This window comes from Lineus longissimus, chromosome 7, assembly GCF_910592395.1.
Source record: "Lineus longissimus chromosome 7, tnLinLong1.2, whole genome shotgun sequence".
Lineage (NCBI taxonomy): Eukaryota > Metazoa > Nemertea > Pilidiophora > Heteronemertea > Lineidae > Lineus > Lineus longissimus.
This window is the reverse complement of record NC_088314.1, coordinates 18,016,001-18,129,986: the sequence shown is the minus strand read 5'-3', so window position 1 is coordinate 18,129,986 and position 113,986 is coordinate 18,016,001. Positions and strand designations below refer to the sequence as shown.

General features: G+C 42.3%; 6 protein-coding genes across 22 annotated transcripts; 3 read left to right on the top strand and 3 right to left on the bottom strand.

The window, feature by feature from the left end:
• The first annotated feature begins 4,073 nt into the window (after positions 1–4,073).
• On the top strand, positions 4,074–15,761 carry LOC135490835 (acid-sensing ion channel 1B-like). Of its 6 annotated transcripts, none has more exons than XM_064776383.1 (7): positions 9,778–9,990; positions 10,268–11,088; positions 11,734–11,818; positions 12,363–12,484; positions 13,505–13,603; positions 13,952–14,096; positions 14,359–15,761. In XM_064776383.1, exons 2-7 carry the CDS (start codon positions 10,510–10,512, stop codon positions 14,796–14,798), a joined length of 1,470 nt encoding a protein of 489 aa, XP_064632453.1. In that variant the 5' UTR covers positions 9,778–9,990; positions 10,268–10,509; the 3' UTR covers positions 14,799–15,761. The 6 variants fall into 6 exon arrangements, with proteins under 6 accessions (XP_064632455.1, XP_064632454.1, XP_064632453.1 ...); XM_064776381.1 differs by having other exon boundaries at positions 10,213–11,088; XM_064776382.1 differs by having other exon boundaries at positions 9,778–10,020.
• Positions 15,762–15,966: 205 nt separating this feature from the next.
• LOC135490836 (uncharacterized) lies at positions 15,967–30,344 on the bottom strand. 2 transcript variants are annotated; one of them, XM_064776386.1, is made up of 11 exons: positions 30,018–30,344; positions 29,549–29,582; positions 28,901–29,041; positions 28,255–28,370; positions 23,542–23,686; positions 20,773–20,933; positions 19,807–19,872; positions 19,120–19,228; positions 18,356–18,478; positions 17,614–17,883; positions 15,967–17,377 (listed from the first exon to the last, which is right to left on the bottom strand). In XM_064776386.1, exons 1-11 carry the CDS (start codon positions 30,114–30,116, stop codon positions 17,283–17,285), a joined length of 1,359 nt encoding a protein of 452 aa, XP_064632456.1. In that variant the 5' UTR covers positions 30,117–30,344; the 3' UTR covers positions 15,967–17,282. The 2 variants fall into 2 exon arrangements, with proteins under 2 accessions (XP_064632456.1, XP_064632457.1); XM_064776387.1 differs by having other exon boundaries at positions 17,614–17,856.
• A 10,367-nt stretch (positions 30,345–40,711) lies between these two features.
• On the bottom strand, positions 40,712–45,801 carry LOC135491551 (acid-sensing ion channel 1C-like). The gene is made up of 6 exons (XM_064777523.1): positions 44,186–45,801; positions 43,798–43,882; positions 43,401–43,516; positions 42,615–42,713; positions 42,089–42,233; positions 40,712–41,800 (listed from the first exon to the last, which is right to left on the bottom strand). Exons 1-6 carry the CDS (start codon positions 44,816–44,818, stop codon positions 41,346–41,348), a joined length of 1,533 nt encoding a protein of 510 aa, XP_064633593.1. The 5' UTR covers positions 44,819–45,801; the 3' UTR covers positions 40,712–41,345.
• A 10-nt stretch (positions 45,802–45,811) lies between these two features.
• LOC135491550 (acid-sensing ion channel 1C-like) lies at positions 45,812–50,788 on the bottom strand. The gene is made up of 6 exons (XM_064777522.1): positions 49,849–50,788; positions 49,032–49,116; positions 48,431–48,546; positions 47,682–47,780; positions 47,234–47,378; positions 45,812–46,828 (listed from the first exon to the last, which is right to left on the bottom strand). The coding sequence occupies exons 1-6, from the start codon at positions 50,551–50,553 to the stop codon at positions 46,374–46,376; spliced, it is 1,605 nt and encodes a 534-aa protein (XP_064633592.1). The 5' UTR covers positions 50,554–50,788; the 3' UTR covers positions 45,812–46,373.
• A 4,543-nt stretch (positions 50,789–55,331) lies between these two features.
• On the top strand, positions 55,332–66,231 carry LOC135491020 (protein SSUH2 homolog). The gene is made up of 11 exons (XM_064776641.1): positions 55,332–55,404; positions 55,839–55,952; positions 56,741–56,812; positions 57,070–57,139; positions 57,424–57,553; positions 58,019–58,204; positions 58,674–58,846; positions 64,047–64,139; positions 64,417–64,519; positions 64,724–64,828; positions 65,695–66,231. The coding sequence occupies exons 1-11, from the start codon at positions 55,380–55,382 to the stop codon at positions 65,839–65,841; spliced, it is 1,218 nt and encodes a 405-aa protein (XP_064632711.1). The 5' UTR covers positions 55,332–55,379; the 3' UTR covers positions 65,842–66,231.
• A 1,474-nt stretch (positions 66,232–67,705) lies between these two features.
• On the top strand, positions 67,706–113,651 carry LOC135491677 (protein polybromo-1-like). Of its 11 annotated transcripts, none has more exons than XM_064777665.1 (39): positions 67,706–67,814; positions 68,371–68,495; positions 68,838–68,935; positions 69,444–69,591; positions 70,230–70,391; positions 70,914–71,075; positions 71,823–71,990; positions 72,588–72,673; positions 76,321–76,638; positions 77,119–77,188; positions 77,806–77,904; positions 78,338–78,406; positions 79,308–79,349; positions 81,949–82,050; positions 84,550–84,738; positions 85,474–85,602; positions 86,271–86,443; positions 87,268–87,400; positions 88,105–88,272; positions 88,788–89,032; positions 89,920–89,962; positions 90,197–90,283; positions 90,626–90,742; positions 91,442–91,561; positions 92,445–92,666; positions 93,479–93,580; positions 93,701–93,775; positions 94,394–94,898; positions 95,421–95,518; positions 97,598–97,669; positions 98,389–98,418; positions 100,083–100,301; positions 102,252–102,377; positions 102,743–102,977; positions 106,329–106,532; positions 108,541–108,924; positions 110,551–110,665; positions 111,219–111,460; positions 112,680–113,651. In XM_064777665.1, exons 2-38 carry the CDS (start codon positions 68,376–68,378, stop codon positions 111,445–111,447), a joined length of 5,664 nt encoding a protein of 1,887 aa, XP_064633735.1. In that variant the 5' UTR covers positions 67,706–67,814; positions 68,371–68,375; the 3' UTR covers positions 111,448–111,460; positions 112,680–113,651. The 11 variants fall into 11 exon arrangements, with proteins under 11 accessions (XP_064633735.1, XP_064633738.1, XP_064633734.1 ...); XM_064777668.1 differs by having other exon boundaries at positions 91,442–91,579; positions 102,743–102,890; XM_064777664.1 differs by having other exon boundaries at positions 91,442–91,579.
• Positions 113,652–113,986: the final 335 nt, after the last annotated feature.

Genomic DNA, 113,986 nt, shown 5'->3' with positions numbered 1-113,986 from the left:
AGGCCTATTCGGGTTCTTGTGAACATCTCAAGGTATAACGAAGTGACGTTCCCAACACTTACTGTTTGTAACTTCAACTTTTTCTCGAAGGAAAAACTTGATGCTTTTGGAATTGGAGCTTCGGATTTCACCAAAAAGATACTGATAACTGGTAAGGGGGATAATATTGGGGCTTTGGCGAAAGCTCTTAACTACGACTTCACCTATTGGAATTGGACGGAGCAGTATCAGAAATTCGCTCCTCGTTTGCACGATTCACTCCTTTCGGTAAGTTCAATTATTTCAAGCCTTATATGAATAATGTTACCTTGAAAGATGGATACTTTTTTAAAATCTAGAACTTGTATAGCACGTGGACAAGCGCGGCACAAGTTACGCCGTTCGTGTTTACGGTGGGTAGAGATATTTATTGGTTTGGAACTGGCTATTCGAACCGCCACGGTGCATGGGGCCATTGTTTCCGGTCTTATTCGCACCGTCTGAAACACAGTTACGGTGTTTGTGACGGTGATGATTGAGGTGGTGTTTGTTTGTGACGAGTGTTGGAAGTGCCTTTACTCCTGGCTCCGGGTGTGGGTAGGGTCCTTGACTTCCAGCCAGGCCAGCCGGCCCTGTCACGGTACGAATGTATGGCCTATTGGTTTACCTCTGAAACACAATATAAACAAGACCCTCCAATCATTGGTGGGATGAACTCGGATAAAAATAATAAATGCGGGCCTTACCCCCCTCAAAATGAACTAATCTTTTGTATGGTAATGGTGAAGCTTGATTATTTTAATTGATCGTATTGAATTCGTCTGCGTGCTTTGAGGCCTGATCGATTTTTGGAAATGTGTTTCCGCAGACATAAACTGTTGCGAGATGAGCAAGTGAAAGGGTGCGTGTATGGAGAAGGGGCGTCAAGTTACGCTGGGTCACCGTTTTCGCGGACATCGATCCGGATCGATTTAGATCGGTTTAAGTCCCGTGAAGACGGCCCTACTGGGCATCACGCACCCACAATGGGTACGTGGAAGCGAATAGATGACAACGAAGGGCGAGGCCTTGTCGTACCACAGATTGAAATTGGCACAAATCGGGCGAGTGAATGTCTTCGAGGTCAAATACGGTACATTCACTCCGAAGAATATCACGGATTAGTCCGCCGAGGCTGACGAAATGAGCTGACCTCTTGTAAGTGGGATGGGGCAGGTCGGTCTACGTTACAGATAGTGTGCATCCGGAGAAAATCAGGGGTCAATGCTCGCTGCACCTGCCTTACTTTTCCGGCCCTGCACACAAACCCCTGAGACATTTCCCTTGTCTGAAGAAACGAAAACGAAATGCGCCCAATCAGAGAGTCGCTAGCATACGATTCTAGGAAGTTCATCACCGCTGATGCAGTGATATCCAAACTCGAGCATTTTCATTGGTTGTGTTCCTGCCGATGGAAATCAACAGTACAGAACTTATGGATGCCGGTGATCGCGCGTCGGAGAATGCATTCGGCTTTATATTACGTTGCTAACAGCAAGCAGCTATCCCTGTTATAGTCAGTCGCAGACAAATGAAATACATGTAATAACAGACCCTAATACAATATAATAATCCACTTTGTCTATTTTCATCAGCAGATGGATCTGGCGAATATTTACCTATTTATCTTACTCGCAGTTTTTATTTGGCTTGCATCTGAACTGGTTTCACTCCGAATCGAACAGGCCGCCCAAAGGCAATTTTCTGTAATCTGACCTCGAAATAAGGGTTTTTCATTTGCTCTTCGGAATATCTTATTGATGCGAAAAAATTAACTTGGTCACCAACCATTTCCATCATGACTAAGCCACTTGCGTGAGAGGTATAATGCGTCAATATCGATGGCAGTGTACAAAATTGGCGAACAATTGATTTGATGCATCATTGACACTCCGTGAGCTTCTGTCATAATCAATTTGTTGGTTGTTAGGCGTTGATTTAATTTGTTGGTAAGTGGGACTCGATTGATAAAAATAGCAAACTATACCGCCTACCGAGCCTAACTAGCGTCAGATTTGGCACTTAGTACTATAGTACAAGCACAGGTATGTATTGATGCAAATATTAGGCCCATAACTCTTTGAAGACTCTTGGTGCATGTTATAAAAACTGTTGGTGACACACCGTTAAAAGTTTTAGTTTTTTGTATTCCTGCCCACAGGAACATTCTTTTTAATAAATTCCAAGCCTAATCGGACGATATAGCATGCGCTACATCTGATAAGGCAAAAAATGTTTAAAACGGATCTAGAAGTCCCAAATACGGTAAAGGCAGTTGAGAATACCTCGGTTCAGGCAATAAAGAAGGAGCAAAACATATGGAACAGTATCTTCACTTCATTTTGTTCAAGAGTCACTCTTGACGGACTTAACAAACTCATCGACAGGGAATACGGCTTGTTCAGACGGGCTGTTTGGCTGGTATTTATCTTGGTTATGCTGGTGTTCGGACTTTACCATGCGGCGACTCAAGTCATCAAATTCAATGGGCGACCCATCAGCGTTCTGGTGAACATTTCCCGGGAAGAAATCGTGGAATTTCCAGCAATCACTGCGTGTAACTTCAACTTGTTTTCGAAGGGGAAAACGGAAGCGAGAGGGGAGACTGCGAAAACAAAAGCTGTACTGTTCCATGGTAGATATAATGGCTCCTGGGATTGGTATCAATATTTCCGAGAGGTTGCTCACAGACGAAAAGAGTCGGTTTTGAAGGTAAGAATGTAGTGAATATCGTGACGCCAACTTCTTTTTTGGTATACGATCTTTTTCGGTACCCGCCAAAAACTGGATTTAGGTTTCTTAATTCTATATACTAGTACTTTGCCATGTGAGGTCAAAGTATCCACGTGGAAGTGATAATATGAATAAAAAAACAGTAATTTAAGAATGTGTTTATATTTCCCAAAAAAACTTGTGTCCATCTGGTATTTATATACTGTATGACACTTAGACATCATATGCATTACATTTTTAAGGTTCAATTATGTCCGCCTATTTCCTTTAAAGTTTACTCACAAATCAGCCGAGTTTATGCATAATTTACAATTTGTTTGCTTTCCATATAGGACAAACCTGCATGCTGTGTATTTTTCTCCAGTTGTGATGTAATTCATGCTTGAAGAACATTATAACTAAATTAAAAATCAAAAGTCGAACATGTTTTATTTTACACCTAGTACCACTACAACACAAGTTACAATATGAAATGTTATGTCAAATATAATGAGAAGTGACAATGGATACATTTCTAATTTTTAATCGCAATTATCAAACACGTTCATAAAATCGATCAAGTTTATGGACTTAATTGTTAATTATATTACCTCTAACTATGTACGGTCTATTAAGCCGTTCCCTCAAAATTAAAAAATAATGTAATTACATTAGAAAATTTCCGACTGCGTAAATACGCATTGAAAATTTCAACATTGCCGTTTTGTACACAGATATACAAGTACTCTTCACAATCAATTTCAGCAAAGTTGCACTGATAATTGCACTTCGGCATTGTGTATAACTGCATTTCTATTTTTCTGGACGAATGGCGTAACCCTTTTAATACTACTGACGTAGACTGTCAGCTTTAAAGATTGGTCAGCTACATAATTTATGTTCTTGGTGTCATAATCGACAGGAGGAAATAATTTTATTTCCTCTCGTGATCGGCTAATGGATCGTTGCAGACCAGAGCCTTTTATTTATTTATTTTTTTGCTACATATTACTCATCGGGACTGAATATCAGGCGTTCATTATTTCAAGTTTACGCCGGGCGTTCGTGTTTATAGGGCTCCATCAATTCCAAAGGCAACCAGTGATAAGCGGTACTTTCTTGATTATTCAGAAAGCAGATCAGGACGTTTGTTGCCGCTGAAGAAAAAGTCACCGCAAGGCCGATTTTTCTCAATTTTGTTTATGCCATGTTTACCGTCGATGCGTTTGCGTTCATTTGTTACTCAGTTGCCAATTCTCTTAAAAATCAAAGGTTTTTGAGCTTTTGAAAAACCTTTGGAGGGTTTTTCAGCCAACACAAAAAAACTTTTCAGGGTACATATTTATGTTGACTGAAAAACCCTTAAGCCCAAAAAACCTTTGTATTTAAGTGTGTTTGTGTTGAGGAGAGAAGTGGAAATTTTGTCGAAGGTTTTTTTAGTGACGAACCGACATTTTTCACTTTCGAGGTATTGACGCAGTTGGATACATGCTCGCTGAGTTCCGTTTATCCCTATATTCAAACGATCTCCATTAAAAAAAATATAAATGTCTACGTGAGATACTAGCATGCCTTAAAAAATTCGTCGATATGTCGATGGAATACTACCGGCGAAAATAACGGTCAGGTGTAGAGGATAAACCGATCACTGCGCCCGAAAATGCGCATGATTCTGCAAAAGACTTGTCGACTGGAGTTTTCAAGAGTGGTGAAGACATTTTGTGTGAAAAAATTGTAAAAATTTGATTTTTTCCGAAGGCGGGCCTTGTCAATACGCAACATGAATAAAATGATGGCTGATGAGGTCACAGAGACTCCGGTGAAGGCGTTCGATGGCCAAATCGTCAAAGCAGGCGGAACTTGGAGGAAATTTGGCACCGCCTTCTGCACCAGGGTCAACCTCGGCGGACTTAATAAACTTATCGATGGGGAGTACGGCCTGTTTAGACGGATAATTTGGCTGATATTCATCTTATTCATGACGGTATTAGGAATTTATCAGATGGGTAAACAGGTTGAAAAATTAAACAGCCGGCCAATTAACTCTCTGGTGAAGGTTACATTTGAAGAGAGCATCGAATTCCCCGCCATTACGGTATGTAATTTCAATATATTCGAAAGGAAAAAGACGGATCGAGTGAATGCGACTAAATATATACAAAACATTGTATACTATAAACAAAACGTGTCTACGAAATCATCGGGGTTCGACTTCAGCAACTGGAATTGGACGTATCAATACAGTATTTTCGCGTCTAGACTCAATGATTCAGTTCTGTTGGTAAGTATTGTCATTGCAATACGTTTGACCGACCACTTGATAGCCTAATACCATTAGGCCCCGCGCGGTGGTGCTGAGTCGGCCACTGCCGGGGACCTAATTCTAAACGATTTTATTTTTGTAATCCTTTACCAAAATTCGGTAATGGCAGGATCTTCGGCTTGGAATAAGTTTTAGGGTTTTAACGACGCAACTTTTGTTCTAATAGTTGGTTTTTCATATGAGTTGTCTATTTCAGTCAAATAAAATTAGGCCTACACAAATTGGATTGTTAGTATGGACTAGCGGATTTAATTCAATGAAATATTCCATGATTGAAAATCGGCGACCAACCTCTGTAATATAGCCTACGTTGTCCCTACGTATAGGCTCCCGCCAGGTGGCCAGTTTGTAACCACTGTTGGCAAGGTCCGGGCCACTATCTGTAATGCAATCCAGAAGTAGCCAATAGCATTCCGCGAAGATGACGTCACTGCAGCTGCTGCCCTCTATTTCCCCATCGCTGAATTACAGGCAATGTCGGACAAACATGCGGCTTTGTAATGGATTCAGGCTTTCTAACTAGGGCATTTAGATTCAATCTGGCACATGTCCGAGTGTTGGAAATACTACATAATTGTTCTGAATATTTCTCTCTCTGACTCTATGGTATCATTCATGCTACAAACAATGCAGGGTCAAAGATAATTGACTTTGAAATAAGCTCAAATGCGTAGAAATAAGTGTCGATGTCCGACTGTCACGTGACAAAAACGTCATCAGCAAATGACCTTGTGAGCTATAAATAGTAACTTCGCGGAATGCTATTAAGGTAGCAGGAAGGGGTGGGCGTTTGTGGTTTCTTAGTGTGAGCGGGTATAGGGGTGTCGGTTGACTGTGCTTTAAGAGAGACTAGGCATGGTGTCAGTCTCTCTTAAAGCACAGTCGGTCTCTCTTAAAGCACAGTCAACCGACAACCATGCCGTCCCGAGCTTCGTGCGATATGGACCATTCTGGGAAAACTCAATGAGGAGGTATGCTCATTAGCATAATCTATTATTAGCCCCTGCCCCGAGGTAATCTTGCGCAGTGCTGCATCTGCCCACATACATCGTGCCGGAAAACGTCTCGTACAAAGAAAAGTAAAGAACTTCTGGCTGCGCGAGACTACTGTGATAAAAATTACCATTGCAGAGACTCTGTGACGTAGGCATATATTTTTTACAATTAAAAATGCTCGCAAAAGACGATATAGAATGATTATTTATTAACATTTCCTGAACTACATACCTTCTAATTATCACTTTACATAAATAGGTCGGCGTTTAGTCGCGTGCTTTTCTTTCCTTGTGACAATACACAGCAAAATAGTTCCAACCCCATAATCGCGCTATAAGTCCATAATGAGATCACGGTGACCCGTATAAATGTTTCACCAGCTTCGCTATTTTGCCGCTACGCGGCGCGTTGGGTCCTTGCGTCAAGATAGTCGTTGAGTCACTCTAACCACTTGACCGAAATGATCATACTCCATGCAGAAAAATTAGTGTGATGAGGCGGTCCAATCTTGAATCTGTGGTCGCGGCCATTTTTCTGTCTGATTACACTATGTAATCGCAATGTGTATTGTACAGTAACATCACAGCATGGCAGCAAATACTGGCAAAGAGGGAGTGTGCTTGAATTTGAAAAATGCACAACACCCGTACCATACACTGCCAAATATTGTCAAACCATCATCATCATCATCATCATCATCATCATCATCACATTGCAGGTTTTTTTACCGTTTTCCGGTCTTTCACCGCTCAACTAAAAGTTCGAAAAAAATAGTGCTCGCGAGGTGGTAGTTTAGCGCGTTAGGGCAACTTGGCATTCTTCCTCTCTGTGCATACTACAATGTCAACTTTTAGTCCTCAATTCATATAAATATTTACAAGTGAGGTCCCTCAAGCATAGTGCTAAAAAATAGTGGGGCTATCACCATTACCATGAATGTAACATTATTGACAAAATTAGTTGGTCGACACAGCATCAAAAAATGTATTCATCCATCAAAAGAGTAAGGATTGGTTTACAATTTAGTTTGAGCAGAATCCAAATATTTCATCCGCTAAGTCATTTTGCAAACACGAGGATGGGCATACTTCTTCCAGCCTAAGCACGTGCGTACTGGGTCCATATTGAAAGTTGCCTTTTTCAGAAGTAAATGCCACTGTCTTTTTGAGCCGCTGTGCGAAAACTATTAGGCTGATTTTCACATTTCAGTAACCATTGTTATGAAATTTTTTTTGTGATTCGTGTACATTAACGTAGTGCATTGACTTCGGCATTTTCTCCTCTGTAGTGCTTATTTCTGAATGAACTTTGATGAAATCTTCAGGCATATCTTTCATTCAACAATATCTATGCGCAAAATAGGCCCTGTCCAGATAACCTAAATCGTCAACAAATGGTCAAAGGGCTCCAAACCAAGACCAATGAAGAAATCGTTTTTTTACCGGATTTGCAAATCTCTAACTTGAAATTGTGTTTGGTCCCAAAATTAGATTGAAGAAAACAAAAGATTCAGCCCAGTAGTTTTTGCACAGCGGCCAAGAAGAACAGTGACATTTACTTTCGAAAAAGCCTACCGGTATAATTTGTACACATGTATGTTTTAATAGGATAGACCTATTATTGTGCGTTGATGAGGTTTTAAAACTGATATGTCCATTACTGTTTACGAGCGTCCAACTCTTCTGTTCGCACACAAAGAGTGTGAACAGATAATGGACTCCATGCCCGTAGAGGGGGTAATGGCCACTCAAGTAAACCCCATATTGTTGACATTCTCACTCGGCAATATGTCGAGGGCTCACGTGATGTGCATTAACCAATCACTGTATCTTATGTGGTCATGTGACTGCTCGATTTGCATACGAGCTGAAGGCGTCAAATTCTGATTGTTTTTTTTTGCTTTTAGATTCCAGCAGTGAAAGCGGGGAATTGCTCAGGTGTTATAGGTGTTGGGTTAAATTTGGTGTAGGTTTTTGCTCGGCGATGGTACCGGACCACCAAGCCTGCGAAATCGGCAAAACTGCCTAAATCGTTGAAGTGGAATCAGACCTTAGGGACTCATGACGACATATCATACCAACATTCGTGTTTTACAATTTTCTATTGGAAATCAATGCTCAGCATTGTTGAAATAGAAATGTCTGAACCTGTGACAAAGATCCCCTCGGTTCAGGGATGCAACGAACCAAAAGTAAAAGCAGGTACACAGAGTAAGTTTTTCACGTCGTTTTGCACACGAGTGAACCTCGGCGGGGTTATAAAACTTATTGACGCTGAGTACGGCAGTTTCAGACGGGCTGTTTGGCTCTTCTTCATCTTGAGCATGCTGGCGTTCGGACTTTATCAGATGTGTACACAGATTGCAAAATTCAACAGCCGACCGATTACAGTTTTTGTAAACATTTCTAAAGAAGACATTCTGGAATTTCCCGCAATTACAGTGTGTAATTTCAACATCTATCGAAAGGAAAATCTTGACTGGAAAAACATCACAGAGTTCGTGAAGTCGATAGTACTCTATAAGCAAAACGTGAATTTAACTGCATTTGGATACAACCTTTCTGGGTGGGATATGGAAGCCTTTCACCGAGATAATGCGCATAGACTAAACGATTCGCTATTTGAGGTAAGTCGGTAGGCCTACCTATAAGCTCAACTAAAACAGAAATGTACAGTCCATCGCCTTCGACGTGAATCAAAATTTCCGATATTATATATTTTATCAAAGTTGAAAATGCTTTTGCGAAAAATAGTATTTGTGAGTCATAAAAGAAAAACAAAAAAGGTTCGTGTTACGTCACAGATGCAAAAATGTTGGCGATCAAAATGGCAAACTCGCCCCAGTGCTGAAATTAAAGGAACGAAATCAGCGCCTCTAGTGTCAAGATTGTCAAAACGGAAGTACAGCTGACGTGCAAGTGACGTTTCGTTATGGTACGGCCATAAGAGTTCACGACCCCCCCCCCCCCCCCCCCCCCCAGGGGACATTTGCCCCTGTCCCGGCCCCTCCAACCTCCCCCTGGCGTCGCCCCTGCACGTAAAATTTCGAACGATACAGCCGGTTTCATGCTGAATTGAAGACACTTTGAGGCTACAGCGATATACATGTACATGTCATCAAGTTGACCTGCAACGGTTAGAATTTAGGTATATATTCCTAGCTCAGAAAATCGTATATAGGTGCCGATTCGAACCATCTTCAGCAGAGGCCCGCCTCAATCAATGGGGTGTCCAATCTCCAAATGAGAGAATAGCTAACATTTGCTCCGTAGCAAAAGTACGTTAGGTAAACGGTGCTAGTACTACTAAGCAAACGTTATCGCTGGCGAGGCTTGGAGATTGGGGATGTTCTGGCGCGATCGATCTGGTTACTCGTTCCCAACGACCAAATCAGGGATTGGGATCTGGTTCAGCGAATATATTTACCGCTGAACATGATCTAGTCATGCAAATAGGTAACCAAATTGAACCGAGCCATAAAATCGCATACAATGCCAGCATCGAAATACCAGAGTTCATGTCCAGCCTCAAAAATCAACTTTGATTGATGCCATGTTTACAATCTCTTACGGCGTATGGTGTATTTGATCAGTAACTGGGTACACTTTGTCTATGCGATAATCACCGTGGAGACGCGCTTTGTTCAACATAGACATTGAACCATCATATCATGATGCTTTTATATGGCTTCATATCCATTCTGATTACTTTTGACGATGTTTCCGAGGTAATTTTCCATTGGAAATGTGTGAAGAGAGACAACATCATTGCTGATAAATAATTTTAATGACGCTCAGTCACTGATCAAATCCAGCACAGACACGGAACGCGACGGTGGCCCAAGCCACAGCCTCCCCGATTTTACATTTACACCTATATTCAATTTCGATGCAGTGATTTGCATTTACATGGTGTACAGGCAAAAACACGGACTATATACGGTTCCCGTCAGAGACCCCAACTACTACAGGGTGGACCAGAAAACTTTTCACTCGCACAATGTATACACAATAGAATTATATTGTGCAAGGGAAACGTTTTCTTGGCCATACTGTAGTACTAGTGGATCGAAAATCTTTCTAGAAGAAAAGCGAAACCACGATATCTTGATTTGGCCCGAGTCGTTCAGTGAGAACGATACTAATTTTGCCGAGTAATTTAAGCTCGAGTCCCAATTTTGTGAGGCAACGTCGGGATAATTTTATCTACCACTCTTAGGGATCCGGTGTGTTCATTATGACAAACTCATTCCGTGACTGACCTGGATAATTCTCACCATGGATTGCATCTACTGCGGCACGCGAAAGGTCACGTGAGGAGGATTAACCAATCACTGTTATTCTTCATGTCATGTGACTGTACGGAAAACAGCCTTTTCTGATTCGCAAGTTGGAAAGTGCCGTATTTTGGTCGTTGTCAGTGGTGGATTTCCTATCCATATTATACCGGTGAATGGTATCATGTCAATAGATATCATGTCAACATCCAAATTAAGGTTAACCCTTTTCGATGGTGGGTCAACTCTCAGCATGAATGAGAAGAAAATTGCCGAACCAGTCAAAACAACGCGGATTCAAGCGTTCAATGGGCCAGTCGTGAAAACAGATAGATGGTGCAAGTTTTATACCTCCTTCTGCACAAGAGTCAACCTCGGCGGACTTAATAAACTTATCGATGGGGAGTACGGCCTGTTTAGACGGATGATTTGGCTTGTATTCATTTTAGGCATGACAGCATTTGGACTTTATCAGATGTGTTCCCAGATTGCAAAATACAACCAGCGGCCAATTACAGTTTTGGTTAATATTTCAAGATATGACCACGTGAAATTTCCCGCCATTACAGTGTGCAACTTCAATATATTCGCAAAGAGAAAGACGGACAAAGTATACATGACTGATTACGTGAAAGCGATTTTGCTGGAGAAGAAAAGCCTCTTGGCTTTACCCGCACTTAATAAGCAGATCATCGCTAACGGCTGGAGTTGGTGGGAGAATTACAAGCTGTTAGGGCATAGACTCCATGATTCTCTGCTAGCTGTAAGTAAGCGTGTAGGCCTTGTTCGACGGCGGGGTAGTTTTGGCAAGGCAATCCTCCCCCTCTTTTTAGTGCAACTTGTGTGCGACAGAGACGTATTCATCCAAATGTGCTCATATCATTACCTCATTTATGATGTAACTTACGGTGTACTGCAATTCTATCCTCTTTGCCATAGGCGACCTGCATTGTGCGCTCTAGCGGCGTTCTAAAACCGGTGTGCTGCAATCATTCTCTCTTTTTCAGTGCAATTTGCTGTTGTGTGCCCTCGGAATACCCTGATCCTGGAATCCTTCCCTTGATCTTTTTCATGCAACTTCTGATGTGCGCCAGGGACGCCAGAATCTCTGCGTGTTCCAATCGTTCCCTCCTGTTTTCAGTGCAGCTTGTTGCAAGACCGACGCGCCGGCATCTACCGCTGTAGATTATGTGGTTTCCACCAAAATTGTTGCTTGGCTGATGCGCTGTTGCTTACTCCGCTGAGTGGACACATTGCTAAATCTAACACTCATCAAACTACACAAGTGAGGTGCCCCTGACGGCGAAACAAAATCAAGATGGCGGCATCTATCTATTGTTAACAGTTCAGCTTTAAGTCAGAGCAGGCTCTCGTTTGGTTTGAATCCGGTTCTTAATTTTTATTTTAGTGCGACTGGAAACAAAAGCCGTGTGATTATGACGACTTCGAGGAAACCATAACAGATATGGGATGGTGCTTCCAGTTCAATAGCAGTAAGTATCCTACTCTTAGTTGCCAAATGTAGGTAAAGTAGGTCAGTTATTCACCAGTCAGCAAGGCGTGTTTCTTTACGACCTTCGTCATACTCAGGATGGGATCCTGACCCCCGATCTTGACCGCACTCTTACCATAACCAGTGTCATTTCTAAAAATCGGTTGCACAAAAAGCACACCGTATCTGCGCATGTCCTTTATATATTGATTTCAACGATGAATTCACAGTTTGAGTAAGATCAGTTGACAATCAGTATGATTTAGCGATATATCGCACACTTGTTTATATGCGTACAATGCTATACATTCGCCCACATGTCGCACAACTAGATCTAGCTCCCAAAGCTAGCAATGCCGTGGAATGAATCGGCGGGGGTTTCGAGAGATTTTGTCGGCGGAATCGGTGACTTCATATACCGGGGTACATTGTAGATTGACATAGGTACCTTAGAGATCATTGCTACCAATGAGTACAGACCATTTATGGCCCTTGTAGATCATTGCTACTTTTACTACAAGTACAATTTCTCTTTACCCGCACAGACACGACGACGCCATCTCTGTCTGTGAACAACGCGGGGACTGATTACGGACTTCTTCTCCACCTGGATACAGAACTCGATCAGTATATTGGCAGTCGGCATGGCTTTGGCGAAGGGTTCAAGGTAACAATACCAACCTGTTTTAGTTCTGTATCTTATAGTTCTGTGTCTGTATCATAAACAAACTTCTAATTTAGGCCCGTTTACACGCTGTGACCAAACTGATCCAGGCTGATCCGGATTTCTTTTGTGTTTAAACGCGCACGAATGTCCCACATCTGGTTTGGTCTGGTCTGGTACCGTGTAAACATGGTTAACGGGAACTGAGGCTGGGTTTACATATACATGTAGTTCGCGCTGTCATTTTAAAAAGAAAGAACAAGTCATTTGCAAAGAACTGACTGCATACGATTCACGATGTCACTTTCACCCTCTTAGGATGCCATGTCATGTCACGTTTTCAAGCCTAAATCAGTTAACGACACTGCCCGAACAAGTAACATTAAGCGGGACAAGTGCCAGTACATATAAAATGTAATAAAACAACCATACACATTTGTAAAACAATTCTTCCGAAAACGCACATTTTTAATAGCATCCCGCGAAGTTACTATTTATAGCTCACAAGGTCATTTGCATAAGATATTGATGACGTTTTAGTCACGTGACAGTCGGACATCGACACTTATTTCTTCGCATTTGAGCTTATTTCAAAGTCAATTATCTTTGACCCTGCATTGTTTTTAGCATGAATGATACCATAGAGTCAGAGAGAGAAATATTCAGAACAATTATGTAGTACATGTATTTCCAACACTCGGACATGTGCCAGATTGAATCTAACTGCCCTAGTTAGAAAGCCCTAATCCATTACGAAACCGCATGTTTGTCCGACATTGCCTGTAATTCAGCGATGGGGAAATAGAGGTCAGCAGCTGCAGTGATGTCATCTTCGCGGAATGCTATTGGTAGAATGACATCGTGAGTACTTTTTCGTGTCCGGTGTTTCACTTCCCCTGTCTGTACATGATGGTGTTCTATGTTGCCACATAGCCTATCTGCGCTGTATGTAGTTTTATGTTTAGTTCTTGATAAAATGTTTAATTTCAATTTGTGTTTCATCAGACAGTTTCATGATTACAGATTCTTGCACATGATCGCAATGACATTCCTTTGATGAAATCGGCAGGTATAGCTGTGGGGCCAGGGATGCAGACCTTTATTGGAATCAAACAAAAAAGGGTAAGCAGGTTTGTGTGTGTGTGTGTGGGGGGGGGGTAGACTTACACTGGTATATCCGTCATGCGGACTTGAGGGTTGCAAAGTCAGCCCTAAAGATCCCAGGAGAATACCGAAGTTTGACCTTTGACCCCAGTACTTTGACATTTGCCTGGTGCTCAGTCCGTCAGTAATCCCAAAGTCAAACTTGGAATTTCAATGATTATGAAAGGGCCTGGGAGAATTCTTAAATTTGACCTGTGCCCCAAGTGACATTGACCTCAGGCCCTATTGATTCCTGATAGACTTTATTTTGTTCCAGAATATGTTATATTTATTGATACAAAAGACCGATTTGTTGGTATTTTTCAGATTAAAAAGATCGGCCCACCCCACGGCACGTGCGGAAGCAGAAAACTCAAGGAATTTACCCATTATTCGACCTCAGCGTGTCAACTAGAGTGCCTGACGGAGTACATGGGTCAGAAATGCGGCTGCAAAGATGCTTACCAATTGGGTACGTATGGTGGACCATTTTGCTACGCGTTCCCTTATGCCTATTCATCTATCAATCACTATTTAAAGGCAGACCACGGAGTAAATAAGAAACCTTACGGCACTGACAAAGCCCATTAGGAGTTCAATTCAACCCCCTTCTCCATACGTGTTCTCTTCCGCTTATTCATCTGCCACACGGTTGTAAAATCAGGTAGGCCACGCAAGAAATAGCTTTCTTCACTTATCAAACCATTCGTCATATAAACACTTTATTTTCCCAGGGTCTTATCCTGACTGCACCCCTGAAGAAATGTATAAGTGTGGCCTGAAAGCGCAAGTCGACTTCGTGACGGATACAAACGAAACGTGCATTCGGGAGAGGTGCCCGGACCAATGCGAGACCACCACCTTCGAGATGGAAGTCTCAACCGTGCCAATAGCAGATTGGTTCTTTGAAGAAAAGAGCGCAGACTTCTACATAGATAAAAATATAACTTATTTAAGAAAAAATCTAGCTCTGGTTTTCATATACTATACAAGTATGAATGTAGAGGAAACCGTTCAGAATGTTGCTTATACCGAGATTGATATGATATGTGACATTGGGGGGTCGTTCGGTCTGGCACTAGGGGCGAGCATTATCACTGGGTTGGAAATATGCGATTTTTTCGTCTATTACTTTTTTACGCGCCACCTATCGGGAGGGGTGAAACCTGCATGATTGGATCCCCTCATAACTTATTTTCTGTTTTTTGATCAACGAATGGAATTCCATCGGATCCGGTGAAGTATAGTCTTAACAGTTTGCCTGGAGGACGTATCTACCATTGTACGATGACGGATTAAGACATGGTTTTTTCAAGACTGGTGACCTTCAATACCTCGGATATCGGATGATTAATTTGATCAACGGGTGGACTTTCATTGGCTCCGTCGTAGTATAGTCTTAAATGTTCCCCTGGGAAACGTATCTGTCTCTTTTGTATGATGAGAAATATCATTATAAGTATACTTTTGATTTCATCAATTAAATTTTGTGTCGAGGATCATTTTGCAATCGAGAAGTTTCAAATAAACATGAGACGTTTCAGTAAAGTCAACGCGTGTTTTCACGAGAACTATGAGCAGTCAGACGTCCCGGTTGAAATAAGGCAGGCCAATATTAATTGCAGATGGTGCAGACATTTTTCCAGGATAGAGAACTTAGAATCTGTTCTGTTCTGTTACACAAAATGTGCGGTACACTCTTCAAAATAAGGGGGTTTGAGCTCTTCAATAACCAGCCAGTACAAACATGGACCGCGTTGAGGTATTTCAGGGAAATGAGGAAACCTTCGAGGTTTTTTTACAGGCTCAGAATCATTCATCGGTTTTTAATTTGCTTGAAAAACCTCTACGAGGAGCATATTTGCGGTGGCTGAAGATTTTTCAAAAGCTCAAATCATTGTTTTTTTAAGAGTGTAGGATATGATCATGGTCTCGGTCATGTCGTCTGCTCTAAAACATCATGGTTATAATTGTTTTCTATATAGGCCATATACACGCACCTCTTTTTGACCACAGCGGTTTTGGTGACGTCACCATAACCGCTTGGATTCATGGAAGACCTTAGAAGCGGAGCAGTTAAATCACACGTTTAGGTGTAGTTCGTGTACATGTACATAAATAAAAATACGACCAATTTCTATACTTTCTGTTACACAAAAGGTTTTGTCTTTATTCTTTTCTAGTATAATTTTAAAAACAATATGATGGCATAAATTCACAAAATGCGAGAAGTCCGCCAGTCCTGGCCAAGGGCCCGGTTGTTCAAACGCACAAATGTCACGGTGTTACCCCTAACGGTTACGTTACGTTATCTCTTTCAGTTAATCACATTAACAAATTTCATTTTAAGACTGGACGCTTCCGTTAAAGGTACGTTGTCTTGAAAAACTCAGCCCAGTACCAGTGCGTGTTGCCAAATACGCAGTGGTACTGGGCTGAGTTGAAAAAATAAAGGGTTTTTTTGTAATTTTTACAATTTTACTTATAGCGGATCATGAAATTTCCCTCGGTTTGTCCATAAAAAATACATTTCCACGATTTTGTTTTGCATCTTCGCAAATTCGCAAAAATGAAACACCCAAAAAGATTAGAAGCTCACGATATTGCACAGAGATCCAGCTCTTGAATATGTTTACTGGTCGTGAAACAATGCCATGAACTATTGAAAATTATTTCGCCCCACCTGACCCTGAATGGCATACTTCCATTGGCCCACATTCTTAATGACTGGGATGAATGATATGAGAATGTCTGACAGAATTGTCACAAATAGAACAACTTTGAACAAAACTGATAATAAAATACTGCAAATCGCAAAGTTTTCTGTAAAAAGCACTTTTCCGCGATTAATTTTTTTGTAACCTTTAGGTTTTTTTCGCAAAATCCGCTAAAATGCCAACGAAAATTAGCGGTTGACACCACCGGTATGGAAACGAGATCTGCATTGTTTATAGAAATATCTGTATACGCTCTATTCAAGAACACTATCCATCGCTCGAACGGCCATCCTGGTATTACCAGTGGTTTTCAATATACTCCGCGTCTCGATATAGTTTGTAGTGTGAAAGTATAGAGTGAAAAAACCCGGAATCTCAGGATGCCGAACAGCCTGCATGCGTAGTAGGCCGTCCCACTACCGTAGCGGATCGGAGCCTATTTCAGTATGTATTTGAATGAGCTACCTAAGTAGGATGATGAAAGACACCAGTGTGAATCAGGCTATTCTCCGCGGAGAAGACACAGATGAGTCCGATTAAACCACTTTTACAGCTTACAAAGGCAAAGAAACTGCAATTACAAATTCCTAATTAGAACTTTTGAAACCTCGTACCTGAATTGTCCATGAGTCATCCGCTTGGTAGATTTGACAATGGTTCTTAAAGGGAGTCTATAGGAAGCAGCCAGGTTGGTCGGATTAAGTTACACTTAGTCACCAACCCCCAATCCCCTGTCTATAGTCCCCCTTTAAAGGCCAATGCAGTTCGTTAAAGATTGGCAATTGAGAATTAGAAAATTTCCAATTGCGTAAATATACATATATATGTATTAAGTATAAATTTCAGGATTGCCGTTGTGTAGATAATATAGATACACGAATGCGAGGTTGATTTCCATATAAACCCAAACAGATAGTCTGTAATGTCTGTATTCCTGCCATTCACGAAAAAGCCTTCCAAGAGATATCTGGGTAGTAGTATTTTCCTGTTGTGTCATCCAACTCATCCCCTATTTTTGATGAAATAATGCTTGAATCTGAAAGAAAAAAAATCGATACAATTTTACAAAAGTTGGCAGGGAATAATCCGTCTCAGCACACCAGAGTCTTTCAGTAGCCTTTTTATTGAAAGACTCTGGTCTCACCAACTCATGTTAGGCCTAGTCCTGATTTAAATGCTGGTGAATTTGGCTTTTTGTGGTTGGTCAAACCTTAAAATTAAATAGATTGACAAGCAAACGTTTAATAATGGATAATGTTTTCTCAATCTTACCTTTGGAACAAAGACTATCATCATCATCTCCCTCTGTCCGCTGACTCTGCACACCTTCTGAATGCACCGAGGGCGCGTGACCATTTGAAATGGGACGATGCTCTCTCTCAGGTTCAAAGCACGGATTCTCAGAGCTCGTATTTTGTAGGTTTCCAGTCTGGTAAACTTGGCTCGTGCTTGGAGAGGTCTGTTGATTTTGGCCAAAGTTTTGTGTGGTGTACCACGTAGAGCAATAAGTATCATCTGCAACATGGAGAGGTGGATTGGAGTCTGAAACATCAAAAATCTCTTTTCGAAAACACCAAATCACGGCATTTAAACAGATTGGTCTTGAAGGGGGTACACCGTTCGTAGTAATCTGATTGTGAAACTCATGCAGACTTTGATCCATAGCCGGTAGCTGTGGCATTTAATTTACCATGAAACGGCAAAGTTATCAAAAAATAGTGAAAGCTAAACTTACCGATAAAATTCTAAGTACCCATGGGAACAAGTCTGATAGCTTGAATGTGCAGTATACCCTGTACTTCGTATACCGTAGTCTTTCATTGTACATGTATAGCCTACTCCTTCTAATATACAGTTATATTTGAATGTACAGTTATATTTGAATCGCTGAGATGTAAACACATTGGTGGTCAAGATGGATAGCTTAGCGCTCTATCTGGCGCGCTATGTTAAAAGTTGGGAGAAGAATACTTAGGACTCGTCCCACCACCTATTGACAAGGTAAAATACTTACTCCTTTTCCTGCGCATGACGAGTATGGAAATAATGACGATCAGTACCAAGGTGGCACCACAGGTTCCGCCGATCACTTGTATCATGGGGAATGGAGTGGTGACTGGACAAATATTTGGATCGCCTGTAAAGGATTAACTATGCATTAAACATTTTTGTAAATTATTTTGGAGGGAAAGTAACCAACGCTGTCGTAAGTAAAAACCCTTTTTTCTTTTTTCTGGTAAACAAGTCCTTAAATTTTGCTGAACGGTTATCGACATTGATACTTATTCACACTCTGTCAAGGATGCTGCAATCTCTTCAACCACATGAATATGTATCTATAGAAGCACTGTCCTACCAGAATCCCAAACCAGAATTGTACAGCCCCACATACACCATATCGTCTCTGTTGTGAAGACGTGTTAAGTTCTTATAAAATAAAGGCTTGTTAGGTTTTGAAAAACATTTAAAGGTTTTTATCTGGCCATCACAAATACCTACACCACCGAGGTTTTTCGGTGAAATGAAAAACCCTAATAGACTAAGGGGTTTTAATTTCGTCGAAAAACGTTTCCCGGGTGCATATTAGTGTTGGATGTAAAACATTGAAAGGTTACCTTAATTTCTAAGAGTGTCAAAGCCAACCATGCTCTTTTGGAAAAAAAGATAAAACATGAAATGTACAAAACCAAACCACGAGCTTAAACTTGTTACACTTAATTCATAGCACAAGTTAAAGTTTGAAAAAATCCTGATAAGAGTTTTAATATAATTACCCACCATATGTGATATTAAAGTCCTCACGCGTTGTCATGCAATCGTTTTTCTCCAGACCGAATTCATTCACACACACCATCTGCCCGTCTGCATTCTTCCGTGTAGGTTTTATCTGTAAGAAGAGAAGATCATGGTAGAATGCCACTCAGAGCTACATTCATGAGGCTGTCCATTCGTCTTCTTAAATATGGTCTTTTTATTGAGAGGGACGAGCCGATATTACTGCGTTCGGAGTGTAAATCCGAGCATGTTGTATAAAATCGTTCACATCGTGGGTGACGTGAAGTATTTGAAAAGTGCAGTAGGCCTCGATTTAGACCCCGGATTTGAACGCAGAGGTTTATTTTTTCAGATTCGAACCCGAGGTGGAGGGTTTACGAGTATGTTGAGATCCCGAAACTTTCGAGGGTAGAGCTAAAGGTTAGTCAAACCGAGCTAGAGGTGAGGGTAAACATTGAATTTTAGCGACACCCGTGAAGGCGGAGAAGATCGGCATGCAAAGTCAAAGGGAAAGAAAAATTAGGAGTCCTTATGTTGTCCAATCAAAAGTACCGAATTATGCATCCCCGGCGTTCTTATTTGCAACGAGCCAATGACAGGTTCTATTTTGGGGTTATTTCCGGTCACATGTTGGTTTCGAAAATGGGCGCAAGGTGAAATTAGAGGTTTGGGGTTACAAGGCATACTCACCCTTACGCTGTACTGTTTGCTACCGTTTTGGGGACATAGTCCTTTGAAGTTGTGAAAGTTATATGGCTGAAATTGTAAGATGGACTTTCGGTGATGAAGATGCAATGATTTTATCTTGTCTTTCCATTGCATTTCATAAAAATGATCAAAATGCATGGGCCCACATTAAATTTGTCCCCATGCATCATAGGTTCGAGCACTATACGGGCGCGATCTGAGTATTGTTTGATTTCAAACATAAATGCATTACATGTGCATCATTTTGGCTCGAACCTGATAGCAGTTAAAAGAGTTCAGGCCGACCCATAATACACTGTCTATTGTCTTTAAACAAACCCCGCGCTCGCATAGGCCTAAACTCCCATTTTTCTTGTGTCTCATCAAAACGTTATCGGGGCAAATCTTGATTGCATGGACCCCCACGAAACAGATTTCGAAGGGTCGATTCGGCCTGAACCGACAATGGCGAATAAATGTAATGGATTCTCTAGCCCACTAAACAGACTGACTCTAGTGTATTTTGCTGTATATTGCCGTGTGTGGAGCTTTTCATACGAACAGTTGTGTGGAGCATGCCGGGATGACCCACCCTTTTCTGGTAGTCATTCAGACTAAGTGTAGACTGAGTGTACGTAAAAGAGGAGGCAATCAAAATCAAGCAGCTTGCTCAGGGTTGCAAACGAGCTGGGGACAGTGCCGGGAATCGAACGCACTACCCTTTGATCATATAAGGCCGAGATATAAATAAAACAACCACGCCACTCCTTTCAAAACGAAATTTCTCTTCGCAGGTTACCCTTTATTTACTCAGTACAAACGCCCCCATTTCCATACTCGTTCCCCTTTTAGTCCTCAGTAACAAACTACCCATTTTCCATACACTTTCTCTTTACATTGCTCAGTAAAAACTCTTTCTTTTCGATCGTCAATACATCACCGTATAGATAACGGAAATACTCTGCCTACCTCTCTAACCACCACGTTTGGCCCATCCGGGTAAAGGCTAACACTGTAGCTGGTAAAATTGTACTTGTCTGGGGCTGCGACAAACCATACCTGCGCCCGACCATGGTCTTGTGGGGAATAGTTTAAAATAAGAATTGTCGTGGACCACTTGTAAGGGATATCTGGAAATATAAATGACAAACTTTTAGATAGAAAGCATCTTCCTTTGCAGAAGGCAGATAATGTACTCCGAAATTGCCTACTCAGGGAAACCGACAGACTGCGTCATTCCCACAAATGTTTCCCTCATCTTTGCACAGTTACAAATTCTTCTTATTCCCATACACGTTCCCATTTTAATGCTCAAAAACTCCCCCTTTCCCATGCAAGTTCCCCTTTTAATGCTCAGTACAAACTCCCCCTTTCCCATGCAAGTTCCCCTTTTAATGCTCAGTACAAACTCCCCCTTTCCCATGCAAGTTCCCCTTTTAATGCTCAGTACAAACTCCCCCTTTCCCATGTATGTTCCCCTTTTAATGCTCAGCACAAACTCCCCCTTTCCCATGTATGTTCCCCTTTTAATGCTCAGTACAAACTCCCCCTTTCCCATGCAAGTTCCCCTTTTAATGCTCAGTACAAACTCCCCCTTTCCCATACACGTTCCCATTTTAATGCTCAGTACAAACTCCCCCTTTCCCATGCAAGTTCCCCTTTTAATGCTCAGTACAAACTCCCCCTTTCCCATGCAAGTTCCCCTTTTAATGCTCAGTACAAACTCCCCCTTTCCCATGCAAGTTCCCCTTTTAATGCTCAGTACAAACTCCCCCTTTCCCATACACGTTCCCCTTTTAATGCTCAGTACAAACTCCCCCTTTCCCATGCAAGTTCCCCTTTTAATGCTCAGTACAAACTCCCCCTTTCCCATGCAAGTTCCCCTTTTAATGCTCAGCACAAACTCCCCCTTTCCCATGTATGTTCCCCTTTTAATGCTCAGCACAAACTCCCCCTTTCCCATGCAAGTTCCCCTTTTAATGCTCAGTACAAACTCCCCCTTTCCCATGCAAGTTCCCCTTTTAATGCTCAGCACAAACATCCCCTTTCCCATGCAAGTTCCCCTTTTAATGCTCAGTACAAACTCCCCCTTTCCCATGCAAGTTCCCCTTTTAATGCTCAGCACAAACTCCCCCTTTCCCATGCAAGTTCCCCTTTTAATGCTCAGTACAAACTCCCCCTTTCCCATGCAAGTTCCCCTTTTAATGCTCAGTACAAACTCCCCCTTTCCCATGCAAGTTCCCCTTTTAATGCTCAGTACAAACTCCCCCTTTCCCATGCAAGTTCCCCTTTTAATGCTCAGTACAAACTCCCCCTTTCCCATGCAAGTTCCCCTTTTAATGCTCAGTACAAACTCCCCCTTTCCCATGCAAGTTCCCCTTTTAATGCTCAGTACAAACTCCCCCTTTCCCATGTATGTTCCCCTTTTAATTCTCATTCTAAAAGGCCTTAGTCACAGTATATCATTGTATCTAATACAAAATACATTACGCCTCGTTTTGATCGGAGCGGTCTTGGTATCGTAACCAATGACCGCCTGGGTTGGTATAAAATTCTGAATTTTAGCAGACGAATTATTTTCACCAAGAAGCAACGACTCAGCCCCACAAAACAATGTCAAGAACACGAGATTTTGAAGTATTCCCCGATATTGGGATTTGTGAAGTAGGCAGGATACCCGAGGACTCTTTCGAGGTCGTCTGTCAGGATTCAGAAGAGGTCAAAGACGAGGAAATGGTAGAAATCGAGCTAGCAGAAGCAGGAGCCTCGGGAAATCACGACACTTGACTGGGAATTCCCTTGCTGCGTGACGTCATCTTCACAAGCAACAATATGGCGGAGTTCCGAACACCAGGCTGGATCATTCTTTGACGAAAACGGAACATATATACCTTTCAAATCGTATTTTATTTGTTTAATTTTGAAACCTTTTAGAATAGAAATTAATACCTCGCTGGCGGTCATTGGTTGTATAATCAAGACCGCTCGGGTAGACCTCAAATTACGTCCAAAACCCTCGGCGAAGCGCCTCGGGTTTTGGACTGCATTTTCGGTCTACCCGAGCGGTCTTGATTATACAACCAATGACCGCCAGCTCGGTATTAATTCCTTAAGTACAAACTCCCCCTTTCCCATATATGTTCCCCTTTTAATGCTCAGCACAAACTCCCCCTTTCCCATGCAAGTTCCCCTTTTAAAGCTCAGTACAAACTCCATCCTTGCCTAAATACGTTCCCCTTTCATAGTTGCTTAGTAAAAAAACCTTCCTTTCCCATGCACTTTCTCCTTTTATTACTCAGTTACAAACTCCTTCCTTTCCAAACGTGTTCACTTTTATTGCTTAGTTACAAACTCCCCTGCTTATTCCCATACACATTCCTATTTTATTGTTCACTTACAAACTCCCCCTTTTCCATACATTTCCTCCTACACTACTCAGTTACAAACTCCTTTCTTTCCCATACACCTTCCCCTTTATTGCCAGTTCAAACTGATCCCATTTTCAATACACATTTCCCCTTCATTGCTAAGTCCAAACTGATCCAATTTTCCTTGCACGTCCCTCTTTTATTACCCAGTACAAACTCCCCCTTTTCCATACACTTTTTCCCAATTTCCCTCGGTATGCCAAAATCGGCTTAACAATGCATATCCCTCTTTCGTTGCTTGCTTACTTACAAACTCACATTTTTCATATGCGTTCCCCCTTTATTGCACTGTTGACAACTTTTGGCTTACCTTTAAATGTCTTTGTTGTCGCATTCGTAGTAACTGCTTCGGGCCCGAGACTGGAGACAGGCAAGCTCTGTACGAAGATAGTGTATGGTGTAGCTGAGAGAAGGCCGGGGATGTAGCATCCTTCTGGGGGATAGGTGAACACCACCTAGAAAAGAAATAGCGAAGGTATCATAGCCTACCCTTTATTGAATAATGAGCAGCATTTTCTTATAAGAGTTTCAATGTACACATTCGGATGCAGAAAAATCAAATCGGTCAACCATCGTATTCTTTATATCTATAAAAAAAACTCCATTCGTAAATGTTGTATTCGCATCGTTGGGACTTTGGAGGGCGGGTCGGATTTCTTTAATGTTTGGTTTTTATTAATCCTTGTCTCAAAACCAAACAGAGTTGACCAGTATAGTTTGACCTCCAGAGCTGCAACGATGCAGATATAACATATACGAATGGACTATAGCAGTGCGGTGTACATCAACCGTCAATGGCGTGGAAACGATTAGACAAAGTGATTGGTTAGAACATGTCATGTCAGCGCCGTCCGTCGTAAATTTGTGGCACATAAGTCGTTAACCACTGCGACACGTCCAAGGTCGGAATCAAACCGACAACAATGAAGAGGAGGAACTTGTAATTTGTAGACGATTACTGAGATATGTCATCACCTTCGTATATTCCCGTTCGGATGTTTCCGGAGAACCGGGAAAATGGTCAATGGGTATGGCACTCGCTCATGTGACAATCCATTCCCTCTATTTGACGCTGTTTGATATAATGATTTTGATATCAACAGCAATCTATTAAAGGCCATATATCAAGGTTTTTTGCCATTTTCTGCTGTAAGACGATTTCAAAAGTGTACCTAACACTTTATACAATACAGAAAACCAAATGCAATTAGCTCCATCCATTTTGAAGATATAGCCAATTATGTGTTTGACAACTTGATTACCTAATCAGGCTAGCAACTGGCTTGTTAGAGCCAGGCGGCGGGTTCAGCAAAAGTTGTGATGTAGATCAGGTTATCTGTACATGTCATGCAATCATAAAAGCAGGAGGGCCTTAATTAATTATGCACACCTGGAAGTAATGTGTTTCATTCACTATGGTGTTGTGTGGCTCCGAAATGTGTCAAGGATAGCACAAAGAACAATCGAATGACAGATGGGACCCATTTTCATGAATTTCCAAAGCCAGTTGAACGAGAGAGGAGGAAGCTGTGGATTCGGAAGTGCAAACGTTTGGAGTGTTGGAAGCCTGGGCCTTCGGCCAAACTTTGCAGTGATCACCTTATCGATACGGATTATCACATGAAGCCGGATATCTGCATCCAACTGAATATTAAATGCCACTTGTTAAAAACAGCTGTTCCAACCATGTCAATTGCATTTAATGCCCGAGGCTGCTGAGGTCGGTTGTTATACAATGTGTAGGCCCTATTGGGGCCTGTGATACCGCATAGTGTCTTCTTGTGTTCCAGCCATAGCAAGGTGACAGCGACACAGGTCAGTGTCAGTGACAGCCACTGTCAATGACAGATTATTGTCATCTGACATCTAGGCCTATCTAACGTTGCACAGCATTATATCGTCACGTCAAGATGATTGTGCATAATACCGTCACTTTTCAATAGTAGTTCAGCGTCATGACATAACTGGCGATACAACACTGACGAGGCGAAACAATATTGTGCAACATTAGTCTGTTCAAAAATCATACATGTTATGCATCTGCAACCGTCTATCAATGTCTTCTTTGCTATATCGGCAGGTCTGCCATGCAAATTGATTAACCACAAATTCTAATCACTTTCGTCCGAATGATCACTCTCATTATGATCTAGTGATATTAATGGCTCGAACATGTACGGCTCAACGTTTAAATATCCTTCTGTATCGACCAAAACAGAAGGATATCGTTTCGCTACATTGCCAGTTCGCTACCAGTCGTTTCGCTACATGTGGCGGTCGTTTCGCTACATGGTAGGTCGTTTCGCTACATGGGTGGAGTCGTTTCGCTACATGATGGGTACGGTCGTTTCGCTACATGGAGGACGTTTCGCTACATGGGTGGAGTCGTTTCGCTACATGGATGTAGGTAATTTCGCTACATCGTAGGTCGTTTCGCTACATGGGTGGAGTCATTATTTTTTCAAGTTTGTGCTAAACTCCGGGCTAAATATTTGTTGTGAATTTAGGGAAAAAATGCTCGAGTATACTACAATCAAGATGTACAGACCGGGGGAGCTGGCGGTACGTACCCATAAGTCTTTGCGGTAGTCTCGCGCGTACCGGATATAACCCATCAAGCTTTTCTCCTTCAGAGAAATACTGCGTTGCGCTCAAGTGCCTTATAAGGCTGTGAACAAAATTAACGTTCGACCAATGAGAAAGCCACATTACCCTGCATACGAGGTTGGACGCGTGATCACTAAATGACAAGTAAAAATAGAATCAGACCACATGTTTCTATATGTCAGAATGCTGCCGTTTGCGCTGTAGTACACGTGTGTTGTCCAAATTTTCGATTTCAAGCAAGTTTAAGGCCAACCTCGTGTCCACCAGACTAATGCATAATTGGCAGTTGAGCGCAACGCAGTATTTCTCTGAAGGAGAAAAGCTTGATAGGTTATATCTTGATAGGTTATAACCCAAAGGCCTCCAAATCTGCGTTGGAGTGCGTTTGAATGACCCCTGTCAATCAATAATAAAGTACGAACACGGATACGGACGACGAGCGAGCCAACGCGAAGGCCTTGCAAAGGCCTCCAAATCTGCGTTGGAGTGCGTTTGAATGACCCCTGTCAATCAATAATAAGTACGTATACACGGATAGACGATTGAGCGAGCCAACGCGAAGGCCTTGCAAAGGCCTCCAAATCTGCGTTGAATGAAGTGCGGTTGAATGACCCCTGTCAATCAATAATAAGTACGTAATTGAGCGAGCCAACGCGAATGGATGGCTATGAGGTTACTGGTCCATTCAAGTGCGAACAAACTCTCAACAACTGTTCTGTCGTTATCTCCCCGTCGCTGTAATCGTCCCATGCCTTAAAGATACGTCTTTGAAGCGCAACGTACTTCTTTCGCTGTATTCTGCGCAACTTGCCCTCAGAAACCAGCCGTACCTGAAGATGCGCAATTTGCGCTTCTGAATTCAAGAGGTTGATCAACTGGTAGAAAGGGAGTCCGCTGCGTCCTCCGGCCCGTCTGTTTATCGCGTTATGCCACCCCTCGACGTCATTGTTCGTCCGTATGGGTGACATGTACACGCTCCAAGAAGTTTCATTCCAGTTCGGGTTATCGAACCACGTATTCTCGATGTACGTCACCAATTGCGACAGAGGCTGCGAGGTTGCCCTTGTTTTCATTACATCGAAAATCTCGCGTATCCTGTCGGCGGGAAGGAATGGTAGGGCCATTAACTTCTTTATGTAGTCGTGTGCATTTCTATCGTTCGCGTAGGCCGTTTGCAAGCCGAGTTCTTGGACTTTCCGCCAAATTGCTTGGGTCCAGTGGAACAGACATCCTGTGATGTTGATGCCTGGAAATACTCGGCGGAAAGCGACCGGCAAAGTTTAAACGTGGCATCAGCGTACCAGGTCTTTGCTTTACTCAGGAGGTGGATTTGTTCATCTGTTGCGAAGATGAAATGCCGGCGATCTCGGACATTAATGTCAGCTTTAAAACAGTTGCCCCTCGCGTTTGCATTGATGTCCGGCCGAAAGAAGCGCGATTATAAAGCAATCTTGCAAAGGTTGAAGGAGATTGTCGGAGAGGTTCGCGTCGATAACATCGTTATTGACTTTGAAAGTGCCATGTGGGGGGCTTTCCGCCGAGCCTTATAAGGCACTTGAGCGCAACGCAGTATTTCTCTGAAGGAGAAAAGCTTGATGGGTTATATCCGGTACGCGCGAGACTACCTCAAAGACTTATGGGTACGTACCGCCAGCTCCCCCGGTCTGTACATCTTGATTGTAGTATACTCGAGCATTTTTTCCCTAAATTCACAACAAATATTTAGCCCGGAGTTTAGCACAAACTTGAAAAAATAATGACTCCACCCATGTAGCGAAACGACCTACGATGTAGCGAAATTACCTACATCCATGTAGCGAAACGACTCCACCCATGTAGCGAAACGTCCTCCATGTAGCGAAACGACCGTAGCGAAACGACTCCACCCATGTAGCGAAACGACCTACCATGTAGCGAAACGACCGCCACATGTAGCGAAACGACTGGTAGCGAACTGGCAATGTAGCGAAACAGCCTACGTCCCTAGCGGCCACATGTGGAACTAATCTAAAGTTGTGTGTGGTGGGAAATTCAAATAGTTTAAAATTGAAAATTGAAATAACTAAATAATGACTTTATTATTAGAATTTTTTTAATGTCTGGGATCTTGTTTTTTTAACCCTCAACATATTTCATGAGTATCAAGCATGTTTTCAAACCTTGATATATGGCCTTTAAGCACGATGTCTTGTCATTTAATTGTGACGATATTAGTGATCTTGATTAAAAAACCTGCACTTGAATAGCTTTTGTGCATGGCGTATTTGGATCTCTTTCATATATCACTACGCGTGCGCAGGAAAATGCGTATATGCACAACATTGAAAATAGTAATGGCGGTCAATGTTCCTCTGGTTCTTCAAAATATCATGATGGGCGGATCCGAAGCCTCATGTACAAACGCTATATTACGTACATTCTGATCATTAGGCCGCTCCAGTCTGACCGTCAGATTCAGCAGACGACAGGTTTGCTTCTCAGGCGTCAATGGAAAGATTGTGATTTCAAATCCAGTTAAATACCGAATGGATGCTGAAAGGAACGATGAAGCCATGCGTACATTTATCGGTGTAACATCTTTTCTCTCCGACTCATGCATTGAATAGGTGACACCTGGTGAGGTTGAGAACGAGCAACAACGAGATTAAGTATTTATTTTACTTGGCAGAAACCTCGCATCAATAATATACATGTAGCATTTGTCGAGTGCAAAATAACTAGGCCTCTGGCCAGAAAAACCATAAACCAGATACGCAGCCTCTATAAATATTAATTGGGTTGTTGCGCTTTACAAAAAATATCATCGTTATCCTTGTTGCTTTGGAGTAGGTATCAAATTCATGTACTTGATAACATTTATGGCGTCATAAGAAGGAGGAAGAGTGAATTATGTATCAATTAGATTTCTATGGAGATATAAGACTAGTGCGCAAATAATCTATTTAATCATAGGCAGGTTTCACAACCCTCACGAAGAGCTATATACAAACGAAGAAGTAATGTGAGTAATAATGGCATGTTGTCTCTTCCTATTACCTTCCCATATTACAAATACTACTCACAGTCACTGGGAGGTTCCCACGAAATTATGAAGGACGGGAGCAGGTTACTCGGGTTGACTATCGATTTCACCTTGAGATTACGAGCAGGCCCAGGTGTATCGTGCGCAGACACACGTCGTGGCGTATCAGCCCCACAATTATCTAAAACGAACGAATTGTTTTTACTAGAGACTCGGGTTATCAATTGATTTTTGGTTATCAAAGCTCTTGAGGCCTACACTTGAGCTGAATGTCAACCATAGTGATGGATTTTGGCACCAAGGTTAAAAATTACAACGGTTTAGGCAATGTTAATCGAACAAATGCAAACAATCGAAATGCATTCAAATTCGATCTTATTTACATTGTATATTAAGCTTACTTGACTTGGCGAAAATGCTTTGCACATTTACAAAAATGTAGAGTTCATTTTACTTAATATCTATAGGTGGTAATGACCGATTTCATTTTCTCTTTCTGAGCAGCCAAGACCAAGGCGAAAACCATCAAAAGCTCGGACCCCAAGGTCAGACCTAGATCAAGGAGCGCCATTTGCGGCCGGGCGTCGAATAGCAAAACGTGATAAAAAGCGAAGGGTGCATGGTGTCACCTCATACTCTGTTTGTGTGGTTTTCAGAGTTAGCAAAAAGTATATACATATGAACTTACATTTTTCCTGGCTAGGGATGACACAGGAAAGATGCTGTCGTCGCAAGATATGTGAATATATGAAAAGAGGGACATATCATAATTTTATTTCAATTATTTAGGTATTCGGGTATTTACACCGATTACTGTGAAAAATACTGTTATTCTCGTAATTCCTAGTCCTGGTTTTCCTACACTCCGGACGCAGCGTACCGGCCTCGTCTTGTCACCCATTAAGGAAAGATGATCAGAATGACGAAATGGACCGCATAAACTGTAGGCAATACCTCCCCCCTCAAAATTTACAAATCCCGAGATGGGGGGGGGGAGTATTTTGAAATATTGGAACAAACACTGCCCCCTCTCTTTAAATTTGCTGAGTGCGGGAGGGGCATACCTCACCACTTTTCACTATACAATGCCCGATACCTGTAGATAGGCCTACTAACATTGATATACTTCATGAGAATGCCATTGTAGTTCCACTTACCTTCAATGGTGAACAATCACTGCATCTCGGCTGCGCCAGCACAACATCTACCACTATCAAGCAGCTACATACCACACAAACAATAAAAAATACAGTCATGTTTCCTTGTCATAGCAGCCGGGAAAATCAACATGATCTCGCGAGCATGATCTAGTCGTCTGTCCCGGGTCGCCTGTATCCCGTCTAATGAAGACAATGCCGCAGTGCCGTCAAGAGAGAGAAGCATGCAGAGCAGGATGCTGTGCTCATTGGCCATGACCAGCCGAAAATCATCAAAACCACTCGTGTTCAAGGAGTTTCATCCTCAACAAAGCGGAACATATTAAATCACGGTAGTACTGTTTTATGTAGAACGACGATAAAATATAGAATAATGGGCCTTTGCATTATAGATTTGACCCAGTTCTTCAGGTATGTTCTTGAGATTTTCCGTGATTATTTACTCTTATCGCGGCGTATTTCATGCATGTAGGTCAAGGAATGAACCCGTGCCTCCCTCTGAAGAAATCACGCGCATAGGTTTTTGATAATGTGAAAATTCAAATTCAAAAAATTAAAAATGCATATATCAATATCATGTTTATATGTACCTGGAAAGAATGTCTTTTCCCGATTCATCTTATCTCCGGATACTTCCATTTCTCGATACGCCGCGGAACACTTGAAGATTATTTATTTATATTTATTTATTTATTTATTTCGTACGAAGTACAATAGACAGTGAGTTAATAGGGTGCATGTACATGTATATTTGTGCAATTACAGGCGTTATAATAAGAACATAGTTATTACATACAGTTTAATCAAGTCTCATCTGTACACACTACATTTAGCATCTGCTCAATCTCTGTTTTACTTAGAATAGAATAATCCCAGCGGTCGCGCATTCTCAATAGGTCCCTAATTACTGGTCCGTTATAGGCTCCGTTTCCTCAAATGTCTCCTTCTTTACTGGTAGGTTGTCTATAGTACACTGGAACAAGTCGCATATTTTCAGCAGATTTCGTGATGCACTCGTTCCGCCCAGAAGAGTCAATTCGACACTTATTGAAACTCTCTTGCTTTCACTGTTTATACAGCTTTTAAAGAATCTCGCAAATCTCTTAAAAACCTGGATATCGGACTGTTCATCTCTACAAATAGACGGCAGCAGTATACAATGGGTTCTGCAGGGTAACCTGAATAACTTTCGAATGCAATTTCTCCAAGCAGTGTTGAATCTGCTGAAGGATCGGTGAGAATAGTCCCATAGAGCGCTACCGTACAATGTCATGACATATGATTTAAACAGCCTGTACTTTACTTCGAAATCACAGAAACCGAATAATGATAACAGACAGTTTGTTCGTTTGTACATTTCCGCGATGACATCGTTAATGACGTTATCCTTAACGTCAACGCCAACCATGTGTCCTAGGTGTTTTGTGTGGTCTTGGGCAATAATTCTGTCGTTCCATATAATGAATATCTCCTCGTTTGGCTTCTTTATACCGTAGAAAAGCAAAATGCTCTTTGTGGGATTAAACGTGACATGATACTCCACTGAGAAAGTATCGCATATCTTCAACATTTCCATCAACCCGCTTTTCATTGGAGATAGAATGACAATGTCATCGGCGTAGCCAAAGGCCCCCATAAACACGTGACCAACATGACATCCCAGTTTGGAACATTCCAATCGTTGAAGGAGTACATCCATTATATACAAAAAAGAATTGGGGATAAAACTCCCCCCTGTTTAATCCCGTTTTTAACACTAATTGGCCTGCTCAGTGCGGTTTTCCACTTTACCCGACACTGTTGAGTCGCGTAAAGTCTAGCAAGAAATCTGGCTATAAGTGGACAACACCCTTTCTTTTTGAGTAGATTAAAAAGTTTGATATATTGGACTCTATCGAACGCTTTACTAGCGTCTAGGAACATAGCGTACACATTGGACCCATTCTTTCTGAAATAGTCGATAGTTTGTTGCATGGTAAAGGTGCATTGCGTGGTAGAACCTTTGCTTTTAAAACCGAACTGTAAATCTGATGACTTAAACGTGCCGGGGCACTTCTTAATCACAATGTGGTCGAAAACTTTCCCAAGAATGTTACTCAACGTTATACCCCTATAGTTTTCTGAGTCGCTCAAAGACTTTCTAGTGTTTTTAGGAATAGGAATGATAACTGAGTTTTTGAAAGCTTCAGGGACATATGAGTGCGTTAGCATACCCGTGAGTAATGCAGCCAGAAGTTCATCTAAGTCTGTAGTGCCATGTATTAAATGATCCGAGAAGAGAATTTTATGCCCTTCATGCTTTCCTTTGTTTAAAAGTTTAACCGCACCGCGGACTTCTGCCGGTGTGATCACGTGACTTTTGCAAGCACACTTATTCTGCATACAGCCATTGCCGATGTCTCTGTCCAGTGAATTAATCAACTCATTCATTTCTGCCTGGTCGTACCCCACAGACGAATAAAGTTGTTCATATTTGTCAGCGAAACTCTCAGCTATTGAATGCTCGTCATTGGCATCGTCTACTTTGTTTGGAGTTGGTTTCTTGCCTCCCTTTACTTTGTTTACCATTTTCCAGAAATCTTTATCATCGTGTTGTAAATGGGCCTCGGCAATATGCATTTGTCTCTGCGCGACGTTCTGTTGTTTTAGTCCTTTTATAGCTAAGTGATATCTAGCTCGGGTTGTTCTCCTAATATCAGCAACCACTCCGTTTCGCGGACTCCCGGCATCCTTCCACATGGAGTGCCAGAATATTGCACGTTTATACTCGGTCTTTGACCAGTATAAAAATAACTCAGTCCGTCCGCCGCCCTAATCGCACTGCGCATTCTACGAGGTCAATCCAAGTGGGTTGGTCTAGACCCCCGCTTCGAGCGCCCTCTCCACATCTTGTCCACATTAAGACCGAGTCTGGGTATGAAAGGCGCGATTTATTTTTTCACACCAGGTGCGGCCATTTTGTTTTCCATATATGGCAAACGCGTCATAATTTATTCATTAATTGATACGAATGAATTGACGTTTTTGGTTTTGGAAATCCCCATTGAATTCGCGCGCCGGTCACCGCACTGAATGACCTACCTTTTGTTTTAGCGCGCGATAATTAGTTCGCTTAGCTCTCGCAAGGATCCCAATTTTTTTCTCGAAAAACGTACATTCTACATGCAATGACGATGCTGCATAAATTATGCCATATATGGAAAACAAAATGGCCGCACCTGGTGTGAAAAAATAAATCGCATAAAAGGCTAATCACCTGTCACGACCCCAGTTCTCCAACTGATTAGGTCAGGCCTCCAACGGTCATAATCAAATTATCCCAAATAACTTTGTCAAGAGACTGTGGAACCTCTTCAAAAGTGTCAGTCATGTCTATGAATATCTAATGAACATCATACTCAAAGCTCGAATCCTGTCTTTCAGCCAATAGCAGGGAAATTAAATTTTCAGGGGGTTTCCGTTCAATATTTTGAATGTGAGTGACAGCTACTAGCCTAACTTATAAGCCCGCCACCACTAGCCTAGAACGAATCAGGATGCTGCACTGAGCACTCCAACATTTTGCTGGCTTCCAGGAAAACTTCAAAGCCATGCTATTTAGGTAATCACAGTGGGTACTTGAGTTTGCTAGATAAGCTGTCGGCATCAATTGGTGAACTCAAGCAGTTGATTTCCTCGGGGAGGATAATTCTTGAGTGTGGGGAATTGGCTTATTTTGTGTATCCTGTCTGAAATACTAAATAAATTGATATTCTGAAGTTTTATAATTTTTTTAATTGTTTATAACCTTTGACATTGAAATCATTGAAATCACAGCCCTTTCAGCCTCTGGTAAATTTGCACAGCAATACAGCTTGAAGAAAAAATAGGGATTAAAAACCCTGCCCATAAAGTTAGATGATAGTTCCATTACGAAAACAGTTTGTCACATAGATACAGATTATTCCCATTTGTGTCCCATGTATGGGGTCTTGTCTGAATTGGGATACCACCCTCTCACAAAGGTCAATAACACAGTTGGGCATGATGTCCCGATGAGAGCCGTATGTCACAAACCTTCTTCCCCTTCCACGTCTAAGTTATAAGGCTTTGGTTTTTTTGTCTTGGTACCTTGGATCATTCCAAACATTTCGATGTAGCATCATTGTCCAAAATTTTCTGAAGGCTGATTTTCGTGAGGCAGAATTGACGTCACTTGGTTCTGCGTTATCCGTTTCCCACCACATCTGTCGGTTCGATTCGCCCGTGATGCATGGACTGCAGTAACAATGACCACATTCAACCTGATTGTGGTCCTGCTCGATATGGAAAGCAGCATCAGCATTTTCCTGAACGCCATCATTGCTGTTAGTGTCTGTGGCTGCAACAATGTTCATCTCACTGACTATCATGAACTCACGGATAATTTGTTCTTCTTCCTCCGTCACTAATATTGAGAATACGTGGCGATTTTCATTTAGCTCTCCTATCGGCACTGGTGGGGCGGCCGGGGCTGGGGCAACCACAACATCAATGTCACTGAATTGCATAAATGCACGGATTTCTTGCTCCTCTTCTTCACTCACAAGAATGGCAAAGATATGTCCATTTTCCAACATTGGTTCCACCATCGATAGAGCAGCTGGTGCAAATACAATGTCCATTTCACAAAATTCCATAAATCCACGGATATCGTTTTCTTGTTCATCTGTCACAACAATTGCGAATACGTGGCGATTTTTGCTACCGGTATTTCCATTTTCTTCTGACAAAGCTTGTGATGAATTTGATGATGCAGTATCCTTGGACCAAAAAGGTCCATTCGAATTCCCACATTGATACATCAACAGAATAGTCCAAACTTCGAAAACCTCAAGAATTCTCAATGGCTGAAAAAGGTGCATGTCCAAAAAGTTTTAAAATTGAGATACCCGGGAATGAAACTGTGAGAGAAGGCATTAGAGCGAAAATGCAGAAAGTACGTGACTTCTTGGTGAAGGAAACAGATCGACCGGTCAACAATGCGATGATCATAGAAACTGTCTTGGACTTTTGGAATTATCGTCACTTGGAGGATGATAGAACTGGAAGGATTCCAACGTACCATGTCGTGGAAAAGGACAATACTGATCAGGAGTTATTCGTTGTAAGCAAGGACGCATTTCAAAAAGCTTTAGAGATTGGAGAGCACCATGGACGGTTATGCACTGCAGAACTTTCAATCATCGAGACTCAATACCGTGGCCATGCCGTCAAGACAAAACTACGTTGTCGAAGAAGACATGGACATCACATGTACGATTGGTTTTCTTCATCACGTCTTCCTAACAGAGAACTACTAGTGAATGCTAGAATGGCGCATGGATACTTCTCTAGCGGTATATTACCGGTTATGTACCGCCGTTTCGTGGATTGCAGTGGTATAGGTCACATTTCAAAATAAAACCGTGCAGAGTTTCAAAACGAGTACTTTTTGCCAAGTTCCGAAAGAGAGGTAGAAGACAGCACCCACAGAGCGCTCCTTGAAGAGATTGGGAGCTACGAGTACAAGACTTCGGTGAATGATGACGGGGAGGAGGAAGAGTACCACCCTGGCATAGACATTGGCACTGACGCCCGACATGGCTGGAGGAAAAACGCAAAAGATTCGAGTGTGGTGGCAATGGGTAATGTTACTCAAAAAGTGATAAGGTGTGAACACGTCACAAAGGCTGACGATCCAGTCACGCAAAGACACGAAACGCTTGGAACGAAACTGATTTATGAATACCTGGAGGAGACAGAAGATGGGGGCATACCAGTGAACATTCATTGTCATGATTTCAACGCCGCAGTAAACAAGATGGTCAGAGATAGGAAATCCCTATCAACCAAAATGACACATGGCACGCAGTGAAGAACATTACAAAATCAGTTCAGAAGGTAGCAGAGGGGCCAAAGAAGAAGCACAAGATAATGTGGCACAAGGAACTTCAGGACAAACCATTGGGGATCGCAGCACATGTCCATTGGGCAATTCGAAATTGTGATAAAGACAGTGAGAAATTAAAAGCCATGATTGAAAATATTACCGAACATTATAAAAATGTGCATGACCATTGTCAACTAAGTTCCCGCTGTCGTAAGGTTCCCAACAATGAACCATCAAGAATCGTAATCACCAGCGCAAAGGCCGAAACCCTCCTCGCGAATGCAATCAAAAAGTCGAGTGTCAGTATGTACCCCCAAAATTATATTCACGCGAAGGACACTTTCTACGTGGAATCTTTTAACAATGTGATGAACATTTTCCAAGATAAGCGCATCTCCTTCGGTGACAAACAATACAAGCTGAGGTCTAATCTTGCAGTTTGTGTGGTGAATTGCGGTCCCTCTCGTTGATCCCAGATTCCGACCAGGGAGTTATAAGGCTTAGTGATGATGGGCTAAAGAATCGTGCATAAACTGAACTGTACACGTTGAATACTTTCTCATAACTGCTAACTTTATTCCTCACAAGCAAAATGTTATATGGTTCATGAACTTTCATGTCCGGGAGAAGTGAAGGTATTTTGTGACAAACTCAACTTGAGGTGATGGATGACCATCGTAAAACTGCCTAAGCAAAAGCCTAGAGATTGGAAACAGATGTGTTGCTGAGGCTTGAAATTACCGACAGTTTGTCATTGGAACGAAAATGTTGGTCGTCGGTACACAAGCACGTGGTCCTCTTCTGAAAATGCCCAGGAAAAGAGGAAAAAAAAGTTGAAGAAATCATACGTCAAGTGTACATATCAATACCGCCGGAATATTTGGGATCGCGTCATGGATAAAGTGTTTCAACCCCTGACCCAAGGGCCAGTCATGCCGGTTGATGATTCTGATTCTGATGTGTCTGATTAATTCATGCATCGTGGGTATAATCATGGATTATAAAGTTTCTATGTATGGCAGTATTCTATAGCTGAAAATGCTGAATCGTGAATCTGAACTCTGGATTACATGTACATTCGACTATTTGGATTATGAACATTATTTCTAAAGGCGAGTGACTGCAAACCGCTGACTGTCATGACCAAAGTCATAAACTTTCCTTTTATTGGATTTATTTCATACATTTTCTGAGTATAGGCTTTACATTGTATACATCTTCCATGTCTTCTTGTGTTTTGATCAGCCAGAAGTAAATTTTGTTGAAATATATTTATAAATATTTTGCAAGGACCATTTTGCAAGGCATCTCAATTTATTTTAATTTCTCTTGAGATGGTCATATGGCACACTTCCGTAGTCTTTAAATGAAATAAAAATACTTTCAAAAACTTTTGTTTCAATTTTATGAACAAACCAACGAACTTTAGGCAGAGGATTCATTTTTGGTAAATCACAAAGTATGCTGAACTAACAACCCTCTTGAGATTGTTTATACTTATCACGCTCAACTTGTCAAGCCTAATTAATCTCATCTGGCTGTTGCTCCGGCAAGCGGTCTGCAGGTAGCAGTGGGCCGGGCTTTGGTAATTGCCATCCACCCGGTTTTTGGTTGAAGATTTCGTCAAAACAGGGCCGAATCAAAGTGTGACGATACCCTGGGGCGAATCGAAATGCATTAAACAACAATCTGCATCGGTGCCAGAGATTATTTTTCTCTTTCCGCGAAGAAATCGTGCTTTGAACTGGCAAAATTCCGCAAAAGATTTTCAGTCTGCTAACTTTTCCGTAGTACGCATGCGGGGGTATATAGTTAGGATGATGCCATCATGGCAGTTGACCGAAGAAGCAGTTGGCTAGCACGTCAATGTCAATGATGGCGAGTAGTTGGTGGTTGGGAGAGGGGGGGGGATATAGTTAGGATGATGCCATCATGGCAGTTGACCCAATAGACGCTGTCGCAGTATAGAAAATAGGTGGGGAGAATGTGGGGAAACTAAACACAACAGGAGAAGGTAGATATTTTTTCCCGGAGATATTAGCATAATGATCCCAAGACCCAAGTGTAGGATTTGAATTCAAAAAGACATTAGCCGACCCCCTGTCCTGAATAGTTTGAGGTCTCACTAGCCAGTGGTGATCAGGTGTTAATCTTGAAGTTAAGTTATAAGGCATAGAGGTGAAATTTTTCAAATTTGCGTTATACAGGGTGTCTCATGCATTGTGCTACATCAGTCTATGCATGACTGTATGTCTAGACGACGTTGAAACTTGATCAGATGTATTCTACAAGAGACAAGCTATTCAGAAATGTATAGGTTTGTGTGAGAGTAAGGTACTGCCAAGTCTACAGCCGCTGGAACAGGGGTATGCATGAAATGACGTCGCGTCATTTTTGGAGGCAGGTAGGCCTGGCCTCCGCACCGGCTTGTGAGACCTGAGGGTAGCGCGTGCGTTTGAGTTTGTGCGCATGCGCTTTCTACGGTTGAAATGGCCAGAGTTGTGGACGAGTGGTTTCAGGTTTTACGGTAGGAATTTGTCATGGAAACGGGGAAATAGACATTGAGACCAATGTACTTTCAAGATTATTGCATTATTAATGGAACCAGACCGTCGACATATTGTTACACCCCATGATATTGACGAAATCGTCGTCGAAACGGGCAGCCCCGGACCGATCATGTTGGTGCGCTTGAAACTACGGAAAAGTTAGCAGACGGAAAATCTTTTGCGGAATTTTGCCAGTTCAAAGCACGATTTCTTCGCGGAAAGAGAAAAATAATCTCTGGCAGCGATGCAGCTTGTTGTTTAATGCATTTCGATTCACCCCAGGGTATCGTTACACTTTGATTCGGCCCTGTTTTGACGAAATCTTCAACCGAACAGCGGCATCTCTGCGTAAACATCGTAGCGTCCCGCTGAATTGTTTGGAAAAGAAAATCTCTCCCCAGGTAAATTGCTGTGCATTAGCGTATACGATTCGCGTGCAAAAATGTCACCTGGGTGCAGAGGTTTTCTGGTTCCGGGTCAAGTTTTTTTCGTTGATGGTATACACACACTCTCTAACCATAAAGCTCGCTAGAGCTCCCTATTAACGAAGAGCTCCCTATCAAGGCCTGAGCCTTCCTCATATTAGACAGCAACACATGTGCCAGTTCATGGAAATGTAGACATATCTCTCAGCTGGACACTTCAATATGTCTAACCCAATTAGCATCAGTCCACTTGCAACCATCGGCAGTGCTGGTGGAGGCGGGCCTATCTCTAATTGGGTCTAATTGGTTTGAGATGGGAGTTTGAGCCCGGGGAAACCACGGCCTTTAACCTGTATAAAAATAACTCTTCCGTCCGCCGCCCTAATCGCACTACGCACTCTACGGGGTTGGTCTAGTCCCCTCCTGCCTCTCCACATCTTGTCCACATTAAAGAGGTTGAATAGCGCCTCCAGAAGCAAGCAACAGCGCCACCCGTAGCAGAAATAAGCACTGCTTAGTGACGTCATGGTTTCCCTATACGGCATCTCATTTGCATAATTTTACAACCTTATTTACTACGAGTTATAAATATGCCAGTAGCACGTGTATCATGCCGGGCGACGCTGTCGGGTGTTTCCACTATGGGTTACATAATCGGCTACAAAGAGGCCAGTGTTCTGGTAAATGAAGTTAGCAATGTTAGTGTATGTTACGCAGTCAATAGCGATAGTAGTGAGTTGGAGAGAGGAGAAAATGGAAAATGGCGAGAATAGTAGTATGGATTTCGAGTCGCCGGTGGATTCTGGGCCGGTGGAGAGCGAGGCCCCTGATCCGAACAGTACAGAAGAAATGAGGCAGCATATTATCCAAGACTTGTTTGACAACCATGACGACTCAAGATATTTGCCAGAATTGCCGGCAATGAACATGAGTGAAGAGGAGATGGGGCCATTCCAGCCAAGTGACCTGTCACGTCGGAGCCTCTAGAGACGCTGGTCTCGTCAGTACGCCAACGGCATTGAGGTGTTCCCCAAGGGTGGTGCAGACGCCAAGACGTGAGACTAACACCGGCGCGGTGACAGCTGTAGCAGATGGAGCCACGCCACTAACATTTTTCAAGCATCCGAATGGTACCTTACAGATCCGCAAGGGGCGCGTTACCGAAAATGTTGCAAAAATCAATAACGTGATCGTAAATATTGTCATATTTTTCAAGATGAGAGTATGTAAATGATACGCAAACGGTAAACCAATGAAAGGCCAGTATCTATTGAACCTTACAAGTAATTTGGGGGCCTTGAAACTCCTTATATTTATCAATGAAACCTTATTCCCGCCTAAGGTTTTGACCGGGCCGTCCAAAACTCCCCATTTTTTGGCGGGCCCTTCCCTTTAAGGGGAACTGAAACCGCCAAGCCAGTTCGTATGACCTCGTTTTCATTTCCCGCGTATCGGGTGATCAGAACGAGGCATGAATGAAACATGGTGCCTAGCTGTCAATCATTGAGTGACGTCACTACTATGGAATTTACTACGAAAACTCATGAATGAAAGATCGCAAAACTCACGTGATTCTCACATGATTCTCAATAATAACAAATTGAACTGCGCATGCTCGGGCACTGGGAGCGGAGCTACAAATCTGAACTTGAATAGGAAGTTGGAAGTTTGACTTTCTCGGGCGGTGAAAGTGGAAAAGTTGAATAAATCGCTCGGCGGTTCCAGTTCCCTTTAAGTCTCGTAGTCAACTTTGGTCAAAAATGGCCGGAATTCAGTTTATGGATGCGGGATAGATACAAAGCACAACTAGTCGATGTCGTCTTATGATGACAGCATCTTCGCACATTTATAGTTATCATACAGAAGTGTAATCATCAACCCAGTGCAGGGCTAAGATAAATACTCACTACATTGATGAGGTTTCTTATGAGAGAAATGGGTTATATAAGAAGGTGTTCTCTGCGCAGAGCGTAGGACATTCTCTCTGCCAATACACACTGCCATTACAGCATGTCATCACAGAAAATACCGTAAGCGATCGACCAACCCCCAATCAAATCACACACAACGCTAGTACTGTTATGTGAATTGTCTGTTTCTATTTATTCTGGAACGGCGGGATGATTTTGATATTTTCACGCGCCTGTGAGTTGGTAAACAAAATGGTAGCTTGTGTTGGCACTCATGGAATGACGTCATCACTCAATCTAGTTCCGGGGTTGCGCAGAAGTCGTCAATGAAGATATACAAATTTGTGGTAATAATGTTGGTTTTCTAGGTGATGTGAAATCTAATCTCTACGTGATTCAAAGTCATTGCGAAGTTCGTGTACATTGTTCACATGTAGCACGCTGAAAATACTAGTATAGGCTTTCCCAACAGATGGCAATTCTAGTTAGTGCCGGGATTCCCTTAATTTTCTGCCCTATTTGACATCGAATTTTCTTAGTAGGAGTTGTCCTCCTTAATTTGCTGCAACCTTCTGCGTCATTTTCCGAGTGACGAAATAGTAGACGAGGAAGTCGATGATGTCGATGAAAGTGAGTACACTGGCGCCGAGAACGAGGCCGAATGTACCCCCCACATCGCAGAACATATCGAAAGAGGAGTAAGCAGCATGCTGGACCGTCTCCTCCACGTTCATATCGCGGTAGAAGATATAGACGACGGCAAGGTTCTTGGCCAGCTTTTCTGGAGTGACATCCTTGTTGTACGTGTTGGACAAGTTGTTCGACTCGAAAACCCCTTCGTAGTAGTCCGGCTTGATCTCTATGGCCGACCAGTCGGTTTCGTAGGTGGTCGACTTACACTCGTCTGGGCACGCGTCCGTACAGGTCTGGTTTGGATCGGTGACAAACAGCTTGCCCCGGTCGAAGGCACAGTCGTACATGTCCTTGGGACTGCAGAACGAGAAGTTTCCTTGAAAAAAAGAGAGAAAACACATTTACATTTATTTGGCATTTAATTTCAGCTGACCTTGACTGATAGTAAAGCAGTGTTGGCAGTCACTTTCAGATGACCTTGACTGATGGTAAAGCACTGTTGACGACTTTGACTGATAGTAATGCACTGTTGGCAGTCACTTTTTGACCTTGACTGATGGTACATTCATGTTTTTGACTGATCGTAAAGCACTATTTAACCTCTCAAGTAATGTTGTCATGGATATCCACGATTCAAAGAGGAACCCTGTCCTCAAACTCTTACCAGGCTGGTAGTCCAATTTGCATCCACAATATTCGGCCAGGTAGTCGGTGTTGCACTCAACGAAACAAGCAGACGTAGAGTAGTTGGCGAAGTACTTCAATTGCTTGGATCCGCAAGTTCCGTGGGGTGCCGCAAGCTTTTCGACCTAAGAGGAGCAAGAAGAATCAGTCAGTTTCGGCGCGGACTGCGAAATGTTGAAAGATGATGTTAATTTGTTGATAAATATATGCAGAATAAATAATATCAGTAATAACATCACATCTTATTCGAAGACCACACTGCTGTTTGACAAGTGGGGCATGATGTCGGCAGTTGTAACGTTTTTGAGTGTTCGTTTCTGGGTGTTTCCCCTCAGTGTTTGGGAACGCTGAACAATAGATTGACATGTCTTTCTTTGTTTCCTCGTATTGAAAAGTTATGGTCTCTCCAGCTGTCTAATGTAATGAAACATTTAACCCAGAACTGGGTCCAGGCTGCATGATCGGCCAATGAGGCCAAAGCTGTGTGTTTGGAGAGGTCAACTCACCTTCTTCTTCTTGAGTCCAATGAATGTCATCATGCCAGGACTGACCGCTATTCCTGAGGGTCTCATCAGGGGGATGTCGTACAGATCATGAGGCAACACCTGGGAGAGAGAAACCATAAGAGAGGCCTTGACCTTCACTCCGACCCGTGTTGCGAGTACGCGCCGACTGACGATTAGCCACCGCATACGTGGCTCGAGGATCATAGGGGGGAAAATGCATTCTTGATGCTTGCCCAAATGAAAGTCAAGAAAGAATGGACAAAAAGCACGCGCTCACCACTTATCTGGTATGCACACACCAACAATACCTAATGCACCAGCACCTACTGTTAACTGGCCCGCCGCCACCGATACCGAGAACAAAACAGTGGGAACACAGCGAGGCTGGGAGATGACAAGTCACCCGCGCAGGCTGGACGGAGATGAAGCAGTGACACGGGGGATAAAGCTTGTTAAAGGTGTTGTAGGACATTCTACAAGACGAAATATTGCAGCGCCCTCGGTACACGCCTTATGCTGCCAATGAGGTAATGTACTTGGTATTAACATGACGAATTATGGAGAGATCTCCGAGTGAGGTAGGCTACATCATGCAACATTCGCGCTGCCACTGCAAGTCACTAAACAGGGATCCTGTCCTCACTCTCGCTGTCGCAGTCAAACTAAACTGATGCTGGCCGGGAACCGGCAATTAGCCTCGCACTTCAAAGGGCGCATCCGGTCGAACTCTCAGACTATTCCGACGTGAATCGGCCCACAAGAGCATGATTGTTTTTCATTTCCTACCTTGAAGCCCATTCCAGGACCATTGGCACTCGCCACGTATTCTTCCGTCTCGACATACAGATGAAGTTGGAGAGCGAAGTCGGTGCCCGCATTCTCAACTTTCAGCAACGGATTCTCTGGAAAGGATTGAGATATTTTTTCGTCCGACATCACAAAGGTTTTGGGTTTAGAATTCGCCTATTGCACTCTTTCAAATCTTTTAAGGAGAAAGAACGTGTAGTTCCGATGTTGCTAACAAAATCGACGGTCCAATTTTGTATCACTCACTGAGAATGAACTAAAGTAGCCTCTAAAATAATTCGGTGACCGGTTTGAAAGACTTGGACATTCCCAACCTCCGCACGGGGGCGCGTCACTCGTTGTTGTCGTTGTAGTTTTAGGCTAGAACGCCCCTTACCGTAGTTAAACTGGAAACACCAGCCCATGTCGGTGGTGAGGTGCCTGAAGTTTGCTTCCGTGCATGTCTTGTGTTGAAAGGAACACTGAAAGATAAAGGCGCCTACCATCAAGGGCACTTTCTCTACCAGACGGAGACAGGGATTGGTGAGATGAGGCCAAGGCCTACTCACTCACTTGGTATTCCCTCCCCACACAGTGTTAGTTCCGTAGCTCGGCTGGTTCCAAAATATGGCAAAGGCCCTAATTTTACACATCGGTCAGGAGCAACCTTCCAGATTGCAGCACTTCTAACAGGAAAGGTAGAACAAAAGCAATGTCCGCTGAAAGAACTGGTGCTGCCACCTAGTCACGTCATGTCAGCTTCTTGACCAGCAAGATTGACTTACCAATACAATGGAGTCTTTCTTCTGGTGACCAAAATTTAGATGCTCTCTCGTCCAGTTGAAGTTATTGAAGGGCTCGTAAGGCGTCAAGTCGGCACCTTTAACCTGATAAACAATCATCCAAACTAATTCAGTTATTCCATCACGTGTTGATGGCCCTTCCTTCCAGAAGTTGAAATTGCAGAAGGTCAAGGTCGGGAACTCCATCTCCTTGACACGTGTTATGTTTACCTTGACCCTGATTGGCCTGTTGAAGAACTGCGTGATCTGGATGGTACACTGGAATATTCCGAATCCAAGGCATCCTAAGATAAAAATGAGCCAGAGCAGACGACGAAGTATGCCGTATTCAGGATCAGATACCTTACGGAGACCAGCCATCTCGACCCGTGAGCAGAATTGTTGAGAGAAAGTGGGACCCTTGGCTTCGTATTGAAGCGGGTCAGTTAGAGCCTTCTCCACCTTTTCCACGGGGAACGGGTCCTTAAAGGCGTTCACCGCGGTCACGGCAGACACGGCGGTCTTCCACGATGGAGCCTCCCCGATGGTTCTGCCGCACGATTCGTTATAATCAGGCGGACCGTCCCAGGCGTCCCGTGCACCCCTTCTAGTCTTCACTATCCTGTCTTTGACCATTATGCCAACGTACTTAGCCGCCTCTACTGCGAAGTCGCTCTCATTATGTTCAAACACCGGATGGTATGTATCTATGATGAACTCTGATAGTAAGAAAAGGTTTTGGGACCTGATGACAAAAAAACCACGCGTGAATTCGCTTGAACTCCAACAAAATCTCTTCCACTCACCGCCAACTAATGACCAGAAGTACTTTGGACAAGTTTTTAATTAGGACTGCTGCCTATAAATTAGGACTGCTTCCGTTGTATCGAGTTTAAGTGCAAATTCCCACGAAACCAAATGGATGTGGGCGCCTACCTGAACCCAGTACTCTAAAAGCGCTAGACATATGTGAGATACACAAACAATTTCCACATTGCACACCTAATGGGAACGAGATTGTTTACAAGTAATGTTTGGTTTGCAATTTAGGATGACATGCTGCTAGTTGTCATTATCAATGAAACTGTCAATGACTCTCGAACTGATTCTTTCACTGTAGCGTTAATAGTTTAATTTGTTATTCCAACCATATATTAGCTGAATTGATCATTCTAGCTATATTTATCATTTAACCTTGGTTAATTGTTCCCTGTTAAGTGCATAATGTGCCGTGTCTCGTTTTGGTGGCAGCGGATATGGTGAGGAGGCCATGGCCGTTTGGTGTGGGGCAAAATATGGAAGCTAAAAAACACATTTCGATGTTTTGTTTTGAGTGTTTTAGAATAGACGTTGATATATTACAGTCGGTATTGATTTGATTGTCTCACTAAACTCAGCTCAAATGGAGCGGTCAATTCACTCTAAACCACGACGAGGCGCTTCGGTTTTGACCTACATTTTTGTTCCATCCGGAACTCTTATTCTTGATGACGTCGTTCCGTCCCTGTTTATATTGGCCGCCATTGCTCTCGAATGGCCTTGACGAAGCTATTTCATTTTGATAAGATTTTAGGGCCTCTCGTCACCCAAAAGTTTGTGACGGATTAGGGATATATGAAACCATTGACACTGTTTTGTTTTAAACGAAATAGGCTTTTGTAATTTTATCCCCAGAGTACGAATCTGTGGCCAAGGCCATATTTTAGTTCGATAACACTACGCGATTGCAATGTATATAATACACAGTGACTAATACAACGTGGAAGCTGATACTGTCGTAGAGAATATGCTTACATATATCATGCCTGCTTAGGAAAATGCCCATCCTGAACTTCAGGGCAATACTCGGCATTACGACTGACTCTAGTATTCGAGGGTGGAGAATGACTTGCGATGTTTGTTGACACGGCGATAAACTCAGTTAGGTTAATTCCATAACTACACAACCCTTCACTCGACTACATAAAAATTGTATAGTATGCACTCTCACAAATGATTGTTTTTCAGCTTTTGAAAATCACAATCATTGGTAACCATTGTTGCAAAGGAAGTCAAACTCGGTTTACTGATTCTCCAATTCAAGATGGCGGCCACTAACAGCAGTGCAACATCAAGGCGGTATTTGTTTTGTCATGGTGGTTCCCCCAAAATGTCTGTCACATTCTGACATCTGATTTACTACATGTACTTTTTAATTTACTGCAACCTTCTGCGTCATTTTCCGAGTGACGAAATAGTAGACAAGGAAGTCCACGATGTCGATGAAAGTGAGTACACTGGCGCCGAGAACGAGGCCGAAGGTACCCCCAACGTCGCAGAACATATCGAAGGAGGAGTAAGCAGGTTGCTGGACCGTCTCCTCCACGTTCATATCGCGGTAGAAGATATAGACGACGGCAAGGTTCTTGGCCATGCTCTCTGGAGTGACATTCTTGTTGTAAGTGTGGGACAAGTTGCCTTTATAGATAACCCCTTCGTAGTAGTCCGGCTTGATATCTATGGCCGACCAGTCGGTTTCGTAGGTGGTCGACTTGCACTCGTCTGGGCACGCGTCCGTACAGGTCTGGTTTGGGTCGCTGACAAACAGCTTGGACCGGTCGAAGGCACAGTCGTACATGTCCTTGGGATTGCAGAACGAGAAGTTACCTGGGAGGAAGGAAACAATATATACTGATGGTAAATTAAGCACGTCTGGCATTTACTTTTGATGACCTTGATTCTTTGTAGGGCACTGTTGGCATTTACTTTCTAGTGGCCTTGATTGATGATAAAGCACTAATTTCAGTTTTTGATGACCTTAATTGATAATGATATTAAGCATCGTGATAAGCATTATTTTTGGAAAATACGAAAATATTCGAAAATCACTACAGATTGATCAGTGAGGTTTAAATGCCCATTTTTCATCTTTTTGAAAAAAAGTTGTGGCTGTTATTTGCTAATGAATGATGTCTTCGGATATGCATTGAAATGAAGGCTCTCCGATCTCTTTGCAATCATTATGGAAGCCCCGGGATGTGCGGTCTGTAAATCCTGGGCTCGAAATCTTACCGGGCTGGTAGTCAAGTTTGCATCCACAATGTTCAGCGATGTAATCCGTATTGCACTCAACGAGGCAGGCTGATGTGGAGTAGTTGGCGAAGTACTTCAATGGCTTGGACCCGCAAGTGCCGTGGGGTGCCGCAAGCTTCTCGACCTAAAAGAGACAGTAGTCGTTGGAGAGGTCGGTGGTCTGCCTTTGTCTTGGACTGTTCAAAGTATGGCTTGCAAATGTCGCTGGTACAAGAGTCGCTTGGTATATAAGAACAGAACGCCAAAGACAGTTTGGAAGAATCTGCACCGATCTGTTTGCCAGCGTGCTGATCATATCACCGGCTGCAACATATATATACTATGTCTCGTACGATCCGGCATACGATTTCCACCCCTGGTTCCAGACGAAGGCTGCCCAAGATTGGTGGTGTCTATCCTGGCTAGGGATTCCTATGGGCCAACCTACCTTCCTCTTCTTGAGTCCAATGAAAGTCATCATTCCTGGACTGACCGCTATCCCCGAGGGTCTCATCAGGGGGATGTCGTACAGATCATGAGGCAACACCTGGGAGAGAGAAACCATAAGAGTGTTCGATTAGGAATTACTCACGCCGTTTTGATACCCATGTGACGTCACAAATAGCGACCCAATTGCCAAGCAGATAACGACTTCTGGATAAAATGGCCACCGCACGTGACCTTTAGAAAAGATGGCAACGGATGCTATCAATCAGTCTTACTTTACTTATTTCGTAGAAATATGATGAGAAATGGAAGGAATGGAAGTATGATGCCACAGTTCAATTCCTTAATACCGAACTGGAGGTATTGGTTGTCTCACCAAAACCGCGAGGGTGGCGCTAAAATGTAGACCAATAACTTCCACCCAAGCGGTTTTGGTGAGACAATCAATACCGACAGTGAGGTATCAATTTCTGTTCTAAAACATCTCAAATTAGATAACGAATAATGTGGTTTTAAATGCTTTTTGACTGCTCCCATATTTTGCAACAACCCAAGCGGTTATAGTTGCCTACCGCTAAATCCAAAACGAGGCACCGTAGGCGTATAGTGCATTTACATTGTAAACTGCGGTTCATTATAAATCTAGATGTTTTAGATTATGATACCACAGTTGGATGTCGGTACTTATGGTATTAATTGATGAGTCAGTAGCTATGACTGTCCTGTTTCTAGTTTGTTATTTGGACCTACCTTGAAGCCCATGCCAGGGCCATTGGCGCTCACCAGATATTCTTCCGTCTCGACATACAGATGAAGTTGGAGAGCGAAATCGGTGCCAGCATTCTCAACTTTCAGCAACGGATTCTCTGGAAAGGATTGAGATATTTTGTATCTTACATCAAAAAGGTTTCGGGTTTAGAATTTGCCTATTGCATTCTTTCAACTTTCAATAAAGGGCGCTCTTTTTAGAAGAAAAGGGTGCTAAAAAAATCTTAAAGTTGATTTCAAATGGCACTGTCCGGAGAAACGGCTGAATATGGCTAGAGAAATAAATCAGTATTTCACTATATATTAAAGGCTCGTTCTAGTTGATGCATTTTCCGAATCTTACAAAGTAAGTATTTTTAGATACTTGGACTTTGAATTTTTTTAGAGGAAATTTGTACAAATGCTGCATTTTCTATGCTAAATCCCAAAAGGGCCATTTTTTCGTGAAATAGACTACAGTTTGTCTTACTGCATAATAAGAAGAAGAACATAGCTATTGGTGAGGTAAAGTTGAATATGATGAAAGATAAAATCAGCATAAATGTAGACACTGAAGCACAAGACACAGCTAACTTTTTTTTACCGTAGTTAAACTGGAAACACCAGCCCATGTCGGTGGTGAGCTGCCTAAAATTGGCCTCCGTGCAAGTCTTATGTTGAAAGGAACACTGAAACGTAGAGTCCTGGAATTAATTGGACTTGTCGTTTTGCACGAATTACTATCACGTCGCTATCCCATTGCTGATTTAATGAATTTCGCCAACTCTGTAAGTTTGCCATCTTTGAAATATTTGTTCCAACTTCGGAATGCCAACTTTGAAATATGGTACATTTTACTGAATGAAAAATATTCCCATCCTCAAAGCAATGGGAGGGGGGGTGCAATTTCAACAATGGGAAATCAGGCAGAATATATCTACAATTTTGGATATGTTCCACAGGCACATAAGTAATCCAAGAAAGGATGAAGTGAAACGCAACCTCTCACATCTGTACCCAAACCCCAACGTGGATTTCACTATTTCTGTTTCTCATGGGGGATGCCTAGTGTTGAGGTAATATCAACTTCCAAAGAACAAAAGTTCCCGGGTACGTTCATCTTATAACAAACTTTAAGTTTTAAGAAGTTATTTAAGAAATTAGTTTTGACTCACAGAGAGAAAATAGAAATTACAAATGACATACGATATCAAGGGCTGAGGCACAAGGCACATTATTAGCAATAGAACAAATTCTTTATATATGACTTTTGGCGTTTAAATACTTCCGAGTGCAACACCGGACAGACTAAAAGTCAGGAGCGAATGCAAAGCTCCAGGTGGCAGCACTAGTTTCATAACAAAAGAAGTGCTGCCACCTTGAGAGTCGCGTCCGTTCCTTACTGAACTAAATGGACTTACCATCACAATGGAGTCTTTCTTCTGGTGGCCAAAATGAATATAATTTTCCGTCCAGTTGAAGTTCTTCATGTCGTAAGGCGTCAAGTCCGCCCCATCTATCTGATTCACGATTACGAAAAGCAACCCAGTTATCCCTGCTTTTTCAGTTGCACTCTCCTTATAGAGGTTAAAATTGCAGAAGGTCAAGGTCGGAAACTCAAGCGCCTTGGCACGTGACACGTTGACCTTGACCCTGATTGGCCGGTTGAAGAACTGCGCCATCTGGATGGTACATTGGAAGATGCCAAATCCCAAACATCCCAAGATCAACATCAGCCAAAGCAGACGACGAAATATACCGTATTCGGGATCAGAGACTTTCTTTATGCCAGCGATTTCCACCCGTGAACAGAAATGTTGAAAGAAGGTGGGATCCTTGGCTTCGCATTCTAACGGGTCAACCGGGGTCTTCTCTACCCTTTCCACGGGGTACGGGTCCTTGAAGGCCTTCACCGCTGTCACGGCAGACATGGCGGTCATCCATGTCTTCTTGCTTTTTGGCGGACCCTTCTCGATGGTTATGCCGCCAGATTCGCCATAATCCGGTGGACTGTCCCAGGCGTCCCGTGTGCCTATCTTGGTCGTCACTGTCCTGTCTTTAGTCATTGTGCCTAGTTTGCTGCGTTCTATCGCGAATGTTCCTTTGATTCTCACGGCTAGTACCATAGGCTAACTGGATGTCCTTCTCATCATTTTCGATTCAAAGGTACAATGTAGCTCTGAATGTTCGGATATCAGCAAAAAATTTCAATGGTTTGTAGAAATTTGGAATCCTGCGATAAATTCCTCTACTGGTCAATAAAATTCAGACAGTTTACCAACACCGTGTGAACTCTCTGAGACTCCAACAAACTATGGACTAACATGTACCAACAGCTACATGAAGTTCTTTGGACAAGTTAATTGCGATTTGGCACTTCAGTATCCTCCATGGTATCGGTTTGAAAGGCTAACCTTTCACATGACTAATGGACGGGCGTGCGTGCAACAAAAACCCATGATTGAACGGCGTAGCAGCCTCAAAGTATTCACTGGACAGATATTCGTCATCACACCTTCTGCAGGGTCAAGTATTTTGCTGAAGCAATGTTTGAGTTGCGAATATGATGTCGTGTTGTCAGTTTTTAGGATGGATAAATCTGTCAACAATATTTGGTTTCCATACTCCATTTCAGGAAAAAATGGCAGGCACTGCATGCAAAAAGAGCCAAAACGGGTTGGCAAGCTATGGCACCCTGTGTGTCGCTTCAAACGACTCATTCCTGGTCATGCTTTGTCTTATTCTGGCAAAGTAAGTAAGATTCTGGCCCACGCCGTTCGTTAAACATTTTGAATTTTGAATTGAATTTTAAATTGCGTAAATACATACTATAAATAAATTTCAGCATTGCTTTTCTGTAGACAGATAGCCAAATACTATAAATACAAAGTTTCAACAATTTCATAATAACTGCGCTACGGCATTGTGTATTAGTGGATTTTCTATTTAACTGGACTACCAGTAATTACGAACGATGTACCCCTTTACGTCCTTTGCACTTTGAAGTTACAAATGAAACATAAAATCTTGCATTTTCTGTTCGAAATCACCAAAAAAGGGAGTGCCAAATTCCAAAAATAGACTTGAAAACGTATAAGTCTTCAATACAGATAACGGACTGAGTTTCAGCAAAGCCTCTCGAAACGCCTACACGATCGCATGTCCCATCATTGTTCGACATCGTGATCAGGAGCTCGAACATGCCATGTGGGAGTGGCGTTTGCGCTGACGTTTCAGGGATTTTTTGCAAAAACTCCCTAATGTATGTTTACAACCCGCATTCAAATGGAAGACCACAATTTGCTCGTCGCACAATCGCGGCACTGTGCCGCTTCGTGGTATCCATTTTGTGTTCAAAGGTAGTTTGCACACTGTCAACATCGAGAGCCGTGTGCTTGGTTACTTTTGTGTGCGCTAATGATGCACTTAGATGAACTGCATGCAGCTATATACTCTTTTACAGTGTTTCCACCCGGGTTTTCCCACCGATGGTCAAATTTAGGACATCTTGACCACCAAGGTTTTGCATCTCATCGAGTTTGACCGGCTACGTTTAAAGATAGTATAGACCATGTGGTGCGGGATGAATTTGGGTTGACTGTAAAAGAATCAGGTCTTGTTGCGTTTTCAGCGCAGGAGCTGGTACGTTGCCATATAAAAGGGAGTTTTCGCGAAACGCCCGAAATGTCCACTTTGACTTGAACACCTATCAAATTGTTGGCCTTCGTTTTCAGTAGGTCAAACAATGGGACAGGCGTTGGCGTTGGCGTTTCGGGGGCTTTGCGAGTCAGGGGAGGCAATTTCCCTCCCCCCTCCCGAAGTCTAAAAAGTGTTTTGACCTTGGTCTTCAAATTGCCAAAATTTGTAATCCCCCCCCCCCCCCAGACAAAAATGTTAGGCCCGCCCCAGCTTATACCATCCTATACCACCACAACCCACCACCAGCTGTTGATTATGTCGATTTCCTTTAAAATCTCGAGGTCTCGAAGTAAGAATCTTCGCCAGGCAACTCTGTGTTCCCCGGACATTCTATCCTAGAACATTTCAAACATCTCCACCGGGACAGCGCCTCGAGCCATCTGTTATACAACTCATGAACGATTCCAGTGAGCATCGATCGTGGATAACATCCTCCGAGGATAGTATAACTCGACCGCAAGCCTCGCGTGTGACATCAGCCTCGCCTCGAAATGCACAACCTAGTCTACCAAACCCAGGCTTACCATCGTCGACACAGACAAGGACGCAGTGACCTCTACGACCCGCCTCCTCTTACTGATGTGGACCTCCATTACAATATCCAAGGTAGGAATATTTTTTTAGGAAGTGACTACTTGGCAAGCCCGGCTTACCAAACAGCGACTTTCTCTTGTCCTGAATGGAGAGCCGAACTCATTGATATTAAAGTAAAGTCTCCAGCTCGCCAAACAGGGTAGATTTTTTACCTGTTTGGCAAGCCCGGCTGGCCGAACAGGGTGGCTTTTTAGTGCTGTTTGGCAAGCGGCTCTCCAAACAGGACAAAAAAGATGCCTGTTCGGCGAGCGGCTTGCCAAATAGACCCGGCCATTTTTTTATTCCCGGTTTCCCATCCTTGAGATACAGTATATCATGCCCTATTGCTTTCCTTCTCTTTTGCGCTAGAAACCGGTTATATTCAGTAGGATTCCACCGCCCAAAAGGGAGGTCAGGACAGCAACTTATCACGGATCCTTGAAACGGATACGGATAAAACTCTAGTTAAAGCTAGATTTACATTTATACGTTTTATAGTCCGTATATCGTATGCGTTTAACGCATCCGTCCAACGAAAATTTTTCAACACATGCTTAACCATTTGCGCATTCACATATCTCCGACAACTGCATAAAACGGGTGCGTTTAAGCGCATACGTTGGTCTTGTCTACGAAACCATGCCGAGGAAGACAGGGTTGAAGAAAAATTTCGTGGAGGACTTGGTGAACGCTGTCCGAGATCGTCCGTTCCTGTACAATCCGAAGCATGCTGATTACCACGATTCAAAAAAATGCTTTAATGCATGGGAATCTAAAGAAAAGTTTTGCGCTTAATAAAGCGCTCGATATTACGTATAAATGTGTATCGGAAACTCGGATGCTGGAAATGGAAACGTATCACGCATCCGTTTCAACGTGTACATGTAAATCTAGCTTTAGGAAGACGAATTTTGTGGACAATTCGATCCGTATACGTTGAGATCAGGGACTTACAGATCCTTATACGTACACGGATAGAAATGTACACAAAATATGTCCGAGCTCTTTCACAGAGCTTTATCCGTATACGCATAAGGATCCTTGATAAGTCGCTGTTCTCAACCTTGACTTCCCGCGTATGAACACGCTATTGGGGTCGATGACCATTTACTAACAGTAAAGCAAAAAAGCGAGCTTCGGGCCGACATCTTGCAAGAATCTTCTCGTCCCGACATCAACCTGCGAGTATCAAGCTGGCAATCGCGTGAATGATGTCAAGAGTAATGTCCGCCGGACATCAAATCTTCTGATATCTACCGGACGTCCGATTTTAGAGGCTTTTGGCTCTATGAAACGTTCATATGTATGTGGTACTTTCAGGAGAAAAAACCCTATGACAAACTATTGGCGTCGCCTGGCGTTAGAAATAGGAAACAGATACAGTTGAACCAACAGTAAATACAAGTTCAATGTATAGTGTGAACGAACGGCGAAAACTTTAATGACTAAATAAACAGGGTTTAAACGCTATAGCGAAAACCGAAATGTGTTTATTTATTGGTCAATTCACATGTAGGCCTATACTTTATGTTTTCGACAAAGTGCCCCACAAACGAGGGTTATTATGCAAACGAATTTTGCTGAAACTCGGTCTTTATAGTATTTGTATATCAGTCTACGCTAGCTGAAATGTTATGTTCAGAACGTATTTACACAATCTGAAATTTTCAAATTCAATTACAAATTCTAATTAATTAACGAACGGCGTATGCCTTTAAAACGAATTGTTGTATCTCCTCCATTTCATTAGGGAGTTTTCGCAAAGCCCGGAAACGTGAACGTCTATCAATTTGTTCAACACACCATTTAGGCCTACCATACTGAACTTCTAGCGGTATTGGCTCCGCAGCCTCAGTCCGCGCGCGTTGTCTGGAAGCGGAGCAATGTCAATACATTGAGTCAAGGTGCACCATTACCAGGAGATCGAACAGTGAGGATAGGCGTTCGGCGGGTTTGTTGGGAGGGGGGTTACGAAAACTCCCTATTCTTGGTAGACTGGGACTACAGGTCCGCCTGTCGCATGATTGATATCACTCAGGACAGACGACTTGGGACTAGACGTGTATACGGTTTCTAACAATGGACCTGTAATAGTCCAGCGTCGTATTGTAGCAAAGGTGCTATACTAACTTATTTATGCATAACACAGCAGTATCCGAATCGTAGAAAATAAGGTTAGACAGGTTCTGCGATTACCCTAACGACTTGGTGTCATTTTCTAAGATTATGACACAGATATACAATTAAACGGCTGATTATTTCCGAACTGCTAATTGTTTTGAGCATTGGTAACCGACAACCTCCTCAAAAGACCGTTCTGTTATATATCAGTAGATCGAGTGAGACTTGGCAACGATGATCACCATTGACGACGCTTGGAGATCGTCAAAAATCTGTGTCAGTTAATTTCCATTGGCTTTGAGTTTCATTGCAGGGTTCAACAACATTGTCCACCAATTGTAGTGATTGAAAGAAAATATTCCGCTCGTGAAGTAAACTTTCCATTGGCTTAAATAAATATCGATATTTGAATAGTACCACAATAATTGCGTCACATACAGGCCTTTTAAGGCCTTTTGAAAAGTGTGTTTATCTGTTGCTAAGCTGTGAAGACAAAAAGACGCACAGGTTTTCTCGAAATGGTCTCAGTGTTGTTCTGGTGACCACTGAATCTAGACGAATGGCCGCTGCAAATCCTCCAACTGGTAGGTAATACCTTTTTTCACCGAAATCGCGAAAGTTTGAATAGAATTATCACCATCAACGGCGTCAACTGGCAGCGGTAAATCTGGCGACTATTCCGTCACCGGTGAAACTTCACTCCTCTTCTTCCTCGTCAGAGTTCGATCTGCACTTTTTCTCCAGGGATTATTCCTCCTCCAATGCGGAATGAGCTTTCTTTGCGTGCCACTACGGTTAGGTGCCAATTGGGAATCTCGGTTTTAAATCTCATTCGAAGAACTGCGAGATACCAAATATTTTTAGTTCCTTGAAAGCCAAGCCGATTCATCCAGAAATACAATCCTGGGTTCCCGCCCTTTTGCGTGGGAGCCAGCAGCGACATGTCCAACTTGTACGGGGGCCACCCAGACCCTCAACTTCATTTTCACCCATTCTTAACTGTAACATATCGTTTCAGGGCCGGACATGCCAGGTCAGGGTGCCTATGCAGGCCCACCCGACCAGGGAGGCGCTATTGGCCAGCCGGATGATAACCGCCGGGATGATGACAGCGACAGTGGATCAGAGTCAGGTAACAGACTTACAGTCGTGATACTATTCTTTTTTAACAGTCGCCAACGGACTTGCCGCTCTTCGGCATTGCTTAACAGAACGCGCCAGCAGTCCTCGACTATGGTTGGACCGTGGCGTTATAAACGCTAGTGAGGTTTCGCTTTTCCGTACCTACCGAGAACAAATTCACCGAGAATAAATATTTTTGTGTATGACGTCATCAGTTTTTGGGCAAGTCTTCCCGTTCGCGAAAGCGAATACCGTGAATCAGGCCATGACCGGTGTAACATCTGTGGTTGTTCCCCATGTTTCAGTGTTTCCAAACAATAGGCAGCTAGAGAGACCATGACTTTTCAATAGGGGGGATACACAGAAAAACTCGTCAATCTGTTTTTGAGCGTTCCAAAACAATGAGGGGAAACACTCAAAAACAGAAACACTCAAAAACATTACACCGGAACCCGGTGGCTCCATCGTGAACAAATACATGTAGTGGCACGTTTATATGACATTTGACAAGATACCGAATAAAGTTTTTTGACAAGTTGAGACAGCATGACAAACAGCAGTCACAGTATAAAGCCACGAAACAGTATATCGTGAAAAAAACGCCAGTCACTGCTAAACTAACCAGGCTTTGAACAACCGGGCCCTGCAGCCGGGTCTCCGTAGGAGCACTCCGGAGGTTCACGTGGCTGCCGTCAGGCCTCACCAAGCTCGGCCTGTCAAAATTTACTGCACGTATAAAACATACACAACTTGTTGCGAATCGTACGAAAACTAACCAAAGCTCTATTTGTATTTCAGATGGGTCATCTCCAGATCTCAATGGGTTCCAAGTGTATGGAGGTTATGAGAAGGTTGGCGGGTTCGGACAAGGTAAGTGCTCTTATCGCCTTACGGTAGGCCGTAACCCCAAGGTGAATAAAATCAGCCCTGTACTTGGCGTGAAAACTTTATTCATTATGCTTTTTATCAAAAAAGACAAACATTACACATGGTCAGTCCGGTTAATTAAAGTTCCCGGAGCATGGTACTGTCTTTAAAAACTTTTCAACCAGACTGGTTTTGTCTATAGTCTATCACGTGCAGACTCATGCATTACAGTGTTCTTAAGTTTTGTATTCTTTCTTCAGATTCTGAGCTTCCCCCGCCCCCTCCGCCACCAAAACCAACCGGAGAGCCACCGCATGTGGAATATGCAGAGTAAGTACGACAGTGCATTACAATAGTATGGCTCAAGCGTAACATCCGGGTAGGAGGACTATGCCCATTCGCTACTTTCCTAAAGCAGAAATCATGTAGGACTTCCTGTCAGGTGACAGGTTTTGACCAATCAAAACCCCTTTATGTGATCATGGTCGTGCTGCCCATACAAGTATTTTCACACTGTTGCCATAACCAGTTTTGGCATACTGTGCCCCGTATAATAACCACAAAGCTCAATTTGTGTACCTAGAATGCTAAGAAACGTATTTTACTTTTTTCAGGGTTGCTAACCTAAAAGAGGAGCAGTGTAGGGAGGCGATGCTTGGCTTGGTTGCTGAGAAGTGTTGTTGGGGAAAGAAGGCGGCCGAAGGAATGACCTTCAATAAAATCACTGGCTCAACTGCCTTACATGTAAGCAACATACAACTTTTTCCAAATCCACCAAGAATTAAACTGGGCTTCATATTGTCCCTTCCTTACCCATGGATCCCGCCTTCTCCATGCGTGTTCTCTTTCTTACCCATTGGTCCCGCCTTCTCCATATGTGTTCTCTTTCTTACCCAAGGATCCCGCCTTCTCCATACGTGTTCCCATTCCTACCCATGGATCCCGCCTTCTCCATACGTGTTCCCTTTCCTACCCATGGAGCCTGCCTTCTCGATATGTGCTCCCTTTTCTAACCATGGATCCCGCCTTCTCCATACGTGTTCCCATTCCTACCCATGGATCCCCTCTTCTCCATACGTGTTCCCTTTCCTACCCATGGATCCCGCCTTAAATTAATGAGTTATCAAGAACTTTGATTTCACGACTTTTACGTGCTAGTGCTTTTCTTTTGCAACAAGGCTTTAAACGATGCATCCCTTTTGTTTCCAGTATATCCTGCAAACATTTTGCGAGGGTCGCAGCACCAACTATGAGCACGTGCCGTTTGTGGGTCAAGAAATTGATGGGCCTCAAAATGGACATCCCCCGGAACCATGGGCGATCGATGTCGCTCCTGATGAAATGTTCGACAGTCATCAAAAGAAGGTGGAAGTTCCCCACACTGCCGTGGTGAAGGTAGGTGTCCGTAAATGCACAGTCTAATGCTCATTTTAAACCAAGGTAATGGATTTGTGCAAACACAGTCCAAATAGCAATTTCAAGATAATTTGTACAGTGTTGTGGTGTGCATGCAACCATCCAAGATGACATTTACATGAGGGTGAATGTAATCTATGATATAACGCACAACCTTTTCCGAAAGCTTATTTCAAAGAACCTAGCCTCAATATAAAGCCCTCTGATTGGCTGGATGCAATTGAGCACACCGAAAACGAAAAATTCGTATTTTTTTATTGGACTAATACCACCAGAACTGACCCCGAACTTCTGCTTTCCCTAAATAATCCCTGATCCCTGGTCGTGCAATATTGGCACTCTAGGCAAAGTCCAGTGGCAAAAAGTCCCCTCGGCTTTCCTTTTGATAAAAAAAATGGCTAGTGAACGAGGGAAAAAACCCTGAATGATTCACATATGTATTATTCAGGATTGTCACCGCTGCCAAGCCACTGGTACTATCATCTGCAGCCGCTGCTCGGGTACTGGTAACACGCGCTGTTATACGTGCGGCGGTGACGGCTCTGTGCGCCGCTACGACGCTAGAACAGAATCATACGAAAATGAAAGATGTTATATGTGCAACGGGAGTGGCCGTAGGAGGTATGTTCGAGGCATTCGTACCGAAAACCCTTCGCTTTCGTAGACTACTAGTATACTAAGATATAACAACTACTTTCCACTTATTGCTATTGAAAATGCCCCCTGTGTGTGTGTACAATTTGTGACTCGCTCTACCAAAACTAGGCGCTTGTCGCATCTGAACTTGACAGGTTGATACGGACTTGTTGTTCATTTCCCTATTGTAGACCTTTTGTGAAATGTGACCAAATCAGTTTGTAATAGATTTTACAAAAGGTCTACAATAGGGAAATGAACAACAAGTCCGTATCAACCTGTCGAGTTCAGATGCGACAAGCGCCTAGTTTTGGTAGAGCGAGTCACATTTGCCCCTTTCTCACCTTTTCCCTCTTTACGTATACTAATATTTTGTCATTTGTTTTAACAGCCGCATATATACCCCGTTTTCCGTTAGGCTTAGCTGCCGCTAAGTTAGCGGCACTTGAAGGGCTCCGCCATAGGGTTTCGCTGAGTTTAGAAGAGGTCACTAAAACTAAGCGGTCGCTATACAAACTAACTAGGCTTTGAAAAACCGGGTCCATGAAATCGCTCGGTCGTACAGCAGTTAATGCCCACACAATCGCGCGCAAATGATCGCATAGGTTTGAAACCGATGGGTGACTCTTTAATTAAGGAATTGAACCCTCGGCTTCGGACCTTGGTTGAGTTACCAAGACACTCTCGGGTGGAGCTAAAATACAGTCCAAACCCGAGCCGATAGGCGAGGGTTTGGACTGTATTTTAGCTCCACCCGAGAGTGTCTTGGTAACTCAACCAAGGTCCGAAGCCGAGGGTTCAATTTCTATTCTAAAATACCTCAAACTTAAAAAGATAGGCCACGAAATAACTTGAATATGTGCGAATTTGGCAAATTCCATCCATCGCCTGCCCGGAGCGCCGGTAGCGCCGTTGTTTACATTATGTTACGGCAGCGCGTATAGGAAGTCCGGATCGGCTCGCTCAAGTGATGCTAAAATCCGCGCAAATGGGCTATTTGGAGCGTTTTTCTCAGCAAATATGTGTAGTGCTCATTAAAAAACGTAGGGTGGTTGATGCTTCCTTGGCTGATTTGTGTTTGAAGCAGTGTTTTGAGAGCCTCAAACATCTGAAGTGAGCTGTGTGCATGGTTTCCACATTTTAGTGCAACCCGAGGGAACTTTGGTAGAGCATCTTGGTTGCGTGTCCAAAACACTCCACTCTCAGAACGAGGCTTATGCATTTTCCATTTAAAAGTTGACTTTACGGTACCAAGGTATTTTAGAATATTTTTTAGCTCAGCTGACAAAGTCAGCAGAGCTAGTCAAATAGCTATTCAATTGGTGTCCGTCCTTCCATCCAGCCATCTGTAGACAAAGTTGGGCATTTTGTAATCATACAACCGAGGCACTTCAAATCTAGTCTTGCTTATAAACACCGCAGAAAATGTTGCTTACGGAAAAAAATTTGGGCGATTCGACTCAAATTCAGCTCCCCAGGGGGCAAAATGCGTAAATGAAAAAACAATTTTTTGACGCTCTATTCCAGCAGATAAAAGCTTGAAATAAAGTTGAAAAGGTCTTCATGATACAGAAGTTTTGATATAAAATAGATTAGTGTCGATTTATATCACCAGTTGGCGGTAGTGAGCAAAACTGTTGTTTGACCCCGGATGACCCCGCTTTAAATTTCCCGCCGAGGTTACCTGGAGAACTATCATCAAGAAAATGGCGGCGACCTTTTTATTTCTACCGGAGCGATGATTTGTAAGTGACAAATTTTCTTATTTAAGCCTTTACGGAAATGTATTTTGGTACGAAACTTCACACATTTATAGAAAAGATCAACGAGAATGTGTTCAAATGCCCTCATAACGATGAGTTCAACGGAATTGGGTCAAAACAACCTTCGAATGGAGTCAACTTTCTTTGCGAAATTGAAGCGACGACCTCATTATTTATCGTAATTTATGCAGATCTGAGTCCAGCTGATGGGTGATGTTCTGATTTGTGTTCAAACTATTGGAAACTTCGGAAATTAGTTCTATTAATTCTACTATTCTGCAGGAGTATATTATAGCCATTGATGTTGACAGCTAAAAGCACGAAAACTTTGTTGTTGATCGTCGGGGCGGATTGATATGTGGTTGTGCGTCCAAGGTGATTAGGTCATTCAGTTAGTTTGAGAAAGATCATGATCATAAAGATGCGTGTTGTGTTATCATAACCGGAAAATAAGTTGAAGTTATTATTAGTACTACGATTCTTACATGAGTAAAAAGTAGACGTTTTAAGCAACACAATAATGTTACTTCCGTAAAAAAACTGTCAATTCTCCTTACCACAGAAGCCAAGCCATTGCTGTTGTAGTGTTAAGTTATGCAGGGGCTTAATCAATTACCTGCACTCCCTGTGGGGTGAATAACATTACCTTTTGAACAGCTGGCTGTAGGGGGATGATTGGAACAGCCGGTATACCTGCTGACCTGCTGAACCCAGGTTAATGTTATTTTCAATCCACGATTGCAGGTCACCTGATTTTCGAGATTTCGCGGGAAATGAAATTGTAAACAAACGCATGTGTGCAGTTCAAATGTAAACAAAAATGTATTTTTGGTACTTTTGGTTGCTGGACTTGGGTTTTCCCGCAGTTAGGAGCTGGGGTCAAATTGGTGGTCAATTGTTTATGGGTGCTGTTTTAGTCAGAGGTAGCCCTTGATTATGAAGGGATTTTCAAATTAAGGTGACCATGGTCTTTTTATGTGCTCACCACAGCTTTCAATACTTGATGTATATGAAGAGGTGTGCGGAACCTGACATGGCCTTACCAAGGAGCTCCTCACGGTGCGGAACTTCTAGCTTGCCTGTCGACTAAGGCAAGGCATATTGACATTGCCTCATCATCTTTATCGGACCAATTGATATACTTTTATATGCACGCATACATCACGCCATTTCAGGGTCCGAGTCTGTAGACAATTGGTTTGATTAATTTGTCTCTTCGATATTGCTCCTTTATTGCATTAGATTTTCATCGCAATTCAATCTATTCAAGATGTAGCCAATTTGAACCTGTCTGCGCCAAGGATAGATCGACTCACTAGGGATATGCAGTAGAGCACAATGTCATGACACTTTGTATTGTAAATTCCAACCACCTGCAGGACAGGTCAATTTCTCTCAATAAAATTAATTTTGTTGACTCCTGTAATCTTTACCTTATTAAAAAAAAGACAGTGGTGTTAGTCCCAAACTGGTAATTTCTATTTATTTTGACCTCTGTTAAATCAGGATACCTCTCAATTACAGACAGCATTTTGTATCCTTGTGCTGTACAACCCAGCCTGGACATACCACAGTTGTCCATGGAGAAGTCTCATCCTCTCTGACACTTCTTTTCTGTAAAGCTACCGATACAACATACTGAACTAGGGATATATTCCGTTGCCTCCTGTAATATTTACATACCATGGCTGATTAGTTCAATCATATTTCATCCAGCTGGCAGCTCTGCATTGGAAATTTTAGTGGTATAACGTGTTCTCTTGACCTTCAAACAGTAGTATAAAGCCGATATTTACTACTTTACACTCTCAGTCGTATGTTATTAGGTCATCCAGCTGAGCGCCAGGCCCTTGGGCCTCTTGTTTGATTTCAATTTTCATTTCCGCCTCAGGGTTGTCACCGATGTCAAAGCAGTGGAGTCGTCACGTGCACGAGTTGCCGCGGGATCGGGCACGGCACTTGTCGAATCTGTAACGGCTCGGGACACGTGACGCACCGTGACGACAGCGGCAGCATGGTGCCTGTCCGCGAAGAGTGTTGCGGCTGTCGTGGCATCGGTGAAAAGCGGTATTAGCAAACTCTTTCACCAAAAAATCTCGGTGTTGTTCATCCAGGTGTCCGTCTTGAGGATCTTGTCGTAGTCGTTGTATTTGATCTAAGACAGCCTTTGATTTGTCATCATCAGATGATGAGACCCTGATCGATAGCTCCTTGCATCACTTGGTCATGTACATTTCTTTCCAAATTGGGGTGGGATTTTGAGCAAGACACTTGTATGTTTATTTATATGTCATCTTGGGTAGCTAAGATCATGGAGAGAGCTCCTGTGTGTCTCGGTCAATAAATGATTAATTGGTCATCTGGACGTTACCAGTATAATAAACCCCATGAGAGCTCGTTCCCTTCGTCGCCCTTGTATTAGGCATGGGGTTGAGAATGATATTGGGCAAGTCACTTGTCTTTCTTATTGATTTGTCATTTAGAGTGTCGCCAATGTCACTGTCCTTTTGGACCGCTGCGCGAAAACTTCGGGGCCGATTTTTCTCGAAGTTAGCTTTTTCGTATTGTAGACCTTTTGTGAAATCTATTACAAACTGATTTGGTCACATTTCACAAAAGGTCTACAATAGGGAAATGAACAACAAGTCCGTATCAACCTGTCAAGTTCAGATGCGACAAGCGCCTAGTTTTGGTAGAGCGAGTCACAAATAGACATTTGAGTCACTAATAGAAGAAGTAGGCCTGCTGCACAGACGAAATAACATACATGTACTTTATTCTCGGTTTTAAACGACCAGTTCAGCGTTTAGTTTGTCCCGCCTCTTTTCAACAATTAGACGGTCATAATTTAGCATTGCTATAACGCTCAGGCCAATCCGGAGCATAGGCCCGCAGTGTGTAATCTTAGCTTTGCCGCCCATTGTGTCGATTACTAGTGATTGGTCAGAATACCACAATGATAACCAGCCGGTTACGTCAAATCTGTTAATCATTGCTGAACGAGGCAATTCAGACAGAATTCGCGGTTGAAGACATGCATCCATTCATGAATGTGGCCATGCAGTATTGTAATCGTGGATTGGGGCATGGCCAACGGACTGGTCGTTTAAAACTGAGAATAAAGTATGCAGTTTGGTTTCAGATTGGTTGAATTTACTCAAATTAGTACGGTGTAACCTCCTTTAGTGGACACCTCTCAATAAAGGACCACCTCTCTTTCAAGGAAACTACATGTAGTTTTGGTCCCAAAATTGGTTGTTTCCATTCAATTTGATCTCTCTGATCAGGACACCTCGCTTTTAAGGACAGCGTTTGTCAGTCCCAAGGGTGTCCTCAATAGAGAGGTTCTACTGTATTGTGATATAATTATTACTACACGTATGTATATCTTGTGTCACATTAGTGTCCTTCTTTCTCTGCAGCTGTAGCCGTTGTGGTGGTGATGGACGCGTGACGTGTCCGGTCTGCAAAGGCCACCGTCAACTCAAGTGTTACATTGCGCTTACAGTCAAGTTGTAAGTACAAACTAACACATATTAAAGACATGGTGAAGTGACTTACCACAGGCAAAACCCTTTTGTCATAATAAAATTCCAAACCCTAGCTGACCTTCGCTTTTCACGATTTTTCTGCAGTTTTTCTTCAGCGGTGTCAAATTTAGGAAAAACGTGAGCAAAATCTGTCCTCCCCGATTGTGAATCAGTCCAAAACTGTCTTCGGGGCAAGGTTGTGACTTTTTGTAGGATGTGACTCTGGATATTAAACACAGTATATTGGTCCATCTACTTTCAGTATCAATCACCAAGAAGACTTCATCCTTGAGGAGACGGACCTGCCTGATGAGTTGGTTCGCGAAGTAAGCGGCAACTCCATCTTCGAGCAGACTTTGCCGCAGGTTCGTGGACTGTTCTTTCAGATTATTAGACAGGTTTCACAACCCTAACAAAATCGTGATGAACTAAGTACGAAGTCAACATAAAATGTGTGTTACCAGTTGGTTACGGATGAGTAGCCTATATGAGGATTTTCGAAGACATCCTCGGAAGGTCGATTTAAAATTTTCTTCTTCAGGACTAAAGATTTTTCATTTCTGATCCAGGTTTGGCCAATCACAGCCTACCCGACGGAGGAGATTAACGAAAACTCTATGAGGCTAGTGGAGAAACACAGGTCTGGATTTGGTTCCGAGAGACAACTCATGCAGGTGGGTGCATTCTCCAGAGCAGACATGATGCTCAGCATATTCTCACTGCCAGTATTAGCTTCCATGTTGGAAAGTCACTTTGCGATTGCGCAGTGTAATAGCATTCCGCGAAGTTACTATTTATAGCTCACAAGGTCATTTGCATAAGATATTGATGACGTTTTAGTCACGTGACAGTCGGACATCGACACTTATTTCTGCGCATTTGAGCTTATTTCAAAGTCAATTATCTTTGACCCTGCATTGTTTTTAGCATGAATGATACCGTAGAGTCCGAGAGAGAAATATTCAGAACAATTACGTAGTATTTCCAACACTCGGACATGTGCCAGATTGAATCTAACTGCCCTAGTTAGAAAGCCTGAATCCATTACGAAACCGCATGTTTGTCCGACATTGCCTGCAATTCAGCGATGGGGAAATAGAGGGCAGCAGCTGCAGTGACGTCATCTTCGCGGAATGCTATTGGACTAAAAATGGCCGTGGCCATAGATTCGTACTCATTCGAGGACGATATTACAAAATCTTATAAAATTGCTTCAATAAAAATGTTTGAATGGACTATTCTGACAATGTCTCAAAGTTTCGCATCAAGATATGCCTTGAATGTCTTGTGATAATGAAGTGAGCGGATGTTCCACATTCAGCAGGGACGAAACGACGTATAAGATACAATTAGAATTATGGTCATGCGCAAAGGAGGATAGCCTGGAATCACGTCATCGTGTTACCTAAACTCCTTGGGCAGTCTATTGCGTCATCCTAATTGGTCTCCTTCGGGTGAGGAACGTGTCCGGTCCACTGCGTACGGAGTGTACTCTGGTGTGGAGTGAATATTATAGTTTCTCTCTGTACTCTACTTTCAGAAACACGAAATCCGAGCGATTCCCGTGACCGAATGCGACTACAAGTGGAAAGAGGAGGACCGCAGGTTCTGGGTGTATGGTTTAGACAGGATGGTCCACGCCCCAGACTACCCACAGCAATGCTGCTGGGGATGCCAGATCCTCTAAACAACTGAGGATGAAGATGCGAGAAAGTGGTCACAGTTTTTGGTCAGGAACGTGATCTAACAAGAGTAGCGTTCCCCAGGTGGCAATACAAGGTCGATTCCGGGGCAGTCCATTCCCTCCCTCATAACAACAGTAAAAATACATCCATTCTTTCGTGATTCAAATACTTGTTATATTCTCTCTGATTTAAGTTATCATGCAACCTCACTAAAACGAACTCCTTTTCGTTATAGCGAATCAGGTGTTCGTTATAGCGAGGAAATGCGTTTTTATTTTCTAGGGTCTGTTATTGTTACAGGACTGTAAGATGTGCATCCTGATTTTTTGCCGGTTTGTGTAACCACTATTAGTCTATCATGAAACTCAATGATGTGTGTGTACATGTAGCTCCTTTAATTTTATTGAATAAACGAAAAGGATATAAATTATCAATAAGCGGTATGAGTTGTTCTCTATCCAGTCACACAATTCGTATTTTTACAAAGAAATTTGCTGGGCTTGCGTGGGTTGCTGTCATCAAAGGAGGAGGGCCTTGACGGTATGGCGGTCCATTGCGGTCACAATTGCCAAATTCCCGTTCAGCGCTATTGCTTTACCTAGTTGAACGGGAATGAATTCCCGTGGAACAGCATGTAGTTTCGTTAAAACCTATTTAACGCACTGCGTTAACCACGAATTGAACGCTGAATAACAATCAACGGTTTTCAAATTGTGCCACAGCGCTGCACAATCCATGTTAACGCTACACAATCCTTGTTAGCGGGTAGGCCCTATTTGAATATCAAGTGAACGCGTAGTCATTAGTAGTCGGGATTTTCCGTTCGCCTGTCTGTCAAAGAAAATACACCAATCGTAGCGCTCCTTGCATCAATGGCTCAGCCACCCCCGCTCCGCTTGTCACAATCAAGCCGCCTTCTATCAGGTCGCACGGGTGGCGCTGATTGGCCGCTGCACGAGACTGTAACTGGAACAGATCGCAAACAAACTGACGAATGAACCTGTCCTTTAAATAATACATGCAGGACATCTTGAAATAAAGAGAGACCGTCAAAATCAGTGGGTCAAAATACAGGCAACCCATCAACATAATGCTTTCTTTTTTGTCTTGGTATCAGACAGGCGACCTAGAAAGACGGGATGGCTCTTGGTAAAGTTTACAATGCTGCCCAATGCTGTCCATCTTATTGATGAAAAATGACTTTTCTGAGATTTGACTCGTCGACTCTCCTTCATCTTCTCACGAACGACGGGAATCTCGTGCGTCCAGGCGTCTTGGAGCCCATGACCTTGATCCTTACGGCCTTATCATGTCGCTATCCTCTGTCACATACGAGGCAAGAGTCTGCCGTGCACCTAGGATATTCATGCGATGGTTGTTCGTAGTTTGCATGGCTTGAGGGTGAGTTCATTGGGCCAAATGCAATTTTGCAAAGTTTTTCTAAATGTCTGACAATCCCTGTAAATCTAATGTATCAATGGATTTTAGGTAATCCGTGCGAGTTCTTGCATATTTTGTACATTGCATACAGAAATGGGTTTCATTTTCGACATCACTTCCACAGAGCAAACATAATCTCTATTCGGGCTTTTGTTTCATATACCTGCCCATCTCGATTTGGAGGTTATTGCGATTACCCCAGGCAAAGCCCTAGCCCAAGCCCCCAATGCCAAGCCACCTTCAATTGAAAGCGAGGACGTTTTTGACACGAGGACGTTTTCGTACCTTGAAAGCGAGGACGTTTTGGCATGGGGACGTTTTCACTGGATACTGTGCTGCCGCCTGTTGACGTTTATCTCCACCAATTTTCAACAGGCGGCAGCACCGTACGGTGTTTGGCTTCTAGCGCCATCTATGCAACGCTTGTAAAACTATACAACATGGCCGCTTTTTACAAAAATTAAAATTTTGCCTTCACAAGTATCTTATTTCAAGAGGAAATTGAGCTATTTTTCAACAGGAATAAATTTGTAAGGTACACCAAGTAAATCTTTATCTGCAGGTATTCAATTTCCTGCTCTTATAGCCACCAGAACTCTGTAATCAAGAAAAATGTTCAGCTTTGTTTAGCTCGTCTGCATTTTTCCAGTACCAGTGCATTTTCTTTGTTCTTTTTTCAAATTCTCATTCTGTCTGCCGAAAATCACAGAATAGAATTTCTCTTATCTCTACCCGTTAGAACAACAGTTCAAAACCCATTGACCCAAATTGTATGTGCCTCACATTTGAAAACTAGATATTGTGTTGAGATGGAGGACCTTGTTCTCGGGTCGGGCTTCTTCTTTGATTGATTGACTTTCACAGACAAGAGTCGAGACAAGATGACTTGTTCAGACAGACAGTCAGACGAGGTTCAGAGCAGGACAGAGAGGGTGCAGACAGAGCGACTTGACCATTCAGCACTGCCAGTTCCCCAAAAAAGGTCATTAGCCTCGTTCGAGTTTGAGAGACGAAATAAAGGGCATTTCTCACTGGAGCAAGTTTATTCAAACATCTTGATTCAGTTTACTTATCGCATTTTGAAATTTCAGGCACCATGCCGAAGAGACGTCGGACTTCTCACAGTACCGAGGATTCCGATCATGCCTCCGTCGCATCTCACGTGAGTCACAGTCACGCTGTACAGAAGAGGAGGAAGAAGTCTGCCTATGACCCGGTAAGTTACACGGGGCTCGAGTTAGACTTTCTTACTAGGGAATCAAACTAAAGCCTTGACCAAATCTCAGGAGTCCTGTAACAGATTTTAAAGTTAACAGTTTCAAATGTAAGGGTCCTGGTTTCATGCTTCGAAAGACACTTTCGGAGGTTGTCTCAAGCCCTGCCTAGTTATAATATGAGACTTGAGAACAAAGTACATGTACCTATTTTCTAACTAATCACATTTGATGAAGACATGCAACTGAACAAAATGTTTGGAGTGGTCAAATTTCCTTGTCTTTGATAGTTTTGTGAACTTTGCATACTTTTGATTTAGCAAAATGTTTGTTTTGAATTTCAGATGGATATTTGTCAAGAACTTTATGATGGCATCAGGAACCAGAAAACTCAAGATGGCCGCTTGTTGTGCGAGGCGTTTATCAGGGTCCCTAAGAGGAGGTATGTGTCTGAATAACTGGGACAAAGGTATCTCGAGATATGGAGAAAATTTAGATACAGAAAAACCTACAATGTACCAAGGTCAACTTGGACATATGTGACTCGCTCTACCAAAACTAGGCGCTTGTCGCATCTGAACTCGACAGGTTGATACAGACTTGTTGTTCATTTCCCTATTGTAGACCTTTTGTGAAATCTATTACAAACTGATTTGGTCACATTTCACAGAAGGTCTACAATAGGGAAATGAACAACAAGTCCGTATCAACCTGTCAAGTTCAGATGCGACAAGCGCCTAGTTTTGGTAGAGCGGGTCACATATTCTTATTAAAATCACGGAGAGATATGGAGTAAGTTAATCCATCTCCCTTTTTTACAGGACTGTGTCCAATTTAACCTGGGTAGGTTGGACATATTTGTGTAAAAAATGAAAATATTGAAGTTCTATGCTCAAAAGTGGCTCAATTCTATGTTCAAGTTCTATCATTTCATCTCATCTGATTTTCAGGAGTGCAGCCGATTATTACGACGTTGTATCACACCCCATTGATTTGCTGAAAGTCCAGAATAAACTAAAGAATGACGAATATGAAGAGGTGGATCAACTGACCTCTGATGTCGAGCTGATGGTTAATAATGCGAAAGCCTACTACAAGGTAATACTTTGTTTTACCTATATAGGCACATTGCTCATGACCTATCAACCCAAATGTAGAGATCTTGGTCTCATTTGATTGATATCATCAACAGTTAGCTCTCAAAGAACTCTGGACACAGTGTCTATCAGATTGTAGTAGAAATAGGGCAAAACGTACCTGTACGTGTTTGGCAATCATGTGATTGGTTCTGTAATACGTACAAATACGTTTTTGGCAGTGAAAGAGTTAAAACTGACCAATTTCTAGTTCTCCACATGGCAGTGACATTTCTGATGTAACACGTCCTTCTTTCACTGATGCCAAGATGGAAAAGAGGCAACTACCATCTTTTGTCTTAGAACTAGCCACTGCAGACTCAAAGCCCACCTCAAGAGGATAAACACGGCCTAGTCCGGAAAGTGCTGGTGCAACACATCAGATCAGACCCCAGACCATGTGCTCCAGAACTCCCCACTCTGGGACACCGAGTTACTGGCCATTTGGCCAGATGGTGCATCAATGGTGACAAAGCTCTGGAGATTAAGGGAGGAAATGAGGCAAGGTTTATTAGAGACAAAGGCCCTGTTCTGTATTAAAGCCATAAAAAGTAAAGACTAATCCAAAATATCCACCATGATCTTTCCTCTTGTTTTCAGAATCCAAGTCAAGAGTACCAAGACGCGTGCGATCTTTGGGAGCTGTATCTGCGTTTGAAGAACGAGGCCATCTCCGAGGCGTTCGGTGAACTCAACCAGGGCGTGGACACGTTCAGTAACGTCGAGGAGGACAAGGAAGATAAGCTGATACCAAGCAGAGAGGTATGCCAAGTGATGGGTTATTTCTCATTCTCACATGACCTGATTTGATCTAAGATACATGTAACAACATTTGTGAGGTGACTTTGTCATCACTAGTGCAACTAATCTCCCAGCGACTTTGGTCCAGTTAGAGGGCACAGATTTTTTCATTACTGCCAACAGCCCTCATGTCCTTTTGAACCCCCTTATCCCTCTTTCTCTACTTCTTAACTAGCTCTGGCATCCATTGAAAGATTCCTCTTTGTAATCCTGTTGGTTCCATATGACATATCCTCTCCATCTCGGGCGCAATTTCTTCAACAAGAATGAGGCTGATGTCTGTGTCCTCTTCCTTACTGTTGTGTTCTGCACCCGATGGAACCAGCGTATCTCAAAGATCCTCTGGACACACTGGCAGTCCAAGGCATCCAGCTCCCTTTCATCTGCAAATGTGGTGCCCTTATCTCCCCACCGCGCACCAGTGTGCTGATTACCGCGACGCTGTTTCTCCAATGGTCAAATTCTTGCTATGCTTTCTCCTAGGCCTCCAAAGACCACGACGTAGCCAGTAGCGTTGGTAACAGTTCCGTAGCGGGAGATGATGAACTGGAAGAGCAGTGTGAGAGCTTGTTTACAGCAGTGATGACGACCAAAGATGGGGAACGCCCGATGCATCTGGCATTCCAGTTGCTGCCGTCAAAAGTGGTAAGAGTCAGTTCAATCTGATATGTATTTCTTCGAGGGCGGGGAGAAAGAAGATGGCACCTTGATCTTCCACCAGGTACTAGGGACCTAGTGATGTATGGTAGAAACCAAGATACATGATTGTAAGCGACTGAAAGAGCAAAAAAGAACAGAAGTTTGCCAGTTGTTATATTTCTCTGGTTACCCACCCACCAATTAACGGCCCTCGTAACGGGTGATGAGACCAAGCACGTCAACCACAACAGCATAAAGGCTAGATTTTCAGTTCATGATAACACAAGGAGCCTCATGGCCTAGTGGTTTACACTGCTGGCCACCACGCAATAGGGCCCGGGTTCGATCCCGGGGAGAACCCATTATCGAATGTCTGGATGAACCGGCGTGGCTTTCAAGGAACTAAAATTCCTGGCTCTTCACAGTCCTTCGAATGAGACTCAAAACCGAGGTTCCTTGTACCTGGTGTCTATGCCAGGGCAAGCTAAGACCCCACCAAGTGAGAAACATGAGTAGCTTGCGTGGACTCTATCTCTCTCGCTAAAGTCAGACCACTAGGCCAATAAACCCAGTTGGCGCCTAACCGTAGTGGCACGCAGGATACGCTCATCCCGCCTTGGAGGAGGATTACTCCTAGGAGAATGACCCCTCCAAGTGCAGAGCGAACGCTGAAGAAGAAGAAGAAGAAGTTCATGATAACTAACCTGATAAACTTTCATAGCTTTAACATATATCATGTCGTCTCGTTTGCAGAGATACCCAGAATATTACAAGGTGATCAAGGAGCCCATCGACCTGAAGACCATCGCCATGAGGATACAGGACAACCAGTACAGAAGTCTCGACCACCTCGAAAAGGACCTCGCGCTGATGTGTAAAAATGCCAGGACGTTCAATGAACCAGGATCAATCATTTACAAGGTAGGCAAATTTGGTTGAGACATTTGTCGAGTCTTGTTGTCTCTGGCCATCTGCTTTAATGGGCATCATTCTACTGGCATCAAATATTTGTTTATCCTTCCTCTTCACCATACGCTCTGTGGGTGGAGGTAATATTCTCCACAGAGTATTCCTCCTCCAAGACGGGATGAGCATTGTTACATGCCAAGTCGATTGAGACCAGTTGGGTTTATTGACTCCCTCTTTAGTTACATGGATAGTAAAATCGCAAGATTTTCATGTTCCTCACTTGCTGAGGTCTTTTGCTTGCCTTGACATCAATACCTGAGACACGGAAGCTTGGTTTTAAGTCTCATTCGAAGGACTTTGAAGAGCCAGAGGTTGCTGATCCATCTGAGTGTCAAACCTAAGGCCTCCTAGTTAAAAGTCCACCACTCTAACCACTCTGCCTTTGATCCCTCTAGCCTGCAGTGTCAACCACTAGGCTGTGAGACCTCTCCTATTTGTGTATGATATTAAGCATGATGGTACCGCAAATGAATGTATCTATTTGTAGAATGCGTGTGCTAAACCTACACTTCATGATGGTACTGCTAATTAAATTGCGTCTATTTTCAGGATGCGTGTGCTATCAAGAAGATCATACAGACCAAGAAAAACGACCTCGAGCATGTGGGATCTGTCAAAACCAGTATGCGTATAAGGTGGGTGAAATTGTTCACGATTTGAAATATGTATAGCATGGTATTGCCTTTTGAATGAATGAATGAATGAAATTTACATATCTGTACGACAAAATCCAAAATATTTTCTCTATGCGGTTCAAAACACGTCTGTAATGGTGGGTGTCTAGCCATCGCCTGAAAATGTCAACAGTCTTAGCATTTTGAATATCAACACCAAGCTCCTCCCAAACCCTTGCCGCTTGGACAAGGAAGCTCCTACTACCGTACGTCTCCAGGCCAACCCTGGGGATCTGCAGGAAACATTTGTCCTCGGGCCTAAGGGATTGCCTGGGTTCGTTGGACAGGAGGAGCTCGGATGTGTCAGCAGGGGCAAGTTTTGCTTTGAGATAAGACCTATCATGGTAGGGTTGAGACATTTCTGATTTTGGGATGATTTCCGTTTTTTTCTCACTCTTTTAAAGATGCGTAATTTGACAGCAGAAATGGTAAGGTCTTTGTCTCATCTCTCAGCAACACTTTGAATATTCAAAATTGAACGAAAAAAAAAAAAGACTCTGAGGCATATTTTGCAGGTTCCAAGGACAGCATTGATTTCACATGAAAATTGTTATCCATTGTGCCTTAGATTTTTCCCTCATGCCATAGAAATCACAGTGTGTGTTAGTCGCATTGTTGTCATGGTGACCTGACGTGCATCATCGCTTGTTTGGTTTCAGAACACGAGCATTGTCTACGGACTCCAGCCAGTCTTGCACTGTAAAGGCGTACCCCATGAGGCAGAGGTTCGTTCATCTGTTCAAGGTGTCTCCATGCAGTCCTACTCCTAAAGCCTAGTTCATAGTCCTAGTTGCTACCAATACCATCTCTGATCAAGGAGGGATATGAACCCCCCCCCTTCCACACTCGGGAAGTTTAGGGATACCTAACTGAGATTTCATGGCAGCCAGCTGAACTATGAACTGGGCTTATATAGCTGTATCATTCAGTTACACTTTGTGGGTGGCTCTTTTACAGTTTTGCACTCATTTTCAGAACCTTCACAGAAAAAAAAAATCATTTTTTATCATACTTCCAAAATTTTGATGGTTTTAAAAAGCTACGGCATAGTCTTTCTTCCTCGTCCTATGCCAATCAAAATTCGTACAGCTTATTTTCCTCTGATATATTTTACTTTTTGCATGTCCACCCCGGAAAACCAAAATTTTAAACTTCAAGCATTCTGCCGTTCTGAGAACATTGTGGTCCTGTTCAGAGTTCCGAGTCCCCCTTATCGACATCATGCAGAAAAACGCTCCAAAATCTCCATCCAGTTGGCTGAATTAAGTAAAAAACATTATTGTATTGCTTATTTTACGGTTGTGTGCTTATATTTGCTGTCTTAGCAGTGCTGTGGTGGTTAAGAGCCGTCCTCCTAGGCCCAGTCTGTCTAGATCTGAATGCAAATACAACCATACAGCAGTAATACCAGTAGAGAGACGTTTTTATGGAGGAGCGACTGGGGAACTCGGAACTTGGATTGAACAGCTTTAGATTCAATTATTGAAATGTTTTGTGTAAAGTCTAACAAAAAAATACTTAAGATGATTGCAAAACTGTCCATTTCTAACCTGTTTCTTTTCATCCTGCTGATGAATGATTTCACTTATTTGTTGAAATTCGTTCTTAATCAGGTGATTTTGATTTGTTTATTACTTTATGATTTATTGATATTTACTTTTAAGGTTTCTTCAGGCTGAAAGATTTTCGTTTTCACCGGAATAAATCTGTCATGATACATGTACAAATTGATTGATTCATGTCTGGTCTTCTTTGTGTCATCTGACTATACATTCTGTTGTGAATGTCATCCTCTGTCGAATGTACCGTCCTCAGATCTGATGCAACTATCAATTCATAGCTTGTACCCCCCCCCCCCTGCTCAAGGGTTAAACACTCACCTTGCATCAATTCTTAAAATTCAAACATCGACTTCAGTTCATCGTATTTGAAACAGAATGGTCCCCCTCCACCATCAACACCAAACACACACCAATGAACGCAGTGTTTATTAGCTAGCAGTGGTGTTCCTCTTTTATACACTGTACAGCAATCTATCACCAACCGGTGCCTTCACAACACCAGGCACACACTCTTGCAAACAGGGCCAGGCCTTTCAATTACGTGGAGACCTCTACACCCTGTATTTTTTTAGCCTATTTTGGGGGACATGTTTTTTTTGCTTTTTAGCTTAATTTGGGGACATTTCATTGCGCCAATTTGCCTGAACAGCGACGTCATAAATCAAAGTTAGTGACTGATATCACCACATACACCTGAAAAATCATAATTTTAGGGTGAAACTATAAAATTAGGCCATTTGGATGAGATTTGGTTATGTTAGGGGTCAAAAAACGCTTCAGGGGGTCATATTATTTTTTGAAAAAAGAAAAAAAAGACCTAAATTTGGGGACATCCTGTACGACCTACACCGTTATACGGTGTAGGAATTATGTAATTGAGAGGCCTGAGGGCCTACAACACGACTTCTCCTTACGCATGTTTCCGAGGGAGTAAGTAGGTATCGAGTGAAATGGCCTGATATTGTCAGGATGTACCACAAAGTCTCATGGTTTTCACTTTGCTCATAAGACTTCGACACTGAATCATGGCATTCCTTTCGCCAAGTCTTTTCCATGTGAGGAAAAATACCCTTAAGAAGCCTTTTAAGACCAACACAACTTCACATCTTGTCGACCTTTGCGTCGGGGGGGGGGGGGGTACAAGCTACGAATTGAGAGTTGCATAAGTTTGATGTACCTGCATCACGTGATGATTGGCATCCTTTGTGTAAGTGTATGAAGAGGTCTGATCAAAAGGCCTTCTATGGGAGGATAGCAATTCAATGTTTCAGAATCATGTTTGCCGTTTCATTGCTATTCTGCCCAGAATGGTCTGAACAAAAAACGTATTTTAAAGAACAAAAGGTATCATCCCGGATCCCTTCAGATTCAGAAAGTGTTGACATTTTTCCAATTTTGTTTCAACTCTTCGACAGTAGAAAACACTGAAACGATTGGCATTAAGAAACTTATTTTGATGGTAGGTATTCAAATGATAGATTTGGTTCAAGTTCGAAAGTTGTGCAACTGGTTCAGTTAAGCTAAGCGCACACGGGCGACAAAATGACAAAAAAACCTGAAAACATTTGTTTTCAAATATTTTTTCACAATTTGTTGCCCGTCTGCGGGCGACAAAAACAAATGTTTTTCGAAAACATTTGTTTTGAAACAGTTTTCGAATATCAAACATGCAATATATTTTTGACCTAGTCAAAATGTTTTTCGTCAAAACGTCGCCCGTTTGCGGGTGACTGCAACGAAACGTAAAACATTTTTTGCGTCATCATCGTCATTAGCCAATCACGATGACGCCATGCCATCTTGGAATACGGGGGTGTGACGTATGGCGCAACCATGGTTATCCCTTGTTTTTGACGTGACCTGTGACTTGACCGTGTCATTTTGTCTCCCGTGTGCGGGTGATTGAAACAAACACGACAAAGACGCAAAACATTTCGAAAACAACTGAAAACAAATGTTTTCAGTTTCGCTGTCATTTTGTTGTCCGTGTGTGCTCAGCTTTAGACTTTCACAAGCTTAGAAAACTTAATCTTGATGTACTTTTAGGGCGAGAAAGCGTGGTGCAAATCAGAAACTCTCCACGATCTGTGCGGCTCTCGAGTACCCTGAAGAAGTAGAAGAAGTCGAAGAAGAAGAAGAGGACGATGAAGACGACGATGAAGAAGAAGATGATGTTGACGACGATGATGAGGAGGATGAGGAGGATGAGATTGAATATGAGGCGGAGTCGGAACCCGAGGGCTCCATCGCTGACGGAGGAGAGGAGACCATGTATTGGGCGCTGTTCAAGTCGCTGATGCACGTTAAGGACCCCATCACGGGCCAGTTCCTGATCACGCCATTTATGAGGCTACCGACGAGAAGGTGAGGATGAGGTCACTGTAAATCCTGAGAGATATTTGAAGCCATTTTATTATGTGGTTTTGTAAAACTTTCACAACCGGGTACAAGTTACAGTAATTTCAAATAGATTTTCATTTTTCGCGACCATATATGAAAACAGTCTGGGAAGACGCTGGTAAACATATTTTCACATCTCTAACATTTTTGTCTGTGTTTATTCTAGGCATTTCCATTGTGTATTTTGCAATTCTCATTTTGTATGTTGCAATTTCCACATTTTGTATTTTACAATTTCCATTGTGTATTTTGCCATTTCCATTATGTATTTTGCAATTGCCATTATGTATTTTGTAATTGCCATTTTGTATCTTGCGATTTCCATTGTGTATCTTGCAATTTCCATTGTGTATTTTGCAATTTCCATGGTGTATTTCGCAATTTCCATTTTGTATTTTCAAATTTCCATTGTGTATTTTCAAATTTCCATTGTGTATTTTCCAGGCATTATGCTGATTATTACGAGGAGATCAAGCGGCCAATCTCCATGACCAACATCAAGAAGAACATCAAGGTAGGTGTGTCCCCCATCTATCAGACATCGTCATACACCATGACGTCCGACTAAATGGCAGTTTTGTATGGGATTGTATTCTGTGTCAAAGAATTTTATATATAGAGTAGAACCTCTCTATTAAGGACACCCTTGGGACTGACAAGTGCTGTCCTTAATAGAGAGGTGTCCTGTTTAAAGAGGTCAAATTGAATGGAAACAACCAACTTGGGACCAAAACTAGTGTCCTTAATAGAGAGGTTGTCCTTAATAGAGAGGGTGTCCTTAATAGAGAGGTTCCACTATACACCGATCCCGATGGCCTGGTGGTAAATGTGTCGGCCTCGTGAACTAAAGACTGAAGGTTCAAACCTAGGTTGGGGCTCTTTTCGGTGCAGTCGGTTGGTTAGCCGCCAGCTAGCCAATTGTGGGGTACAATTTACCCTCTTGCTAAGCACCTGGCTTAGAGATGGGATTTCGGAAGAAAAAAGTGTCTTTTGAGCCAAACTTTTTTTACATTTAACAGCCATGATATTGCAGTAAATTGTTGAAAATTTGCTAGGCAGAATTTTCTTGAATCGTGTGACCACTGTTGAGAAATTTCCCCTCTGAAATAATCTATGCATGTTTTTTTTCAGAGTGGTCATTACAATTCGCTCGATGAACTGGCCGATGACTTGGAGCTGATGTTTGCTAATGCCCAGAGATACAACCAGGATGAGAGCAAGCTATTCAAGGTAACACTCCTGAACCTTTCAGTGGAACTTTGCGGTGTAACCTGAACATTTCTGTCTGGTACCCAGTTTTCCACCTGGGTTGAGTAAGGCAAGTTGGACAAAAATACTCGCCTTGAGTCTTATCGAGTGGGTTTTGAACCAGGGACCTCCTGAATGCCAGTCCAAGCTACTAGTCCCTAGCAGCTTCTTAATTGAGTAAGATTCCGAAAATAATTTGATATTGGGCTGTAGGTTTTATCAAATATTAGAATCATCAAAAAGAAATTTTCAGTGGAAAGTGTTCCCCATTTTAATCAGAAAATGTATCAGATGACTGATGACGTCATACACAAAAGTTTGTCATTCTCGGTGATTTGGTCGCGGAACAGGATAGCGCAACCTCTCTTGTATCTGAAAAACATGTTGCATTTTCTTCTTTCCATCTTCCCTGCAGGATGCTGTCAAGCTGCAGAAAGTGATGAGGCAACGGAGAAATGAGATAGAAGCCAAGTTGGACTTCAAGGTAGGTCATTAATCCCACAGGCTTCAGACAGATATCTTGTTTGTTTTTCTTCAGAGGGTTATGTGGCTTATTCTAGCATCAGGTGGTGACCGTCGGTTAACGCGTACCTCTGCTTTTTTCCGTCCCCGGAGAGAACTGCAATATTCGAATAAATTCAATGTATTTAATACAAGACCATTCATTTATGAAGTCGAAAGGACTTTCTCCTGCCAGTCATAGAGTTTTGTTTTTCTTTGATTCATCTGGAAAATTATCATGCTGATGTCTCAGAAGGAAGGGGTTGAAATTCTGTCTGTAGACATGTACAAGACACTTTGCAGCTGTGATGGTGTCCCATAAGTCAAAAACCGGCATGACGTAACTGACGGTCAAAATCTGTTCAAGCGTGGCAGTGTTCTCTACAGCTCAAAGTTAGCAGGGGCAGATGGACTGTTTCTTTCACGAGCTTGGAAGATCGTTTTTTTCAAAGAATTTCTTCTTCAACAATTAGTCCTATTTTGGTGTTTTGGTGATCTTGAAGTGACATTCCTTAACAGTTTTACAACTCTAAAAACTGCTTTTATTCAAATTATTGTGTGGCAGACCCTTTCACATCTTTAGAAAAAGGGTAGAACTCACCCCTTGGCAGAGAAAGAGGGTCTTAGGACCCTACTTTCATCTGCAGTGGAGAACACTGTAAGACAACATGGTTTGGTGCTTCTTCTTGTGTGGGCTTTCTCTTTGCTTGTCTGAATGCAGGGTTGGAAAGGATGGCTTGATTGAGTCCTGACTATGCTAATACTCACGCTGATCTTGATTGGGGAGTCACCTCATTACCTCTTCACCTTTTATTCTCATGAGCCTGGTTCAAGCCTTTCTCTTGCTACGCCCTGTAGCTGCAACTCTGCTCTTTCACCTCCAGACCTCCACCTATACTATCACTAAGGACTATCTCTGCAGAAAGGTAACCCATGTGTCGTGTTGCCAGCAGTCACTGTTGTTCTAGCATCTCATCAAAATTTACTTTGATTTTATAGTCAATAGTTGAGTTTCAAATGGGGAAGTTTTAGACTGGAATTTCCGACTGTAGTTTTTGAGTGGAATGTCAAGACTAATGCGCCCCGCAAACCAGCGATTTCAATTGCTGTGACCTATGATTTAAATCACATGCGATAAAAATCACTTGTTTGCGGTGGTCAGCGGCTGTGACCTACGATTTAAATCACATGCGATGAAAATCACTTGTTTGCGGTGGTCAGCGCAATATTAACGGTTTTACCCGTAAGAAAGAGGTCCTTTTGCACATAGAAACAGCTATAATCACAGATCGTAGTGATTTAAATCGCTGGTTTGCGGTTTGCTTTAAGAGCTGTCATTGGTCTGGGATGGTGAGTTACTATCAGTGCCTCAAAATCAATAGATGCTGATGTCGATTTCAAATGTTATCAGTCACTCAAATAGTATTAGCACGAAAAAAGTTTTTTTTGTAAGATAAGTAAAATACACTAGCTTTCTTTTTAAAGGTATTATGATTCAGAGCATTTAGTATGTTGACAACCTGTCACAATTACACTTTTCATCACCAGCCTATGTAGGAGACATAGGGTTCTTTTGAGAAACAATGGATGATATGAATAAAGACTAGCAAATGCTTTTATCTAAAACTCCATGTACAATTACACTAGGCCTTTCTGTACAAAATTGAAGTAAAAGCATTTGCTAGACTTTATTCATATGAGCCAATATCTTAAGGGCTCAGATAATGTACTCAGGGCATTAAGTGCATTATTGAAAAAGATGAGTTGATTACAAGAGCAACTAGTGTTCACCTGTCACAAGAAGCATGCATATCAATAGTCTGCTTATGTCCTTTGTGCTAGACAACAACACTGTCCGTCTGCTCTTATCAGCAACTACATTTTTTCAACCCAATGTTGTACAGACTTTTGATTAATTAAATTTTAATTGATTTTTTACCTAAGATGGCTGTCAAGCCTTGTAGATATATGTGTGAATCAAAAGATTTCTGTTTCTAATCATATATTTTTAATTGAATGCATGTCAAAATATTTCATCACATTTTATAACATTAGTCCTCCCATCATCAGTGTAACACTGATGTTCCCTTGTGTGACACTGGTGTTCCCCTGTGTAACACTGGTGTTCCTTTGTGTAACACTGGTGTTTCTTTGTGTTTCTTAGTACGGTTTGTGTCAAAAATAATTGTACTGGTAGTACATGTCCGATGAGTTTCGTCCAATGTGTATGATTCCTGTCCCCGTTTGAACGCAAACATCAAGGTTCAATATGTCAAGGCCACTCAGTGATGTCATTTGGAAGTCAGTCTGTGTCATTGAGATGTGTCTCTCTGAGCTTATGACATCAGTCTACTTGTTCTGTCATTCTACCCTTTTTCACCATTTCCTATTTCATTTCTCTTTCTCTTGGTATTTCATTTCTGGTAAAAGGTTTTTGAGCCGATAAAAAACTGATACCCTACCGTAGGGGAGCAGCAGCAACCACTTCTGGGTAGCCACTTCTCCGAGGTAGCCACCTTGCCGAGTCTAGGCCAACAACCTCCCCAAGTATTCAGACTCAGATTGAAGGCTACCTCTGAAGGCTGTCCTTTGTAGACTTAAAATTTGATTTGCTGTCCTGGGCCTAGCTGTCCAAAAGGTTATAGCACTAACAGCGATGTTATGGGATTTTGAAAAACTGGGTCCTGTTACACTCCCCGTAGTTAAGAGTTTGCCATCGATCTTGACTTGATTCACTCGGAGAGGTGGTCAGCCTTGACTCGGAGAGGTGGGAAACCTCGGTGAGGTTGTTGCCGCTTCCCCAGGGCGAACCTCAGCCACAGTCAGGTTTACTTCAGACAACGTCTGCAGGAATAGTTGCAGTGCTTTTGATGAAAATTCCCAGAACACGCTTGGCAGAGATTATCTAAATCATTCATAGGATTCTGCATTATGTCACTGGTAGGAGCCTTTTTCCGAGTTCTTTACGGTTTCTCAAACTTTTTTCGAGGTTTCAAGGAAATGTCAGACAATGTTGGACTTTTGGCAGATAAATCAAGAAAAGGTTAGAGAAACTGTTAATATGTGACCCATCACAGCAAAACCGGGCGCATGTCGCACAGAAGAAGAGCCTTAATGACACCAGGAGATAATGGGAGAAATTGATGTGCTCATATTTTACAATAGGCAGACAATAGAGAAATGAACAAACAATCCGTCTCAACCTGCCAAGCTCAGAGCGACATGCGCCTGCTTTTGCTGTGACGGGTCACATATAAGCTTGGAAAAAACCTCCTACTGGTGTATATCAACAAGGCCAATAGTACCCTGCAAGTATGTTGGAAGAGGTTGCTTTCACCTTTCTGTACCTAAGAATTCATATGTTTAAAAGAGTAAAGATATTTTGTCAATCTATATTGTATATCGAACGCAAAAGGAACTTCAAGTATAAATGATCACAAAAGAGACGGTTATTTGTAATATATTTTCACGTCACCATAGTAACCATGAGCTAATCGGCGGTCTCTTTCCTGCTTGTCTCACCAGGAGGTGCCACTGCCTGTGGTGTCTCCGTCCGCCTCTATCATGGAGGACCTGCCCCCACTCTTTCCCCAGCAACTCCCAGCATTCATACCACAATTCTTCAAGGTAGGTGAATCACGGCGCACGGTCGCATATCAGTGTTGTCTCCAGGCTTCAGTTATCAATGTGGGGACGAGGTATTCGTATAGCGCATTTCCTATAGGTGAGGTCCCGTATTCGTACAGCGTGTTTCCTACAAGTGAGGTCCTGGTGGTTAGTTTTGTCACTAACATTACCGTTAACTTGGTGTTAGGTCCAACGGACAACTGAAGGATATACAGTGGAACCTCCCTTTGCAGACACCTCTCTATTAAGGACAACCTGTCTATTAAGGACGGTAGTTTCGGTCCCAAATTGGTTGTTTCCATTGAATTCGACCTCACTAATAAGGACACCTCTCTATTAAGTATGTAGCGTTTGTCAGTCCAGAGGGTGTCCTTAATAGGGAGGTTCTACTGCATAACCAAGTTAATGTCAGCGTTAGTGCCAAAAGTTGTTATGAACAAGCGAGCGAGAAAATTTTGACCGGTTACAGAAAAGCGTTGAACCAATACTGCTATATGGATACCTCATTCTCCCAGTTGAACATGCATGACGGAATCTCCTCCAATTTGCTTCAATTCAATCCTAGTCTAGTCATTCATCATAGTTTCCTGTTGTCATTTCAAATCGTCGTTTCGCGTATTGTGAATTTTAATATAGTCCTACAAATTCTTTTCAGTTGTAGAATTTTGCCGCAGAAAGTCTTCATGCATATGTGTTCCTTATTTCATGCACTTTCTTTATTTTCATACTGAGTAAAATGCACCCTGTGTCATCGTGGTATATTATTTTGATTTTTGTCTACTTTCCTAAAAATTTCTAAATATGTTTTCGAAAAAATTCTTTGGTTTTATAGTGTCACGTCTTGTAATAGTTTGGTGACAATCTTGTCGTTTATTTCTTGTCTTTTATTTTGGTTTGATGTACGGAAGGTAGAGGGAGCTACCAGTCCCTGATCGCATGGATGGTGTATCCGCCAGACTTTTAAGTTTCCTTGTAGTAGGGTCAGCATGTAAAAGTTGGTACGCTGGTACCGGTCTTGGCGACCTAGCATAGTCAAGAGTTGTAAACAGACTGACTGACTTTCCCACTTGGCACTTAACGTACATGAAGTATCCTTGGCCCCGCAAACAAATGACAAATGTTATCATTTTTAAGGCTGGCTCGAACTCGAAGTCAGCCGCCATAATTCGCCAGTACAGGAAATTAAAAGGAAGTGACTTCCCTCTTTTGTGTCTCTGCAACTCTGAGATGGCTAATTTTGACGTTGGCTCTCCTCTCACATCATGGAATTCTCCCTCCCAGCTCTCCCACCAGCGTTCGGGACGCAGCGTCTGTTTCAACAATACGTCCTGGGAATCAAGTACACAAAGCATATTTTAGGTTTATTTATGTTGAGTGTGATTTGATTAAGTTTTGTTGTCGATAATTCGATAATTTTGCATGAGTTATTGTACTTGGAGTGTGCTTATGAGTGTTTTCCTTTGAAGTAGAAACATGTTGTAAGGTAGAATGGGGAAATCGTAGCCCCGGTTTATTTGTAGCAAGCCCCTGCATTGTTTGATGCATGGGAATATAAATCAATATCATAGGCAGGGGCTACAATTACCCCATTCTGCCTTACAGTTTTCATCTTTGTAATCTTCTGCACAATTGTATTTCAATATATTGTATAGACACTTTGTATTTATTGTAAGGTAGTTTTACCAATTGTCTTTTTTTATCGATTCTTGTGTAAAACTATGTAAAACCTGTTTGTTTCTGTTTCCAAACTCAATCTAGATCACAACTTCAGTCCAACTCGCCAGGCCTACTCATGTTTTGCAAAAATCGACAGTTATTCATTGAGTGGTGTTTTTTTGTAGAAGATTTAAACCTCCACCTAACTTTTTCTGATGATACAGTCACTGTCACAATTGACATACCCTCCGCTTGGTGAAATGTGCATACGATATACACTCTCTGGTGCTGCGTAAGTTGGATGCAGCTTTATACACTGGTTGCAAAGTATATCGTTGAGAAATTTTGCGTGTGTTTTACGGAACATACTGTATGTGAAACATAGAGTGACCCTTCCAGAAAGTTCATGCAGCTCACACAGGTATATAGATTGTGGTTGGAGCATTTAAAAAACATTGAGTTGAGAACTGAGCATCAACTTGGAGATTATCAGTTCTATAAACGATATTTCTTTGGCAGTAGGTGTATTTGTTGATCAGGTGGCGATGTTCTGATCCTAAATGTGGTCAGTTTTGATTTATCTCACTGGTGTCTCGCAGGTAAACTGTAGTTCGAAAGATTTTGAATGCTAGGTGTGCTGACGTTTTAAGTAGAACATCGTTTCACACCAATCAAATATGGCCTTTTACTCTGATTCTTTTCAGTTTTTGATCTTCCCAAAAAGACGATGTACACTGGCACTTGTTGTCAGTGCTAACAGGATGTATCGTCAAAAAAATCGTCTCTGAAAATAAAAAAATTCCCGCCCTAAATTCTCAGGAATAAAATCATGTATCATTTCAGAATGAGATGGATGAAGATGATTATAATATGACTTCGACGCCAAAGCCACCGGCCCGGCTCAAGATCAAGAAGGCCACGCCCAAGGATGGGGAAGAGAAGCGTCCTCGGTCGGCGAAGAAGGGTGTCCCACCTGAGGAGGTGCTCAGGAAGAGGCTGTGGATGCTTTACAAGACTGTCCACGATCATGAGGTAGGTGTATGGGGCTGGATGATCATGGCGTAGAAACTGTGATGATGCAATTACAAGTTTAACACTTTACCACTATGCCCCTCTAATTTATTTATTGATTGATTTTAACCACCTAATGCGGGGATGAGAAATAAATGATTTGGAGAATTTAAATTGTTTCTCTCTGAAAAAAGGGCTCTATTTGACAGCAGAAATGGAAAAACTATGCCCCAGTTCCCTGCAGAACTTTAAATTTTCAAAATCGGACAACAAATAACAATTCAACAGTTGGGGCAGTTCCAAGGACAGCATTTTGTACAAATTTTTTCAGTATTTGCTCTGGGCACTGTTACATCCCTGGTATCGTCATTTAATCCCTGGTATTGTCATTTAATCCCTGGTATTGGCATTTAATCCCTGGTATTGGCATTTAATCCCTGGTATTGGCATTTAATCCCTGGTATTGGCATTTAATCCCTGGTATTGGCATTTAATCCCTGGTATTGGCATTTAATCCCTGGTATTGGCATTTAATCCCTGGTATTGGCATTTAATCCCTGGTATCATCATTTAATCCCTGGTATCATCATTCAACCCCTGGTATTGGCATTTAATCCCTGGTATTGGCATTTAATCCCTGGTATTGGCATTTAATCCCTGGTATCGTCATTTAATCCCTGGTATCGTCATTTAATCACTGGTATCATCATTTAATCCCTGGTAATGTCATTTAATCCCTGGTAACGTCATTTACAGGAGAATGGTCGTCCCCTGATCATTATCTTCATGGAGCTGCCATCAAAAAAGGACTATCCCGACTACTACCATGTCATCTCGGAGCCGATCGACATGTCCATGATTGAGAGAAAAATACTTGAAGACAAGGTGAGTTTTAAACATTTCCTGTAGATTAACTTAACATACTGCTAGCTGAAATGTTATGGCTAACAGATCATGTCCAAAAAACACAAAATTCTCACAAATTGAATAGCTTTACATGGTGGAGTTGTAGCCTAGGGAATTGAATAGTCGGTGTGATTTCAGTTTTGATCTCAGATTTGCAGTACAATGCAAGATCATTGAATGTGAAATGCCTTTGCAAGCTAACCAAGGATATTAAATTTGATGTTAGAATTCTACTGCACTAGCTGTTGGGTGATATTGTGTATGACAGCAGTAATTTGTATTCACTTTGTCACTCACGACTGACTTTGGCCAGTTTTGTTCTGAGAGTTTTGTACACTGCATGTTCACACATAGACCACATTTATTGGGCCTTAAGCCTACCATTGCTCAGACTCTCAGACGTTCAGAAAATGGTTTACAGTAGAACCTCTCTATTAAGGACACCCTCGGGACTGACAAGTGCTGTCCCTAATAGAGAGGTGTCCTGATTAGAGAGGTCAAATTGAATGGAAACAACCAATTTGGGACCAAACCTAGTGTCCTCAATAGAGAGGTTGTCCATAATGGAGAGGTTGTCCATAATAGAGAGGTTGTCCATAATAGAGAGGTGTCCGCTTACAGAGGTTCCACTGTATTTCGTTTTGCAGTATACCAGTGAGCAGGAGCTGATCTCGGACTTCGAGTTGATGTTCAACAACGCGCGGCACTACAACGAGGAGATGTCACAGGTCTATAAGGATGCGGAAACTTTAGAGAAAGTCCTCAAGAAAAGGTGGCGCTCACTTAGTCCGCTTGCTGGATTCTCGGTTAAGCGATCGGGGTAAGTAATTGCCCAATAGATATTCTGTGGACACTCAGTTAAGTGAACCTCAAGCCTTTTGAAATCATCACATGCAGCCAGGGTCAACAGTGGTAAAGTGATACTATGATGTGATTTACAACTTTGCGGAAATACGTCCGTTTTTAATTGTTGATCACAAATGTAAAGCTCAAATTTTCCATTTTTGATTAGATTTATTATAAAATCGCTGAATGTAAACCACCGCGACCGCGAAAATGTTCATGTTGTGACGTCATCAACGAAAACGTTGTTGGCGTAGCGCAATTTCAACGGCATCGAAGCGAGCCGTCCGGGCGGGATTAAACCATCAGTTTCTAGAAAATGTGCATTTCGATACGAAAACCTTACCGATTTATGAGAAAGTGACGTAGTCATTTGTCAAAAACAGCTAAAACATTATATGGTGAAATTTGACACGAGTTACCCTTTAGACTCTGTCACAAAACAATTAAAAAGATCCACATAGTTTGACAGTAATCTATAGTGAACTCCGTACCTCCAGTAAAAATCTAATAGGGTGGCGGTGCCTGACGGAGTATCTTGATCTCAACTGGGTCCTCATTTGCTCCTTTCCACAGGTCCTTATTTGTTACTCAGTCTGTCCTTTGAGGTGTAAGATCCTACATAGGCAGCTGTTGATGAAGACTTGGAGTTTCTTCATTGCCTTCCTGGTTTTTCCCCATGTCTCTGAGCCACACAGCATCATGGATTCCACATTCGATTTAAAAATCCTCATTTTTGTCTTGTCATGTTATAACTCACCTTGATAATTTCATCATCATCATTTGGTTCTTGTATTTCAGGCCAAAGACCAAGGCGATCACATTATCGTCCCTCTCCCACAAGACACACGACCTTTACAATACCATCAAGGATTACACCGACACGAGGGGGAGGATTCTCTCCACGCCATTCATGAGGCTGCCTACCAAATCTGTAAGTAACCCTGCTTACTGTTGGCAAGGGGTTTAACAAGTCTTGTTTTGGTGATGCTGTCTTTTTAAGGGTCATTCAGGAGTCAGCTTTTCGCCAGTGGCATTTGACTTGTAAGTGTTTGTTGTCTGCGCCCATGTGGATAGCTGCAAGACTTATTTAAAGGGTAAATCGTGTCAAATTTCATCATATAATGTTTTAGCTGTTTTTGACAAATGACTACGTCACTTTCTCATAAATCGGTAAGGTTTTCGAATCGAAATGAACATTTTCTAGAAATTGATGGTTTAATCCCGCCCGGACAGCTCGCTTCGATGCCGTTTTCATTGATGACGTCACAACATGAACATTTTCGCGGTCGCGGTGGTTTACATTCAGCGATTTTATAATAAATCTAATCAAAAATGGAAAGTTTGGGCTTTACATTTGTGATCAACAATTAAAAACGGACGTATTTCCGCAAAGTTGTAAATCACATCATAGTATCACTTTAATGCTAAGTATTTGGAACTTAAGAAAGGCTGTAACTTTCAATAAGCTCTCTGAACTCCCAGAGATAAATTTATATTAGGCATTTTGTCATAGTGCGAAATCCTATGCTGTGCTGAGGCCCAATAGTGGGTACTTAATAAGTCAAACCATTTGAGGCTGGCATTTTTGTCAGCCAATGGGAGTTTAGAAAAGTCATCTTTATTTTCATCTTCCAGGAGTATCCCAACTATTACGAGGTGATTAAGAAGCCTATCGACATGCAGCGCGTGAACCAGCGCATGTTGGGTAATCAGTATGACAACCTCGACGATATGGTCGCAGACTTTGTGCTCATGTTCGACAACGCCTGTAAATATAACGAACCGGATTCACTCATTTATAAGGTAAGTGAGGGCAACCTTGAGGAAGGCTTTGGACCTGGAGAGGTAGACACTCTTAACATGACAAAACGTGAAATGCCATGGGGCACACAAACAGGGCTGTAGTGTTTCAGCTGGGAGACAGATTTTTAATTTGGTGGTAATTGTAACTTTGAGCCCTTCATTTGTTCTCTGGCGTCAAAGCAAACACCTGATCTGTTGTGTGTTGTCTAGATTTCTGCATCTTATACAGGAGAACCTCTCTATTAAGGACACCCTCGGGAGTGACAAGTGCTGTCCTTAATAGAGGGGTGTCCTGATTAGAGAGGTCAAATTGAATAGAAACAACCAGTTTTGGACCAAAACTAGTGTTCTCAATAGAGAAGTGTCCTTAATAGAGAGGTGTCCACTAAAGATGGTTCCGCTGTACTATTTTTCATTAAATGTCGTCTTAAATATTTCTGCAATGACTTATAAGTTTTGTGACTTACATATTGAATCCTTACCTCCCTTAACAGAATTGATTATTGCCATTTTAGGATGCGCTGACCCTCCAGCGGATCTGTCTCGAGAAGAAAGGGGAACTCATGGGAGACGAGTGCAGTAACGAACCGCCAGATGTGAAGGCCTTGGTCCAGGAGATGATGATGAATCTCTTTATCTCAACTTATAACCAGCAGGACGAGGAAGGACGTTGCTACAGCGATTCGTTTGTCGAGTTGCATCAGCAGCAAGCCGTACTGATGGCCCAGGCTGTGGTGTCGGAGCCTAACAAGCCGATAAAGTGAGTAAAAACATTCAGCGCACTCTTTCATCACCTCCCCTTTTCAGAGCCCAGGGGAAAAATCTATCAGAGATAGCTCAATTTTTTGCACTGGCTTCTCCAAGACCAGAGCTTGCTGTGTTGTATTTTTCTGGTTGAAAAGTGACCAAAACGACCCAATAGCATTCCGCGATGTTACTATTTATAGCTCACAAGGTCATTTGCATAAGACATTGATGACGTTTTAGTCACGTGACAGTCGGACATCGACACTTATTTCTACGCATTTTAGCTTATTTCAAAGTCAATTATCTTTGACCCTGCATTGTTTTTAGCATGAATGATACCATAGAGTCCGAGAGAGAAATATTCAGAACAATTATGTAGTATTTCCAACACTCGGACATGTGCCAGATTGAATCTAACTGCCCTAGTTAGAAAGCCTGAATCCATTCCGAAACCACATGTTTGTCCGACATTGCCTGTAATTCAGCGATGGTGAAATAGAGGGCAGCAGCTGCAGTGACGTCATTATCGCGGAATGCTATTTTCAGCACTCCCAACACCTCAAGTCAGACTTCACAAATGTTCGTGTTGTTTTAACGTTGAAGCTTTTTAGAGAACTAATAAGGGGCTGGAGGGGGTATTTATGGCCGGAAAAATTACATCGATTGTAGATCTAGTTCGAATTGTGCTGAAAGTGTTAACGTATTCTGTCAATTTGGTTGTAAAGATCTCCTTTTAACATGCCAATAAAGTGAGTTATTTACCACTACTCGATAGGAACTGGGTATTTCAGGGATAAGTTCCTCATAATCATCTCGCTTGAGTTACACTCTACAGACTTTTGGTTACCTGTATTTCTTGATTGTCAGTTAATATGATGTCTGTTTTTTCTTCCGTCACAGGAAACCAATGACCCTGGACCAAATCAAAAAGAATCTCAACAAGGTAGGGTATCAAATAGATCTCGTCAAATCATATCTCATTGTGCCCGTGCAAGATTTTTGGGGACAACTGTTTTAAATTTCCTCCCCTTTGACTTGTCGGCTCACTAACATCTAAGTGTGGCTTGTGGAGGAAAGATATCTGCACTGTTCAACCTCATGAAAAATCGAAACTAAATTTACAAAACTAAAATGTTGACTTCGATGTATTTTCCAACTTTCCACCTATTATTTCCAGGGCCGTTACCGCAGAATGGATAGATTCCAGGAGGATATGTTCACGCTATTCAGTGAAGCGAGAAAGATGAGCCGAACTGATTCACAGGTGCGTTGACTGTTAAGTGTATAATTTGTTGTTTGGCCTATATGTAACCGCCATCATCCCTGCAAGTCACAAACCATGTCCAATACCGACTTGCAACACTAGGGAAGTCATTATTTGAGATCAGTTTCAATGTGAGGCTACTTGTGGCGGGGCATGATGGCAAGCAGGGGCATTATCATCCTGGCTACCTAAATCCCATGCCCAAGTTGTCCCTTAAAGACCTTGAGGCTCAACAGCATTGATTGACAAATCCTAATAAATAACAGCGATTTTTAAGATAATCCCCCTTGTCACGCCTCCACCAACAAATCCATCACTCCCGTTATTCTCCCTCTCATCCAGGTATATGAAGATGCAGTCGATTTACAGCTCCACTTCATCAAGACCCGCGATGAGTTGTGTCGTAACGGAGAGGTGCTCTTGACCCCGGCACTGAGCTACACGGAGAAACATCTGCAGGTACGGAGTTCTTAACGTTTTCTTCTTTGGTTTCTTTCTACAAAACAAGGTCTGCTACTGCGCTGTTCGTCAACAAATGTGGCAGATCTAGAAATCTGAGAAAGGTGGGGAGAACTAGAACCCTTGATAAATGGAAATTTAAGTAGAAATGAATGTTTTCCAGACATATGAGGGCTAAATTAGAACAAGTTCTTTGCCCATATTTCGCTCATCTTATATATTTTTGCTGAAGTGCAGTGTGGATTTTGCGACTGAAAGTAAAGGTCAGCTAATTACCCTGCAACGCAGTGTGGATTTTGTAACTGAAAGCAGAGGTTTGCTAATTACCCTGCAATGCAATGTGGATTTTGCAACTGAAAGTACAGATCAGCTAATTACCCTGCAATATAGTGTAGATTTTGCAACTGAAAGTACAGATCAGCTAATTACCCTGCAATATAGTGTGGATTTTGCAACTGAAAGTACAGGTTAGCTTATTACCATGTAATGCAGTGTGGATTTTGCCACTGAAAGTAGGTTAGCTAATTACCCTGCGATGCAGTGTGGATTTTGCCACTGAAAGTACAGGTTAGCTAATTACCCTGCAATTCAGTGTGGATTTTGCAACTGAAAGTAGAGGTTAGCTAATTACCCTGCAATATGGTGTGGATTTAGCAACTGAATGTAGAGGTTAGCTAATTACCGTGCGTTTTCTTTCAGGCTGAATTGGAGGCCGAACGTAAAGAGAAGCTCCCCCTGGAGATGAAGGAGGATGAGGAGAAGGTCAAGCTACAGAAGCTGGAGGAGCTCGAGAGGCTGGAGAATGAGAAGACAGAACCAGTGAGTCAATGGTTGAATGTATGGATAGTTACTGTTCTTAGCATGTGCACTTTTCAGCATGTGTGCTCTCACCCTCTCTATTAACTCTTTCACTAACGCACCCGGTATGTACCGGGTCTGTGCACTGTGTAGTGCACTACTGGCCCGCAATAATGCATACTGCTAAATTATCTCCAATTTCTATCGTTCAACCTCAATCCCTATGACTCTAGTTGGTTACACCTGAACATATGAGATGGAATACTGCACTCAACTCAATGCATACCTCCTCCCTGAGATTTGGTAACCCTAGCTATTTTCAATGAAGCTTTTCGTAAGCCAAGTTGGATTCAGGCCACCCGGTTTATTCCAGGTCCAAACCAGGGGTACTATACACTTCAAAAACCCTAAAAATCCTTTCTCGCTGTTTTATCATAACTACCTCCCTGCTCCCTGCAAATTTTTTCACTGCAACAACAATCTCCCTCCCTTTCAGTTCTCCTGCTAAAAAAACCGACAAGACAAAATTTGCTCCGAATAAATTTGCCTTTTCAAATAACGAATTTGTCGGTGATAAACCCAGAATTTGGTGTTCAGTAGAACCTCTCTATTAAGGACACCCTCGGGACCGGCAAGTGCTGTCCTTGATAGAGAGGTGTCATGATTAGAGAGGTCAAATTGAATGGAAACGACCAATTTGGCACCAAAAGTAGTGTCCTTAATAGAGAGGTGTCCGCTATGGGAGGTTCTACTGTATTTACCAATTCAACACAGCACATTTGATGTGTCATTTGCATATTTGGCGTTTATTCACAAGATTTGAAAAAGGGGTAAAAAAGGGATTTTCCAAAACAGGTTTCCAGGGGCCCTAAATCATCTTAACTTTTATGCATCCAACTTCCAGGGCGAGCAAGGTGCAGAAGAGAGTTTCAAGCATAAGGGTGAGACCTATCGAGTGGGTGATTTCGTCTACCTCGAGCCCAGGGACAAGAAACTCATCGAACCTCATCTCATCTGTGTTGAGAAACTGTGGAAGGACAAGAACGGTGAACCAATGGTCTACGCCAGCTGGTTCTATAGACCCAATGAGACATATCATGTTGCGACGCGCAAGTTCTTGGAGAAGGTATGTACTTTATGCGGGTTTTGAAAGATAGCTCTTTAAAGTGATACTATGATGTGATTTACAACTTTGCAGAAATACATCCGTTTTTAATTGTTGATCACAAATGTAAAGCTCAAATTTTCCATTTTTGATTAGAGTTATTATAAAATCGCTGAATGTAAACCACCGCGACCGCGAAAATGTTCATGTTGTGACGTCATCAACGAAAACGTCGTCGGCGTAGCGCAATTTCAACGGCATCGAAGCGAGCCGTCCGGGGGGGATTAAACCATCAACTTCTAGAAAATGTGCATTTCGATTCGAAAACCTTACCGATATATGAGAAAGTGACGTAGTCATTTGTCAAAAACAGCTAAAACATTATATGGTGAAATTTGACACGAGTTACCCTTTAAGTGCAAGTTCTGTTATACTATTAACTGGGAAGTACGTATTCATGGTTGTACATTTCTTGTTTGTGGTTTTGTGAAATTTCATCTTTGGCATAGTTTTGATATAGCAATTGGAGAACACTGAAAAATCTTTTCAATTAAATTTTTCAGTTTTTCAATGCATTTTTGTTTGGGCATGAAATAAAATTGCAAACATTTCCCTGTTTACAGTGATTCCAGAGTTGAAATACTGTTGTGAAAAAACTTTTTAACAATGTTTTGTGGTGTTAAGTGGTGTAGGCACCCAACGAGATCCATACAAGTGTTGTGACGGCATTTGCTGGCCCATGCAGCTAGTCCCGCATGACGTCATATGACGACATTTGAAATTAACAACATATGACATGCCTCATCAGCTACCTATGTTTGTTTCCTTGACAGGAAGTGTTCAAGGGGGATTTCTATGACAGTTCCCCACTCTCTAAAGTCCTCGGAAAGTGCTTCATCATGTCAGTAAAGGATTACTACAAGATGAAACCAGAGGTGAGTACCAAAGATATTATCATGACCATGGGCCAAAACACCCTCTGATCACCGAGGGCCAAAACAACCTGGGTCTAAATGCTCATGGGCCAAAATGACTGTATACCATCTTTTTTTCAGGGCTTTGAAGCAAAAGATGTTTTTGTTTGTGAATCAAGATACTCCATCAAGCAGAAGGCTTTCAAGAAAATCAAAGTAAGTTGATTTATAAGTACAGCAGATGCCTCTGTTTATGTAGACTATTGAGGACAGCAACAGTCAGTTTCAAGAGTGTCCATAATAGAGAGGTTCTACTGTAGATTCAGGATAGTGAGTTGACTGCCAAACCTGCTGCAGAGAAGCTAGTTGTATAGTACCCCCAGGTATATGGCACGGCTTAACCCGCCGGCCATGAGGGAATTCCTTTATGATCCAGTGGTTGGCGCGTTGGCCCCAGAGTGGAAGTTAAGCAACGTTGAGCGCGGTCAACCTTTGGATCGGTGACCGGCGCGTACAATACATCTGGCAGACCTTCCCACGCGATGCGAGCTCTGGATTTGTAGTTCGGTACTGAGACGCATGAAGCGCTAAGTAGGATCGCGGACGATCCATCTCTGTCCGAAGGGGGGAATGATGTATAGTACCCCCAGGTACATACCCCCAGGTATATGGCACGGTTTAACCCGCCGGCCATGAAGGAATTCCCTCATGGCCGGCAGGTTAAGCCGTGCCATATACCTGGGGGTACTATACACTAGTGTTGTCATCAGAAACATATAAGTTCTGCCAAAAACATTTCGTTGACATCGTCTAAAAAACGTCTTTCTCCTGTAGGTGTGGCAGATGCCAAAGAATGACGTCAAGCTCGTTCCTCGCGAAATCCCATTGGTTCCCGTTCGTGTGGCCTCCGTGTTCGCCAACAAAGTCAGCGCAGACAAAGAAGGCGAGATTGTCGAAGACAACGACGGCCTGCCACCAGTGCTAGACAAACAGAGGCAAAACGTACTCGTCGAAAAGAAGGAAGACACCCCAGATGACGGATGTCAATATTTCGAACAAATCGTTTTGCCGCAGGGGGCCTACAAACTCGGCGACTCGGTTTTCGTGCGGTCCAACAGCAACAGGCCGTTCATTGCACGGATCGATAAGTTATGGACTGACAAGGTCGGAAATTCGTACTTCCACGGCCCGTGGTTCATGCAGCCGACGGACGTCGAACATGCACCGACGAGGCTATTCTATAAGAGGGAGGTGTTCCGTAGCTCCATCGAGAGTACTACGCCGATCTTGGCCGTCATGGGCAAGTGTATGGTGCTGCCTTATAAAGATTACTGCACAAGTAAGTATGTCTGCTTCTTGCCTGAGTTTTTTAACCCTTCTAACGCTGATCTTGATGTACTGTGAGCGTGATGTCACCACATTTTATGCCTGATCTTGCCGTATGGCAAGCACCTGCACAACAACAGCGTACTTCGTTCCGTTCTACTGGGTTAGATTCCGCATTTTACAACTCTGCGGGGTTCCCCAAAAATTAAGCTCGCGCTTTTCTATTCAGTGCCACTTGATCATAATACCTTTTGTTTTCAAAGGGTTAAGCCAGGATTTCAAAAAGGCAGAACTATTTAGGGAACAATTTAGCCATAAAAAGCCCCCAGACAAAAAGGCTCAAAAATCTTCAAGATTTCACTGTTTTTGAGCATAAAAACAGAGTATTCTGCAGCTAAGGAGGTATTTCGATACATCTTATCTAAACACCTACTTGTCAATATCAGGGGCTTAGAAAAACACTTTAATTTAGAAACATCTCTTGTCGGAATGATCATTTGCGCGTGATGTGAATGTTATGTGATTCTATTTTCAGGTCGCCCTATCGAGTACAACGAAAATGATGTGTTTTTATGTGAATCAAAGTATCTTGACCAGGAAAGAGCCATCAGAAAAATATCGAAAGGCCTCAAGGTGAGTGGGGATTTGAAGATCGGGGCTAGGATATTTCGGCGATCCAATCAGGTCTTACCCGCCCCAACTCGGCCCAACAGACACCCAGTTTCGCCTACATTTTGCCACTGCATTGTATACTGTGGTCATTGAAATTAAAGTGATACTATGATGTGATTTACAACTTTGCGGAAATACGTCCGTTTTTAATTGTTGATCACAAATGTAAAGCTCAAATTTTCCATTTTTGATTAGATTTATTATAAAATCGCTGATTGTAAACCACCGCGACCGCGAAAATGTTCATGTTGTGACGTCATCAACGAAAAACGGCATCGAAGCGAGCCGTCCGGGCGGGATCAAACCATCAATTTCGAGAAAATGTGCATTTCGGTTCGAAAACCTTACCGATTTATGAGAAAGTGACGTAGTCATTTGTCAAAAACAGCTGAAACATTGTGTGGTGAAATTTTTTACACGAGTTACCCTTTAAATCCAGCTCTGAAATGTGGATAAAACAAACGATCTGATAGTGTGCGTAGTGTTATGACCTTTGTCATCTCTGTGGAAACTTGCTGGTACAGTAGGGGTAAAACTGCATGAAAATGCCCTGGAATTAACCCAATAAATAATCTGGCGTGGTTTGTTTGTAAGCTTATGTTCCATCATTTTAGCCATCCACACCTCCCCTTTCGACGGTATTTAGTTGGTGTTCATTATTTTAGTCGTACAGTTGTCTTGTTTTGTGATGTCACTTCGGGCATCAGTTCTGTTGATTAAGTTATTCAGTTTCGTCGTTATGGAATTACATCCATTTAATTGTCGTTGACATTATTTTTTCCTACCAATGCTTTGAAGAATACAGCTGACCTACTATATAGGGGCAGAGGTAGCGCCAAAGAAGAGAATCGGGCTCATGATGGAGAGATTGTGAGTTTGACTCCTGGCCGGGCCGCGACTGACGTCATTCTACGTAAATGGCAGCATGAATAGACCAGTGTGGGGCCGCTGTGGTGTAGTGGCTGGGACTCTCGACTAGTAGTCAAGAGATCCCAGGTTCGATCCCCACTGTCGGCGTGAGACTGTAGGCAGGTGTCTTTGTCTCACTTGCCTCTCTGCACCCAGGTGTATCAATGGGTACCGGTCAAAAATGCACAGATTGTAGCGCTGGTTGAGCAGCTCATCTGAGTTCTACTGAAGGTTTCAGGACAGACCGGGGTTAACGTGTAAAGTCGGATGATCGCAGATGATAACAGACTATAAACCCAAAACTTTTTTAATTTTTTTTGGCGGGAATGACCAGCCAAATACAAAGTTTCTGAGCCACTTTAGATGTTCAATGTGGTTACAGTAATGAAGGGCAGTGCAGTTTGAATGGACTTACACTCTTACAGTGCTGTTTGAGACTCTTTCAAATTTAGTGTGTCACCTTTTTGGTCTTAATGGTGTGACAGTTTAATAATACATGTCTGTTGTTATAAACTTGTACAGTGACCAGTCCAGTTGACCTGTATTGTGTTGTGGTATTGATGGTATCCACCCCGTCGAGTCAGTAACAACCTTTTTGAGGGTTGCCCACCTCTCCGAGTCAACGCTAACCACATCTCCGAGTGAATCCTGTCTCAGATTGAAGGCTCCTTCTCAACTGGACAAGTCTGCCTGGAGCCCTGCTTTTGGGCTGACCCGGGACAAAGGACAATCACATGATGTTAAACACTCTGTCTACAATTAATAGGGCATTACTCTGCTCCTAATTACACTGCTCATGGTCTTCTAATATTTTTGTGGCGGGGCGGGATGGGAAAAGTTTATTTTAAGGCTTGCATAGATCCAAGTGTTTTTGTGTAGAAATTTTGTTGACAACTTTGCTGCAGGATGTTCGTAGATATGATTTGGTTCGTTTTAGCTTTCTACGGCAACATTTGTGACTGACTTAAGGCCGTGCATTGCGTCTTGTGTTTCACCATGACATCATGAGATCGTTATTCGAAATATCAACCCACCATGGTGAAGTGGGTAAGAATAAAATCCAGCAACAGTTGAAATTTGTACGAATGAACAATTTAATAGATTTTTATTTTTGTTTGTTTCTCGTTCCAGCGATTTCAGTTGTCGCCGCGTGTCTGTGACGATGAGATCTACTTCTTCAGGAAACCCATCACACCCAGAAAGGTAAGATGTTTCATTCAGAGATGTTATTTTTTATTTCTAATATTTTTCTCTACAGATCGTTTTGGACAGGCCACACATTGCCTTTGCACATACTGGAATTTAAATTTCGATTCATAAATTTGTAGAAAAATAAGCAGACGTTTGCAAAATGCACTGGACTGGTGAAATACCGGTCCATTGTAGTAAAGTACAGTCCAAATCTCAATTGACGTCCCTAAATTTGTGTCATTGGCATGCCATTGATGCACTACCTAGCTCATAGGTCTCAGGTAATACACGCAAAACATTGAGAGAGAAGCGTGTCACTGGTGCGTCATTGGCATGCAACTCCTGCGTATGTTGTGCGTAACTGACCGAAGCAGGAAGGATGTCAATTGTGACTTGGACTGTAGTTAAATTCCTGTGCTAAAACTGCAATGATATGGTTCATTCGGGTTTGTATTAATCATGGCAATAACCCCGTTACATGTGACCCGCCATGACGAAAAAAGTCGCATGTCGCTCCGAGCTTGACTGGTTGAGACGGACTGGTTGTTCATTTCACTGTTGTCTGCCTTTTCTGACATCTGAGTACATCAATTTCTTCTATTATGTCCTGGTGTCATTTTAGGCTCATCTTCTGTGCGACATGCGACTCATTTTGTCGTGGTGGGTCACATATGAGTCTAAAAAGATCCACTGAATTCTCCTCTAAAAAACCACTCTATTTGCAATTCCAGTTTTACACTCTCGCATACTTGATAGAAGAGGTATGGAATCAGTAACTGCGTGTCGATTTCTAATGTAGCGCTTGTAAATTGCCATTGGGGGCACCTCGGTGACAGGTGGTACTCATATGCCGCAACAGATACAAACTCAATCCTTTGATGACTTTTGATGAAGATAAGGCCTTCCTCCACATTTTGTGTTTTACACTGCACATTCCACAATGAATGTAAGATCAGAGTTTGTAGGGGCAATTTGCACAGTACCAAACCTAACTTGACCAGATCGCATCACAACGCACAGCGCGTCTTGAATGACGTTGCACGTTTCATTGGCACAGACCAGACCAGGTCATCGCTGTGCGCGTTTACGCGGCAGACTAGACTGTCGCTGTTACAGAACCTTGACAATGTGATGTGACGACTGTGGTTGGAATGCAGCCACCAATTGGTTATAAAATGGCCATGTTTTCTTGGCCTCATCTCAGGCTGCAGAGACAATAACACAGGTTAACGCAGCGCTTTAGATTGCCATAGAATTCATACGTTTGGTGACAAAAATGTTGCAGAGGTATGGATGAATGATCTAGGAGCCCACTCCACGGAACAAGCGTCCTAGCATGACATATTCTGTGCTAGGGCTTCCAGGTACTGTGCGCACTATTAAAAAGTCACTCCGGACCCTTATTTAAGGGTGTGTCATGCTTCCCTTAGAAAGGGTCCAGTATTTGTATCAAAAGTCATTGAAATCAAGTGCGGTTCTGCTGTGGCATATGATTTGTTATTAACTCCTGGGTAACAGATGGGTTAAAGACGAGAGCTTTTGGGTGGTATTATTTGCAGGGTTTGACAAATCAGGCATGCGATGGAGAGCTATCTGTAGCGGAAATCACCTCCCATTACCAGGTTGATTTTCGGACGAGATTTGCCAAAAAAAACTCTAGTGAAATAGCAGAAATCACTGTGTGTTCGCAAGTCGAATTTCAGATGAGGATCACCTTTAGAAACTCCAGTGGAAATTTCGCTTGCGGACTTTGGGCTTGGTAAAAATTCATGGTGGTGATTTGAATTAAGCTATGAGTTACGGGACACAAGAGACGCGCTGTTATCCTTCGTGGCTGGTGTAAGTGCGGGACGAAAGGAACTGAATGGAGTGCCTTTGACCCTTTAAAAATCTTTCGACAGCACGAAAGATTCTGGTGGAGCTGTTTTAGACCAAAACTGATAAACATGTGATTCACCACCAGGAGAGCATCCTACAACCAACATTTGAAAGCCATATTTTGGTTGTTGCCTTGTTGATTTTTTAATTGTTCATTGTTGACTTTTTATATTCTTGACGTTCGAGTTGATGTTTATCTATGACAATACTAACAAAAATGATCCTGCAGAAATATTTTGTGGAACTACTCATGGAAGAAAGAATAGAAGTCCTTGGAAGTATGATGAAAAGAAATCAGAAATAAAAAAAATTAGATATATGATAACGAATCTTGGAATCTGTAAAAAGCGTTGATTGTGAATACATTTAGGAAGAATAAGTCCTTTGGAATGCTTTTGAAATATCAAACAGATTTTGTGGGAAAAGTCCCTCAATCTGAACTACCACGACTGATTTGTCAAGCCCTGCAAGAACGTCAGGTCTCTCTGATGTGAAAACCTATCAGGGATTCGCGGCCTGTTCTTACGGCTTGTTTTATCCATCCCAGGAGCCCTCCCCCCTCCTGATGAAGGTGTCGATGGAACCATACAAACAGGAGCTATTCCAACACGACGAGGACTCAATGATGTCGTCCCTGCCTGATCAGGATCAGTACGGGCAACAAGGATTTAACAACGCGTTCACGCCTATGGACGCCAGTTTCTCTCAAGATAGTAATTCCACGCCCTCCCATCCACCCCCCTCCTCCACAAAGAAAACAGCGTCTGTGAGTAACATCCCAGAACGACTCGTGGGACATCTGCTAAAACTTACGCTATCAAAGACCCGAGTTTACCTTGTACAGTAGAACCTCTCTATCAAGTACCCTCGGGACTGACAAGTGCTGTCCTTAATAGAGAGGTGTCCTCATTAGAGGGGTCAAATTGAATGTATACAACCAATTTGGGATGAAAACTAGTGTCCTTAATAGAGAGGTTGTCCTTAACAGAGACGTGTTCGCTTAGGGTGGTTCTACTGTACATAAATTCATCATGAGGCAATTTGTATCAGTACGGTAGAACCTCACTATTGCGGAAACCTCTCTATTAAGGATACCCACAAGTTTTGGTCCCAGACCGGTTGTTTGACCGTACGATTCAACCTCTTTAATCAGGACACCTCTCTATTAAGAACATCACTTGGCAGTTCTATTCTTTGCAAATACCATTCAAATTTGATTTGAAGAAATATAGAAGAACTTGGGTCTTTGATAGCTTGTAGTTTAGACCATATTTGATAGGCTATCATCTCTGTTATATAATTGTCCATCAAAGATAAAGGGCATCTCTTTTGAATATTCTTACGATAAAATACCAAGAAAAAAATTAAAAGGGGCGGCTGGCTTCCAAACAGTAACTTGTCATAACATAGTTTTTAACCACTTTTTTACGAATTTACATATAACACCATTGTATTGTAACGTAACTTTTTGGTGAAATAACATGAAATAACTACATTATTTGCTGCGCACTTAAAAAGTTATAATGTTTTCCTAGTTTCTAATTACATGTAACTGCAGTAACCTTATTGGTCCAGTTCATTATAACAGCGTTATAACAGGGATGGTATAACTCCAAGTAACACATTTTAAGTTGAAACTATAGTGGATCCATTTTGCCAAACTATGAAACACCAGAACTCATCCAAAATCCACCAAGTTGCAAAAGTGTTACTCCGAGGACATTGTCACCTTCTACAAGGCCTCCGAACAATATTTTGTCGGATTTTTGGTGTTTGATAGAGTTCTGATGTTCGTTAGATTGGGAAAATGGAGCCACTATAGTGGGAAAATGGAGTCACTATAGTGGGAAAATGGAGTCACTATAGTTTCACCTTAACTTCTTTCCTTTTCACAGTGGCGGTTTCACATCTCTCCTCTATTTTTTCCTGTTTGGATATGAGACTTTTGCGCATGGATTTCAAAATGAGATGGAATTGGTTTTGGGTTGTAATGTAAATCTTGAATTCAGGAATTTTATTTGTACAATTGTTTGGGAAGCTAGTTTTTGAAGTAATTTTAAAATGACAGTGTAATACTTCTGCTTGTTTTCTGGTGAATTAATGAATTTATAAATATTGATGAAAATGCGTTTAATACGTTTTATAAAAATCCTTTATAGATGAACTATTTTATAAATAATGCATCATTATATGAAATATTTCATAAATAATGAGTCATTGGATGAAATATTTTATGAATAATGCATCATGAGATAAAATATTTTGTGAATATGGGGTCATTAGATGAAATATTTTGTAAATAACACATCATTAGATGTTATACTTTATCAAAAATGTGTCAATAGATTTGATATTTCATGAATTTTTCTCATAAGACGAAATTTTTATGAATATCATGCATCATGATGTCATATATTATAGAATATGTCAAAGTATCATGTTATATTAATGTTGTACCAACTCATTTATCCAATCGAAAAATGCTGGGAGCAAAAAAACTTGCCAATTGGCGTGCATGTCAACTGCATTACTAGCGGCAATGAGCAATTGTATTACCTGAGCCACGAGAAAATACATTGATCACGAACGGTGCAAGCCTTTAACAACAGTGATGTAGGCCTGTTATCCAATGAAACATCACAATCTGACTTGAAAAGCTATACGAATCTGTGTCGTATTTCTAGAATGGTTTACATGTCTGTCTTTGACATTACAGGGTAAACCGAAAAAGAAGCACGTGCCGAGTGGTTACATTGTGTTTGCTGGCGAATGCCGCAAGAAGATCCAGGAAGAAAACTCTGATCTGTCTTTCGGAGATATCAGCAAGATTGTTGGGACTAAGGTAGGATTTTCTAGGTGGTGAGCAGAAATGATTAGGCTTCAGATGTTCTTATTTGATAAAACAGCTTACAAGGCCACAATGTTGTAGATTTCTTGGAATATACAGGAATAAGTCGCTAAAAATGATGGTCGAGTGGTCAAAATTAAATTGAGACAGTTGTGAAAAGTCATTACAAGTCTTTTCACAACCTCCCAAATCATTTGAACGTTGTGAAGTTGATTTGTTTCATAAAAGTGCCTCGGTGAGTATGAAGATTAAGATCTTAAAATCCAAATCAAATGATTGTTCTCATGAAATTGACTGTAGATCTGTGCTCAAAGATCACTTTTGGTTATTGGTATGAAATACTACTGATTCCTTTCCAGTGGAGAAACCTCCCGAAGGCCGAGAAGGAAAAATTCGAGGACCGCGCCAAGCGGATAGCGGAAGAGCAACAGGCAAAACAACAAGAGGCAGAGCGTGCGTTCAACGAGTCGCTTCAGATGTATCCACCACAGTCACCCGGATCTTCAGGTTATGAGCAAAGCATGTCACCCAGTGCATCCAGTCGTCCGTTAACACCCGGATCACAGTATCCAAGCATGCCGCAGCAAATGCAGGGTCAGTTGTCATTGGCACACAGCTTTCAAAACAAATGGGGTGAATTTCTGAAAATATTGGGGGGAAAAAAAAATTGACAAATATTTGCTAAGAATTATCAGTGTTTAATGTTATTTATTAATATTATCATCTTGTTGAAGTCAAATGACGACATTGAAAGCCATAGTTTGCAGTCTGTCAGTTAAATATGCCAGAAACTTTGGTAAGATTTTTCTTGACATGTTCTATAAATAGAACCTATAGTAGTATAAAGACTTTGCTCAACGTCAAATTTTTCATGTTTACTTGAAACTGGAATGTTTTTTTCTGGAAATATCCTAAAAAAGCACTGACCATAATATGAAGGTTGACTTCGTTGTCAAATTTATAAGTTTAAAACATTTCAATTTACAAATCTTCATTATAATTTTTTGATTTTGTCGCCGATGAAAGTAGATGTGGGTGTGACCGACCTTAAAAAAAGAATTAATCTGACACCTAAGGTTGTTTAGGTACCATACAATTTGAGAATTAAAGCTTGGCTCTTCCTCCTGGGTATCAGTTTTGAGAATGTCAGACTTTTCTCTTGATCTGTACAGGGATGTTTAAAAAGATTATAGGTACCGCTGCGAATATCCAACCTCCCCAATCGCACCTTTCACCCCTCCTGAAACTACACTCTGCATAAATCTAAAAAAACTTCCTCCCTACCACTCCAGACTACCCTAAGTCGGTCATGCTTCCTTTAATCCATTTTATGCTACAAGTCATATAAGGTCAAATGGTACAATTATAGCTAGAGTGTGCATTAATGTGTATTGCCAGCTGATTTCTACACTTAAGAGGCTATAATTGTACTGTGGTTATAATTGTACCACTTTACCTTACATTGAAGTTACAATCAACTTAGGGTGCACAATATTTTTTAATCTATCTGAACAGCACATTTTCTTAATCCATATTTTTCATCTTTTTCTTTACACAGTTCTTTAATCCTGTCTAAGAGTCTAAAAATCCATATTCCTCTGAAAGCTCATATGCGTTGTTTTTCATGCAAAACTTGTCGTTCCAATAGTTATGATTTTAAACCAAACAAGGAACCAGCCGAAATGAAAACTGGTCCAAATCATTTGGTGGTCGTTAACTTTCTTTAAATTTACTTCAAACTTATAAAGAAAAAATGTTCCGAGTACCTTTTAAAGGTATATTATCCTGAGATGGCCTCGTAATTAGACTGGGGAGTTCCTTTAATTCTCCACCCCTTTCTATCTTCAAATACGACATCACCGTGCAACAGAGATCTGAAATGATAATAAGGTTCCTGCTACTATCTGATAATGACGTAACTGGATCCTGTGAGCCACTGCCAGTGAACTTGCATGCGCCCGTTCCACACCCTGTCTTCTAGTCTCCATGCATCCACGTTTCTAGTCTCCGTACAGTGTCTCTCGTCTTCGTGCAATTTGATTTCTTTCGTTAATTGTCTGCATGATCATTCCGCACCCCCTTTTGGAATCGGCGACCACATCTCCGAGGGTCTTACACCTCTCCGAGTCAAGGCCAACCACCTCTCCGAGGGAATCTAACCTTGAAGGTCACTTCTGGAAGGTGTAAGTTCGATCTAGGGTCAATACAAATGCCTGGTTACTGGATTCCCTCGGACAGGTGGTTGACCTTGACTCGGAGATGTAAGTACCCTCGAAAAGGTGGTTGCTGATTCTACAGGACCCTGTTAGTTAGTTCACGCCCTGTCCTGTACACATTTCAGTTAAGTTTGTTGATTTTTTTTGGTTGAGCAGAAGTCAGCAAGGTACAACAATTTCCAGGCTCCACTAGGTTTTTTCCACGACAGTTGAACCTCTCTATTGAGGACACTCTTGGGCCTGAGAATTGCTGCCCTTAATGAGGTGTCCTGATTAATGAGGTCAAGTTGTATAGAAACGACCCATTTTGGATCAAAACCACTGTCCCTAACACAGAGGGTGTCCTGCTAAGAGTGGTGTCCGCTAAAGGGTGGTTCAAATTCCTTACTGTCCTCGGTCAACTTCTTTTGTTGAAGTCCAAGTCCCAGGTGCAATCCTTTGGATATAAGGGGTGGCCCAAAAAAATGGACAGGCATATTTCAACCATCCAGAGACTCATAGCACCATTATGTGGGACTTCTGTTAACCCCCGAAACATGTCTTTTAACCCTCCAAGGTTCAGAAAGAACCCTCGGTAAATGGAAATAATTGAAAACTCTTTGGCCGTGGCCCTATTCATCATATCCAACACAACATATTCAACATGATCGCGCTCATATCTTGATTGAAAAAATGGAGACCGCTGCCACTAAAACAAGGCACTGTGCATGATACATGCAAGTTGCATTGTGTGTTAGAATTCGAGTCTGAGTGATTGTGAGTCGGTAACGTCTTTTCGTCTCGATGTGAAAATGGTTTTTGTTTGGTTCTGCAGTAATGTGCTGGTCGTATAGTAGGTGTTTATTAGTGCATATATTGCATGCAAATGTTATGATCTGGGCTCAGTTGTCCAAAACAAGTTCTGTCACTGAAAAAGCTGGCGTTAACTTTACTTGGTGTTAAGTCAAAAGGGATGAAGTGAAGAAAATAAGGCCAAGTTACGTTAACACCAGCATTCGTGGCAAAATTTGTTCTTTACAACCAGGCCCTGGATTGATTTGAGTTTGTTTGGAAAGTGTCACTTGCCCAGACGACAGTGCTGCCATCTATTTTATGTGTGAAGTACTCGCCACGTGCACGCCAATGCAAAGTGGGGTCTGACTGATCCCCAAGAACGGTAATAGAGGTTCGTCACTGACGTCACATGATGACGTTGCCAGTTGTTTTGCACTTCCATATTGGCCGTCACACGTGGTCACATGGGCAGGTGGCCATCAAAACGTCAGGTCGTGATGTCACGTGAAGAACCTCTAGACTACTGTTATAACCAACTCAAGTCATTCTTACTTTAAACGAGAAATTTATCATTGGAATGCAGAAAAAGTAGCATGAAATATTGACATTTTAGAGAATTCACTTTTTTTGTATTGGACATTCAGTTACAAGTATATGTGTACTATTGATATGTCAGTTGAAACCTTTTGATAAAAACGTTTCTCTTAAACTTACTTTTGAACAAACATGATGACTTCACAGCTGTTGTGCAGTGATACAGCAGAGATATAACAACAAAACAACCTATCTGAATTTATTGAAGTAAATTTATTGATTCCTCAAAAAGTTTTTGAAATATTTCTGACAATTTCGAATTTGGTGGAAAACACGTCGACAGATTACACAAATATGAAGAAAAAAATATAAATCAAATTCATCAGTTTTTTATATATTTGTGTTTTTCTTCCATTTTCAGGTAATTTCCAACAAGGTTATGCCCCTCAACAGCAGCAGGGCTACCCTCAAATGCAGCAGGGTCAGTTCCCTCAGCAGGGCTACCCTAATCAGCCACAGGGGCCCTACGCTGGCCAGGGCTACCCTCAGGGTCAGTTTAACCAAGCTCAGGGTCCTGGGAAAGGTCCCACGGGCCAGGGCCTCCCTCAGACATATCAACAGCAAGGTAGGTCTCCTTGGTGGAGGGAAGGAGTGAGGTTTGGACTTCAACACAAGTGGCTGAGATCAATTCTGCCTTTGTCTCAAGGGTTGACCATAGGCGCAACAATTTTGGCTGGAACTTGAAATCACAAAGCAATTAGAACTCATTAAAAACGAAGTGATTGTCAATTTCAAGGGTGGGAGTCTGTTCCTTGTTTCCAGAGAACCGACTCCTAATTGAAATTGGCATTCACTTCACTTTTAAGTTCATAAGGCTGACGTTACATAGGCCTCATTCGTTCACTTCCCACATGTCACGTTCCCCTTAATGCGTTCGTTCCTCACTGAATGCATGCCACAAGGCCGTGCATTCACCGAGGAACGTGAAGTAAAGCTGGAACGTGACATGTGGGAAGTGAACGAATGAGGCCTATGTAAAGTCAGCCTTAGCCTATGTGTTGTGAATTTCGTTAACCAGCTTGCCAAGTCTGGCGGGCCATAGATGGGTACACATGCTAAATACCCAACACGACTTCATCAAGAATTCCAGATATAGGCCTGAGGTGAATGTGGACTTTATTTGCACATATTTTGGTGTTTCCTCAGGATTAGTAGATTTTAAGTTGGGACAACATTAGAATAATTTGAAGAGTTTCATTGCAAAAAACGCAAAATGCGCCTCATAAAAGAATTTTGAGTTACCATGCCATGACTGATCTGTCCTTCAATTTTAGTGCATTTGAGCCAACAGTAAAACTGATGATCAAATATTATGTCCACCAAAAAAATTAATGCGTTTTCAGTTAAAATTCCAGCCTTTGAAGACATTTTTCTCAAAATGGCAAAACATATACCTTGTTTTGCAATGAAACTCATTGTTTATTTTCCTACAATACCTGCACGTACTACTTATAGCTTGGATTGATTTAAAAGTGTGGCCTACAATTAGATTCATTTGCATGATAGTGTGAATAAGAGGGTATTTATCATTGATATTGTACATAAACAAGGACCAGTCCCTTCCAATACAGGACTGTTGGCCTTCACGACAAAAATGGGCACTGCACTTGGGAAAGCCAAAAGGGCCTCTGAAAATTTGTTGGTATTTTGCTAGGTTCAGTCTTTGAGCGATTCTGGCAAATTATTGATAAACTTTTTAAGATGCACTTTGAAATTTCAGGTGATATGCCCATCTGTCTGAAAACTAAGCCCAAAGGTGCTGCCACCATTTCACTTTCACTTTCATTTTTGTGTTGAAATCAAATTGGAATTCAAATGAACTTATTGATCCTGATCAAGTATGAAATCAATGATACCAGCTACCCTTGATGATGTCGTAGAGCTTTCAGTGGTTTTGTCTGCACACTGAATTTATTTTAGTTCTGTATTTTACTAGCGCAAACACACATTTGTTTTTCCCCATAGCTTTGTGATTAAAGTTCAAAGTTTGGGTTAAAAGTCTGATATAAATTCCATTACATGTGTCATCTCACTTTGCACTGTGACCCTGATCTGTCCTGAAACCTTTCAGTAGAACTCAGATGGGCTTCCCATTCAGCACAAGAACCTGAGCATTTCTGACCAGTACCCATTCAAAGGCAGTTAGGGCAGTAAGGCAATTAAGTTAGACTGAGAGACCTGTCTCAAGTCTTTGTGGGGTTCAACCTCTTGACTGCTATGAACCAAGCGTCCAGGCCACTGATCCAAAGCAGTGCCTAATAGTTTGGATATTGCTGGGAAAATAATCTAGCCCTGCCAAAACACATCCGTTGTTCATAGGACATGGTTCAACGTCTCAAGGAAATCAGGCCAAAATTGGTCTGTTTAGCATAATAATGAGGACTTACTTGACATCTGATGTCTTTTAAGGGTTTTTAGGGGCTTATTGGGCCATTTTAACTGCCAGAAAAGGCTTTAGAGGGAGAAGATATTGGCTAGAATTTATTATCCCTAAAACGTGTGTTTGTGCTAGTTTCTCCCTGTTGTTTGCTTCCATTTACTTTGCTGATTGTTTGATGTATTCTGTTTGCAAGGTATGCCACCCCAGCAGATGCCACCTCAGCAGCCCATGCATCAGGGGATGGCACACCAGCCTGGCATGGTGCCCCAGTCCGTCATGGCCCAGGGGCCTAGGCCTGGTATGGTGAGGCCCGGCTATAATCAGGGACCAACCATGGGGCCCCCTCCTCCACCTCATCCGCAAATGATGCCTCATCACCAGGGTGGCCCCCAGATGCAATACCAAGGCCAACCCCCTAACATGCCTCCGTACCAGGGCCAGGTCCCTCCTAGCTATCCGTCCCAGGGTGTACCTCCAGGCTGTATGCCACCGCCCCATATGATGTCACGAGGTATGAATTCTGGTCCAGCGAGTCCCAGGCAGGCCTCGACACCGGGCCCAGAAGGATTTGAACAAGGTACAGGACCCATCATGTTCAAGACTTTCCTGTGACTTTTAAACTAAGGATAACCCTCAGCCTATGCTATTCCTCCATTTCCTCTGCAGTTTCAGTTGCCACTTGCAAATATACATATGTGACCCGTCACAGCAAAACCAGGTGCATGTCGCTCTGAGCTTGGCAGGTTGAGACGGACTGTCTGTTCAATTCTCTAATGTCTGCCTTTTGTGAAATATGAGCACATCAATTTCTTTCATTTTATACGTCTGGTTTTGCTGTGACGGGTCGCAAATATGAGATAGTAATTCCTACATTCCCCAAGCAGATTGAAAGATATTCTCACTTGTGGTCACAGGCGAGTGAAGATACCAGAAATCAGCAAGTCAATTAGCAATTAACCAGCCCTACATAATCCTACAGAAAACTCGCATATAACCTGAAGGCTCGACATAACAGGGTGGAGAGATGTGTGTATTGCTATAATTTTGGTATCTTCACGCACCTGTGACTTTAGGTGAGACAAAATGGCAGCCTGCGTAAGAGTAGGGGAACAACCTCGGCAATAAATTGAGTTCCATTGCTGCGTAGGAGCCTATGATTCCTCTTGATATACTGTAGTCCCTAACAGCAGTTCCCTACACTTTCGATGGCTTAAACAAGCAGGTTGCAGTTAAGTATGTAAGTTAGTAGTCCTCAACAGCACAGCTTGATTCCCCTTTTCCCAAGATAAACAGAAACTAAAGTACACCATCTTTATAACCTGCCATCATTAACCTCTGCGATGCTTCCAATCCAAGATTAAGTGCATAGTAAATTGTGTGTAAATGGTTTGAAATTCTGATAGGCCTGCATGACTCTAACCCTCTGATATTAACCAACTTTCCGACGAACTACATGTATTTGAATGATGATTTCTCTCCACTGACCGCATCATCAGTCAATACCGGTCGCTGACATCATGACACAATGCATGCAATGACGCATTTCGAGGAGGGCCCCACACTGTACGTTGTGTTGCACTGTATGCGAAATTGGTCCGTCATTGCGAACTGCTAAAGGGCAAACAGGAGAGCAGGAAGCAGGAACTGAAGCAGCACAAGAAAAGAACGCAATTGTCTCAAAATGTTTCTAAAATGGCGGGGGGTTGTCAGTTTTTGTTGTTGTGCTTTTTAGATGTGAATTCAATTTTTTTTAGCTCGCCCACTGAGTCCTTTTGATACTGTCAGAGAGCATCTGTTGTCATCGTTTGGACGATGGACTACGGACGTTGTTCTTTTGTGACACTATGTATAAAATATCTCCTTTCAGACCAAATTTCGATTTGATCTGATTCTTGGTCTGGCCACCAGAGGGCCAAATCTGAAAACACAAATAATGTTCTAGCTAGTTATTTAACAAATGGTCGGAATCTTACCAAATTTTTATGGTATGTGTATCTAGTGAGGTACGAGATGTAAGGTTTGGGCTTTTGATTTGACCTACTTTTCAAGGTCAAGTTTGTTGTTGTCATGAGCAGGGCACATTTTGTAATTACTGGGGCTATGGACTTGAAACTTGGTACTGTGATACCTCTAGTTTCAAAACGTTTGGTTGTTCCATCTCCTCCAGATTCCCATGTTAGTTAGGATTCTTGTTTCTCGTTAGGTGCTAACCAGCAGACCATGGCGCCACCTATGCCACCACCGAGACCGCCATCGCCGATGTTTGTAGCAGTACCGCCAAGAACACAGAGACTTTTACACTCGGAGGCATATCTCAGGTACATTATCTTCAAAATAGTTTGTCATAACGGCTGGGTCACTAAAAAATGTTGCTGCTATGAAAGATTTCCCAAATAAACAACATCATTAGATGTTTATGACAAATGCAGGGAGGACAGAATTGTGAGCGCAGTTGATTTGATGTTATTGTGCAAGATTTTATTTCTGGATGAAGCAGCGTAGCTTTCAAGGAACTAAAATTCCTGGCTCTGTACCTGCAGTCTTTTGAATGAAACTTAAAACCGAGGTTCCTTCAATCTGGTGCCGGGGCAAGCAAGACCCCACCAAGTGAGAAAGATTGGTAGCTTGCGATGGACTCCTCCTCTGGCCAAAGAATGAGTCACCAGGCCAATGAACCCAATTGGTGCCTAACTGTAGTGGCACATAAAAAAGCTCGTCCTGCACTTGAAGAAAATGCTCGGTGATTACAAAGTCAACCAGTCCATTTTGGCACTTGAAGAAAATGCTCAGTAGGGCATCAGAGTTTGTAGAGTTTTCCATTGTAGGGTTTGAATTAGTCCGATTGTTCATCCTGGTCTTCTATCTTTTCAGATACATAGAAGGTTTACACTCAGACAGCAATAAGGTGACAGAATGGGACAAGCATCTTGCCGCCACGCAGGAGAACACACCTCTCCAGCAATCGGGGAAACTGCCCGTCAACTGGCTGACGAACGGTGTGGAACAACATGGCAATGCTGTGAATGCCCTGTGGGCGCTAAGAGATCTCATGACCAAGGACGCGCTGCAGATCCAGCGAGTTGTGGAAGCTGTGTCCTAGTGTATTTATAAAGGTATGTGGCTGGGGAAATGACGATTGCATTGTCTATCATCAAAGGGGAACATGCATCAAGCTGAGTGTCTTTCTACTGTAAACATGCATTACAGTAGTACCTCTCTATTGAGGACAGCCTTTGGACTGACTTATGCTGTCCTTATTAGAGAGGTGTCCTGATTACAGAGGTGAAATTGAATGGAAGCAACCAATTTGGGACCAAAACAAGTGTCCTTAATAGAGAGGTTGTCCTTATTAGAGAGGTGTCCTGATTACAGAGGTGAAATTGAATGGAAGCAACCAATTTGGGACCAAAACAAGTGTCCTTAATAGAGAGGTTGTCCTTAATAGAGAGGTGTCTGCTAACAGAGGTTCCTCTGTACTATGAAAATCCCAGTGATTTTATTCAGGTATGTGGCTGGGTAAAAAATAGTTGCATAGTTTGTTGTCAAAAGGGAACATAGATCAGGCTAAGTGACTTTCAGCTTTTTTTTATACAACGAAAATCCTGGTGTATTTGTACAGATACCGGTACATGCCTGGGTGAATAATGGTTGCGTAATCTGTAGGCAAATGTGAACTTATGTCGTGAAATGAAGATTTCGTCCCACATTCTTGAAAGTTTGCGACAGCCCCAATCCTCGTTACGTGCAAGGCAAATGTAAGTTGCCACTTGCCTCTTTAAAAGCATCATTGGTTTCAGTCAATGAGCTGTACATCTTCCATTTTTTTTATTTATTTATTTCTGATCGTACAGTGTACAGTTGGTGCAACTATTTACAAAGGTGCTTGAAAAGAAAAAAAAATATATATATATATAAAGTTCACTACTAGTGAACACACAGGTATATTAACAAGTCATTTATCTCTATTCTGTTAAGGAAATGATAATCTTCACTATCTCTTTTTATTAATAAATCACGTATCATTTCCGACATCTGTCCATACTCCTCTGTAGTCCTTTCCTCATTTACAAAATTTACAAAATTGTTCACTTCTAGTACGTTTCTGGCATTTGATTGTCCCGTTATTGTTAAATTTACAGACATTCTTACTTTTTCATTACCACTCCTTCTACAAGTCTCGAAGAATTTCGTAAACCGTTGACACTTCATGCCAAGGACAGTCCCTGTGGATGACTTTGAGTTCCTCATTCCATAAATGGAGCTGCATGCATGCTCTTTCTTAACTGGGTCCTTTTCACTTCTCTCTGACCAGTTCTTCAATCTGCGTTTCAGGTGTCAAATTAGAAGAAGAGCTTATAGAAAACTGCCAGCATCATCACAGATAGACATTTTACATGGACGCTTTTGTTTTATTTAGTTCAATGCATTTTACAGTCAAAACGGTCATAAGTCGTAGTTCCACCTATCATAAAACCCCGTGTTTTTTCAAGACCTGTGTCTTCGCCGTGTGTCAAAAAACCTGGGGCGCACTTACACCTATCAGTGGTGTTAGATAATGGTTAATAGCCCCGGCGACAGGTGCGCTGTAGGTAGGGAGCTCTCCTGTGTTTCTTTCCCGTTGGAGGGGAATTTCGCATGTGCAATACCGAGGCAACTACACCGCGCCATATGTCGCCGGATCTTAGAACTTGCCATTGCCGTGTCTATTCAGCTTCCACCTATCAAAAAACCCGTGTTGAAAACGGGTCAAAATTAGCCCCCGATTAGCCCCATCGAGCTCGATGGGGCTAATAGACACGTGGATTTGACACACGGGTCTATTTAGACACGGCAATTCATAGGTGTAAGCGCAAAAGACACAGGGATTTGATAGCTGGAAGTACGACTATAGTTGATTTGGTCATAATAGGTATGGTAAATTTTTGCTTCTGTGTCCTATATGTCGCGTACTCTAATTTCACCAATCTATGAGCGAGTAGGCCTTTTAAAACTATGAGGCAATGGGTGATATGAATAAAGACTAGCAAATGCTTTTATCTTAAACTCCATGTACATTTACACTACACCTTTCTGTACAAAATGGAAGTAAAAGCATTTACTAGACTTTATTCATATCAGGGTACCGAAGTAAAAGGTCACCTCAATGTTGTTTTAATTTGGAGCATTCCAGTGTCCAATGTTGTAATGTCTAAGTGAATCAAAATGTTCAAAAAAGTTTTTATTATGATTGTGTACTATATAGATGACGAAATAGTTGTAATGGACATGTAGCAAGTTTATTAATAAATTTATTCTATTGTCATATATCGTAAAATTGTCTTGTGTCTTTATTGAGTGTGATCCTTTTGCACTGTATTGTACGTGCCGGTCACCGATCCAAAGGTTGACCGCGCTCAACGTTGCTTAACTCTGGGGCCAACTGCTCCACTCTGGGGCCAACGCACCAACCACTGGGCCATAAAGGAATTCCCTCATGGCCGGCCGGTTTAGCCGTGCCATAAACCTGGGGGTACTATACATGCACCAGTGTTGATCTTTCAGGAAGAAATAAACCCCAGACCTCCCCAGGCAATGGTAAATTTTGCTACTTGTCTTAACCTTGAAACCCGTGAGACAAAACTCTTTGAACAGTACCTGTG

Coding starts and splice junctions, on each gene's coding strand:
- LOC135491550 (XM_064777522.1), bottom strand. CDS start 50,553: ATGGTACTAGCCGTGAGAATCAAAGGAACATTCGCGATAGAACGCAGC. Junction 48,547..49,031: donor GTGTTTCCAGTTTAACTACG/GTAAAAAAAAGT, acceptor AATCCTTTCCAG/AGAATCCGTTGCTGAAAGTT. Junction 47,781..48,430: donor GCCCTGGCATGGGCTTCAAG/GTAGGTCCAAAT, acceptor TCTCTCTCCCAG/GTGTTGCCTCATGATCTGTA.
- LOC135490836 (XM_064776386.1), bottom strand. CDS start 30,116: ATGACTGTATTTTTTATTGTTTGTGTGGTATGTAGCTGCTTGATAGTG. Junction 29,583..30,017: donor GTGATTGTTCACCATTGAAG/GTAAGTGGAACT, acceptor TTGCGACGACAG/CATCTTTCCTGTGTCATCCC. Junction 28,371..28,900: donor GTGGGAACCTCCCAGTGACT/GTGAGTAGTATT, acceptor CGTTCCTTTCAG/CATCCATTCGGTATTTAACT.
- LOC135490835 (XM_064776383.1), top strand. CDS start 10,510: ATGTCAATAGATATCATGTCAACATCCAAATTAAGGTTAACCCTTTTC. Junction 11,089..11,733: donor TCCATGATTCTCTGCTAGCT/GTAAGTAAGCGT, acceptor TTTTTATTTTAG/TGCGACTGGAAACAAAAGCC. Junction 13,604..13,951: donor TTGGAATCAAACAAAAAAGG/GTAAGCAGGTTT, acceptor GGTATTTTTCAG/ATTAAAAAGATCGGCCCACC.
- LOC135491020 (XM_064776641.1), top strand. CDS start 55,380: ATGGCCGCTGCAAATCCTCCAACTG. Junction 55,405..55,838: donor CGCTGCAAATCCTCCAACTG/GTAGGTAATACC, acceptor ATATCGTTTCAG/GGCCGGACATGCCAGGTCAG. Junction 64,140..64,416: donor ATTGCGCTTACAGTCAAGTT/GTAAGTACAAAC, acceptor ATCTACTTTCAG/TATCAATCACCAAGAAGACT.
- LOC135491551 (XM_064777523.1), bottom strand. CDS start 44,818: ATGGTCAAAGACAGGATAGTGAAGACTAGAAGGGGTGCACGGGACGCC. Junction 43,517..43,797: donor GTGTTTCCAGTTTAACTACG/GTAAGGGGCGTT, acceptor AATCCTTTCCAG/AGAATCCGTTGCTGAAAGTT. Junction 42,714..43,400: donor GTCCTGGAATGGGCTTCAAG/GTAGGAAATGAA, acceptor TCTCTCTCCCAG/GTGTTGCCTCATGATCTGTA.
- LOC135491677 (XM_064777664.1), top strand. CDS start 68,376: ATGCCGAAGAGACGTCGGACTTCTCACAGTACCGAGGATTCCGATCAT. Junction 71,076..71,822: donor AGTTGCTGCCGTCAAAAGTG/GTAAGAGTCAGT, acceptor TCTCGTTTGCAG/AGATACCCAGAATATTACAA. Junction 76,639..77,118: donor ATGAGGCTACCGACGAGAAG/GTGAGGATGAGG, acceptor TGTATTTTCCAG/GCATTATGCTGATTATTACG.